This window comes from Prionailurus bengalensis, chromosome X, assembly GCF_016509475.1.
Source record: "Prionailurus bengalensis isolate Pbe53 chromosome X, Fcat_Pben_1.1_paternal_pri, whole genome shotgun sequence".
In the NCBI taxonomy this organism is placed as follows: domain Eukaryota; kingdom Metazoa; phylum Chordata; class Mammalia; order Carnivora; family Felidae; genus Prionailurus; species Prionailurus bengalensis.
This window is the reverse complement of record NC_057361.1, coordinates 58653484-58797662: the sequence shown is the minus strand read 5'-3', so window position 1 is coordinate 58797662 and position 144179 is coordinate 58653484. Positions and strand designations below refer to the sequence as shown.

Below are 144179 nucleotides of genomic sequence, written 5' to 3'. Positions count from 1 at the left end.
GAGAGAGAGAGAGAATCTCAAGCAGCCTCCATGCACAGTGCAGAGCCTGACTCTTAATGGGCTTAATCCCGTGACCATGAGACCCTGACCTAAGCCAAAATCAAGAGTCAGACGCTCAACCAACTGAGGCACCCAGGCACCCCATCATGGATCTTTATTTTATACTTTGCCCCACCCCCATTTTAGTGCTCAATAATTTTTATTTTCTTTTTTATGCAATTAACAGCACTCTGGCATCAACCAAGCAGTAATAGGTTGCTTCACTTGATATCTCTAGCACATTGTTCCTGACACTAGGAAACCTTTCCTGGGACCTGCAGAATGTTTTCTTTCCCATCAGAGGCAATGATGGCTCTCTGTAAGTATTTACTGAAGTTGATCTTTCCCCTTGAGGTACAGATGAAAAAGGGTGTCTTTAGGGAGTGCCTCTCTGTGCTTATCCATGAAATGAAGACTTCCCAGACTGGATGGAGAAAATATTTGAAAAGATGTATTAGTCAGAGTTCAACCAGAGAAACAGAACCAGTAGAAGATATATGTTAAGAAATCTACTGTTGGAGCATCTGGGGGGCTCAGTCAGTTAAACATCTGACTTCGTTTCAGGTCATGATCTCACGGTTTGTGGGTTCGAGCCCCACATCGGGGTCTGTGCTGACAGCTCAGAGCCTGGAGCCTGCTTCAGATTCTGGTCTCCCTCTCTGCCCCTCCCCCACTCATGCTCTGTCTCTCTGTCTCTTTCTTTCTCTCAAAAATAAATAAACATTAAAAAAATTTTAAGTCCTCTGGTCATGGATTTTAATTATATCTACAAAGTACCTTCACAGTAACACCAGATTAGTTTGACTCAATACCTGGGGACTGTCCTAGCCAAATTGACACATCAATAGACCATCACAAAGGAGAAGGAGGAAGAGGGGAGAGGAGGGAGAGAAAAGTCAAAGGGAAAAGAGAATAAGAAAGAAAAGAAGGAGGGGAGAAGAAAGAAGTATAGGAAAAAGAGAAAAAGGGGAAGGAAGATGCCAGGAGGTCAGCAGAGGGTTTCCATAATGAAGGTTATAATGGTAAGTAGAAGAATATTAAAAGGGAGCACCTGGTGGTGGTGGGGGGTTGCTCAGTCAGTTGAGCTTCCGACTTCAGCTCAGGTCATGATCTCATGGTTTGTGAGTTCAAGCCCCAAGTCAGGCTTGCTGCTGTCACCGAAGAACCAGCTTCGGATCCTCTGTCTCCCTCTCTCTCTGTCCTCCCCCACCCCCACACTCTCGCGTGCTCTCTCTCTCTCTCTCTCAAAAATAAAATAAACATTAAAAAAAGAATATGAAAAGAAAAACAAATTGAAACAGCCACCTTACACCATAGATATGAAGCTTTCAATGTGAAGGATTTGTACATCTCCACTAGACAAGATGTTTTATCACATACTCCACAGAAGAAGAGGGAGGATTCTGTAAGTGGAAACAAAAGGAAGTGGAAACAGTTACCCTTGGAAGGAGTAGCAGAGACTCTGTGGAAGTGGATGGCTTGCTGCCACGGTGTTGAAGAGATCACTGAATAGAGCCTCTTCCCAACCAATCAAAAGGGATAGTGCTATAGTCTTCGGTCTAGAAATTCCACTTTGAGGGATTTTTTTATGTTTATTTATTCTATATGTAGTGTATACATTTGTTCTATATATATTCTATATATTCTATAAATATTCTATAGATACAGAAATATCTGTATATATTCTATAAATATATGTTTGAAATGACGCATGTACAAAAATAGTCACTGAAACATGGTTTTCAAGAGCAAAAAGTTGGAAGTAACCCAAAAGTCCACCAGTGGGAAATTGGTTAAATACACTATGATATAACTAGCCATGTAATATTATGCAATCACAGAAACAATGAGTAATTCTATATGGACTGACTTGGAAAGGACTCCAGGATGTACTATTTAAGTGAAAAGAAGCAAGGTGCAAAATAGTGGACACATAATGCTACAATTTGTGGAGATTTCTCAAAGTTTTTTTTTTTAAACGTTTATTTTTGAGACAGAGAGAGACAGAGCATGAATGGGGGAGGGTCAGAGAGAGGGAGACACAGAATCTGAAACAGGCTCCAGGCTCCAAGCCGTCAGCACAGAGCCCGACGCGGGGCTCGAACTCATGGACAGTGAGATCATGACCTGAGCCGAAGTCGGCTTCTTAACCGACTGAGCCACTCAGGTGCCCCTCAAAGTTTTTTTTTTTAATAAATGTTTATTTATTTTGAGGTGGGGGAGAGGAGCAGAGAGAGGGGAAAAGAGAAAATCTCAAGCAGGCTCCACACTGTCAGTGCAGAGCCCAACATGGGGCTCAATCTCACAGACCATGAGATCGTGACAGCCGAAATCAAGAGTTAGACGGTCAACCTACTGAGCCACCCAGGCACCTCGGGGGATTTCTTAAATGCATAGATATGTGTTGATAAATGTAAGGAATATTTTCAAGAATATACAAGACACTGATTCCTGTGGTTGCCTCTAGTGAAGGTAAGTGAATTGGGGGAAAGAAAGACAAGGGCAACTTACTCTTTCCACATATCTTGTTTGTAGATTTTAATGTACCATACATTATGTATACAAAAATTACATACTATATATAAAGTGATGCTGAAAGGGGATGAGATGCTGTTTTCTGAAATTGTTAATCTGGAGTATGTCATTCATTCTCTCAAACTTTCTGGCTCTATCTGCTCCTGGTGCTTCACACAGGGTTGAACAGCAATTCTTCTACTGAATGGTGCCTGGGTAAAAGTCGAAACTCTTGGGACCATAAGGAAGTGTTTCCATTTCTTCATCCAATGAACGCAAGGGGTTTGGAAGAGCAGGGAGGATATGAGCAGTGGTGAATGCATAGCTATTTGATAGTGTTGGAAAAATCAATTTGGCTTTTGGGGTCATGGCATGAGATATTGAAATGACAGGGTTTTAGCTATAGAATGAAGACATTTCACAAAGGCTAGAAAGAGTATTTACTTGGAGACATGCCAATCTGATGTTATGGATTTTAAACATAAAGGAAAGTAAGAGTTTGCAACATGTTCAAGTGAAACTAAAATTGGTTGCAGTGAGGCACATTAAGAATGGCATTAGAGAGGGGCGCCTGGGTGGCTCAGTCGGTTAAGTGTCCGTCTTCACTCAGGTCATGAGTTTGAGCCCCGTGTCCAGCTCTCTGCTCTCAGCATGGACCCTGCTTCAGATCCCCTGTCACCCCACCTCTCTCTGCCCCTCTCACACACTCTCTCTCAAAAATAAATAAACGTTATTTAAAAAAAAAAAGAATGGCATTAAAGAAAAAGGTGGCAATGGAGGAGGTGTTGCCACTTTCACGAGGCTGGGAAGGAGGTAACATATTAGAGCCCCAGATGCTCTGTTTAGTCCACATACACCCCAACCTGTTTTCCGCACTGTTTGCTTTTCTCAGAGCCTTTTCCACTATGCCCTCTGGAGCCCGTTTCATGAGAAAGAAATTACACTACACCCTGGCTTTCTTAGCTATACTTCCCTTCCATCCCTTGCCTTAACTGAACTGAGGCCCTCTTCCGAGGCTCCTGCTTTCTTACAGTCTTCTCCAGAAGGAGATGGCTTCTCCTCCATACTCTGAACACCAAAGATGGTGACGAGGGGATGAGCTTTGTCCTTGCACGCCATTGTGAAGTCTACCAGTCATGAATAAATAATTTCTGTTCCTTTAATGGTCATGGCATCTGGCTTTAAAATTCTCTACACAACCTTAAAACTGTCATTCCAGGAGCAAGGAAAGGAAGATGGCAGCAGAGAAGGAGGACCCCAGGTTCCCCTCCTCCCAGGAATACAGCTAGATAACTATGAAATCATCCTAAATACATCAGAAATTGGCCTTAAGACTGTCAGAACACACTCCACAACTAAAGGTAGAGAAGAGCCCACATTGAAGAAGGTAGGAAGTGCGGAGACATGGCTTGGGAGAGAAATGGATCATGTCCATTGCAGTGGGGAGGGAATGGGGTCACAGAGAAGGGCAACAGACAGACAAGCACACAGGGGACAGCAGGGGAAAACAAATTCCTGTAGCAATTGCCTTGAAAAGTAAGAGGGGCCAGGGGCCCCTGGGTGGCTCAGTTGGTTGAGCTTCTGACTCTTGATTTTGGCTCAAATCATTATTGCAGAGTTGTGGGATCAAACCGTGTGTCAGGCTCTGAGCTGAGCATGGAGTCTGCTTACAATTCTCTCTCCCTTTCCCTCTGTCCCTCTCCTCAGACAACAAAAAGAAATAAAAGGCATCCATATCAGTAAGGAAGAAGTAAAATTTTCACTATGTGCAGATGCCATGATACTATATATAGAAAAACCCAAAGACTCCACCAAAAAACTGCCAGAACTGGTAAATGCATTCAGTAAAGTCATAGGGTACAAAATCAATGTACAGAAATTGGTTGCATTTCTATACACCAATAATAAAGCAGCAGAAAGAGAAATTAAGGAATCAATCCCACTTACAATTGCATCAAAAATAATAAGATACCTAGGAATAAAATTAACCAAAGGGGTGACAGACCTATACTCTGAAAACTATAAAACACTGATGAAAGGCATTGAAGATGACACATACAAATGGAAAGACATTCCATGCCCACGTATTGGAAGAACAAATATTGTTAACATGTCTGTACTACCCAAAGTAATTTACACATTTAATGCAATCCCCATCAAAATACCACCAGCATTTTTTCACAGAACTAGAAAAATTATAATATTTATATAGAACCACAAAAAACCCTGAACAGCCAAAGCAGTCTTGAAAAAGAAAAGCAACACTGAAGCACCTGGGTGGCTCAGGCAGTTGAGTGTCCAACTTCAGCTCAGGTGGTGATCTCCCAGTTCGTGGGTTTGAGCCTTGTGTCGGTTTCTGTGCTGACAGCTCAGAGCCTGGAGTCTGCTTCGGAATCTGTATCTCCCTCTCTCTCTTCCCCTCCCCTGCTCATGCTCTGTCTTGCTCTCTCAAAAATAAAATAAACATTAAAAAATGTTTTAAAGAAAAAGACAGTCTCTTCAACAAATAGTGTTAGGAAATCTGGACAGCTACCTACAAAACAATGAAACTTGACCACTTTCTTATACCACGCACAAAAATAAACTCAAAATGTATTAAAGACTTAAATGTGAAACCTGAAACCATAAATATCCTAGAAGAGAGCACGGGCAGTAACTTCTCTGACATTGGCTGTAGGAACTTTTTCTAGATGGGTCCCTTGAGGCAAGGGGAAAACAGTAAAAATAAACTATTGGGACTACATCAAAATGAAAGCTTCTGCACAGTGAAGGAAACAACAAAAACTAAAAGACAACCTATAGATTGGGAGAAGACACTTGCAAAAGAAATATTTGATAAAGGGTTGTATCGAAAATATATAAAGAACTTACCCAACCCAACACCCCAAAAACAAATAATCCAGGGATAATTATCTCATTGTGCCTATGGGTCAGGAAACTGAGCACTGCTTACCTAACTCCTACAGCTCAGGTGCTCTCAGGAGGTGGAAAGTGTCATCAGCCAGGACCACATTCACCTTAAGGTTCAACTGGAGTAAGATCCGCTTTCACATTCACTCTGTGGGTGTTAGCAGAATTCAGTTCCTTGTGGACTGTTAGACTGAGGGTCTCATTGAGTTGGTATTTTGGCCTCTCCCCAGGACAACTCACAACATGACAGCTAGTTTCCTCAGAGTGAGTAAGCAAGAGAGAGCAAGACAGTACCATCAAGATGGAAGCCATAATCTTTTGTAACTTGGAAACAACATTCTTGGAATGATCTTGGAAGCAACATCCCATTACCTTTGCTGTATTCTATTTGTTAGGTCACTAGGTCCCGCCCACATTCTAGAGGAGGGGATTATACAAAGGTGTGAATACCAGGAGGTGGGGATCGTTGGAGGCCATATGTCTACCACAGTAGCCAGTAGCCAAAGAAAATACTTTAAAGATAGATAATATGGTCATTTGACCCACCAGATATAATTAAATACATAGTAGTTAAAACATTTTTATACTGGCCCAGAATTCACCAGGGCCTTTGTGGAATTCACCACAAAGACAAGTTAATAGACAAGGACAACAAAATAGTTATTTTAACTATATTCAAGTTATATGTATGTAAAATAAACATTAAAAAATGTCAAGATGACAGAGGAAAAAATTTAGTATGTTAAATAGAGACATAAAGATACCGAAAAAGTACAAATCAAACTTCTAGAAATGAAAACATAATGTCTAAAATTAAAAAAATACACTAGACAGGATTAACAGCATATAGATGCTGCAGAAGAAAACTATCTGTGAACTCAAAGGCATAATAATAGAAACTGGGTAAAACTCAGAGAAAAAAAGACTGGAAAAATGAACGGAGCATCAGTGAGCTGTGAGGCAACTCCAAGCAGCCTTCTATACATGTAATTGGAGTCCCTGAAGGAAAGAAGTGACAGAAAAAATATGTGATAAAACAATGGGTGAAAGTTTTCCAAATTTCATGAAAACTATAAACTTACTAATCTAAGAATCCCAAGGACCTCCACTCCAAGCACAAGGTAAATGAGAAAATTACATCATGAAGAAAAGCAAACTAAACCCAAAGCTAGCAGAAGGGAGTAAATAAAGATTAGAAAAGAGACAAACAAAATAGAGAGTAAAAGAAAAACAACACAGGGGCACCTGGGTGTCCCAGTTGGTTAACCGTCCAACTCTTGGTTTCTGCACTTGATTTCAGCCAAAAGGCCGAGAAGCGATCCAGCTTTCTGGTCAGGTCATGATCTCAAGGTCCGTGAGTTTGAGCCCTACATCCGGCTCTGTGCTGACTGTGTGAAGCCTGTTTGGAATTCTCTGTCTCCTCTCTCTCTCTCTCTCTCTCTCTCTCTCTCTCTCTCTCTTCTCTCTCTCTGCCCCTACCTTACTTGCTCTCTCTCTTAAAATAAAAAAACTTAAAAAAAATAATGAGACAAACTGGAGAAATCTGAATAAAATTGGTGGAGCCTATCAACGTCAATATCCTGGTTATATTATGCTACAGTTTTGCAAGCAAATGAAAAAGCAGAAAGGGACCCATAAACACAGAGAACAGACTGTGATAGGAATTTGGAGGTCATACTATAGATATTATTCTGCAATTTTTTTAAAACCCGGAAGTGACTTGTTCCTTCTGATTTTCTTTCCATGTCTCCATGTGTCGCCCTTTTGCTTTTTATTTGTGTATTTATGTATTTATAGTTGACACAATGTTACATTAGTTTCAAGTAGACAATATAGTGATTCTACAACTCTGTGTTATGCTGTGCTCACCACAAGTGTAGCTAACACCTGTCACCATATGGTGCCATTACAATACCATTGACTATATTCCCTGTGCCGTACCTTTCATCCCCATAACTTTATTCATTCCATAACTGGAAGCTTGTACTTCCTACTCCCTGTCACCTCTTTTGCCCATCCCCCCACCTCCTTCCCCTCTGGCAACCACCAGTTCATTCTCTGTATTTATGGATCTGTTTCTGCTTTGTTTTTTGTTTCTCTCTCCACACATGCATCCCTCATTCTTTTTTACTGAAATTTTCATTTGAGATAATTGTAAGAAATAATAGAGATCCTTTGCCTAGTTTTTCTAATTGGTAACATTTCACAAAATCATTGCCCTCTAGCATGTACCACAAAGCCTAAGTAATTTTTTAAAACATAAAATTGTGTCACTCAATGCTTAAAACCTTCTAGTGGTTTCCCATGCCACAAGGAATTACACAATCTGTCCCCTGGAAACCTCTATGACCTCATCTCCACCAGACATGATGGCCTCAGCACCCCTACCGTCTCAGTGCCCTTGTTCTCTCTACCTGGAAGGATCTTCCCCCAGCTATACACACCTTCTTTTTTTTGTTGTTAAAAAAGATTTTATTTTGTGTGTGTGCGGGGCGCCTGGGTGGCTCAGTCAGTTGAGGGCGACTCTTGATTTTGGGTCAGGTCATGATCCCAAGGGTTGTGGGATGGAGCCTCGCATTGAGCTCTGCGCTGAGCGCGGAGCCTGCTTAAGATTCTTTATCTGTGCCCCTCTCCCCTACTCACGTGCTCTCTCTCTCTCTCTAAAAAACAAATATATTTTATTTTTAAGTAATCTCCACATCCAACGTGGTGCTCGGACTCACGACCTCAAGACCAAGAGTCGCAAGCTCCACCAACTGAGCCAGCCAGGCACCCCTCCACACCTTCCAATCACTACGTTTTTAGCTTAAACATTTTTAGAAAATGTATCACAAATACAAAAGAGTATATAATATATACTCTTAGAAGATTTAATGCTTTAAACCATATATATGTAAAGAATAACAAAATCATAAACATGTGTGTGAATTAAAGAATAATAAAATGAACACCCACGTACCCACCACTCAGCTTCAGAAACAGAACCTTACCAGAGCCTCTGAAACCCTCTACATGCCCTTCTGAATTGCAATCTTTTCCTTCCCCACAAGATATAACTGCCATCATGAATTTTGCTTTTCTTCATCGCTTTCTTACCTGCGTTTTTAAGCTTTACATCATAGAATCATAACGTAGCATTTTCCCCTGAATTTGCTCTCTCTACATTATGTTTGCAGGATTCATCATGTTGATATTTGTAACCATAGGTATCTATTTTCACCAGTATGTAGTTTTCCATTTGATGATTATACCACAATTTATTAAGCCCAATGTCCTGCTGAAGGACATTTGGGCTATTTCTAGCTTTTTGCTATTAACATCAGTGCTGTTATGAACACACTTGAATTCCTGTACATCTTTTCTGGTACATTTATGCAATAATTTTTCTAGTGTATGTTCTAGGGGTAGAATTGCTGAGTCATAGAGTATATCCATGTTTAGATTTATTAAGTGTCAAAATGTATTCAAAGTGATTGTACCAATTTACATTTCTGCTAGCAGGATTTCCATTGCACGACCTCTGGTATTATCAGACTTGTTAATATTTATCAGTCTGGGGCCGCTGGGTGGTTCAATCAGTTGAGTGTCCAACTTCAGCTCAGGTCATGATCTTGCTGTTCAGGAGTTCAAGCCCCACATCGGGTTCTGGGTCTCCCTCTCTCCCTGCCCCTCCCCCACTCGTGCTCTGTCTTCCTGTCACTCAAAAATAAACATTAAAAATTTTTAAAAACTATTTATCAGTCTGATGAGTATAAAATTAATCTCATTGTGGTCATACTTTGCATTTCCCTGATTACCAGTGGGGTAGTTCATCTTTTCAAAGTTTGTTGGTAATTTCTGTTTTCTGTGAAATACGTATTCATGCCTTTTGGTCAATTTTCTGCTGGGTGGCTTATCTTTATTATCTTTATATATATGTATATATGTACATATGTACAATATGTACATATTATATAATATGTATATAAACATATATATAGTTATAGTTATCCCTTATTAGTCATGTAAATTGCAAATATCTTTTGCCAGACCCTGTAGCCTTTTTAAATAATGTCTTTTGATAAACACAAGTTTGTTTGTTTAACATAGTCAACCATACCAAACTTTTATGGTTTGTGCTTTATTTTCTTTTTCCTTTTTTTATTATTTCTTTTTTCCCCAAGTTTTAATGTAAATTCCAGTTAGTTACTGTGCTTTATATTTTGGCCAAGAAATCCTTTCCTATATCAAGGCTATAGAAATAGCCTCCTATATTTCCATCTAAAAATTTAAGAATTTTGTCTTGCACATCTGGGGCCTTGATCCATGCAGAATTGATATTTGTGTGAGGTATGAGGTAGTGATCTCATTTCCTCTTCTTCCTGTATGGATAACCAGCAGTCCCAGCACTGTTCACTGAATAGCCCATCCTTTCCCCACTGCTTCACAATGCTACTCCTATCTTCTAGTGTCCCTATTCTCTACCATTGTTACATTTTCCTATGCCTGTAACAATTCCAAACTCCTTTAATTACTGCTTTGTGATAACTTGATATCTGAAAGGGGAAGTTCCAGTTTCCTCATCTTGTTCGTCTTCTTGGATGTTTTTTTGGTCCATTCCTCTTCCACGTACAGTTTAGAATTGTTTTGTCAAGTTCTATGAAGAACCCTATTGGAATTTTGATGGAAACACATTGGGTTCCATAGACCAAGTGAAGCCATCTTTACATGTTTACAATATTGAATCTTCCTATTGATGAATCTGGAAAGTCTCTCCATTTACTTACGTCTTTAATATCTTTCAGCAAAAGTTCATTATTTTCTTCATAAAGGTCTTAAAAATCTTTAAGTAAATTTATTACTAGGTATCTTTGTTTTGTTAATTTAAGTGGCATATGTATTTTTATATGGCATTTATGTTTGTCCAATAATTATTCAAGTCAGTGCAGATCTATTTCTTACTCCGACCACTCCACTGATCTCCCAATTAATTGCCAAATTCAATGGATACCTTTCACCTCTTGCTTAATTTCTCTGTTGCATTTTAAATACTGATTATTCCTTCATTCCTCACATTCTCTTGCCCTTCTAGCTTCTGGATTACACATTTTCTGACTGTTCTTTTGCAATCACCTTGCTGATTCCCCTACCTTTGCCCATCCATCAAGCATTGGGTCTTTCCCCCAGAGTTCTGCCCTTGGCCCTGATCTCGTATCCATAACTTTATCTGCTCTTCATGGGCTAAAAACACAACCTCTCTCCTAAGCTCCACTGTTTCCAAATACCGAATATCTCTCCTTGGATGTGTCATAGACAGCTCACCAAATATGACACTTAACACATTACCTTCCCCAATTCGGAGCCTACTCCTTATTTGAAATTATTCCTCTGTTATTCCCCACCCCCTTCCCTAGTTACCCAAGACAAAAACTTGGAAGAATTCTGCTCTCCTCTTTGATCATTACACTCCAAGCTACTCTAGCAATGCTTCAGTTCCTCCAGGACACCAATTTCTTTTCTTCCTCAGAGCCTTTGTTCTTGCTGTTCCCTCTACCTGGAATGATCTTCCTCTGGCTCAGTGCAAGGCTGGGTCTCTCTCATCTTCGAGTCTTCAAATGCCATTACCTCATTAGAGACCTCCCCTGTCTATCCTATCTAAAGTAGGACCAACCCATCCAGCCAAAATTACTAATATATTTTCTTCTTTTATTTCAAACATAGGTTTATTTGTGTTGGCTTGTTTATTGTCCACCTCTTTTCCACTAAGATATAAATTCCATGAGAACAAAGATTTACATCCATGTTTTTCACTTCTATACCCCTAGAGCCTAGAACAGTGCCTGGCACATTTATAGGCACACTACAAATATTTATTGACTGCATTGTTGAATCTTATATGCCTCCTTATTTTTTGCCTCATATAATAATGAATCACAAGGCATGGTTGAGCCTACCTTCTGAGCATCTCCCAAATCTATCCCATCTTCTCCAACCAAAATACCATTGCTTTTTGTTTGTCTTGTTCTTTTATTTTTTTTAGAGACAGAGAGTGTGTGTGTGTGTGAGCAGGGGAGAGGGGCAGAGGGAGAGAGAGGGAGAAAATCTTAAGCAGGCTCCACGAACACAGGGTTTGATCTCATGACCCTGAGATCATGACCTGACCCCAAATCAAGAGTCGGATGCTCAAATGACTGAGCCACTCAAGAACCCCTCATTGTTTTTTAAAAAAATTTTATTAAGTAATCTCTATGCCCAACATGGGGTTCAAACTCATGACCCCAAGATCAAGAGTCACATGCTCCACTGACTGAGCCAGCCAGGTACCCCTTATTCTTTATCTTTAAATTTTTTTAAAAAGTAAGTTCTCCACCCAACATGGGGCTTGAACTCATGGGCCTGAGATCGAGAGTTGCATACTGTAGCAACTGAGCCAGCCAGGTGCCCCCAAGTATCATTGCTTTAATTGACGTCCTCATCACTTCTCACCTGAACTAATGCAATCCCCTTGTAACAGGTGCCCTTTCCTCAAGCCTGGATTTATCTCTAATACATTCACTACTTTGAAGCCAGAGTTAGTCTAAAACCCAACCCAAGCTAATAACCTCCTTCACCTGTTTAAAATTCTTCATTATCTATAAAGAGAAAGTCCAAATTCCTCACCATAGTCTCTAAACCCTTTTGAGATCTGTTTTGTGCTCTGCTCTACCTTTCCTGATTTTCCCCCTACCCTCACTATCCCTCCACACATATCCAATGCTCCAATGACACTGGACTACTCGCAGTTCTTCAAATATTCCATGCTGATTCATGGCTCTGGCTTTTGGATATGTATTATCTGCCTGGAATATCCTCACCCCACCTCACCTGTTAAACCTCCCAATATCCGTTCATATTCAGCTCAAAGGTCTTAGTGTGTGTGTATAATTGAAGTGAATATTTTATTTTTATAAAGTGTATTTATTTTGAGAAAGACAGAGGCAGCGTGGCCGGGGGGGGGGGGGGGGGACAGAGAGAGAGGGATACAGGGAATCCCAGGCAGGCTCCCTGCTGTCAGTGCAGAGCCTGACGCGGGGCTCAAACCCCATGAAACTGTGGGATCATGACCTGAGCTGAAACCAAGAGTCGGATGCTTAACCAACTGAACCACCCAGGCACCCTCCTCAAAGGTTGTGGTTTTTTTTTGTTGTTTTTTTTTTGAGAGAGAGAAAGAGAGAGGGAGAAAATGCAAGAGCAGGGGAGGGACAGAATCTGAAGCAGGCTCCGTACTGTCAGTGCAAAGCCCAGTGTGAAGCTTGAACTCATGAGCTGTGAGATCATGACCTGATCTCAAGTCAGATGCTTAACCCACTGAGCTACCCAGGTGCCCCTTCAGCTCAAAGGTCTCTTGCATCGAAAAGCTTTTCCTAAATCCTCACCACCTGCTCATAACCTGAAACATTGATTACTTTTCCCTCTTCCTTTCACGTACTTCCATTCCATTGATCACACTGTACTTTTAGGTTTATGCTCCTTCTGTCAGTCTGGCTACCTCTGACACTTGAGGGCAGATGCTATATTCATTCTTCTTTGTATCCTTATTTGTGTCAGGTGGTAGTGGCTGAAATATGTATTGAATGACTGAAAACAGGCAAAACAACTTGTAAATAACATCTAAAGTTGACGAAGTTGTAGTGAAATTAGTATGTTCACATAGCATGGCTGGCAAAATAAACAGGTACAAACTTTTGGAAAGCAATATGATATTATGTATCAAAACCCATAAATATCTAACAGATAAAAGTGGTTGCCTCTGGGGAAAGTGAGTGGAGAACAAAGGGGAAGGGTTGGGGCAGGAACCTTGCTATTTTTTTTGAGTGCTTCTGATTTTTTAAACATATAATAATAGCAAGCAAAAAAAATTTTTAGTGCTTATTTTTGAGAGAGAGAGGGAGAGAGAGAGAGAGAGCACAAGCAGGGGAAGGGCAGAGATAAAGGGAGACACACAATCTGAAGCAGGCTCCAGGCTCTGAGCTGTCAGCACAGACCCCGATGTGGGGCTCGAACCCACAAACCATGAGATCATGACCTGAACCGAAGTCAGATGTTTAACTGAGCCACCCAGGCACCCCGTATATAGCAATTTTAAAGAATTGTTTTTGGCTATTAGCCTGATAATTCCACACTCAGAAACTGATGATAGAGATATAATTCAATGGAAGTAAAAACTATAAACATGACATTAATTGTATTATCTAAAATTGAGAAACCTTGGAAACAAATAGTACAACAGGAAATGGTTAAGTAAGGATCAATTAATTCAGTAAACTATTATGTAGCTATTAAAAGTGACCATTTCAGGGGCGCCTTGGTGGCTCAGTCGGTTGAGTGTCTAACTTCAGCTCAGGTCATGATCTCGTAGTCTGTGAGTTCAAGCCCCGCGTCGGGCTCTGTGCTGACAGCTCGGAGCCTGGAGCCTGCTTCAGATTTTGTGTGTGTGTGTGTGTGTGTGTGTGTGTCCCTCTCTGCCTCTACCCTGCTCACACTCGGTCTCTCTCTCTCTCAAAAATAAACATTGAAGAAAATGTTTAAAAAGTGACCACTTCATAAAGTATGTATAAACATGTAAAAGGATTTACAATATAATGTTTAGAAGGCCCAATAAAAAGTGGTATGTCCAAGGATGGTCGAATTTTGATATACATTATATATACACAAGTATGTAAGAAAAAGTCTGGAAATGAGCTATACACAAAACAAGTTAACAGTGATTTTCTCTGGTGGTGGGACTACAGGTTTATATCTGCTTTTGGCTATGTCTACCGTTTAATTTCCTACAATGAGTAATACTACTTGCACAATAATAATTTAAAATTTTTTGTTTATTTTTGAGAGAAAGAGAGAGAGAGGGAGCGCACACAAGTCGGGGAGGGGCAGACAGAGAGGGAGACAGAATCTGAAGCAGGCTCTGAGCTGTCAGCACAGAGCCCGATTCAGGGCTTGAACTCACAAAAGTGAGATCAAGACCTGAGCTGAAGTTGGACGCTTGACTGAGCCACCCAGGTGCCCCAACACAATAATAATTTTAAGTTGAAAAAAGCAGAGGCACCTGGCTGGCTCAGTCAGTAGAGCATGTGACTCAATCATGGGATCGTGTGTTCAAGTTAAGGTCATACGGCTTACTTAGAAAAAAATCTTGGCAAATTATAAAAGTTTTAAAAATCATACTTTGTACACCATGACTGCTCTCAGGTAAAATTGCACAATTGTCAAAACGAAGACTGGGAGGTGATATGCAAAAATGAAAACAATTATTGCGTTAGAGTAGTGGGATTATAGGTGAATTTTTTAAACCAAAATTTATTTTCAATATTTTTATACTGAAAGTAATATATATTTGTTATAGAAAATTCTTTTTTTAAGTTTATTTATTTAGAGAGAGAGCAGGGGAGGGGCAGAGAGAGAGAGGGAGAGAGAGAGAGTCCCAAGCAGGTTTTGCTCTGTCAGCACAGAGCCCAATGCAGGGCTCAAACCCACGAACCATGAGATGACCTGAGCTGAAGTCAGACACTTAACTGACTCAGTCACCTGGGCGCCCCTATAGAAAATTCGTTATGGAAATTTTTTTTTTTTTAATGAAAACCACTCTTTATCCCACTGTACAGATATAACCATTGTTATAATTTTCTTGCATTTCCTTCCAGACTGTTTTTTTATGCTTTTTTTTAAAACAAAATATGTGGTCATACTTAATTTTGTATATTGCTTATCTTACTTGACATTGTATCATGAACATTTTCCTATGTCTCATGTCCATCTTGTGGCTGTATTTGAATTTAATTCCTTATTGCTGAACACTCATTGTTTCCAATTATTTAATATTAAAAATATGCTTTGATGAGCATATTTTACATTAATATTTATGTTCATCTCTGAATAGTCCCTTGGGATAATTTTTTAGCAATGGAGTTACTAAATGCAAAGTTATGAAAATTCTTTTTTTTTTTCAACGTTTATTTATTTTTTTGGGACAGAGAGAGACAGAGCATGAACGGGGGAGGGGCAGAGAGAGAGGGAGACACAGAATCGGAAACAGGCTCCAGGCTCTGAGCCATCAGCCCAGAGCCCGACGCGGGGCTCGAACTCACAGACCGCGAGATCGTGACCTGGCTGAAGTCGGACGCTTAACCGACTGCGCCACCCAGGCGCCCCAAAGTTATGAAAATTCTTAATGCTCCCGAGGGACAGTATCAAATAGCTTTCAGCAAAGTTCTACCAACCTCTACTCCCACACACAGTGTGTCAGTACTTTTTTATCACATCCTCACCATAACATTTTCTTTAAAGCAATGTTGTGTTTAAAATCATGGGCTTTAGGCACTCCTGGGTGGCTCAGTCGGTTAAGCGTCCGACTTTGGCTCAGGTCATGATCTCGCGGTTCCTGAGTTTGAGCCCTCTGTCCAGCTCTGTGCTGACAGCTCAGAGCCTGGAGCCTGCTTCAGATTGTTTCCCTCTCTCTCTGACCCTCTCCCCGTCGTACTCTGTCTCTCTTTCTCAAAAATAAACATTTAAAAAACACTGGGCTTTAGAAACAGCCCTATAACCAAATCCTGGCTCCTCCGTGTATAAATGCGTGACTTTAGGTAAGTCACTTAATTATTTTGATCCTTAGTTTCCTCATCTGTAAAAATAGACATACTAACATCTACCCCCAGAGTTTTTGTGAGGATTAAAGAAGATAATGTATGAGGTTTGAACCATGAAATTGCCAGCATTCAATCATTTTGATCTACAAAAATGTTTGCCATGTGGCTCAACCTAAAACATATAAAGCATGATATCTGGCATATTACATGGTCAATAAATGGTAGCTATTAAAATTATTATTATGGAAGCAAGATAATGGGAATTAATGGCATCCTTACAGAAACCCTCAAAAACCTAAAGAAAATAAGCAGAGACAAACTTTCTGGCATTTTTAGAAAAGCAGTACAGGCTTCAAGTATAAAAGGAGAAAGACCAAAACTATAAAAGGAAAAGACCAAAACTACAGGGAAAGAGTTGGGAGACCACCAGGCCTTTCCCAACTGGAAATATCTCTTGTAGTTTACATTCAAATATCCTTACTTTGTGGAAGAATGGCAAAGTACAAATTTCATGAATTTCAACAAGGAAAACCAGGAAATGACAAACTATATAAATAAGGAAACTATAAACATGAACTATAGAATAATAAGTTTTGTGTCCATGTTTAACTATTGGAAAAGAGGGAGAAGAAAGAAATGCCATAAGCCAGTGTTTCTCAAATTTGGTTCCCTAATAAGAATCATCTGTGATGCTTTAAAGCTCTTTTCCGAGCCCGCACTCCAGACAAGCTGAATTATATTGTAGAGGAGGGGCTTGGAAACTTATAGTTAAGCAAGTACCGCAGGTGGTGATGATGATCAGATAAGTCTGGGAAAATGCTGTACAAATACCTGCAGGTTTCAAGAAGGTGATGACAAATTCATAACAACCTCATGGATGAAGAAATATGAAGTGGTTGATGGATAGTGCAGGCAATATTTGTAATGATCATGAAATTAGGAAGAGTCAAAATGGAAGAGATCTATCAAAAGTTTATCAATTACTGTGCTGGTTTTAACATATGTCCACAACTTCTTTGCTACTTCTCCCCATAGGAGATGGAACTTAGTTTCCCCTTGCCTTGAGCATGGACTAGACTTGGTAACTTGCTTCTCAGGAACAGTATGTGGAAAAGGGAAAATAGTAATTTTATAGTGGAGTAGCCTGGCAGACGGCTCCTTTAATCGAGTGATCAAGGTTGACATCATCAGTAAGAAGTGATGTTGACATTGTGTGTACCACCTGATATGATGTGATGAGAAAGATACCCCGCTTTTGTGGTATTCTTCCCCCAAAAGCATAAACACCAGTCTAGCCAGAAAGATATCATACAAACACAGATTGAGGGGCATTCTACAAAATAGCAACAGTATTCTTCAAGGCTTGAAGGTCATGGAAGACAAGGAAAGACCAAGACACTTTCAGAGACTGGAGGAGTCTAAAGAAACATAAAGACTAAAACATAATGACTATATGCAACATGGTATCCTGGGTTGAATCTTGGAACAGGCAACAGACAGAAGTGAAAAAAATAGTAAAATCTGAAAAAAATGTTTGTAGTCTGGTTAATAGATGCTAATTTCTTAGTTTTAATAAGGTGCTAACATTAGGGGATGATAGGTAAGGGTATATAGGAACTCTCTGTGCTATATGTGAAACTCTTATAAATTCAAAATCGTTTCAAAATAAAATTATCGAAGAAATAATGTAAGTTCTAAAATTAGGCGGTAGGTACATTTATTGGTTTTATTATTCCTTTTTTTGCAGTAGACGTGTTTTTCTTAATTTTATTTTTTATTTTTTAAAATTTACATCCAAATTAGTTAGCATATAGTGGAACAATGATTTCAGGAGTAGATTCCTTAGTGCCCTTTACCCATTTAGCCCATCCCCCCTCCCACAACCCCTCCAGTAACCCTCAGTTTGTTCTCCATATTTATGAATCTCTTCTGTTTTGTCCCCCTCCCTGTTTTTATATTATTTTTGTTTCCCTTCCCTTATGTTCATCTGTTTTGTCTCTTAAAGTCCTCATATGAGTGAAGTCATATGATTTTTGTCTTTCTCTAATTTCACTTAACATAATACCCTCCAGTTCCATCCATGTAGTTGCAAATGGCAAGATTTCATTCTTTTTTATTATTCTTTATATTTAGTATTTCCATTATATTCCTTTATACACATGAACTATATCATACTTTAAAAAAATAATAATGGAAAAAATGTAAGGGATCTAAACTAAGTCATCAGTGGATGGGATCTATGAAATTTTTCATACTCCAAATTCAGTTAAGTTTATTTGAGATAAGACAAGCACAGGATTGATGGTTCTAGTACAGAAGAAGCTTTTGCTTCGGCAATTATAATGAATTTCATCTGATAAAATGATGTATTTATAGAATAAGTCTGTAAGGCATCAGATAAGAGAGTCCAGAGCAAAGGCCAGATTCATCCATATTCACCAGCACTGTCTAGTGGGGAGAAGTTCTGGTATCAAATCCATCCCTACAGAGGAGACGGGTACATGAGGTTATCACAGCATGATACCAGCCATTAAAATTGGCCAATGTAGGGGGACCTGTGTGGATTAGTCGGTTAAGTGTCTGACTTTGGCTCAGGTCATGATCTCACAGTTTGTGAGTTCAAGCCCCACATTAGGCTCTGTGCTGACAGCTTAGGGCCTGGAGCCTGTTTCGGATTCTGTGTGTGTCTCTCTCTCTGCCCCTCCCCTGCTCACGCTCTGTCTCTCCCTCTCTCTCAAAAATAAATAAACATTTTAAAAAATTAAAAAAAACATAAAATTGGCTAATGTAACAACCAGATACCATGCACCTCCTGGTGTGAAGCAATAAGAAACATACCCCAACACTTAGCAAGCATCTTGCTCCTCTATCTCCCTAACAAAAAATGTTTTCTCTTTTTTCATGTTTATTTATTTACTTTTGAGAGAGAGAGCACGTGTGCATGCAAGCAGGGGAGGGGCAGAGAGAGGGGAGGGAGGGAAGGAGTGAATCCCGAATCCCGAGCAGGCTTTGGGCTGTCAGCGCAGAGCCAGATGGGGGGCTTGGGGATGGAACTCACAAACTGTGAGATCATGACCTGAGCCAAAATCAAGAGTCTGACGCTTAACTGACTGAGCCACCCAGGTACCCGTGAACAAAAATCTTTTTAAACTGAATCTAATCAAGCATCCTGGTCTAACTGCTAATTTAGAGGACATACAGGAGATAGAATATTGGGGATGCAATCAGCAATGCTGTGAGAAACTCAAAGTGACCTGGTTTCCTCAACAATGCCTTTTAAAAAAAAGAGAGAGAGAAAGAGATAACGATGGAAGTGTTTAAAATTAGAAAGCACTTAAGGGGCGGGCATGTGGGTGGCTCAGTAGGTTAGGCATCCAACTTCAGCTCATGTAGTGATCTCATGGTTCATGGATTTGAGCCCTGCGTTGGGCTCTGTGCTGACAGCTCAGAGCCTGGAGCCTGCTTTGGATTCTGTGTCTCCTCTCTCTGCCTTCCCCCTCTTATGCTCTGTCTGTGTCTCAAAAATAGATAAACATTTAAAAAAATTTTTAAAAAGATTAGAAAAAATTTAAAAGACAGACGAACCAGAGACTTTTAGATGGTGGTGGAATAGGAGGACCCTAGGCTCACCTCATCCTATGAATACAACTAAGTAACTATTATATCATCCTAAATACCCCAGAAATCAATCTGAAGACTGAAAGAACAAACTCCACAACTAAAGGTAGAAAAGAGGCCACATTGAAGAAGGCACAAAGTGTGGAGACATGGTTTGGGAGAGAAACGGACTGGACCCTGGGTGCAGTGGTGGGGGAAGGAGCCATGGTTGCATAGAAGGGCAAGAGACAGACTAGCACACAAGAGAGTTCAGGGGAAAATGAATCCCCATAGAAATTGCCAGGGAAAGTGAGAAAGCCTGACTTCTGTGAGTTCTTGCAACCAGCAGGACTTAAAGCCTGGAGTTTTAAAGGTCAGTGTGCTCGGCTCTGGGAGAGCTCAGTAATGGGGCTGTTCTTGGAGAAACGGCAGGCAAACAGCTTAGGGACCTCGTGTGGAAACAGCAATCTGAAGAGCCCTTGGGGCACACAGTGGGGAGGTTATCTGTTCACCTTGGAGTGCCTCCCAGAGAGACAGCAGCATTCATAGAGAGACCCTCTCCAGGAACAAAGGAACTGATGGGCACAACTTCCCTCCCCTGCCACTCAGCATAAGCACAGGGCTACCTGTGGGAACCAGCATAGCACCCACACTCTCTACCTAGACCTGCCTTACTCCAAAGTTCCCCCACTCCAGAAGAACTGCCCCTCCAAGTCACACTTGACCCAGTCCCAGTGTGACAGGCCCCCTCCCACCAAAGACTGGCCCCATACCCTGCCCACACTGTATTTCCAACCCTGGAAGTTTGCGGGACTTTGGTTCTGGTGGCAGTGGCAACAAGTCTCATTTCACAGACCAGAGCACACCTAGTTAAAACTCACTACATTGAGGCCAGGGACCAAACGCTGCCAGCTATAAGCAAAGAGAGCCTCTGCAGATGACTGGCCTGAAGGATAAAGCAGCCAGGGCACAAAAGTAGAGCGCATGCAGCACACATTGGAGACACTGCCAGCGTGCCGAGCCTTGGGGAACAAGGGACACTACATTACAGGGTACCACAGGACCCCTTCTTAGTAAAGCCATGACCCTCAAGAACAAGAGATGTAGCTGACTTTCCTAACACAGAGAAACAGGCACAGTGACCTAGAAAAGGCACAGTGACCTAGACAAAATGAGAAAGCAGAGGAATTTGTCCCAAATTTCATTTATTGAGCAAGGAAAAAGAAAAAAAATAAAGCACAAACCATAAAAGTTTGATATGCCTGACTATGTTAAACAAACAAACAAACTTCTGTTTATCAAAAGACATTATTTAAAAAGGCTACAGGGTCTGGCAAAAGATATTTGCAATTTACATAACTAATAAGGGATAACTATAACTATATATATGTATATATACATATATAATACGTATATATACATATATATAAAGATAAGCCACCCAGCAGAAAATTGACCTGCTTTAAATTCTCCATCATAAGGATACTCCCTGGACTTGAGAAAAAAGTGGAGGACACCAGTGAGGCCCTTAACACAGAGATAAGGAATAACATAACAGATAAAGAGCTCAATAAATGAAATGAGAAACACACTTGATGCGATGAACAGAGGATGGAAGAAGCAGAGAGATGAATTATGACCTAGTAGAGTAATGGAAAGTAATCAAGCTGAACAAAAGAAAGAAAACAGAAAAACGAGAGTAGAGTTAGGGGAATTAGTGACTCCACCAAATGTAATAACATTTGTATCATAGGAGTCCCAGAAGAGGAAGAGAGAGAAAAGGGGGCAGAGTATTTGAAGAAACAATAGCTGAAACCTTCCCTAATCTGGGGAAGAAAACAGATATCCAGATACAGGAGGCACAGAGAATCCCTAACAAAATTAACAAAAACAGATCCACACCAAGACATATTGTAATTAAAATGACAAAATACAGGGGTGCCTGGGTGGGTCAGTTGGTTAAGCATTCGACTCTTGATTTTAGCTTAGGTCATGATCTTGCAGTTTGTGAGATAGACCTTCACATTGGCCTCCACATTGTTAGTGCAGAGCCTGCTTGGGATTCTCCCTCCCTCTCTCTCTGCACCTCCCCTGCTCACACTCTCTCTTTCTCAAAAATAAATAAATAAATGTTAAAAAATAAATAAAATTACAAAACACAGTGATGAAAAAATATTAAAAGCAGCAAGACAAAATAATACCATTACACACCAGAGAAGCCCCATAAGGCTATCAGTGGATTGTTCCACAAAAATTTTCCAAGCCAGAAAGGAATGGCATGATATGTTCAAAGTGCTGAATGGGAAAAACCTGCAGCCAAGAACACTCTACCCAGATAGGCTATCATTCAGAATACAAGGGGAGATAGTTTCCCAGACAAATAAAAACTAAAGGAGTTCATGATCACTTAACCAGCCCTACAAGAAGCATTAAAGGGGATTCTCTCAGTGGAAAGGAGAGATTTAAAAAAATGACAGTATGAAGGATTGGAAACACAGAAGTAGTAAAAATGAATATTTCTGTAAAACATCAGCGAAGGAACTGACAAAATAAAAGGGTGTAAGGTATGATACCATATACCTAAACCTTAGGGAGGAGAGGAGTAAAAAATGGATTTAAATGTAAATGACCATCAACTTAATATAGACTGCTATATGCAGAAGATGTTATATATAAAGCCAATGGTAATCATATATCAAAACCACTAATACATATGCAAGGAATAGAGAGAAAGAAATACAAATATATCACTAAAGAAAACCAGAAAACCATGAAAGAAATACAAGAATCAGAGAAAATCTTCAGGAACAACCACAAAACAAGTAATAAAATGGCAATAAATGCATATCTAACAATAATTACTTTGAATGTAATGGACTAAATGCTCCAATCAAAAGACATGCGGTGACAGAATGGATAAGAAACCAAGACCCAATCTATATGCTGCCTTACACAAGAGGATGTGGTGAGGGGAATGCAAGGGGATGATGGTGACGATGTGGAGAAAGGGGACCGCTCTTATGCAAATTGGTGCAGCCACTCTATAATACTGTATGGAGTTTCCTCAAAAAGTTAAATATAAAACTACCTTATGATCCAGCAATCACACTACTAGGTATTTACCCAAATAATACAAAAGCATTAATTCAAAGCGATACATACACGCCTGTGTTTATAACGGCATTATTTGCAATAGCCAAATTACGGAAGCAGCCCAAATGTCCGTCCACTGATGAATGGATAAAGAACATGTGGTGTGTGTATATATATATATATATATATAGGTATATATATACCTATATATATATATACATGTATATATATATATATATATATATATGGAATACCACTCGGCGATGAAAAAGAATGAAACCTTGCCATTTGCAATGACATGCATGGAGCTAGAGAGTAAAATGCTAAGTGAAATTAGTCAGAAAAAGACAAATTCCATAGGACTTCAGCCATATGTTGAACTTAAGAAACAAAACAAATGAGCAAAGTGGGGGAAAGAGAGAGAGAAAACCAAGAAACACACTCTTAACTATAGAGAACAAACTGATGGTTACCAGAGGGGAGGTGGGGGTGGGGGGAGATGGGTGAAAAGGTGATGGGGATTAAGCAGTGCACTTCTCATGATGAGCACAAGGTGACTAAAATAAAAACAAAAAAAAAAGATGAGCCAAATGCAATGTTTTAATCCTCATTTTAGCAAGCTAAATGTAAACAGTTTTTGAGACAATGCGGGAAATTTGAACATCAATTGATAATACTATCTATAGTATTAGAGATTGTTTTTATGGTGTGTGATGAAGATAGTTATTAAATTTTAAAGTTTTTATCCTTAAGATAGGGTGCCTGTGTGTCTTGGTTAAGTGTCTGACTCATGATCTGGGCTCAGGTCATGATCTCATGGTTTGAGTTCAAGCCCCGCATCAGGCTCTGCGCTAACAGTGCAGAGCAGGCTTTGGATTCTGTCTCCCTCTCTCTGCCCCTCCCTGCTTGTGCTCTTTCTCAAAATAAATAAACTTAAAAAAAAAACAAAGTTTTTATCCTTAAGTCATACATACTGAGGGGCACCTGGGTGGCTCAGTCAGGTAAGCATCCAGCTTCGGCTCAGATCATGATCTCGCGGTTTGTGAGTTTGAGCCCCGCGTCCGGCTCTGTGCTGACAGCTCAGAGCCTGGAGCCTGCTTCAGATTCTGTGTCTCCCTCTCTTTCTGCTCCTCCCCTGTTCATGCTCTCTCTCTCTCTCTCAAAAATAGATAAAAACATTAAAAAAATAGTAAAATAGTAAATAGTAAAAGAACAATTAATACATACTGAGTGTTTACTTTGTGCCAGACATTATTCTAAGTACTTCACAATATGTTATTTCATTTAATCTTTACGATGATCCCACATTTACAGATGCAGAAGTAAGTCCCAGGGGACTTGCCTTAAGAGCCAGAGTTTGGGCGGGGGTGCGTGGGTGGCTCAGTCTTAAGCTCAGGTCATGATCTCGCAGTTCGTGAGTTCGAGCCCCACGTCGGGTTCTGCGAGGACAGAGCGAATCTTGCTTGGGATTCTTTCCCTCTCTCTCTTTCTACCCCTCCTGCATGTGCGCTCTCTCTTTCAAAATAAGTAAACTTAAAAGACCCAGCGTTTGAGCATAAGAGTTTGACCTCAAAGCCATGTTCTTAGGCACTATGATTTATCATGTTACCTTGAAAACAGTCAGAAGTCATCTCGTCTAGTTATTTTGTAAAATATGCACAGAAGTGTCTCTGAACTGTCTATAGGCTCTGAAGCAGCGTATCACAGACTGGGCAAGGAAAAATGTTCCTGGCAAAATGCATACAGAGAGTGTATGCTGGAGAATGAAAGGGTTCATGGAAATTTAGTTATTATTTTGTAAGGAGTACTGGGGGGAGGGGACAGGGCAGCATAGCCTCTTTGGCCTGTATATTTAGAGACTATCTTTTCAGTCTCGGGGCTGTAAGACTTGGCACCCAGTGAAAGCTCTAGGCAGTCCTTGTCACACAGCTCCAACCAACATCAAAAGAAGTTTAAGTGCTTGGATGTTAATAGAGGTTTGCATGGAAAAAAAATCTAGACTTTATATGTCATAAAATGAGCTCTTGAACTAGAAGTCAATTGACTAAACTGGGATGTAAGATGTATATTAATCAGGGACACCTGGCTGGTTCAGTCGGAAGAGCATGTGACTCAATGTCGGGGTCACAAGTTCCAGCCCCACGCTGGGTGTGGAAATTACTTAAAAATAAAATCTGGTGCACCTGGGTGGCTCAGACGGTTAAGCGTCTGACTTTGGCTCAGGTCATGATCTCACAGTCCATGAGTTCGAGTCCCTCGTCGGGCTCTGTGCTGAAAGCTCAGAGCCTGGAGCCTGCTTCGGATTCTGTGTCTCCCTCTCTCTCTGCTCCTCCCCTACTCGCGCTGTGTCTCTGTCTCTCAAAAATAAATAATTTAAAAAAATTACAAAAAGAAATCTCATCCAACCTTTTTTAGAATTATATTACATTTTCTGGTAAATAAATTCTGTCTTGTCTGATATTTATTGCTCAAAGTTAAGAGAAGCCATACTTACTTGATGATCTGAGAGTTAACTCTGATGACTTATAATTTGATTCTGAAGTTAAAAAAAAAATGAAATCGTAAGAGGAAACAAGAAGCAAACCTTTTCAAACCCCAAATTTTTATTCTAAACTTGAGCTCCGGAAACACATCAAGGAACTTGGGGAAAAGTTAAAATGAAATTTCAGTTGCAAAAGTTAGCGGTGAACAAATTCTCATGCCTTTTTCATATCTACAACAGTTTGGCTGTACTATAGTACTTGGGAATGCCCAGAGCCTTGAATATTTGTGTTTTAATTTTTTTTTTAGGTCGACTCCATGTCCAGTGTGGAGCCCAGCACAGGGCTTGAACTCACAACCCTGAGATAAAGACTTGAGCTGAGATCAAGAGTCAGATACTTAACCAACTGAGCCACCACGCACACCTATGTTTTAATTTTGATTGTGTCATAGAGTTCATTTTATTTTTAATGTTTATTTATTTTTGATGGGGGGAGGAGCAGAGAGAGAGGGAGAGGGAGACAGAATCCTAAGCAGGCTCCGCACTGTCAGTTCAGAGCCTGATGCGGGGCTTGAACTCACAAATCATGAGATTCGTGACAGAAAATCAAAAGTCCTGGGGTGCCTGGGTGGCTCAGTCAGTTGAGCATCTGACTTTGGCTCAGGTCATGATCTCACCACTCGTGAGTTTAAGCCCCGCGTTGGGCTCTATGCTGATAGCTCAGAGCCTGGAGCCTGCTTTGGATTCTGTGTCACCCTCTCTTTCTGCCTCTCCCCCACTTGTGCTCTCTCTCTCTCTCTCTCAAAAATAAACATTAAAAAACTTTTTTTTAAGTTTAAAATAAATAAGTAAATGGTAATCAAGTAAATGGAAAATTTCAATTTTCTGGCCCTGCCAGAATGGGAGATGAAGTATGTTGTGAAGCTTTTCAGCTTTCCTCTACCTTTAAACATTTTCATCTGTAACAGTGGCTCACCAAAGTACTGCTTTTCAGCCAAGGGCATAATGCAACTCAGGATGATAGTGGAAGCAAATCTGGATGTGGGGTCGAAGATCAATGGGGGACTGGGAATTTGAAAAATTCTTTCAGGTAATTCTAACGAACCTTCCTTTCTTGAGGATTTCTACTTAGTCTGAAATACAGTAAGACTAACTGGTGTTTGGAATGTAAGATTTCACTTTAAGGAGTTAGGGTTATAAAATTGGTGGACACTATGAGCACTAGGTATTATATGTAGGGGATGAATCACTGGAATCTACTCCTGAAATCATTATTGCACTATATGCTAATTAACTGGGATGTAAATTTTAAAATCTAAAAAATAAAAAACACAAAATTGGTATACATGCTTGAACTCTTGTTTATTCAGAATATATAACCACAGCTAGCATTTAATGAGTGTGTACTATGTACCAGGCACCGTGCTGAGCACTTCATATGCTCACTGAATTTTCACTACAACCCTGACAGATGGCTGAACTTTAGCTGACTGCTCCAGGTCACATAGCTAGTAAGTTGTGGAAGCCACAGTATGACATTTAAGTCTGTATTTCATAATGTATTTTTTTAAGTTTATTTATTTATTTTGAGAGAGTGTGAGTGGGGGAGGGGCAGAGAGAGAGAGAGAGAGAGAGACATAATTCTAAGCAGGCTCTGGGTTGCCAGCACAAAGCCCCAGGCAGGGCTTGATCCCATGAACTGCGCAATCATGACCTGAGCTGAAATCAAGAGTCAAACACTTAACCGATTGAACCATTCAGGCGCCCCTAAACCTGTATTTCAAACCACCACACTACCCTGTTTCCAACACATTTGGATCTGAAATGTGGGCTTTTGTTGAAGTGTTATTTTTTCCTCCTAGTCCACAAAGAAGTTCTATTGGAATCTGGAGTTACAGCTGGCATTGTAGAAGGTTGAAGACAGTGAAATGACTTGTAAACTTACCTCAAGAGAATGAAAATATGTTGCCCCAACTTTTCTTTCTCTTGTGAGATGGAAATCTGGCCTGTAACTTGCTTAGGATTCTTTCTTAAGATCTAGGGGTATTTAGGGGCACCTGGGTGGCTCTGTCAGTTAAGCGGCCGACTTCAGCTCAGGTCATGATCTCTTGGTCCGTGAGTTCGAGCCCCACGTCGGGCTCTGTGCTGACAGCTCAGAGCCTGGAGCCTGTTTCAGATTCTGTGTCTCCCTCTCTCTGACCCTCCCCTGTTCATGCTCTGTCTCTCCCTGTCTCAAAAATAAATAAAATGCTAAAAAAAAGATCTAGGAGTATTTAAATTATGCTCCATTGTTTGAGATACAGACACCTTTGGAGAGACATTTACTTTAAACCTCAGGCCACACCCCTTTTCAGTTAGTTTCTTAACCAGGAATCTAAGAAACATCTGACATTATATACAGAACCTTATGTATATTTTCATCTTTTCTGAAGAGGTCGCAGCTTTTACCCTATTTTCAAAATTGTGCATACCCCCAAACGGGTTAAGATTCATGATTTTAACCGGTGTTTGATAGATTTAAAGCTGCTTGATCAAATAGAACAAAGGAAAAAGTGAAACTTTCTTGTTGATAAGGAATCAGTTGGTTTTGAACTTAAGAACTGAGGCCTAAGAATTTTTGCAATACTGGGGAAACTTCATCAAATTGTCTAAGTCAGGGATTGGGGAAGAGGCGGGTAGGCCTCCCTACCACTTGGGAGGCTTAAAAAACATCCTCCTCCCACTACCACCCCTCTTGAGAATCTGGCACCTTTTTTTTTCTAATGAAAATGTTCTCTCTTAAACTCCCAGTGTATTGTGGAAGAAGCCAAAAAAACAAAAAGATTGGCTTAAACTCTTGCTTTCATGGCCATCATATATGCCCAGTACTATGCTGCTATTATTTTATTTATTTATTTTTGAGAGATAGCACAAGCAAAGCAGGGGCAAGATAGAGGGAGACAGAGAATCTGAAGCAGGCTCCAGGCTCCAAGCTTTCAGTGCAGAGCCCAAAGCGGGGCTCAAACCCATAAAACTGCAAGATCATGACCCGAGCTGAAGTCAGACGCTTAAACAACTGAGCCACTCAAGCACCACTATGCTGATATTATTGTAAAAGAGAGGCAGAATGTCAAAATTTAGGATAAAGAAATTTAGGAAGTGCATTGTCTAAAATAACACAGTATCTAATACACTTACTGCTAATATACTCTCTTCTGATATACAGCTGGGAAAACTGAAGCAACATAGATCTGGCACCCTAGCAATCTCCATTTCTCATCTGCAAATTCTTTTTCCTTCCGAAGTATTTAACAATGTCTCTACTTTTGAGCATTTTTTTGCTCCCGTTTTTCCAATATAGCCTTTTCCTCTCCTTAAAATATTCCTGATTTCTTTTTTTTTTTTTTTTTTTTTCTGAAATTTATTGACAAATTGGTTTCCATTCATCACCCAGTGCTCATCCCAAAAGGTGCCCTCCTCAATACCCATCACCCACCCTCTCCTCCCTCCCACCCCCCATCAACCCTCAGTTTGTTCTCAGTTTTTAACAGTCTCTTATGCTTTGGCTCTCTCCCATTCTAACCTCTTTTTTTTTTTTTTTTCCTTCCCCTCCCCCATGGGTTCCTGTTCAGTTTCTCAGGATCCACATAAGAGTGAAACCATATGGTATCTGTCTTTCTCTGTATGGCTTATTTCACTTAGCATCACACTCTCCAGTTCCATCCACGTTGCTACAAAAGGCCATATTTCATTTTTTCTCATTGCCATGTAATATTCCATTGTGTATATAAACCACAATTTCTTTATCCATTCATCAGTTGATGGACATTTAGGCTCTTTCCATAATTTGGCTATTGTTGAGAGTGCTGCTATGAACATTGGGGTACAAGTGGCCCTATGCATCAGTACTCCTGTATCCCTTGGATAAATTCCTAGCAGTGCTATTGCTGGGTCATAGGGTAGGTCTATTTTTAATTTTCTGAGGAACCTCCACACTGCTTTCCAGAGCGGCTGCACCAATTTGCATTCCCACCAACAGTGCAAGAGGGTTCCCGTTTCTCCACATCCTCTCCAGCATCTATAGTCTCCTGATTTGTTCATTTTGGCCACTCTGACTGGCGTGAGGTGATACCTGAGTGTGGTTTTGATTTGTATTTCCCTGATAAGGAGCGACGCTGAACATCTTTTCATGTGCCTGTTGGCCATCCGGATGTCTTCTTTAGAGAAGTGTCTATTCATGTTTTCTGCCCATTTCTTCACTGGGTTATTTGTTTTTCGGGTGTGGAGTTTGGTGAGCTCTTTATAGATTTTGGATACTAGCCCTTTGTCTGATATGTCATTTGCGAATATCTTTTCCCATTCCGTTGGTTGCCTTTTAGTTTTGTTGGTTGTTTCCTTGGCTGTGCAGAAGCTTTTTATCTTCATAAGGTCCCAGTAATTCACTTTTGCTTTTAATTCCCTTGCCTTTGGGGATGTGTCAAGTAAGAGATTGCTACGGCTGAGGTCAGAGAGGTCTTTTCCTGCTTTCTCCTCTAAGGTTTTGATGGTTTCCTGTCTCACATTTAGGTCCTTTATCCATTTTGAGTTTATTTTTGTGAATGGTGTGAGAAAGTGGTCTAGTTTCAACCTTCTGCATGTTGCTGTCCAGTTCTCCCAGCACCATTTGTTAAAGAGGCTGTCTTTTTTCCATTGGATGTTCTTTCCTGCTTTGTCAAAGATGAGTTGGCCATACGTTTGTGGGTCTAGTTCTGGGGTTTCTATTCTATTCCATTGGTCTATGTGTCTGTTTTGGTGCCAAAAATATTCCTGATTTCTTAAGAAGAAAACAAAGGAAGAGTGAATAGTTTTGTGATCATTGATATTCCGTACTTTCCAATGTAATTGAATTCTGCTTCCTCTGTTATTTGACCATTTCTTACATAGATTATAGATAACTAAGTCAAGTGTACGGTTGATAGAAGGTCTTATTATATAAGTGAGAGAGTCACAAACACAGGATTTAAGGGTTCATTTTTATTTTATTGTAAATCAGGATGAATGGATATTTTAAAAATTTGGAAAGTTGTAAGATGGAATTGATTGAAAAGACTCGATTCAAGTCCCCAAAATGTAGAGACTCTGAACCTATATAAGTAAAATTCAAAAGAAATGATTTTCACACTCTTACATCTTTTTAAAATTTTTTTTAGTATTTATTTATGTTTGAGATAGAGAAACAGAGCACGAGCAGGAGAGGGGCAGAGAGAGGGAGACACAGAATCTGAAGCAGGCTCCAGGCTCCGAGCTGTCAGCACAGAGCCCGATGAGGGGCTCGAACTCATGAACCATGAGATCATGACCTGAACTGAAGTCAGACACTTGACCAACTGAGCCACCCCACTGCCCCCAAAGTCTTACATCTTTTAATCTGCAGAATTTCTAATTTATATATAATATAAACTGCTACAGTTTGCACATGACACTCATAAATAACAGGTGAGACACATAATACTAAAGGTAATTTAGTATTTTTAAAAAGTTTGATTAAGTTATTATGAACCAAAAAGCAAAGGAAAAATTTGCATTACTTACCTGATGATTTAAAAATTGTGGTTCTAGGGGCGCCTGGGTGGCTCAGCCGGTTAAGCGTCCGACTTCGGCTCAGGTCATGATTTCATGGTCCGTGAGTTCGAGCCCCGCGTCGGGCTCTGTGCTGACAGCTCAGAGCCTGGAGCCTGCTTCCGATTCTATGTCTCCCTCTCTCTCTGCCCCTCCCCCATTCATGCTCTGTCTCTCTCTGTCTCAAAAATAAACATTAGGGGCGCCTGGGTGGCGCAGTCGGTTAAGCGTCCGACTTCAGCCAGGTCACGATCTCGCGGTCCGTGAGTTCGAGCCCCGCGTCGGGCTCTGGGCTGATGGCTCAGAGCCTGGAGCCTGTTTCCAATTCTGTGTCTCCCTCTCTCTCTGCCCCTTGCCCGTTCATGCTCTGTCTCTCTCTGTCCCAAAAATAAAATAAAAACGTTGAAAAAAAAATTAAAAAAAAATAAACATTAAAAAAATTTTTTTAAAAAAATTTAAAAAATAAAAAACCAAAAAGTAAAAATAAAAATTGTGATTCTATATGTCTTCTAAAGCACTTAGAGTTACCAAAAGATTATTAATATTATCACTATTATTACTTTAAGGTATACTAAAGTATTTGAGGTATATTAAAGGCATATTACAATTATGATTATTATTGCAGGTGTAATTGAAAATGCACATTCCAAACCCAGGAATTTGAATTTACATTAAGCGACCCCTACTGCCACTTTGATGTACACTAGTTTAAGAACAGCTGATACAGAGGCTAACATTACTTTGGGAATGTTGGTGGGTCACTTTCCCAAACCTCTCAGATCAGAATTACTTGGGCTGTCTGTAGAATACACAGACCACCAGTCCTCTTCCCTAGATATTCTGACTCAAGAGGGCTGAACTGGAGCCTAGGAACCAGTATTATTGTTGTTTTTAAAGTTTATTTTGAGAGGGGAGAGAGTGGCAGAGGGGCAGAGAGAGGGAGAGAGAGAATCGCAAGCAAGTCCACGCTGTTATTGTGGAGCCCGACATGGGGCTCAAACTCACAAACCTTGAGATCACGACCTGAGCCGAAATCAAGTGTCGGATGTTTAACCAACTGAGCCACCCAGGTGCCCCTAGGAACCAGAGTTTTTAACTACCTTCAAAGCTGGGGGAGAAACAAGTGAGATTATTGAGGCAAATAATGTACTGTGGTACCTAACACCCAGGGACTGCAAGAAATTTACACTACCAATAGGAAATAAATTGGCTATTTTTACACCGATAAGGGACTGAAGATTTGGAAAAAGAAACCTGAGGGGCACCTGGGTAGCTCAGTCGGTTAAGTGTCCGACTTCGGCCTAGGTCATGATCTCACGGTTTGTGGGTTCGAGCCCCGCGTCGGGCTCTGTGCTTACGACTTAGAGCCTGGAGCCTGCTTCGGATTCTGTGTCTCCCTCTCTCTCTGCCCCTCCCCAGCTCATGCTTGCACTCTGTCTCTGTCAAAAATAAATACACTTAAAAAAATTAAAAAAAAAAAAAGAAACCTGAGGTTACCTTCTCCAGCTCCACTCCACTCCCACTGAAGTTTCTCACTACTTTTAGGATAAAGAGAAAACTCCTTGTTAGGGTCTCCAGTGCCCAGAGGCATGGTTTGCACCCTTCCTACTGCTTAGATATATCCAACACCCATCCTTCTGGGTCTTGATTTAAAAGGGTCCATCTCCAGTCCAAGTACTTAATCCGTCTACCCTTTGTACCTTTCAACACGTTTCCTCATTTGTAAAATGAGAATAGTAATACCAATCTCCTAGGTGGCTCAGGATTAAATGAGGTCAGGTAAGAAAGGCTCTGTGCACAGAGGCAGGCATAGTGGATGACGGCTATTATTTAATGAAATCAAGCTCTGGGTCTACTTCCTCACAATCCGTTCTTCAACCCGCTTGCCATCTGGTTTCAACACTCATTCCAAAGAGACTGTTTGCACTAGGCTCACCAACTGCCAAGTCCAAAGGACAAATTTCAGTCCTTATATGATGGACATTTCTGCAAGTAGTGGACATTGCTGACTGCTCTATCCTTTGAAATTCTCCTCTGGCTTCCATAAAACAGTGTAACCTGTTTTCTTCATACCTCTCTGGCCAGTCTTTTTTTTTTTTTAATGCTTTATTTATTTTTGAGAGACAGCACCAGCAGGGGAGGGGCAAAGAGAGAGGGAGGCAGAAGATCCAAAGCAGGCTCTGTACTGACAGCAGCCAGCCTGATGCAGGGCTCGATCTCAGGAATCATGAGATCGTGATCTGAGCCGAAGTCGGTTGCTCAACTGACTGGGCTACCCAGGCGCCCTCCGCACCTTTTTTCATGTTTTATTTCTCTGGCCAGTCTTTTAGAGCATCTTTTGTGGTTCTTTCATTGCTGACCTTTTCAGATTTAAAAAATATACATATATTTAAAATTCTTTAAAGGTTTATTTATTTTTGAGAGAAAGGAGACAGAGTACGAGTAGGGGAGGGGCAGAGAGAGGAGATACAGAATCCAAAGCAGGCTCCAGGCTCCAGGCTCCGAGCTGTCAGCACAGAGCCCGACGCAGGGCACGAACCCACAAACCGCGAGATCATGACCCGAGCTGAAGTTGGACATTCAACCAACTGAGCCATCCAGGTGCCCCTAAAAATATATATATATTTTAAATTTATCAAAGTAATATATGCGTATCTATACACCAATAACAGCAGCCCAGCAAGGTCTTCCTTGACCATTAAATTAGCATCCTCGCCCCATATCCTCTCATATCACTTTGTTTTTTCTACATAGTACTTCTCACCCTTATTTACTTATTTATTGTCTATCTTTACTACATTGTATGCTCTTTGAGGGAAGGGGTTATGTTTTATTCACTGCTGTATTCAGAGCACCTAGAATAATGCCTGGCACCCACTAACTAGGCTCAACCAAGATTTATTGACTGAAATATCACCCACATTTAATCTGTCACTCATAGATACTACCTCCTACATTCTCTCAACCTCTGTCCACTGTCCTCTCCTTACAACTGACTGATTCAGAGCTTGTCGAAATGACTGCCACAACCATCTTCATCCTGTCCTCCTACAATCCATATCCCAAAGTGCTTCTAAAGTGATCCGAGTCCTTCAACAGATCCCTACTGCCTTTAGGATGAGGTCTCAATGGCAAAACACACAAAGCTCTCCGTGATCTGGACTGTGCTGAGTCTAGTTTCAGCTCTTGCCAGCCCCTTGCATGTGTACTGCGTTCTGACCATCCCCATTTACAGTCACATGTTCTTTGCACATGCCATTTTCTCTGCCTGGAATGATGCCCATTCCCCATCCCCAATGCCTTCCTTGCCTGGCTTACTCCTACCAGTCATTTCTGGGAAGGTCTGCCTCCCCCTGTTCCAGAGCTGGGGTTACATGTCCTCCTCTTTATCTTTACAGGACACCATACTCATCACTTCACTTATCACACTCTTGCGTGGACTCGCCCATCTCCAGCACTGTACTCAGCGCCCAGGACAGGGCTTGCTGCAGAGCAGTCGAGAAATCGTGACTGAAAGGAAATCCACCCATCTCTCTCTTATCTCTGGGTCTTCACCCCACACTGCCTTATGTTTTCTGAGAGCTGTGCTGCTAAGTACCTTTGGAGACAAACCACACAATGACTTGGTACCATTTTAAGTCAACGTCTTTAACCTCATTTGGGCTGGTTCAACACCCAGCAATCCTTTTTTTGGATCCCGTCAGCTCCAGCACCCACTTCCTTCAGCGACCATTAAAAAACACAAATGAAAACAAAGAACAAAAAAGAAACACTTAAATATAAGTAGAAGTATTTGTGGTGATAAGAAGGGGCCCTACCCCCCCTTCACCTCACTGCTAGAGGTGCTAATGGCTTGAAGTGCCTCTTGCCACCCCATTTCCTTGAGTATGCACACACAGATGTATACCCCCAAATGAAATCAAACATCATTGCCTATTATTGGTCTGAGTTTTTTCAAGAATATCTTCCTGCATTAGTACATATTGATTTTCTTCATTTTTTTTTAACAGTTGCATGCTTTCCCACTGAAGGGCTATGCCTTCATTCAATCTCTGTGCAACAGTCAGGCACATAGCTAGTTTCCCGTTTTTCATGACCGTCCTTTAGTAGTTCAACAGTTATTCAAGCTCCTGTCCCATTTCCACGTTTTTTGCAAGGATCTTGCCTGTTTCACAGAGGAAACAAAGCCAGAAGGTGGGAACTTCTTCAACTTCCCAACTCCCTTATCTCCACACCGATCTAAAACTACATCCATCCTGGGGTGCCTGGGTGGCTCAGTCGGTTAAGTGTCTGACTTCGGCTCAGGTCATGATCTCACGATTCATGGGTTTGAGCCCCGCGTCGGGCTCTGTGCTGACAGCTCAGAGACTGGAGCCTGCTTTGGATTCTGTGTCTCCCTCTCTTTCTGCTCCTCCTCTCTCAAAAAAATGAGTAAATGTTAAAAAAAAAAACAAAAAACACTACATCCATCCTTTGCTCCTCAGGAGAAAGAGACCACTTCTGCAGAATGGATTGCTAGCCATGCTGCCTAACATTCCCTTCTGTGCTCACACAGGGCTTCCCAACAGTTCTCCCATTTTTTTTTCCCAACCCCTTTCTCTATTGCTTTCTCCCCCAAGCTTATAGAAGCATGTGTACTTACCTTCCAATTTTAAGACTCTCCCCCTTTTCTGCCTCACAGCCTAGCTTCTTTTTTTTTTAAGTTTATTTTTATTTATTTTGAGAGAGAGAGCACGAACTGGGGAGGGGCAGAGAGAGAGAGAGAGAGAGAGGGAGAGAGAGAATCCCGAGCAGGCTCTGAACTGTTAGTGTAGAGCCCGATGTGGGGCTGGAACTCACAAACTGAGATCACAACCTGAGTTGAAACCAAGGGTCAGATGCTTAACCGACTGAGCCACCCAGGTGCCCCTCACAGCCCAGCTTCTTAAGAGTAGTCTATGACCTCGGGGCGCCTGGGTGGCTCAGTCAGTTAAGTATCTGACTTCGGCTCAGGTCATGATCACATGGTTCAGGAGTTCGAGCCCTGCGTCGGGCTCTGTCTGACAGCTCGGAGCCTGGAGCCTGCTTCCAATTCTGTCTCTGTCTCTCTGCCCTTCCCCTATGTGCTCTCTGTCTCTCTCTCAAATATAAAACATAAAAAAAAATTTTTAAGAGTAGTCTATGATCTCTAGTGTCACTCCCCTCATCTTCCATCTGCTCCCCACCCTACTGCTGGCTTCCAGTCTCACTACTCTACAACTGCTTGTGCTAGCTAGGGTCTCCTGGGACCTCCAAGTTGCCAAAGCCAAAGGCTCTCGCTCAAGCTTCCTGTGACTTCACCTCTCTGTGGCACCCATGTGATCTCCCCCACCCCTTAAAATTTCTTTGGTTTGAGAAGTACCACTCTTCCAGTTTTCCTTCTATTTCTGACCACACCTAAATACTGGTCTTCACCAGAATTCTGTTGTCCATGCTCTTCTGACTCAACACGTGTCCTGGGTGATCTTAACCTGCTCCCGAGGTTACACAAATCCTAAGCTTTCTACCTATTTCCCTTTAAACTTACGTGCTTCTAACCAAACTTAGTGATTTTCTCCGACCTTCCACCCTCAACCTATGAATAGTATCACTTACCCAGTCACCTAAGTCAGAAACCAAGCTTCCACTCTTTCACTTTCCATTATGCAGTCACCAAAGTGTCCCTCTCATTATGCCCCTACTGCCAACGCCTCGGCCAACTTGTTTCCATCATCTCATCTGGCATCAAACCACCCTCCCCGGTCCATCTGTTTTCACACCGTGGCCAGCGTGATCTAAGATGAGCATTTGGGGGCACCTGAGTGTCTGTTGGTTGAGGGTCTGACTCTGGATTTCAGGGCATGATCCTCGGGTGGTGGGATCGAGCCTTGCGTCAGGCTCTGTGCTGAGCATGGAGCTGGCTTGGGATTCTCTCTTTCTCCCTCTGGCCCTCTCCCCTGCTCACACTCTAACTAAAAAAAATAAGGGGTGCCTGGGTGGCTCAGTTGGTTGAGTGTCCAACTTTGGCTCAGGTCATGATCTCGCAGTTTGTGAGTTTGAGCCCCATGTCAGGCTCTGTGCTGACAGCCTGGAGCCTGGAGCCTGCTTCAGATTCTGTGTCTCCTTCTCTCTCTGCCCACCCCCCACTTGTGCTCTGTCTCTGTCTTTCAAAATTAATTTTTTTAATTAAAAAAAATTTTTTTTAATTAAATTTAAAAAAATTCATATGTGGATCTTGAGAAACTTAACAGAAGACCATGGGGGAAGGGAAGGGGAAAAAAACTGTTATAGAGAGGGAGGGAGGCAAACCACAAGAGACTCTTAAATATAGAGAACAACAGCAAAAAAAAGAATACACGAGAGAGAGAAAGAGAGAGAGAGAGAGAGAGAGAGAGAGAGAGAGAACAAACTGAGGGAGAACGGGGTGGGGGTGAGAGGGAAAATGGGTGATGGGTACTGAGGAGGGCACTTGTTGGGATGAGTGCTGGGTGTTGTATGTAAGCCAATTTGCCAAATCATATTAAACAAATAAATAAAATTTAAAAAATAAAAACAAAACGAACATTTGATCTTGAGATTTGTAATGACCATACTACACATGCTCCGTCTACTCCACCCATCCTCAATACTTGTTCCATGAACAGACCGTGCAACTTTATGCCCCGAAGCACTGCTCCCTCTGCCAAGAATGCCCTCTCCCCTCTGCTCCCTTCTGTCTGGCAAACTCCTACCTACTCTTCATGATCCATCTCAAAGGTCTCCTCTGTGAAACCCCATCCTTACTCCACAAGCAGAGTTGGAAACTCCTTCCTGTCACCACAGATCCTCGTTAAGTATTTATTGCAATGATCATGTCTTATTCAACTTATTTATTTACATGTCTGTGTCTCATTATAGACCTTAAGTTCCTTGCAATCAGAAACTAGACCTCACTTTTGTATCAGCATCAGACACACTGCTTGATAAAGACAGGGGGCTTGATAAATGTTGAGTGAACAAATGAATGAATACCATGTACCCGTGCCCAATCTCCCAAACCAAAATTCTGTCATCTTCCATTCCTCTTCTTCTGCCTCCGAATGCCAACTGGTCATTAAGTCCTGTTGATTCTGCACCGCCTGCTCCCCTGAAGATCTCTCAAATTCATGCCCCTCCTCCCTATCTTAATGCCACAGCTCTACACTGGGCTCCATTTCCCCTTGCTTGAACGAGATTTGTTCCCCTCCAAACCACTCTCCACACTATTGCTGGATTTTTTAAACTTTATTAGAAAAATAGTACATACTCATAAAAAAATTTTAGGCAATCCAGAAATAAAAGCACAATACCCTCCCAGTATACATAAAGCTATATTGCCCCCTCCCCTCCAATCCCAATACCCGGAGGTTATCACTGTGAACAGTTTAGCATACCCCCTTTCAAACCTTTTCCTTTGCATATACAAGTATATACACACACATAAATACACACGTGGTTTGGGCTTTTACAAAAATGGGGTCACACTTGTCTGTTACATATGGTTCTTCAATTTCTTTCATCCAATGTACAGAAAATTTCTAAAACACAAATCTGATTCAATCATCCCACCAGAATTCATCATTTCCCATAATACATAAATCACACTTATTATCGTCAAGGATATGCTTCCTGCGTCTTTCAGGCTCATCTCTAGCCATTCCAGCATAAATCACCTCTCATCCTTTCTGGGACAAGGCAGGCACAATCAATCAATCTAGGAACACACTCTGCTATCTCTAGACTTCGGCCTTTTCACTTCATGTTACACTCTGTCTGGACTTTTATCTGGCAAGCTCCTATTGATTCTTCAACAGTCAGCTTACAAATTACCTCTAGGAAGACTTCCCTGGCTTTTCCGAACATGATCACTCCTCTGTTTTCCCCTATATTTTGTGTCTAGCTTCTTAATTGCACTCATTGCAGAGCACTGTAAGGATTTATAAACATGCTTTGAATTCCACTCCCCCTCCCCCAACACGAAGGCGAGCTCTTCCGGCGAAAGCAATGTGTCATCTTTGCCTTTACATCTTAAGGATCTGACAGAGTTCTTGTCACGGAGGAGATGCTCAATAACAAATCTCTTGAGGATGTTATGATTCTGGGAACATTTACCTAGTACCTACTATGCATAGGCCCATGTTCTAAGCATGAAAAGAAACAGAAGACATAGTCTTTGCCCTAAGGAACCCTTTCCCCTGGGGAGGAGGGGTACAGAACACATTCACAAAGCAACGGATCATTTCTGACATATAGGCCGTTTCAAAGATTGGTAGCCATTTGCCTCATCATATAATTGAATAAATAATAAAGCCACAGGCAGTCTGTCCGATAGGTTCATGTGTTTACTGGGGCGCAGAGCCCACCAGAACCCAATTCTCTGTCCCAGCAAGGGGGCTGTCACCCGTTCCAGCCTGCAAATTACAAAGCGGAGATGATGCCACGCTTGGCAAATTTTGAAGACACCAGGAAGACAGAAAGTTGTTATTCCTTTCATCATTTGTCCTCCTTCCTGAGGGAAAAGGGGTACTGAGAGCAGTAAGTAGAGCTAAAGGAGGGTGCTGGAAGCAGAGAAGATTGCTCTCCTTTTGTCAGTGGTAGGGGAGAAGGGGTTGCTTGGTTTTAAATCACAGTGTGGCACTGCCCCAAGAAGATCAGAAGAGGTGACTTATTATGATTTATTTACTATTTCTTAATAAATTAATCCAGTGATTTCAGGATCAGACACCATATAATCATAAACAAATCAGGGAAGGTGAACCGCCTAGGCTGGAGACCAGGGAAGGCTGACCAAGGAGGCCCAAAGGAAGCCTCATTCATCAGAGTCCAAGTCACTGTCCCCAGCAATGGAGTGGAAATCCTCACTGTCCTCCTCGTCCTCTGACAGGTGGACCTGGCTTAGTACGCTCGGCCCAGAGCGCTGCTCTTCTTCCTCATCTTCTTCCTCCTCTGATACCTCATACCCACCGATGCTGCTGAAGCTTGTGTCTTGGGTGTTTGACTTGGGGTCAGGCTCCTCATAGCTCCCATAACTGAGAAGAGAAACATGTCATCTCTCAAGCTCGGGCACCATCCTCTAGATGACCAGTCCTGTTCTCGGTGCCACCGAGGGATCAGCTCATCTCACCTCCCCTAGACACTAAAATGACTCATTCTGGACTGTTCTACAGGTCCCCAAGAGGAAAATGATCCCATTCAAAACATCACCCTGCCAACTTCAATATACATTAAGAACCCGAATTAAAGCGCGCCCAAACAACACACTGCCAGCTTACGGGGCCATACATGTTCTGACAGCCTCATGGTTTCATGTACCATTTATAGCTTCACTCATCTGTGTTTCTAATTAGTCAACAGTCTTGAAGATTCTACTTCTTCAACAGATCTTCTCTCTGTCCCCTCCTTTCCACCTCTACTCTGCCTGCCTTAGCTTAGTCCCTTGTTTTCTCTGGCCTGCACCACTGAACTCAGTCTTCATGCCTCCAGTCCTGCTCTCCTCCAATGAATTCTTCACACTTCCGCCAGAGTGCTCTTTATTTTTTGTTTATTCTTACTTTTACTTAAAAAAAAAATCACACAAGCAATGCATGTTCACTGGTTTTAAAAAAGATAGAGTATATACCAGAAAAAATGAGAAAAAGTCATCAAGAACTCCACCACCCAGAGATAATCTACTGGGGTATATGATCTTCCAAATTTTTTTTCTGTGTACTTCACTTAGATGCTTAACCATTTTGTTACTTGACAAAATTGGAGTACTCTACAAGCTCTTTTAGGAATCTGCTTTTTTCACTAGTGATTATAATGACCATCTTTCCACATCAATAAACATACATCTAGAGCATCATTTTGATAGCTGTATGGTGTTCTGCTATACGGCTGTAACAGGGTTTATGCAACAAGTCTCTCACCAGGCTATTTAAGCTGTCTCCAACTTTCCCACTATTAAAAACAGTGCTGTGATGAAACTCCTTGTACAAGTGTCTTGATGAAGGTGTTTTATTATTGCCATAGGATAACTTCCTAGACATGGAACGTTGGGGGCCAAAGGGAATGCCCATTTTTTAAAGTTTTTGGTTTATAAGAATAAATTGCTATACCTCTCTCACACCCACCACGGTGTGTTTTTCCTCACGTTCTTCCAACCCTAAGCATTATCACTCATTTTCATCTCTGTCAATCTTAGAGGCAAAATATTGCATTTCGTGGTTTTACTGACTTTCTTTGGTTCTTAGGAAAATTATTTTTTCACATAGTTATGGGCCATTTGCATTTCTTTTGGGGTACAGAGCAATCGTTCCAAAATGTAGATCTGCTCCTACTTCTCGTTCAGTGTCTGCCCCAAACTTTCAGGCCCGTCATGATTTGATCCTTACCTACCTCTTTAAATCGGTTCCATCACATGGATCATGGATCAAAAGCTCCAGCCATGGAGCTGCCTGCATTCTCTAGAATTCTTTCATGCCTCCTATCCTGTTCTGGCTCTCTGAAGTGCCCTTTGCTTTCTTCTTCACCTAGCTAAATTCCTAGTCTGAGTTAGCTCAGTTTCCTCCTCTAAGTGGCTCCCCTTCCCCAATCCTACCCAAGTTCCAGAAAAACCCTGTGGTTACCTGTCACAGCACTTTCACGTCACACTACGATTGTGTATTTACCTGCTCTAAGTTTCCCAGTAGCCCGAACTCGTTGAAGGAAGGGACCGCATCTTACTTGCTCTTTAAGTTGTGATATAAATATTCGCTTAATGAGTCAATAAAGACCCTAACTGCTTGTTGCATACCTCTGGCTAGATGTATCCGACATGTCTTAAATCTAACGTGTCCAAAGACAAATTCATTTTCTCCTCCTTTCCCACCTCATCTAATACCTGGTTCTTCCTCTTTCCTAGCTCAGTGACATTCCCATTCATGAAATATCTTACCTCCCTACCTCCTGAATGCAACTGATCTATCTTCTCAACAGCTTTTGTATGTCCCTTCCTTTCCCCCACGCTTCTAACAGATCCCAGTTGAAATCCTTACCATTGCCCTAGAGTTATTTAACACAAAAGCCTTCCCTTTCCTTGAAGTGATGATCCCCATTACCCAAACTCCAAGTGTCTCAACATGCCATTTAAGGTCCTCTGCAATATAATCCCCTGCTACTTCTGGAGCCAACAACCTCCCAACAACCTCCCTTTACTCGAGAACATCCTTCTTCTATTTCAGTGCGCCTCTGAACATACTGTCCCGTCTCTAAGGATCTCCTCACCTGCTGCCACTTTTCTACTTAACAGACACCTATTCAGCCTGTCAGGTCCAGTTCAAATGTTCCCTCATCTGCAAAATGTTCCATGATCACTCCAAGCAGAGTGAGGTACTCCATCCTCAGTGGTGACTTGGCACTTTGTACTTAACTTATGCTATAGCACTTAGCACATTATATCCAATGATTTTGTTTGCATCAGCCTCCTCCACTAGACTTTGAGGTCCTCAAGGGCAGGATACGGCTTGCTCCTCTGTGTATCCTCAAGGGGCTAGCACAGTGTCTGGCTCTAGGTGCTCAGGAAATCTCTGCTGGATGAAACTAATCTGATGCTGGGCCCTCTGACATCAGAGCTGGGCACTGATACCACAGCCCTGTAGCACATTGCTGCCAATTACCTGATGTTGCTATCCTCCAAACCATGAGAAGCCTCCCCACCGTCTCCATCATAGGACATCATGCTTTCTTCATTTTCCATGCCCATCCTTGTGTTCTCCTGAAGCATGCGGGGTTGTTTGGGTCTTATCCCACCAGACCCCACATCAGAGTCACTTCCACTTTCACTCAGCTGGATAGCTGTGAAAAGAAGGAGGGCCTGAGATAAGCTTGACAGAATTAACATCTTTGGCTTGATCTTCCAAAACTAGTTACGGCCATATATCCACACAGGCACTGTGGATCCCTCACCTCGGAGTGCCTAGGGACAGTATCGGCAAGACCGTAGTTCGGAAACAGGACCCAAATAACCACTTCCTTTTCTCATTGCAGTCCAATCTTGGTTATTTTTCCCCCATCATCTCCTATACTTTTTCTCTGCCACTGCCAGTAATTGACAAAATAAACCAAGAGGGATTTTTTTTTAATTGAAGTATAATTGACATACAATGTTGTATTGGTTCCGGGTGCACAACACAGTGATTTGACAATATACATTACACTATGCTTACCACGGTGTAGCTGCCATCTGTCAACATGCAATACTATTACAGTATCACTGACTAATTCCCTATGCTGTGCCTTTTATTCCTGTGACTTATTCATTTCATAACTGGAAGACTGTACCTCCCACTCCTCTTCACCCATTTTCCCTGCCCCCCACCCTGCTGCGCTTCGGCAGCCATTGGTTTGTTCTCTGTACTTATGGGTCTGTTTCAGCTCTTTTTGGTTTTGTTTCGTTTCTTAAATTGCACATGAGTGATCATATGGTATTTTGTCTTTCTCTGACTTATTTTACTTAGCATAGTACCTTCTAGGTCCATCCGTGTTGTCGCAAATGGCAAGATCTCATTCTTTCTTTTGGTTGAGTAAAGCGGGGTCTTTCTTATTTTCCTTCCCCGTTATGAATATAATACTTCTTTCCCATCTTCGTCAAGTATTCAACTCACAGATGTTACTTAGGCATTGCCTTTCCCACTGTCGTCTTTTTCACTCTCTAGGTTATATCTCTTCACCTCCTCTAAGGCTAATGAATGTAATCCTACAAGTGAGTGCTCAGTCCTCTGAGTCTAGTAATGGGACTGCAAGAAAAGAGCAGCTTCTGGTAAGAGCGTATGTGGCTGGAAGTTTCCTCTCCAGTCCTCAGGGTGCTGCGGTGAGCTACCCAGAACAGAAACCAAGGAACACGACTTACCAGAGAAAGGATTATCTCCTTCTTCATCACTGCCGGCGTCTTCCTCATCATCTTCTCCTTCAGACATAAGCAAATCCTCATAGAGGACACTGGCTTGAGGCTGCTGCACAGTTCCTTCCTCTTCATCTGCGAGATCACCATCTGCATCTTCACCTTCCTGAACAAGACCAGCTGGGGTCAAAGTCCCATCAAGGGACCGAGTGAGAGACCACAAGCCACCACCAGCACCACCCTTGCTGCCTCACAAGAAGTTAAGTAATTGTGGTGGATAGATTTGTTTAGCTGATTCCAAGGATTAAAGTCGGATTGGGCCTCACTATGGAGACTCTCTGGTATCACCCTGGGATTTGGCCTGCCCTGTACTAGTGGGGCTCCTATCATATAAGGGCATAAGGTAACCATAAGCTTTCTGTAAGCATACTCACTGGGGCTGGAGTCTTAGGTTTCCCATCCTCCTCCTCATCATCATACCCTTCAATATCTACATCAGAGTCTTCCTCGCCCAGCCTACCTCGGCCCTGGCGCATCTGAGTAAGGAACACAAATAGCACATCATTGAGGGACGTGCCTGTAGGAGGAGTTAACCAAAGGCTCTCACCCAGGACGGATGCTCCTCCCTGATATCCCAGCCAACCCCACAGCTAGTGGGGGCTGTTTACATAGCTCAAGGCATGTGTGCTTCGTCCCATTCATTCTTTGGAAATCACTGGTAGAGTTAAAACAACAACAACAACAACAACAACAGACTCAAAGAATAGGAGGGTCCTTGGTCTACTCTTGCTGTATCATCACAAGGAGACTCTTCCTTCCTAATCGAAGCTTTCCTCAGCTTCTGTCGGATTCTCTGGGACAGAAAAACTGTCCTGGGTTTTGTACTCTCCAGTGGAACAAATCTCCTGACTGAGGTCAGCTGATACAGCCGATAAGATTTTTGGCTTCAGAAGAGGAGTATCTTCTGACACCTCTAGAACAGGCCAATCTCTCAAATTTAATTGAATTTCATAAATAATTTTAATTTAGATTTAGCATACATACAGTACAGTAGAAGGGCCAATTATTTTGAACTCTGTCTCTGAATGCAGTTAGTTGGTCTTTCTAGTCACCTGTGAGGTTGCTCTGATGCCTCATACACTTTTCATACTTGTGCCTTCCCTGAAGTTCTGTTGTGCCTGACTCTGCCCGTGGGGACAGACAGAAGACAACGCAAGTCATGTGACCTGCCACCAGCTTGCCTTGAAATCACATTGGTAAGGCTTCATTCTTAGGGCCAAAAGGGCCTAATCATCCATGATACATGTCATATATCACCACCATTCTCCCACTCCCCACCAAAGCATATCACCAATGTCATGAAGAGAAAAAGAACATCCTACCTGTGTCACCTGCTTTTCTGGAGTGGCAGTGGGAATGTCCAGGACAGACATATTACTCTCATCTTGAAACATAGAGGCATCCCGAGACATACTGAGGGATGTGTTGGTGTCATACAAATCAGGAGGCTGTGGCACAAATGTACAACTTAGCTTCTATTTAGGAAAAGGGAGTAAGAAATACAGAACTCCCCTTTAGAGCATTCACTGCAGAAGAAGGTCATGCAGAGCAATCCATTTAAAGAGAAAATAGTTTGACACAGCTTTGTGCACAGGTTTTTGGGAATCTTTCAAATGCTGCTCATTCTAGCAGAGAGGCATCTGATGTATATGATCTGAAGCCTGAAGTGGAAAAGCATCAAAGCTATGGGGCAATTCTATGTCCCGACAGCCTTTCTGTTCAATAACCTAGTGTCTTCTAAGCTTTGCCTTATTGTTTTCAGACCTGGGGCTTCGTACCTGTTCAATTTTGACTGGCTTAGAGACATCTAATAGGAAATGGGATAAAGGAATTGCAATTCCAACAAGAGCGTGTAGTGGGTTAATCGTTTATGAGCTCATCAAAGGATGATGCTACGAGGCAAAATGGTGTGGTGAAAAAACGTGGGCTTTGGAACAAAACGTCCTGGGTTTGAGTCCTGGCTCCACCACCTGCTAGGTGAGTAACTTCAAGAGATTATTTAATCACTCTAAGCCTTGGTTTCCGCAATTATAAAACATGGGTGATAATGTCTGCCTCCTAAGGTTGTTGGGAGAATGAAGAGGTATGTGTAAGCTCCTTACCCCATGCCTGGTATTCAATAAATTATAGATCCCTTCCCTCTTCCCTCTCCTGAAGAGAACAGGGATTTAGCAAATGGACTTTTCAGTGACAGGAGGGCAGGAGGAACTGATAGACAACAGGCTGGAGAAGTAAGAAAGAGTTCTCTGAAAATCTGGTGAAGGGTAGAAATATTATGCGGCTGTTTAAAAATCACATTTTCAAAGACTATTCTCTCTCTGCCCTTCCCCTGCTTGCTCTCACAGTCTCTTTCAAAAATAAATAAAATATTAAAAAACTTTAAAATAAAGTGTGTCTATATACGCTTGTGTGCACATGCACACACACACACACATATCACACTGCAGATTTGAAGGAAACACACCAACATGTTCATAGCGATTGGTTCTTTCTGAGTGGTGGACTTAACTCTAGGTAATTTATTTCTCCTTTATTATTTCCCAATGAGCATGTTGCGTTTAACAAAAACCCCACATTGGTGTTACTTTGTGGGTTTTCTTTTTTTTAAAGCAAACAAGCAAGGCTGATTGAAGAGGGTTTTGGAGAGAGGCAAAACGGAATTGAAAGCATTCAGAGCAGATAAACTCGTGGCTGAACAGAAGAGAAGATCAGGGAATGAGGGGCTAGTGGGAAACTGCAAAGTGAGCAATTTTAGATAGTGTTAAGCAGAATGTGCAATGCAACACGAGAGCAGTGGAACAGCTAAGTGAAAATACAGTCTTGACTACCACCATTTAAGGCCAGAAGTAACGTATGATTACTGTTACGTTTCTATACAACCAGAATTACAACAGGTTAAACTTACACAAACACGCTTTCGTAACATTTGGGTTTGAAAGTCGTGATGAACAAGGACAATTACTCAGACTCATCTTCCTCAGGGTAAGGGAAAATGCACCGGGCTTACACTTCAAGATGTGTATATGAGTGAAGGCAATGGCGAGAGGGCGACTTGGGAGTGATGAAGAGGCACCATCTACGCCCTATTCTTCATGGGAGCCCCTGTGACTGGCCTGGGCAACAGCTCCGGCTCAGGAGGGAGAACAGTGGCCAGGCTCTCCTCAGCCACCTGAAGCCATGTGGGAGCAGGAGGAAAAGAAAGGAAGATAACCTTTGGGTCTAAGGGTTTGATTCACAGAGGACTAGGTTTCCACTGTCACAGACTAGAGCAAACCGCGTGCCACTCAGTGGCTACACTCTTCTGAGGAATGACGGCCAAAACCCAGGCTTTAACTTACCAGAAAGGGCCTTGCAGGAGCTGTGGGCCTATTAGCAAAAAGGGCCTTCCTGGGCAACATCACTCACCCAAGCCCCCCGGCCCCAATCTGCCCACATACTCCAAGAGCCTTCCCTTGTTCTGGGCCTGGAAGAAGTATCTTAGGGCTCTTTATACTTGGCCCCTCAGCCACCTAGGTTTTGGGGTGAAAGAGAGTAAAAGACAGAGAGGGAGAGTGCACGCATGAGATACAAACAGCAAGAGTCCAACACAGAGCACACAGGTGGCAGTATCAGTTCAGAGTAGAATGAAAAAAAGTTTTCCAGTGGGAACAGGGAGGATTTTGCATTAAAATATTTGGCTAAATATGAAAGGGCTCCTGAGAACTTTGTAGACAGTTGTCATACAGACAAGGAAACATTTACTGAATGTCTACTATGTGCCAGGCAAATTAACTCATTTGATGTTTATAATCATCTCAGAAAGTACATTTTAGAGAAGTGGAGACGGGAGTTAAAGGGCTTAACTCCCCAAGTTCACAAAGCTAGGTAACAGAACTAAGATTCAAACCCAGGCGTGTTTTATCGCCAAAATTCATGTACTTCCCACTTTACCACAGTGCCTTCAATACAGAAACCAAGCACCAGCCATATTCTGGTAAGTCCTATTCTTGAAATCTGGAAACATACTCTCTCTTATGTCCAAATTTTTCAATATATTCAAAAGAAAGACTATAAATTTCTTATTAATCTTGCTCCCTACTCTTTTGACATGTAACTTTAAAAAAGTTATAAATGTTACCAGTCTTCATTTATAAGGAAAAGGAGTCAATCCAGGAAAATGGGTGACGTCTGAGCTACACTGGGATACCTCAGAGGGAATAAGTCATCAGGCCTATAAGGCACAGGAACAACGTGGCCAATGTCTGTAACTGAGAATTCTATACTTTAGGGAAGTCTTCGAGCCCCATTTCATGGGCAAGGGAACTCCAGAGACTCCAGAAGACACGTTTGGCCATGGCAGTCAGGAATCTGGTATTTGTGAACACTGCCTAAACAACTAAGGCCCCACCCCACTCATTCATCCCACACCTGCTTCTTCTGGATTCAACAAGGCCACCAAGACCCATGGCCCTCACTCACCTTAGCCTTTGAGAAGACAAGAAAGCACACGAAAGGCATATGAAGAGGAAGGACAGAGAAGAAGGGTATCTCAGTAAATGTATCTGTTAACATGCTCCCAATTTCCCAAACTAATAAGCAAACTATAAGAGGCAGTTCTTAGTCTTCAAACTCACCTGAGGTGTGTAAGGCCCTGGAGTCATGGGGTCCAAGCTTTCTAATTCTGCTTCCTCCAAAGCAGCTTCCTTAGCTGTACATATATCCTTCTCGAGTTGAGTCAAATGCTCATCATACTGAGAAATAAAGAATATTAGTGAATTCACCGAACATGTGTTTTGGGCACTGGGGATATAAAAGTAAACAAAGCAGACAAAAATCCTTGTCTTCATGGACCTTATTTCCAGTGGCAGGTCACATACGATAATTACAGTAAATCATGACATAGTTTGTTAAGAACATTTAGTGCTAGGCAGGAAAATAAAGCAGGAAAGGAAATACGGGATAAGGGGTGAGGTTGGGGGGGCAGGAGGTTACATTTGAAAATCAGATGGGCAGGGAAGGCCTCCTCACCCAAGGGAACAGAGATTCCAGGATGCTACATCCCAAGGGGACCCCCTCCCTACCACGTACCTCAGTCAGTGTCTGGTAACAGACATTCACAATTTCCTGGGCAGTCTTAGTATACTGACTTTCGGGCCCTACAAAAGAAAGGAAAACGCCATGACCTTTGCAGACTTCAGTTCCAGAAATTTATTTCCAGCACTGGCAGTAGTGTCCCATGGTATCCTAGCCTCAAGAAATCATGCTTCGGCTTTAACTTGGACTCTTGCTCTAATTTTGGAGGTGGAAAATTTCAAATCCATACCAAAACAGAGACACTAATATGATGAACTTTCATGTACCCATTACCCAGCTTCAATGATTACCAATACAGGGTTAGTTTCATTTCATTTAAACCTCAACGTTTACACTCCTCCCAAATTATTCTGAAGCACATTCCAGTATCATTTCTGAAGCAAATTCCAGTATCATTTATTTCATCCACAAATTGTTTTAGTACATGTCTTTGAGGACTCTTCTTTTTTTTTAAAGGTCCTATCTATCTATCTATCTATCTATCTATCTATCTATCTAGGGAGAGAGTATGCGTGCGCAGGAGAGGGGCAGAGGGAGAGAGGGAGAAGGAAAGTGAGGGAGAGAATCTCAAGCAGGCTCCATGTGCAGCACAGAGCCAGAGGTGGGGCTCAATCACATGACTCTGAAATCATGACCTGAGCTGAAATCAAGTCAGATGCTTAACCAACTGAGCCACGCAGGCACCCTTTTGAGGACTCTTCTAAAATATACTCCATATGATATTACAGTGGTAGATATGTATCATTATACATTTGTCAAAACTCACAGAATGTACACCTAGAATGAACCCTAATGTAAACTATGGGCTTTGGGTGATTATAATGTGCCAATGTAGGTTCATCAAATGTAACAAACGTATCACTTTGGTAGGGGATGTTGATGATGGGAGAGCCTATGCATATGTGGAGGTAGGGGGTATATGGGAACTCTGTATCTCCCACTCAATTTTCCTCTGAACTGCTCTAAAAAATTGAATCTATATTTATAAAAAAAACAAACCAACTATATTACATCTGAAATAACTCACAATAATTCTTTAATATTATTCAATACCCAGTCAATATTTAAATTCCCCAATTGTTTCATAAAGGTTCTTTTACATTTGATTTCTTTGAATCATAATGCAAATAAAGTCCACACATTGCTTTGAGACACTTTTACCAGTTTGGTGATTCTTTTTTTTTTTTTTTTTTTTTTTTTTTTAAAGTTTTATTTATTTTTGAGACAGAGAGAGACAGAGCATGAAAGGGGGAGGGGCAGAGAGAGAAGGAGACACAGAATCGGAAGCAGGCTCCAGGCTCTGAGCCATCAGCCCAGAGCCCGATGCGGGGCTCGAACTCATGGACCGCGAGATCGTGACCTGGCTGAAGTCGGACACTTAACCGACTGCGCCACCCAGGCGCCCCTCTTTTTTTTTTTTTTTAAGTTTATTTTATTTATTTTGAGAGAGAGAACGAGCAAGTGGGGGAGGAACAGAGAGACAGAGAATCCCAAGCAGATTCTGCACTGTCAGCATGGAACCCAACACGAGGCTCAAACACAAACCGTGAGATCATGACCTGAGCTAAAATCAAGAGTTGGACACTTAACTGACTGAGCCACCCAATTTGGTGATTCTTAACTAGACTATACAGTTCCCCCATGGCCTTTGTCATAGGTTGCAGACTGGTGGCTTGGAAGTCAATCCAGTTTTGTTTAGCCCACATAAAAAATCATTTCAGTTTGTGAAGACAGACTGAGCTATACACCTATAACATAAACACTTTTTTGTATGTAAATTATACCTCAATAAAAAGCTTAGAAAAATCGTACTTAGTTGACAATGTTTAATGAGCGAGAAATTTCATGTAAAACCCCAAATGTCTGGCTTCTCTTGAAGAATGAAAAGATGTGGCCACACAGAGCCGTCATTCCCACAAAGCACCAATGGGCCAGGGCTGAGGAGCAGCTGCCCCTTTTAGATAAGGTGTGTGTTCTGCAGGTTACCAGCCCAGGTCTGCTTAACTCATTTATGCCTAGACCCTGAAGGCATCTGGGGTTTTAATCCTTAACTTTAATTATTCTTTAATATACTGTTCATTTACCCATTCATTCTTAAAACATTTTTGAATACTTTCTATGTGCCAGACAGAAATGAGGACGATACAGACCATATCCTCAAGAAACTTAAAGTCTAGTACAGTAAGATAGAATATAAACAAATAGGGCAGGGGCGCCTGGGTGGCTCAGTTGGTTGAGTGTCCGACTTCGGCTCAGGTCATGATCTCATGGTTCATGAGTTCGAGTCCTGCATCGGGCTCTGTGCTGACAGCTCGGAGCCTGGAGCCTGCTTTGGATTCTGTGTCTCCCTCTCTCTCTGCCCCATCCCCACTCATGCTCTGTCTCTCTCTGTCTTAAAAATAAATAAAACATTAAAAAAAATTTTTTAAACAAATAGGGCAACAGAATGAAGTGAAAAAATTCATACAGGGCTCAGTAGAGGCACAGAGGAGGAAGTGGCCAATTCTGGGAAGTGAGAGGGGAAAAAGGAATTAGGAAAGACTTCACAGGGTAGGTGATCCCTGAATTAAACCTAGTATTTATTAGGATGCAAAGGCTAAAAAATACACCATGTGTATATGTGCAACTTTCATGCCAGACCTACTCTGATTATTATAAGCTATTATATGAACAAAGAAGTCTCTTTCAGTTAAAATCTCAGATAGGCCATGTGTTCTTTCAAAGATGTATTCTTTCAAAGTTGTATCCTTACACAAGCTCACTGTGACAAACAAAAATAAACTAGAAAGAAAACAAAGTCCTCCATCAAGATATTTAGGACACACATACAGCCAGCCAGAGCTGGCTCACCATCAAGGACAGTTTCAGTGATAAGCCCGCAGCTCAAATTTCCAGAGCTCTAATCTCCTACGGCCACCAGTAGCCTGGTCCTCAAAATACTGAGGGAGACAGACTGCAAAAGTTCTCAGATAAGCTTGCTCTTGTTGATAGCAATACAGGATGCTCGAGTAAATAGGCTGCATACAGGCCACAGGCCTCTTTCTGCAAGCCAATGCAAACAAGAACTGCTTATGGTATGCTGACAACGCTACCTATGGGGACTTGCCTTGTAGTTACAATTCCAGCCTATACATGAAGAATACAGACCTTACATGACTTCAGTTTTGAAACCTAAACCTCAACTAACCCTTTAACACCTCAATGCTCTTCTTTAAAATACAGGAAAAATTAGGGGCGCCTGGGTGGCTCAGTTGGTTAAGCATCTGACTTCGGCTCAGGTCATGATCTCGCGGTTTGTAAGTTCAAGCCCCGCGCCGGGGTCTGTGCTGACAGCTCAGAGCCTGGAGCCTGCTTCAGATTCCATGTCTCCCCCACTCTCTCTGCCCTCCCCTGCTCACACTCTCTCTATCAAAAATACACATTAAAAATATTTTGCAGATGGAACCTCTTCCTTCCCCATTTTCTTTGCAGTATATAACTAAAGAAATACCCACTAATAATAACCCCAAAATATATAAAAACACACACACTTATTTACATAGCTGATATACCTGTCCTTGTCCATGTGTTTGGATTGCTAGCTGTTTGTGTGCCTTCTCAGTTTTTAAGTCTGTGCTCTCAAGCATGACAAGGGGTTCAGCTATTTAACTCTATTACTCTATTAAATGCAAAATAGCTTTGAAGTATTTTTGATTAAAGATGGTGGTGGAGTTGGCAAACCATTTTTAACATGAACAAAAAAGGATAAAATATCTAATTTGCCCAAAGGAAATGAAAACACTAAGTTGAAAAGATACATGCACCCCCATGTTTTTTGCACCATTATTTACAGCAGCCAAGATATGGAAGCAGTGCAAGTGTCATCAAGAGATGACTGGATAAAGATGTGGTGTACACACACACACACACACACACACACACGTACACAATGCAGTATTATTCAGCCATTAAAAAGAATGAAACCTTGCCATTTGCAACAACACGGATGGAGCTAGAGGGTATAATGCTAAGTCAGACAGGGAAAGACAAATGCCATATGATTTCACTTATATATGGAATCTAAACCCCCCCCCCCAAAAAATGAACAAGCAAACAAAAAACAGACTCTTAAAATACAGAGAACGAACTGGTGGTTGCCAGAGGGGTGGTGGGTGGGAGCATGGGTGAAATAGGTGAAGGGTATTAAGAGGTACAAACTTCCAGTTCTAAAATAAGTAAGTCTCAGAGGTGAAAACTACAGCATAGGGAACATGGTTAATAATATTGCAACAGAGTTGTACGCTGACAGACGGCAACTATTGTCACCACTACTGTGTTGAGAATAGTGTGATGTATAGAATTGTCGAATCCCTATGATGTACAACTGCAATTAATATAACATTGTATCTCAAGACACCTCAATAAATAAATAAATAAATGCATACCCACCCCAAAAGGATAAGACACCCAGATGTTTTCTTATCCCAGGAATTCTTGAATGGGGTGGTAATGAGATAAAGAGATCCATGAATGTACTGAAACTAAACAAAATTCTATATGTAATATACAGTTTTCTGGGTGGAAGATCCATGGTTTTTCATCAGACTCTCAAAAGGGTCTATAACCACACCATTTCCATAAAGCTAAAAATACTGCTCTCTATTCTGCAGCAGTCAGGAGCTTACTAGAAGTAGGATGATCAACAGTAGGCTTCACAGATTAGGAAGAAAAGAGGAGTCCAGCAAAGAGACATATAAACTAACAGGGTCTCTGTGGGAATAATAAAGGTGCCGGAGCTATCATAGGGGGAAAAGGAGTAAGTGGAAAGTGAATTCAATTTCCTAGTCCCTAAAGGGTCACAACACAGAAAACCAGAACTAATTTTTTAACGAGTGATTCCCAAAACAACACAAAAATGAATGAAAGATAAGGCCATCTATGAATTATCACTGTGCCCTACAGGAGAATAAGCTACCCGTTTATAAAAAGAAATGTTTTTCCAAATATACTTTGCTTTTCTCTCTCTCCTTAAATCAGAGCAATGTAATTGCAAATGTCTTGTCAAGGAAATAAATCTATACTTGGCCTTATTTCAAATAAGGATTGGCAGTAACCTACAGAATCATATAGAATTCAAATCCAAATGTCCTTAAGTAGTGGTAATTCCAATGACAGCTCAGGAAGGCTGATTTTCCACCCAAATCAAGAAAATTCTTTTTGTCATTTCTAAGTTAATTGACCTCTGCAGAGATGTGAGAAGAAAGCTGCAAGCTTCATGGTTCTGGTGAGAGAGGGAAAACAAGTATTATTGCTTCCTGAAAGGTTTCAGTGAAAATACCAGTCAAGTTGGTGAGCAGTCCTGCTCAACCAAGGAGAAAAAGGATGTTTGTGATCACTCTCAAGCTCACATATCCTTTGAGAATCTTTCTGTCGATACCCAAAATAACCTTCCTCCTAAGAAAATGAGTACTCTGCCAAAACAAACCTAAAGTATTATCTGACAGTGAATGGTGCAGGGGGATACGCACGTGTTCCAATGTGAATAATTAAAATTAAAAAATCAAATCAAATCCTAGTAGCAGTAGAAAGCTCCCTTAAAAAAATCAGTGCCAGATTTAAAAAGAGAGAAGAAATCCATATAGCTAATTCCTAAAGAAACTATACAATGGTCCACAGATCCCAAAGAAACTGAGCTTGAACTCTCTCAATTCTTAGATATTTATCACAAACTAGGTCCAGAAAAGGTAAAAAGAGAAGTAAATCTAATCTTCGAGACTGTAGCTAGGCTCTTTACATTATATAGAATGTGGATCAAATGCAAATTAAGATGTTTAGTTTCCAAGATAAGAGGTCTGATCTCTCAAACTGGAGTAACAGAACCTCACTCAGAATCTGGACCAGAAATTCAAGAAGCCAGAAACTATCCAGAGGGGAACTGGGGTAATAAATCTCACTGGACAAAGGTATGATTTACATTCAGGACTATCTGATGAAAAGCCCTAAAGAACCTGAAAATGCTTCTTTCTTTCCTAAATGAACCACTATTCCATTCGGCAACTTAAAAAAAATACATACGGGGCGCCTGGGTGGCTCAGTCAGTTAAGCATCCGACTTCGGCTCAGGTTATGATCTCACCGTTCTCGAGTTCGAGCTCCGCATTGGGCTCTGTGCGGACAGCTCAGAACCTGGAGCTTGTTTCAGATTCTGTGTCTCCCTCTCTCTCTGTCCCTTCCCCACTTGCGCTCTGTCTCTCTCTCTCTCAAAAATAAATACACATTAAAATTAAAAAAAAATGCATATAACACAGTCTTGGCTAAACAGTCACATCATATCTCTGCAGCCATTGGAAAAAATAACCACATAATGACTTCAAAACACCTTTTCCTGTAGAGTACAATTCATAACAGGCCTTAACTCTTCATTTTTAAGCCAAGTACAGTGCCAGGTTCTGGTGATACAAAGATAAAAATTAAAAAACAAAACAGAACAAACTAACAAGACAGGTCCTTGACCTTGATGCCTTTCATCGCCTCATGAAGATTATACACTCACAATTTCAATAATGGAGAAAGTAATAAGGGACTGTAGAGGAAGTAGCAATGTGTCATAGAATGAAGCAGTGTTAAAGAAGACTTCATAAAAATTGTTCTCTTCAAGTCAACAGTGATGTGCTAACTGCCGAATGTGGTGAACATTTTTCATACTTGACCTTGGAAGCCCTGTGTTGTGTTTGCAGCAGATACTTACTTCTTCCTTAAAACTCTAATCCCATGGCTTCTGAAGCACCACTCTCCTTTCTTGGTACTGCAGCTCCACCTCTGGCCATTCGTTCACGCAACAGATATTTACTGAGTCTCTACTATGTGCCAAACATTACCCTAAGCACCAGGGATAAAAGACAGACATGGTTCCTGTCTACACGTAGCTTACAGCAATCACTTATTAGATTTAGACCATTAAGTCTACCTGTGGCCATTTTTCTTTCCGTACTCTTGGCCCAACTCTACATGATATCAACTACAATAGCTTATAAAGAATAAACATGGAGGAAGTTAACACTGATTTGTATCCCTCATGTTCAGGTTTTGTTTGGTTTCTCCTGACACCACAGAGGTGCCCTGGAAATACATTACACAAACTCCAGCGCTGAAAGAAAGCCTGTTTTTTTCTTGAGTCTCCTTTTTCTTTTAGTAAGTAATAATCTTTACTTTCTCCTATGATATTTTTTAAATATGGACTTTGTTGTAGCCTTAATATATTCTGGTACATATTTGCTTATTGGCATATTATACCATCTTACTCATCATAAGCACAAGACTTCAGGGAGATGCTGCCTCATACTTGCTATCTATCTACCTACTAGCTCAATATAGTACACAAGAGGGCTAGCAAGTTATAGACATCGTATATTTCCTATCAAATTTTAAGTAGAAATCGAATTCCTGAACAAAGCAGTATTCTCATAGAAATGAAAATTCAAACGACAGCGACCACTGGACAATCTCCCTCTCCCTTCAGCCACAGCATATTTTTTTTAGAGTAGAAATTCAATTTCAGTATCTTTTGCAGAAACATTCATAATGACATTCATTTAGCTCTTTTTTCTTTAATTTTTTATTTAAAAATTTTTTTAACATTTATTCATTTTTGAGAGACAGAGAGAGAGCCAGAGCGTGAGCGGGGGAGGGGCAGAGAGAGAGGGAGACACACAATCTGAAGCAGGCTCCAGGCTCCGAGTTGTCAGCACAGACCCCCATGAAGGGCCCGAACCCACAAACCGTGAGATCGTGACCTGAGCCCAAGTCAGACGCTCAACCGACTGAGCCATGCAGGCACCCCTTTTTTCCTTTAAATTTTTAGATGTTTATTCATTTTTTGAGAGAGAGAGAAAGAGACAGAGTGCAAGTGGGGGAGGGGCAGCGAGAGAGGGAGACCCAGAATCCGAAGCAGACTCCAAGCTCTGTCTATGCTGTCAGCACAGAGCCTGACACAGGGTTTGAACCCATGAGCTGTGAGATCATGACCTGAGCTGAAGTCAGATGCTTAACCGACTGAGCCACCCAGGCACCCCTAGCTCTTTTTCCTTTGAGTCATATACAAATAGATTTCACTTAAACAAGATGACATACTTACATGAATGAAAAATTGTCCATAACATACTATCCAGTGAAAAAATAAAACTGTAGAACAAAATGTAAATATGTGATTTCTTTTGTCAAAAAAGTATATGTATGTATAGAAAAAGGTCCAGGATGCTTCACATCAAATCTGGCAGTGGCCACTCTAGAGAATGGGATGGGGAAAAGGAGAAAGATGGGAAGATTGTTCCTTTTCACTTTTTATAATTCTGTATGGTTTGATTTTTTTAAGGAGCATGTAATTTTTTAAGATGGAAAAATTTCACTTCAGTTATATACTTGAATTTACAGAAATAATTTCATCGTAAAGATTTTTAAACACTGATAATTCTCATGTTGTAGAAGTTGTAGGGGAACAGGCATTCTCACTGTTGTTTTTCACTATGAAGAGGTACAGCTTTTTAGAACACAATTTTAGAACATATATCAAAATTTCCTATAGAAATACTCCCTAAAAGTGCACAATATCAATGAAATATAAAAATAGTGAAAAGAGGGGCGTCTGGGTGGCTCAGTCGGTTGGGCGTCCGACTTCGGCTCAGGTCACAATCTCGCGGTCCGTGAGTTTGAGCCCCGCGTCGGGCTCTGTGCTGACCGCTCAGAGCCTGGAGCCTGTTTCAGATTCTGTGTCTCCCTCTCTCTCTGCCCCTCCCCCGTTCATGCTCTGTCTCTCTCTGTCTCAAAAATAAATAAACGTTTAAGAAAAAATAGTGGAAAGAGGTTTGCAAGCCAGCATTATACAAACACTTTAAATACCCAACAGGGGGGATGGTTAAATAAATTGATACATATATCTATGCTATGGGATGCATTAAAAAGAATGAGAGGGATCTAATACGTACGAACAATAAGACAGGATCAATAACCATGTCAATCTTCCCCAAAACTGATCTCCAGGTTTACCTCAATTCTTATCAAAATCTTGGCAAGACTTCTCTGTATGTATATAAAGACTTCTCTAAAATATGAGTAAGAAGGCAAAAGAAAAATAAAATTTATAGAAAGAATAAAGGGAGGGGGCGCCTGCGTGGCTCAGTCAGCTGAGCGTCAGACTTCGGCTCAGGTCATGATCTCAGGGTTTGTGATTTGAGCCCCACATCAGGCTTGCTGCTGTCAGTGCAGAGCCCACTTCCGATCCTCTGTCCCCCTCTCACTTCCCCTCCACCACTTGAGCTCTCTCTCAAAAATAATTTTTTATATTCAATATTCATTTATTATAAAAATTTAAGCCCTTAATATATTATAAACATAAAGGAGATTATTGACTTTATGCAAGGTAGTTAACTAATATAAACATAGAACAAACTAATAAATCATGAAGCCCAATGCTCTTTTAAATCAATAATGTTAGAACTATACCAACTATCATGTCCACACGTTTTATTGCATTTTAGCTCCTAATATATGTGGTAAACAAACAAACAAAAAAGAATAAGCATTCTAGAAAATGAAAAGATGTAATTGTCATTATTCACTGATTATAAGATGGTCAACACTCAAAATAAGTTTAAAGCCCTAGAGAAAAGTATTAAAGTGGTAACACATCTCATTATTTTGGAAGTTATTTTCTTTAGGCAGTGTAATTTTAGAAAATTTAGGATTTGTAATAATAATACTATGAAATAATCTCAAATTTGTGCAAGAATTTCTTGGGTAAAATTGTACAAATCTGTTGAACACTGTTAAGAAAGAAAATATTCTACATAGAACATTTATAAATCGTAATACCCTACATCACAAAGTGACAGTCCTCACCAATATTTAAAATTCAACACAATTTCCAACAAAATCTATACCCTTTTGTTACATTGAGCTTGACAAGTTGTTTCTAAAATCTTGTTAGATTAGAAGAGGATGAAGAACTAAGAAATTAGAAAAACAAGGCTGTATTGAAGAGAATGTTTAAAATAAATGTGAAGGAGAATTAAAATCAGGAGACAATGGTTAATCAAAATGGAAAAGAAAAGGGAGGGACAAAGAATGTGAAGGTACAAGTGCAACTAGAAACAGAACAGAACAGGAGAGAACAAAGGTAGTGCCATCTCAGCCAGGAAATGAGCTGAACAGAATGAGCAGGAAAAGACAAAAAGAAAGCAAGTGAGGGCAGTCAAGAACCTAAAGAAAATTGTGCAAATAAAAAAAAAGGCACAGGTGCAAAAAGGATTATGGAAAAAGTTAATCCTAACAAGAAATAGAAAATATATTAGGATATATGTCAAGAATGAGAAAGCATTAAATTAGGGATTTTAGGAAATCAAGAAAAAAGAAGTTTTCATTTAGAAGCATTGGTTTTCTAAGTAAGAAACTGCTACCAGAACAATTAGATAGGATTGTGGGGACCCAGCTGACTCTCAGAAGATTACTTTAACCTTAAGACATTCGAGATTCAACAGATGCAGGCGCAGGGAAAGCCTGCTAGGCGCTTCCCCTATGTCACTAAAAGTAGAAACTTCTGGGAATGACACTTACAAATTCCCTTCACTGGCAGCTTGAGAACAACAGAAAATACCACTCACACCTGCATAGACAATAATCATCACAAACTTTTCTTATCTTCTGTTTGTTCCCCTAGAAACCAATTTGTTCTTCCCATAGAAGCCCTTTCTTCCTTCCCCTTCCCATTTTTTTTAGAAGTTAGGTGCATAAGCTCTTGATCTTAGCTATTCACGAGCTACACTTTTGTAAACTCCCACAGACACATGAATAAATTTGGGGTTTATCTCCCATTCAACTCTTTTGTCAGCTTGGGTTGCATGCCTCCATACCCAACATAAGGGGGTAGAGGAAAAGGATTTCCTAATAGGAATAACAAAAAGTCTTAAAACTTAGATATAAATTCATGTAACCTAAATATCAGAAAGCCCTTACAAGTGACAGAAACTGGATGGCAGAGCAATGGAAATAGAGAAATGAAAAAAACCAAAATATACCAAGAAGGAGAAAGATAAGTTATTACAGTAAATGGAAAAATGGAAACATGAATTAAAAATCAAAGATTTAGGGGATCCTGGGTGGCTTAGTTGGTTAAGCATCTGACTTTGGCTCGGGTCATGATATCGCAGTCTGTGAATTCAAGCCCCATGTTGGGCTCTGTGCTGGTAGCTCAGAGCCTGGAGCCTGCTTCAGATTCTGTGTCTCCCTCTTTCTCTGACTCTTCCCCACTCACACTCTGTCTCTGTCTCTCAAAAATAAAGAAACATTAAAAACATTTTTAAAAAATCAAAGATTGGCACAAAAACAGACACATAGACCAATGGAATAGAATAGAAACCCCAGAACTAGACCCACAAACGTATGGCCAACTCATCTTTGACAAAGCAGGAAAGAACATCCAATGGAAAAAAGACAGCCTCTTTAACAAATGGTGCTGGGAGAACTGGACAGCAACATGCAGAAGGTTGAAACTAGACCACTTTCTCACACCATTCACAAAAATAAACTCAAAATGGATAAAGGACCTAAATGTGAGACAGGAAACCATCAAAACCTTAGAGGAGAAAGCAGGAAAAGACCTCTCTGACCTCAGTCGTAGCAATCTCTTACTCGACACATCCCCAAAGGCAAGGGAATTAAAAGCAAAAGTGAATTACTGGGACCTTATGAAGATAAAAAGCTTCTGCACAGCAAAGGAAACAACCAACAAAACTAAAAGGCAACCAACGGAATGGGAAAAGATATTCGCAAATGACATATCAGACAAAGGGCTAGTCTCCAAAATCTATAAAGAGCTCACCAAACTCCACACCCGAAAAACAAATAACCCAGTGAAGAAATGGGCAGAAAACATGAATAGACACTTCTCTAAAGAAGACATCCGGATGGCCAACAGGCACATGAAAAGATGTTCAGCGTCGCTCCTTATCAGGGAAATACAAATCAAAACCACACTCAGGTATCACCTCACGCCAGTCAGAGTGGCCAAAATGAACAAATCAGGAGACTATAGATGCTGGAGAGGATGTGGAGAAACGGGAACCCTCTTGCACTGTTGGTGGGAATGCAAATTGGTGCAGCCGCTCTGGAAAGCAGTGTGGAGGTTCCTCAGAAAATTAAAAATAGACCTACCCTATGACCCAGCAATAGCACTGCTAGGAATTTATCCAAGGGATACAGGAGTACTGATGCATAGGGCCACTTGTACCCCAATGTTCATAGCAGCACTCTCAACAATAGCCAAATTATGGAAAGAGCCTAAATGTCCATCAACTGATGAATGGATAAAGAAATTGTGGTGTATATACACAATGGAATACTACGTGGCAATGAGAAAAAATGAAATATGGCCTTTTGTAGCAACGTGGATGGAACCGGAGAGTGTGATGCTAAGTGAAATAAGCCATACAGAGAAAGACAGATACCATATGGTTTCACTCTTATGTGGATCCTGAGAAACTTAACAGGAACCCATGGGGGAGGGGAAGGAAAAAAAAAAAAAAGAGGTTAGAATGGGAGACAGCCAAAGCATAAGAGACTGTTAAAAACTGAGAACAAACTGAGGGTTGATGGGGGGTGGGAGGGAGGAGAGGGTGGGTGATGGGTATTGAGGCGGGCACCTTTTGGGATGAGCACTGGATGTTGTATGGAAGCCAATTTATCAATAAATTTCATAAAAAAAAAAGAGACTCTTAAATATGGAGAACAAACAGAGGGTTACTGGAGGGGTTGTGGGAGGGGGGATGGGCTAAATGGGTAAGGGGCACTAAGGAATCTACTCCTGAAATCATTGTTGCACTATATGCTAACTAACTTGGATGTAAATTTAAAAATAAATAATTTTTTAAAAAATCAAAGATTTAAGCAACAAAACAGTTGTGAGGACAGAGGAAGTAAGGAGGAAAGAAAAGTGGACATGATAGAGGAAAAAAAAGGAACTCACAGTAACAAAAACAAAAGATGGGAGTGTGGGAGACTGAAATAATAAAGAGAAAAAGTACGAATATCCTTGAATATTATTAAAATAGAATAATTTTCAAAATATTTTAGAGTGGAAACATTAATAGATGAATAAGGGAAAGTAATTAATTTGGAAAGAGAAAAAAGGATTTAAATACTGGAAGGTGGAAAAATATAAACCTGAATAAATGATGAATGAATTGGATAAGGAATAGAAGGCAATGAACATCAAGATGATAGAGAAGACAAAAAATACACACACATTAGGGATGAAGACAAGAGGAAACAGGATTAAAAATCTATTTGTGAAGGCAGATTATAAATTAAAGATACAGGAGTCTGAACAGAAGAGGTAACAGAGGAAACAGTGACGGTGTGGTTAATAAAATGAGCAGTAGGAAACTGTCAATGATTAACAAAAAATAAGAAATAGAGTAAGAGTAAGAACCCAAGTTTTCCCTGGCCTCCACTCCCTTGGGATTTATGTCTACAGCCCTCTAAGGGGGCATTTGGTTCTCTCTCACCACTTTGCAAGTATGGCCCTGGAACTGGGGGAGATTTCTGGAGGCTCCTCATGTCCATTTCCAAGACAGTCTCCCCATCCCTAAGGTGATGTCTTGAGACCATTCTAGGTACCTCATGTTTGCCTATAATGCATTAAAAAAAATAACCTCTCTGAAGTTATTAAACTGATGTAAATCTTTATTATTTTAAATAGTTAATACTGCCTGTTACATAATATATTGTAAGGTCTCCTACAATTCAATCTACTGGAATATGAATTAAATATTTTACCTCATTCCTTTTACTTGTTGAACACAAACACAAACTTCCCTTTCATTAAAAAAAAAAAGAGGGGCGCCTGGGTGGCGCAGTCGGTTGGGCGTCCGACTTCAGCCAGGTCACGATCTCGCGGTCCGTGAGTTCGAGCCCCGCGTCGGGCTCTGGGCTGATGGCTCAGAGCCTGGAGCTGTTTCTGATGCTGTGTCTCCCTCTCTCTCTGCCCCTCCCCCGTTCATGCTCTGTCTCTCTCTGTCCCAAAAATAAATAAACGTTGAAAAAAAAAATTAAAAAAAAAAAAGAATATGGGAATGCAAGCTGGTGCAGCCACTCTGGAAAACAGTATGGAGGTTCCTCAAAAAACTAAAAATAGAACTACCCTACGACCCAGCAACTGCATTACTAGGCATTTATCCAAGGGATACAGGTGTGCTGTTTCTTTTTTTTTTTTTTTTTTTTTTTTTTTAAATTTTTTTTTTCAACGTTTATTTATTTTTGGGACAGAGAGAGACAGAGCATGAACGGGGGAGGGGCAGAGAGAGAGGGAGACACAGAATCAGAAACAGGCTCCAGGCTCTGAGCCGTCAGCCCAGAGCCCGACGCGGGGCTCGAACTCACGGACCGCGAGATCGTGACCTGGCTGAAGTCGGACGCTTAACCGACTGCGCCACCCAGGCGCCCCTCAGGTGTGCTGTTTCAAAGGGACACATGCACCATGTTTATAGCCGCACTATCAACAATAGCTAAAGTATGGAAAGAGCCTACATGTCCATTGATGGATGAATGGATAAAGAAGATGTGGTATATATATATATATATACAATGAAGTGTTACTCAGCAATCAAAAGGAATGAAATCTTGCCATTTGCAACTACGTGGATGGAACTAAAGGGTATTATGCTAAGTGAAATTAGTCAGAGAAAGATAAAAATCATATGACTTCAGTCATATGAGGAGTTTAAGAGACAAAACAGATTAACATAAAGGAAGGGAAACAAAAATAATATAAAAACAGGGAGGGGGACAAAACGGATGAGACCCATAAATATGGAGAACGGAGGGTTACTGGAGGGGTTGTGAGAGGGGGGATGGGCTAAATGGGTAAGGGGCACTAAGGAATCTACTCCTGAAATCATTGTTGCACTATATGCTAATTTGGATGTAAATTTTAAAAAATAAAATTAAAAAAAAGAATAAAGTGAGAGGAATTAATCTACCTGATGACAAGACTTACTATATATATGTGGGTGTGTATGTATGTGTGTGTGTGTGTGTATATATATATATATATATATATATATAGCTACAGTAATCATGGTACAATGCAGAGGGATAGATACATAGATCAATGGAACAAAATAAATGCAGAAGTAGGGGGACCTGGGTGGTTCAGTCAGTTAAGTGGCCGACTCTTGGTTTTGGCTCAGGTCATGAACTCGCGGTTTGTGAGTTTGAGCCCCACATCGAGTTCTGTGCTGACAGTGCAGAGCCTGCTTGGGATTCTCTCTCCCTCTTTCTCTGTCCCTAAACAGCACTCTCTCTGTCTCTCTCTCAAAATAAATAAACTTAAAAAAAATCCAGAAATAGACCCACACACTCAACTGATTCTTTTATTTTTTTAATTTTTTTTAACGTTTATTTATTTTTGAGACAGAGAGAGACAGAGCATGAATGGGGGAGGGTCAGAGAGAGGGAGACACAGAATCTGAAACAGGCTCCAGGCTCTGAGCTGTCAGCACAGAGCCCGACGCGGGGCTCGAACTCACGGACCGCGAGATCTTGACCTGAGCTGAAGTCGGCCGCCCAACCGACTGAGCCACCCAGGCGCCCCTCAACTGATTCTTAATAAAGGTGCTCAAAGCAATTCAATGGATAAAGGATAGCCTTCTCAACAAATGAAATGGAACAACTGAACATCCACAGACAAAACAAAATGAAACTCAACCAAAACCTCTTATCACATACAAAAATTAATTCAAAGTGGATTATGGATTTAGATGTGAAACACTGATACTACAAACTTTGAAAAGAAAATATGAGAGAAAACCTTTGTGACCTGGGGTTAAGCAGACTTCTTAGAGTTATACCAGAAGTGTACTCCATAAAAGAAAAAAATTGACAAATTGGACTTCATTAAAATTAAACATTTCTGTTCTTCCAAAGATAGTGTCAAAAGACAGAGACAACACAGACTGGGAGAAAAATCTTTGTCAATCGTACATCTAACATGATCCATTCATCTACTGATGGGTACTTTAGGTTGCTTCCATACCCTGGCTATTGTAAACAACACTGCAGGAAACACAGGGGTCCGTGTGTCTTTTCAAATTAGTGTTTTCATTTTCTTTGGGTAAATACCCAGCAGTGGAATTACTGGATTCTATGGTATTTCTATTTTTAACTTTTCGAAAAACCTCCTTACTGTTTTCCACAGTGGTTGCACCAATTAAATTCCCACTAACACTGCATGAGCGTTTTCTCTCTCCACATCTTTGCCAACACTCAGTTATAAATAAGTCACAGGGATAAAAAGTATAGCATCAGGAATACAGTCAATAATATTTAATAACGTTCTATGATGAGAGGTGGTGACTACACACTTATCATGGTGAGGACTGTGTAATGTACAGAATTGAGTCACTATGTTATAAACCTGAAACTAACAGAACATGTCAACTATACTTCAAAAAAATTTTGGTTTTATTTTTAAAAATGCAAATTTTAAAAGTCTTACATTTAATAAAGAGCAAGTACCTAAAATATATAAAGAGCCCTCAAAACTCATTAATAAGAAAACAGAACAATTAAAACTGGGGCAAAGAAATGAATAGATACCTCAACAAAGAAAATATATGGATGGCACGTAAGCATATGAAAAGATGTTTAACATCAACAGCCATTAGGGAAAGGCAAAGTAAAACCTCAGTGAAATTAGAGAATGACTAAAATGAAAAAAAAAAACAGTGATCATACTAAATACTAAAGAGATCATTCATATATTGCTTGTGAATGCAAAATGGTACAGACACACTGGAAAAGAGTTCGGCAGTTTCTTACAAACCTAAACATATGTTTACCATCATCCTCTTGGGCATTTATCCCTGGGAAATGAAAATACAAAACCTAAAACCCTGTACACAAATGTTCACAGCAGCTTTATTTACAATACAAAATACGGGAAACCTGTCTTTCAATGAGTGAATGGTTGAACAAACTGTGGCACAATGGAACACTACTCAGCAATTTGGAGAAATGAACTACTGATACATACAACAATTAAAAGAGATCTCAAGGGAAATAAGCTTAGTGAAAAAAGTCAATCTCAAAAAGTGTTATTTTTTATGTTAACATGCTCAAATGTCCAAACTATAAAGATGAAGAATAGATAAGAGGTTGCCAAGGGACAAGACAGTGGTAGGTACATGTAGGGGGATGCAGATACAAAGAGGTAGCATTGGGGAGTTTTCTGGTAGTAATAGAACAGTAGTGGCTACATGACGGCATAAAACTGCATGGGACTGTACATACACACACAATATAGACTTTTTTAAGTGCAAACTGAGTAAGGTCTGAAACCTAGTTAATGGTAATGTACCAAACCAATTTCCTGATTTTGATAATGAACTAAAGTTACGTAAGATGTCACCACTGGCAGAAGCTGAGTGAAGGGTACACGAGGCTCTGTACTATTTTTGTAATTTCTTGAATCTAAAATTATTTCCAAAAAATCACAATATATTTATTAGCAAAGAGCAACTTACAAAATAATTCTTTGTAAAAATGACAATTCTTATAAAAATAAATTTTTAAAAACTATGTGTAATTTATTAAACATGCTTTGTGTAAGTACAGGAAAAAAAGCATGGAAGAAAAAAAAGCATGGAAAAGATATATAAGGATATATGCTAAAATGGTTACCTCTGTTTTACTGTCAAACTATGGCAGATGGGGTTAGGAGGGTAGGCAGAAGCTTTAATTTTTAAATTTTATATATTTCCATATTGTTTGACCTTTTATAAAAAATAAATTTTTTTTATCTTTTAAAAAAGAGGTCCATCTGACAAGAATGTGAGTGCTAGGTTAATAAGTCTAGAGGCTGGAACGTTAGCCAGGTAACTATTTGCTGTTATACTCCAGGCAAAATACAATGAGGGCTTTACTGATATATTGGAAGTTGGAGAATTCTTCAAGGGAAAGAATTAAAAATAACCCTGAGGTTTCTAGGTGCAGCTACTGGGTGACACTAGTGCCCCCATTAAACCCAGACTGGAAATAGTGAAGGACTGAGTTGAATAAAGGATGAAGGGAGAACAGCTAGAATAGAGAAGGACAGAAGAACGTTCAGTGTGAGGGATGTCTGAAGTTCCACTGGGACATCCAAGCGGAAATGTTCAGCAGGGGGATGGGTACACAGACCTTCACTCAGAATAAAACTGAGATTTATCAGGAAAGAGGTGGCTGTTGAAGTTAGAGGAACAGGCAGAGGAACATTCAGCAAAGGAGATGGTAAAGGAATGATCTAACAGGTAGGAGGAATATAAAGGCTAAAAGTTGTGAAGTCAATGATTATAATACACGGGGTGCCTGGGTGGCTCAGTTGGTTAAGTGTCCGATTTTGGCTCACATCATGATCTTGCAGTTCACGAGTTTGAGCCCCGCGTCGGGCTCTGTGCTGACAGCTTGGAGCCTGGAGCCTGCTTCAGATTCTGTGTCTCTCTCTCTCTCTGCCTCTCCCCCGCTCGTACTGTCTCTCTCTCGATCTCTCTCAAAAATAAATAAAACATTTTTAAAAAGTTACAAAGCCAATGATTATAATACAGTTTCAAGAAAGGAATGATCAGTGATGTCCAATACTGGGGTGATGCCAAGAAAACGACTAAAAAGTGCCAGCTGTATCTGGCAATCATGTGATCCTATTCACTTGGTATGCTGGACAGGCAGAAGCCAGGTTAAGGCTGAATGAGGTATGAATGGTAGGTAAAGAAAAGGAGAGAAACGTTACGTACTCATTAAAAAAAAGTGATCATGGGGCGCCTGGGTGGCGCAGTCGGTTAAGCGTCCGACTTCAGCCAGGTCACGATCTCGCGGTCCGTGAGTTCGAGCCCCGCGTCGGGCTCTGGGCTGATGGCTCGGAGCCTGGAGCCTGTTTCCGATTCTGTGTCTCCCTCTCTCTCTGCCCCTCCCCCGTTCATGCTCTGTCTCTCTCTGTCCCAAAAATAAATAAACGTTGAAAAAAAAAATTTAAAAAAAAAAAATAAAAAATAAAAAAAAGTGATCATGCTACACAACATGGATGAACCTTGATGAAATAAGCCAGACACAAAAGGGCAAGTATTCTATGTACTGATTTACCTTACATGAAGTACCTAGAAGAGGCAAATTCACAGACAGAAAGTAGAACAGAAGTTGCCAAGGGCTGAGGGAAGGGAGAACAGGATTATTGTTTAACGGATATAGAGTTTCTGTTTGGGATGATGAAAAAGTTCTGGAAACGGGTAGCAGTGATGGTTGCACGACATTTTGAACATACTTAATGCCACTGAACTGTACATCTAAAAATGGTTTAAGAGGCAAGATTTTTATGTTGTGTACATTTTATCACAATAAAAACCAAAACCAAAAACAAAAACAAAACCGAAGTCTGGCTGTGAAGAAGAGGAAGAGCAAGAAAGGCAGCAAGAGGCTAAAGCAGGGTTGAGAGTGATTTTATTCTCTTCAATGATGTGAGAGACTTAACCTTCACATAGGAATATTTATATCTTGCCCCAATCTAAGGAAGGTCATTGACAGATAAAAAAGAACCTTTTTATTTATTACTGGCCAAACTTTACGGAGTAGTCTCATAAGACAGACTTAGAAACTAGTATATGGAAATATAAATACTAAGCATTGTATTAACCTATGAATAATACTGAATCATCTACTCATATTCAAACTGACTGAAAACTTCAGAATTAATAAGCAGTTAGGGGAAAAACAGCATATGTACAATAGCAGCAAAACTTTTAAACTGCCTAGGAATAAACTTAACAACAACAAAAAGATGCTCAATAGCAACAAAAACTATAAAATATATGTGTGGGAATAAATTAAAGATACCTAGAAATTATCCAAAGAAAACTAGAAGCCTTTGCTGAGGGAGTAAAAAGAATGTGAATAAATGAAGAAACAGAAATGTGGTATTATAAAGATACACACGCTCTCCAACTTAATCCATACATTAAATAAGATTTCAATACTATTTATTTACTTGGGGTCAAGTTAGAATCTAACAAAAATTATCTTGGAGTTTCTTTAATAATTGAGCCAAGAAAGACAAGGAATTTAAAATTATAAAGTCTGAGTGATGATCACAGTGATACTATCTGGTGTAATAGTGCAGATTAGACAAACAAATAAAAGACAATAGAAAATCTCCAAATAGGTTCAAGAATACATAAGAATTCAGCATATGATAAAGGTATCATTTCATTTAGTAGGAAAGGATAGACTATTCCATAAATAGAACTTAGGACCCTTTGGCTAATCATTTGGAAGAGAAAGTAAGTTAGATATTTACCTTATACCATAGAATCTATTTTTTTAAGTCAATAAACATTCAAAAATTTAAAATATGATATGTATTAGAAGAGAATACAGTTGAGTATCTTAGGGGTAGGGGAGATCTTTTAAACAAGTATAACCAAAGAGAATCCTAAAGGAAAAGACTGAAAAATATAACTACATAAAAATGAAGTTTCTCATTTTCTCTGGGTATATACCTAGTAGTGGAATTACTGGATCATATGATAATTCTATTTTCATTTTTTTTAACATTTTTTATTTATTTTTGGGACAGAGAGAGACAGAGCATGAACGGGGGACGGGCAGAGAGAGAGGGAGACACAGAATGGGAAACAGGCTCCAGGCTCTGAGCCATCAGCCCAGAGCCTGACGCGGGGCTCGAACTCCCGGACCGCGAGATCGTGACCTGGCTGAAGTCGGACGCTTAACCGACTGCGCCACCCAGGCGCCCCTCTATTTTCATTTTTTGAGGAAACCCCATTACTGTTTCCACAATGACTGCACCAATTTGCATTCCCACCAACAGTGCATGAAGGTTCCTTTTCCTCCGTATCCTCACCAACACACTTGATATTTTTTATGTTTTTGATTTTAGATATTCTGACATGTGTAAGGTGATATTTCATTGTGGTTTTGATTTGCATTTCCATCAGGGAAACATCAGGTTTAGTAATGTCTTTTCATGTGTCTATTGACCCCAAAGAAAATGAAAACACGAATTTGAAAAGATACATGCACCCCTATGTTTATTGCAGCATTATTTAGAATAGCCAAGATATGGAAGCAACCCAAGTGTCCATCCATAGGTAGATAAATGAGACGGTAGTATATAGATACAATGGAATAGTATTCAGCCCTCGAAAAGAGTGAAATCCTGCCATTTGAAATGACATGGACAGCACTAGAGAGTATAATGCTAAGGCAAACAAGTCAGTCAGGGAAAGACAAACACCATATGATTTCACTCATATGTGGAATTTAAGAAACAAAAGAACAAAGAAAAAAGACACAAACAAACAGACTCTTAAATACAGAGAGCAAACTGGTGGTCACCAGAGGAGAGGGGTTTGGGGATGGAGTGATGGGGATTACAGAGCACACTTATCTTGATAAGCCCTAAGAATGTATGGAACTGTTTGAATCATATTGTATACCTGAAACTAATATAACACTGTATATTAATTACACATCAATTTAAAAAAGTAAGTTACTCTATGTCAGAAAACACCACAAACAAAATTAAAAGACCTTCCAGATGGAAGAACTGCTAGTGGCCTGCTATGAAACTACTGTTTTCAAACACTGACCAACAGGAAGTGTGGGACTATGATCGCTGGGAGAAGCGAAATAAAGGAGGTGGGCTCTATAATTGGCCGTGGCTTTCTACTTTCTACCCACGCAAGGCACAGCAGTCTCACAAGGCGACAGAGACGAATATTGGTTTCTGAGGCGAAGACAGCTGGAAACTGCAGGGTAGAACCAGAGAGGAGGGAGCTCCACAGAAAAATAAGTTAAGATCTGCAAAGAGGCTCCCTTGAGTCTTTGGCTGAATACTAACCTCCACATGTATAGGATGAGATTCCACAAAGGGTCCTATAAACAGAACTATCAGAGCTCACACAGGGTTGGGAGTTAAACAAAAGTAGAAAGAAAACCTTCCCAGGTGTTTGTGGGGTTTTTTTGTTTTTGTTTTTTGTGTAAAGTTATCTTATATCTTATCTAGGTTGTAGGGTCCCACTGAGCATTCTAAAACTTCAGGGTCTCAGGTTTTAGGACACAGGATCTACTTATCCTAGGCCTACCCTGAAGATGGCTTCTCATCAGAGTTGATTTTTGGTTTGGAGAGCACTAGAGGAGTAACTTGCTAGGAAATTCTTTGGGAAAAGAAATATCATGAATAGCTTGGCATCACCTACTGGAACAGACTATGCAGTTCACTTCAAGTTCAACCGAACACTAAGTACTAACACCTCTATCAACTTAGGACCTTACAGTTTTATACAAGTTTGGGTTGTGTTTCTCAGAAGGGATTTCTTTTTTTTAATGTTTGTTTATTTTTGAGAGAGAACGTGCATGTGTACGTGTGTGCATGCAAGGGGGGGGGGGGCAGAGAGAGGGAGACACAGAATCCGAAGCAGGATCCAGGCTCCGAGCTGTCAGCACAGGGCCCGACACAGGGCCCGAACTCATGAGCTGTGAGATTATGACCTGAGTCAAAATTGGACGCTCAACCGGCTAAGCCTCCCAGGTGCCCCCAGAAGGGATTTCTTGATCTACATGCCCCTCTTCTTTCACAGGCATGGAGTGCTGTATGCCTTCTGAGACTACCACAAATAGCTCCAATCCCAAGTTTTGGGTTTCCCTGATTATTAATACTCTTTTCAAATATTACTTGAACAGAAAGAGAGGCTCTGAGGTTGATTTAGTACCTACATGGCATGTGGAAGGCCTAAGGGCTTAATCTCTATTATTAGGGTGTAGTCCATCACCACTGCTTAACTACTAGACAGTCCTCTGACATGTCCTGTACCCTTCCAGGTGCAGTTTTATATGTAGTGTTACTTGTCCCCTAATAACCCTAACCTCAGCGTGGCTATATACCTTATATACACATATTATACACACACACACACGATAATATAGGATAAGGTGATAAAGTTATATAAAATGCTACAAAAATATGCTTATATGTAGTGTGATATTATGTGTGAAGGATCTGAATGGAAAGAGTCAAGATAATGTTAACTAGATATACCATTCTACTAACCGTGGTTAGTAAATTTTTTAGGGAATAGACCCTCATGGACTCTATTACTATTAATTAAAAACAGAAGCATGTTGAAATCATACCAAACCAACAAAATTTTAAATAAAAGTATTATTTGGTGTATGGTACCGGATAGTAGGAAACACCTCATAAGTGGTCTTCAACTAGATGACTGATGTCCTTTTAGTACAAAAGATGTCGCATTTTGTATCACATGACACCACTAACCCTCACAGCCCTACTCGGAAGATTCTTATACTCTTATCCATTGGTTTCAGAGGGGGAAAAGTCAGCCTTCTAGACTGTTCACTACTGCTGCCAAATCCTTATTTACTCCCCCATGGGAAAAAAATCTCCCCTATTTTAAGACTCGTTCTCTACTATGCCAGAGGTTGAAAACCAGCTGTCTTGGAGCCAGACTTGGCCTACAAATAGATGTTTTTGTTTGGCCCAGAGAATTTTTTAAAACAATTTTAAATTATTTGAAAATACATAAAAATTGGGAAATGTCGCACACAAAAATCCACATTTTCAGCTTCTCTTGAAAAATTAAGATTACCTAGCAACATTGTATTATATGCTCATTTCCTTAGGACAACAATCAAATGAAGTACATGCCTCTTTAGATGGAATATGTACTCTTTTAGTTCACTACAATCCACACCTGGCCTACTGCACTCATTTACATTACTTGCCTGACCCCTGCAGGCCACCTGAGTTTGAGAGCTCTACTCACCATCACAAACTCACTCACATTCACCAAGGACCTACACACCTGGCAGCAGGGTCTTCCTCTTGGCTCCAAATCCTTCCCCATCATGGTAGGTTACTCTAATGTCCTCATGTACTATCCATCCAAAATCCTTGTAAATTTCATGCCAAAGGTTTGCACCTCCACTCTAGCCAAACGTATCCAAGGCTATATACAGAATGCTATCTTTACTGAAAACAGATTCACTTCTGAAAGTTTCAATTCCAATATCCCACTTTCTTATCACAGCCTTTTATCTGTCCAGTTTTTTTATTCTCTCTGACCTCAAGGAAACTTACAAGCTCATTAATTCCTATTTCCCAATCTATCAAGCCTCTCTTGGCTTTAGTTTCCTCCCTCATCAGCTCCCGTGCTTTAAAAAATAAGGTAATTGAGCCTGGGTGGCTCGGTTGGTTGGGCATCCAACTTGGTTCCAGCTCAGGGCATTATCTCACCGTTTCGTGGGTTTGGGCCCCACATCGGGCTCTGTGCTGGCAGTGCAGAGCCAGCTTGGGATTCTCTCTCTCTCTCTCTCTCTCTCTCTCTCTCTCTCTCTCTCTGTCTCTCTCTCTCTGTTCCTCCCCCACCAAAATAAATAAACTTAAAAATTAGAAAAGATAGGGGCGCCTGGGTGGCGCAGTCGGTTAAGCGTCCGACTTCAGCCAGGTCACGATCTCGCGGTCCGTGAGTTCGAGCCCCGCGTCGGGCTCTGTGCTGACAGCTCAGAGCCTGGAGCCTGTTTCCGATTCTGTGTCTCCCTCTCTCTCTGCCCCTTCCCCGTTCATGCTCTGTCTCTCTCTGTCCCAAAAATAAATAAACGTTGAAAAAAAAATTTTTTTTTTTAAATAAATAAAATTAAATTAAATTAAAAAAAAAAAGAAAAGATAAAAAATAAGGTAACATGTATATAATATGGTATATCTCCCTTCATCAGTAATTGTACTTGAAGATAGATGTAGGGGGATGATATAAAATAATTTGGTAAGAAATGTGAATGAAACATGTGAAAACAGATAAGTCAAATGCAAAATCTGATTAACTTTTAAAGATAAAACATAATAAATCTGCTGCTATAAAGGGTCTTCTGGTGACAAAGCTTGAGAAGCTCGAACTTCAACTTTTTTTTTCCTTGCTGACACCTTCAGTTCCCAATCTTTCCAACACATCTAGAAAAAAAAATCTGAATCCTGAATCAAATCTATCATCTGCCTTCCCAGTTCCCCAACAATTACACAACTGTGCCAACTGCTGCTACTATAAAAATGAATGGTCTCCAACATCAGCTGGACCCTTGAAGGCTCCTCAACAGTTCTAAAATGTCCCTAGTCAGCTACTTTTCAAGTTTCCTACAACAGATGATTCAAACCCTTATCAACGCTTCTCTTCAAATTCCTTCTCCCATCACTTCACCCACTGTCAGCAGACGACCCTGTTTCCTACTTAGTAGAAAAAATAAGAGGCTACTGGGCAGAAACTTTCTCAATGTGTATCTTCCCACCTTCTATAAGGACCTCCTGTCATATCCTTAATTTTCTTTTTTTTTCACCTATACAAAGGTCCCTTGTCCAAATGTTTTCATCCCCTTCCACATACTGATTACAGTCTTCCCTCTTCCCTTCATAGGCAAATTTCTGTTTCTATTTCCTCACTTTCCATTCATTCATATCCTCTGCAGTCTGGCTTTGATTCTACCACCTCACTGAAACAACTCTTCTAACAACCACCCTCTTTGGTCTTCTCTGTAGCACCTGACCTGTTGGCCATTCTCCTCCTCTTGGGTTTCCAGGTCTTTACTCTCTTCTGTTTTTCCTTCTTTGATTCTGGCCACTCCCCAGTATTCTCTACCTGATCCCTTAAAGGCTGGAACTTGTCAAGTCTCTTCTCCTCCTACATTTTCCCTCAACTAAACAATGGCTCTTAACTTTTCTGGGTCACATACAACTTTAGTAATCTGATAAAACTATGGTTTTTCTACCTGGAAAAAAAATACAACCATATTTTACATACAGCATCAGAGGGGTTCAAGGAATATACTGCAGTCCCTATTTGAGCTCCATCTACTTATACTTTCATATGCCGCTCTGAAAAAATATCCATATTTACAGTAATGACTTCCCTTCTGAGCTTCAGACATGTATATAGCTAACTACTACTAAGTCTTCACTTGGATGCTCTTCCTCAATACAACACACCCCAAACTGAACTCGACCACTTTTTCTCCCAAACCGCTCCTCCTTCATTTCCTATATTAAGTCACTGGCACCACCATAACTGGTCAGGTCAGAATTCTAGATGTCATCTGATTTATCCAATCTTCCAAAAGTGGAATTTTTTTTTATTACAAAGTATTGTGTGCTCAATTACAAAAATTCAAACATCTGTGACGCCTGGGTGGTTCAGTCAGTTAAGCATCTGACTTCGGTTCAGGTCATGATCTCATAGTTTGTGAATTCTAGCCTCGCATCAGTCTCTGCACAAGTACAGAGCCTGCTTGGGATTCTCTCTCTCCCCACCTCTTTCTCTGCCTCTCTCTGACTTGTGCACATGCTCGCTCTCTCTCTGGATAAATAAACTCTAAAAAAACCAAAAACAAAAAACTTCAAACATCTAAGCACAAACACGCACAAAGTGAAAATTATCCTCCATCTCTCCCTTTAGTAATTCTATTCTTTTTTTTTAAATGTTTTTCGCTATTTTTATTTATGTTTGAGAGAGAGACAGAGCGTAAACGGGGAGGGACAGAGAGAAAGGGAGACACAGACAAAGCAGGTTCCAGGCTCTGAGCTGTCAGCACAGAGCCTGACACAGGGCTCAAATCCACGGACCATGAGATCACGAACTGAGCCGAAGTCGGACGCTTAATCGACTGAGCCACCCAGGCACCCCTAGTAATTCTATTCTATGGCAACAAACAAGCTAAATAGTGACTGATTCCTTTAGATGAGTATGTGCTCTCCGGTTCATTGGTTGCTTTTGAGCCCATTTCATTCATACTTATCTCGCCTTTATAAGATCTGAATTTGCAACCTCTTCTGTATATACTGTCAAGTTACCTATTTTTCAACAATACATCTTGAATACATTTTCATATCAGCATATACAAATATACCTTATTAGCTAATCTACCATTTTGATAGCTAAACAGTACTCCACCATATACAGGTACCGTCATTTACTTCACTGATTTCCTACTGTTAGAAAATCAAAGAGCTCCCATGTTTTTGCAATTACAGTTGACTCTTGAACACAGGGGTTAGAGGTGCCTATATCCTGTGCAATCAAAAATCTGCTTATAACTTCTGACTCCCCAAAGACTTAACTACTGATGACTGAAAAACTTACTGGTAACATTAACAGTTGATTAACATATGCTTTGTATGTCATATGTATTATATAATGTATTCTTACAATAAAGTAAGCTGCAGAAAAGACAATGCTACTAAGAAAATCATAAGGGTATTATGCTAAGTGAATCAGTCAGAGAAGACAGGTATCACATGATTTCACTCATATGTGGACTTTGAGAAACTTAACAGATGAACACAGGAGAAGGGAAGGAAAAATAAGATAAAAAGAGAGAGGGAGGCAAACCATAAGAGACCCTTAAAGAGAACAAACTGAGGGTTGATGCGGGTGGGGAAAACGGGTGACGGGCATTGAGGGCACTTGTTGGTATGAGCACTGGATGTCTTATGTAACAGATGAATCACTGGGTTCTACTCCTGAAACCATGACTACACTGTATGTTAACTAACTTGGGAATAAATTTTTAAAAATCATAAGGAAAATACATTTAGAATACTCTACTGTAAAAAAATCTGTGTATAAGTGAACCTGCACAGTTCAAATTGATGTTGTTCAAGGGTCAACTGGATGATGTTGCAATTATAAATATATGTGTATCTATACACATGCCTTTGCAAACCTGTGTGTGGAGCATTCCCTAGAGGTGAAACTGATCAAAGGCGATGAACATTTACAGTCCTTTAAAAAGTTTGTATCCATTTCTGTTTTCACCCAAGAGCAAATGAGCACTTGGCAACATCCTGAATTCTCCCTGCCCTTTACCCAACATCCCCAACTTCCAACCACTTATGAAGATATCAATTCTACCTCCACAATATCTCTACAATCTGTCCCCACCTTTCCATTCTTATGGCTACTTATGGCTCAAGCCCTCAATATTTTTAACTTGGACTATTGTCAACAGTTTCTCTATGGGTCTCTATATCTAATTCCCCTCCTATCTGTTCTTTAGATAGCTTCTAGAATGATCTTGCTAAAATATCTGCTATGATCCTCTTTCCTTTTTAAAAGCTTAATGTGACACACCAGGCCTTTTGTGATTTGGCCCCATCTATCTTGAAAAACTCCTCTCTTACCAAAAGTAGCTCCTAGTCTTTACCCTAGCCAAACTCAACTATTTGCACTTCTCTATCCAAGGCACTCTCACCTACTTTTCTGTTTGTGCTCTCTTCCTGGAACTTCTTCCCCACCCTTCTCTACCTGACTATTCAGCTTGGCACAGGAGGAGAGGTGCTGAATATTTAATTAGCTACTATAATCATCATCCCTGAAAATTCAAAAACCTCTAGGAAGAGTTTCCTGCCTTTTCATACTAGTAGAAAACTTGGAAAACATACAAAAGATGAAAACAAAGAAAATCCTAATCCTACATCTCAGAAATAACCACTATTAACACATTTGATGTGTTTCCTTCCAGTTTTTCCTATATATATGCACTTTTTTAAAAGTGTAACTGAGATGAAATAAGTTTTGTGCTCTGCTTTTCTCACTTAACATTGTAAGCACTTTTGTCTTTAATTTCTTTTAAAAAAGAGTTCTCAATCTTTATATAATAACCCATCATACTGATGGCACAATAACTAATCATTCCCTCTACATTAACCATTCAGGTTATTTCTCTTTAATATAAATAACACGATCAGGAATATCTTTGTCTACAGCTCTGATTAGGGCAGGTTGTTATACCATGTTGTGTATGCCATGCACGTACATTAAACACTTACATGCATTATTTTATTTAACCCTCTCAACAGCCCTCTGAGGAAGGTACCATTATTATTCCCATTTTACAGATGGGAAAGCAAAGGCTAAGTTACTTACCCAAAGTCACACTGCTATTAAATGGTGGGACCAATATTCAAACTCACATGATGAACACAGGAGAAGGGAAGGAAAAATAAGATAAAAAGAGAGAGGGAGGCAAACCATAAGAGACCCTTAAAGAGAACAAACTGAGGGTTGATGCGGGTGGGGAAAATGATTATAAAGTCTGCTCTCTTAACTATTTTTTAGTCTCTAAATGCTGCCAAAGAGCTTTCCAGAAATGTCTTACAAGCTTATACTGCCAACAGCAGTATGTGAGGGTACCCGCCTCACTAGCATTGAATACTTGCATTAAACAAAATTGAGGGGTGCCTGGGTGGCTCAGCTGGAGTTGGTTGAGTGTCCCACTCTCGATTTCAGCTCAGGTTATGACCTCACAGTTTGAGATCCAGCCCCATGTCGGGCTCTGTGCTGACAGTGCAGAACCTGCTTGAGATTCTCTCTCTCTCTGTCTCTCTGCCTCTCCCCTGCTCATGTGCACATGCTCTCTCTCTCAAAACAAATAACTAAACATTAAAAAAAAATTGAGCTAATTGAATAGGTGGAAAAAGGTACCTCCCTCTGTTTCAATTTGTATTTCTTTGATTACTGGGTGCAACTGAATATTCATGTTCATTAGCTATTTAATGTCAGTGTTCTGTGATCTGTCCATCTGCCCTCTGTTCATTTGTCACTTAGCATCTTCTGGGTTTTTCTTTTTGCCTTACATAAACTTCTTTTAAAATCTGCCTTATATCTTAAGCTAGCCATCATCAAGGCCACAGAGGCTTTCTAGAACACTCTTGCTTATCACTTATTACAATCATTTTTAGACATCTGTGAACCTAAACACTTCTTTTTTACCAGAATTATGGCTGATGAGCTTTAAGTGTTTTTAGAAGACAATAATGGAGAGATAACTAACCTGACAAAAGGCATTTCCACTCTGATTTCCAATGAGCACAAGGGAGAAAGTTGATTCTTTTTTTTTTTTTTAATTTTTTTTTTCAACATTTATTTATTTTTGGGACAGAGAGAGACAGAGCATGAACGGGGGAGGGGCAGAGAGAGAGGGAGACACAGACTCGGAAACAGGCTCCAGGCTCTGAGCCATCAGCCCAGAGCCCGACGCGGGGCTCGAACTCATGGACCGCGAGATCGTGACCTGGCTGAAGTCGGACGCTTAACCGACTGCGCCACCCAGGCACCCCAGAAAGTTGATTCTTTTAAACCAACCCAGATGGAACAAAAATGGAAGGATCATGTCCTACCACTTCGCTTAATAATATACATACAGGTTCTGGTCAAGTATAGCTTTCTGAACTCACCCTGTTCTCTCATTCCTCCCTGGTATTGAACATTCTCTTCTCTATGCCCATTTTCTCATCTCTCTGGTTGTCCCTTCCTTCGACCTCCCGCCTTCAATTCTCTGTCCCTCCTATCTAGCAAATGTACAGCCACACTAGTTAGGCTGCTGAATACTGCTGCAGCAAAGTCACACAGTCATGTGGATTTTTCAGTTCAAACCTCAGTATGCTAGGTAATTCTCTCAAACGCCCTTAGCTTCCTCTTCTTTTTTGCTTAAGGAGTTATAGGAGATCATCATTTCACTGCTTAATTCTTCAATGTCTTTCCATTTAAGGTAAAGTAAAATTTCTTTAGGGGCACCTCAGTGGCTCAGTCGGTTCAGCATATGACTCTTGGTTTCGGCTCAGGTCATGATCTCACAGTTTGTGAGTTCAAGCCCTACATCTGGCTCTGTGCTGGCAACATGGAGCCTGCTTGGGATTCTCTCTCTGTCCTTCTCTCTCCGCCCCTCCCCTGCTCTCTCTCTCTCAAAAATAAATAAATAAAAACTTAAAAAAAAATTTCTTAAGTGTGACATATGGCACACACAAGGCTCTCTAGGATTTGATTCCTAGAGACTTCTACATAAAACCAGTCATTCACCAACATGCACAGGTGACTGCAACCCCAACAATTTGTCTCTTAAGCCCATTTAATATAATTTCAGGCCTCTGTGTCTTTACATACTACTGTTCTCTGCCTGGAATGTTTTCTCCTCCACATTCTTTGCTTACTGAACTACTGATCCTTTAGAAATCAACTTAAGGAAACTCTTTTCCAGAAAGTTTCCTCTAATCATACTCTTGGTGTAGATATCCTGTCTGTGTCCCTTTGGCACTCTGTGCATACATCTAGCATAATATTTAGCTTCTATAAATTTTCTTTTTTGTTGCCCCAACTAAACTCTAATCAATGTGGGGGCAGGAATCATGCCTAAGTTGATTTTATATTTGTGGCATCTATCAGTGCCAGCACATATTAGGTGCTTAATCAATGTTTACTTAACAAGCAAGTCATTTGAAAATCCTTATTAGCTTATCTATAAAGCCTTTTCTAACCCTTAGGCAAAGGTGTTCGTTTTGCTCCTCTAGTGTGCTTTGTAGTCTTTCTAATACAGACCTCATCGACCTGCATTTTAACAGTCTCCATCACTTGGATTGTCTTTCCTACCAGATTAAGTAGTCAGCACAGAGGTAAGTGACTAGCGGGCCCCCGGGTGGCTCAGTTGGTTGAGCGCCCAACTTCAGCTCAGGTCACCATCTTGAAGTTTGTGGGTTTGAGCCCCGCGTTGGGCTCTGTGCTGACAGCTCGGAGCCTGGCGCCTGATTCAGATTCTTTGTCTCCTTCTCTCTCTGCCCCTCCCCCATTTGCAGTCTGTCTCTCTCTCAAAAATAAATAAATGTTAAAAAAATTAATAAAGAAAAAGAAGTAACTAGCTTGACATATATTATCAGGTCATGTACTGACCAAAAACTCTATGCTCTAAGGAAGCTCACTATGGTCTCCAGTCATACATTTCCTTAAGCTCCATCTAAGGGCCTAGGGCATAGGTGAATTTTCCTATCTCTTGGAAAGCAGTGATGGCTCAAAGTCCAAAGTAATATCCTTTTAATTTTTATTCTCTTTTCATGTTTCTGTGCTTTCCAAAGTTTAAAATGTACCTTGCTTTTTCATTAAAAGTTATTAGCAGACTTTATAAAACACATTGAAATATGTGCATGCTTAAAAAAAAAGGAGAGTAAGTCAGTTGACTAAGTCTGCTATCACTGTTCAAGGCTAATTAATTGTTTATACAATTAAATTTTAATAATGCTAACTAAAACTGGATGGATAGATAGATGGAAAGAAATTTAAAAAAGGACAAATACCCACCATTATACTTAACACTGTTGGCCAGAATAAGGTTGACATCATCGAGAAAGCTTTCCCGACTCTGGTACTTATGCTTGGAGATATTCTGTGATTAAAAGAACCAGGGACTCAGATTCATGTACAAAGTTACTTGATTCTAAAAACACATTTTAGATCAAATCACTCACCTTACGTATAGTCTCTAAATCCATTGGACTGACAATCACTTTGTAATAATCTGGAACAAACTTCTTATTAACTGGGTGATGAAATGGCCAAGACTAGAAAACACAAAGCATAAGAAATGAAATGGAAACCATTCTTTATACCAGAGACTCTCAACCTTCATTGGGTCACACATTTGCCTAACGCTCCAACAAAAGCTATGAACCACTTTTCCCAGAAAGACACACATTCACACAAAACTCCGTATATAATTTAAGGGGTTCTTGGATTTCTTTAAGGATTACTATGCCCTGATAGTGTAAGAACTTTTGTTCTATACTCACAGTTAAAACTTCTTATTCCCTACTCCCCTCCAGAAGTTTTATAGCATTAACATATATATAACATGTGCCCACAACACAAAAGGAGATTGAGTTCAGAACTCCTAAGGGAGAATCATTACCAAATGATTCTCATACAGTCAACATGGTAGCCCTGCCATAAAGTTGCAAAAGACAAAACAAACAAACACAAGACAATAAACAGTGGATAATTAATAAACTGTCATTTGTCAAGAAGCACCTTTCAATTCAAAGACTCCCATTAGCTGGGATCCTGATTTCTCTCCAGGGCTATTTGGGAGCTTTCAAATACTGAATGTCAGCAACAGGAAGAGAAAATCTCTCTATACCTGCAGATTCCTGGCCTCTGATTTTATTTATTTATTTTTTATTATTTTTTTTTAATGTTTATTTATTTTTAATAGAGACAGAGACAGAATGCGACTGGGTTAGGGACAGAGAGAGAGGGAGACACAGAAGCAGAAGCAGGCTCCAGGCTCTGAGCTATCAGCACAGAGACCGATGCGGGGCTCGAACTCACAAACCGTGAGATCATGACCTGAGCCGAAGTCGGACGCTCAACCGACTGAGCCACCCAGGCGCCCCTCCTGGCCTCTGATTTTAATGATAAAGCACTCATACAGCAAAAAGGTCAGTTTTTTAAATTATACGCCAGTTTGAATTTATAAACACTACCTTGCAGACTCCCCAACATACATAAACATACATCCTCCTGTCCCGTCCTTCTGTACTATCTTCACAATATTTAGCACAGAGACCACTTACATCTGGAACTGCCATCATCTTCTGGGTGACAATGTTATCCAGAATGAAAGAAAATGCCACTTGGTCATCATCATCCAGCAAGGGGTTGATAGCTTTCTCTAAACGAGCCAATTTGTCTTCTTTCTGATATGAAACAAAGCAAAGGAAAAACAGGTTTCCTTGAGGTATAATCACCACAGAAAATTATGGATAATTTATGGTTCAGTTGCCTACTGCCCTTGCCCAAAAAAACCCTAACTTTATTTTATTTTATTTATTTATTTACTTATTTATTTATTTATTTAATATAATTTATTGTCAAACTGGCTTCCATACAACACCCAGTGCTCATCCCAGCAGGTGCCCTCCTCAATGCCCATCACCCACTTTCCCCTCCCCCCACCCCCCATCAACCCTCAGTTTGTTCTCTGTATTTAAGAGTTTCTTAAGGTTTGCCTCCCTCCCTCTCTGTTTGTGACTATTTTTTTTCCCTTCTCTTCCCCGATGGTCTTCTGTTAAGTTTCTCAAAAAGTCTAACTTTAAACTGTCAAGTTCAGGGGCGCCTGGGTGGCGCAGTCGGTTAAGCGTCCGACTTCAGCCAGGTCACGATCTCGCGGTCCAGGAGTTCGAGCCCCGCGTCAGGCTCTGGGCTGATGGCTCAGAGCCTGGAGCCTGTTTCCGATGCTGTGTCTCCCTCTCTCTCTGCCCCTCCCCCGTTCATGCTCTGTCTCTCTTTGTCCCAAAAATAAATAAAAAACATTGAAAAAAAAAATTTTTTTAATAAATAAATAAATAAATAAATAAACTGTCAAGTTCAATTCCAGGCAGAAATTTCAGATAAGAGAAATGATATTCTACTAAGAGGATCAAAAGGGATGTACTAATCGATCCTTTAGGTATTCTATCATCTATTCTTATAGATTACCAAAATATACATCCCTGGGAATTGATAGCCTAGTTCCCACAACAAAAACACCTTCACCAAGTTAGGTTTTACTATCACATTGCTTTTGCTGTAAAACTGTTGCTGAAAACACTGGACATATTGCTGATTAGTGACTTTTACGTAACGGGAGCTAATCCAATAAATTCATTTCAGACTATACTGGGAATAAGTTTGTGTTCCAATTGCTCTACATCCTCATCAACACTTACTACTGTCAGTTTTTTAAATTATTTTTTAGTCTTTTCAAAGCTTAGCCTTTCTGGTGGGCATGTAATAGTATCTAATCCTAGTTTAAATTTGCATTTTCCCAATGATCGATCAATTTGGGAATCTTTCCATGTTTATCAGCCGTCTGATTATCCTTTTTTATGAAATGTCTACTTCAGTATTAACATCATAATCATACTTCCATTTTTGTAAGCTTATAAAGGTACAATTTGGGGGGGGGTAAAAAAATGGTATAGATAATCTCTTAAAAATTAAAGGTCCTCTCTGCCAAAACACAGTCTCTTAGCTCTGACTTCTTGGGAATTTACTTTCCTTGGCCCTTTCTAAAGTTATGTGGGTTCTAGATTTCAATCCTAGCTATACTACTTAATAACCATAATGCCCAGGGCAAGTAATTTCCTTCTATGCATCTCAGTTTCTCCATCTACAAAAAAAAAGGGATTATATGATTTCTAACGTCCCTTCTTCTCTAACATACTAAAGATCTACTACTCTCACATTTCTCTACTCTTCCTTCTATTACATTCCCTCCTTCCTCAACCCTGCGTACTAGCCACCTTCAAATTCCACTGCTTTTCTCTCATTTTAAATATCTTACCTCTTTGAGTTTTTCATCACAGAGATCCAGCATGGATTGAGAGATCTGAGTCAATGAGTGCTTCGGACCTAAATGTATAGAGGAACAATAAGAGATGAGACCATTAAAAATGGGAGGCAAGAGCTGCCAATACCACTCGAGACTTTTAACACATTTATTTAAAACACCTAGGGGCGCCTGGGTGGCGCAGTCGGTTAAGCGTCCGACTTCAGCCAGGTCACGATCTCGCGGTCCGGGAGTTCGAGCCCCGCGTCGGGCTCTGGGCTGATGGCTCAGAGCCTGGAGCCTGTTTCCGATTCTGTGTCTCCCTCTCTCTCTGCCCCTCCCCCGTTCATGCTCTGTCTCTCTCTGTCCCAAAAATAAATAAACGTAGAAAAAAAAAAAAAATTAAAACACCTAATATGTGGGGCGCCTGGGTGGCGCAGTCGGTTAAGCGTCCGACTTCAGCCAGGTCACGATCTCGCGGTCTGTGAGTTCGAGCCCCGCGTCAGGCTCTGGGCTGATGGCTCAGAGCCTGGAGTCTGTTTCCGATTCTGTGTCTCCCTCTCTCTCTGCCCCTCCCCCGTTCATGCTCTGTCTCTCTCTGTACCAAAAATAAATAAAGGTTGAAAAAAAAAAATTTAAAAAAAAAATAAAAAATAAAAAAAAATAAAATAAAACACCTAATATGTGCCAGGCACCAGCCTAGCTACTAGGTTATACAGATATAGCAGTCTTATCGCCATTTTTTCAGCGCTAACACATGGCAGATACACAGCATGGATGAATAAACTAATTTTAACTTCCTTATTTACATATATCCAACAGCACTATTATAGATACCACTGCCTTTAATACCTTGAAAATGATACAGTGGATGGGGAATGATAATTTGTTTAAGGATAGCTGAGGAGATCAATGTATGATTTACAATCTTTCCATACTTAGCATATAAAATTTGTGATTGTAATTTTTGTTTACAGAACTCATGGTTTGTGATGTCCTCCCAACATATGGCTAATCCAAAGCCTTTGTCATAAAAGACTCTCCATCCCATCTGAGACTATTTACCTTCCCTGAAATCCATAACAAGAGCTTCAGAAAATCCTTGAACTATTTCTTCCACTCCCCACTTATGGCTGCCCTGATTCACACTCGTTATAGAGACAGTCAAGACATTTTCATCTAGAATAATTTGGACTGCTTCCTTTCAAGTATCCTTTGCTGATCTTCCTCTATTTTTTTACGTAAGTGTTCCTCCACAGACCCTAAACCTCAACTCTAGTCTCAACTAATTAATTTAGCATTCATTCGTTTATTCATCCAACAAATGATTAATGATGGTGTGTGATGTGGTCAGTGATGGGAATGAAGGGAAAATAAGACACAGTTCCTACCTTAGTTCTTGGGTCAAATGACATAAAAATAAATAATTGCCAAGACAGAATATGAGTGCTTGAAGTATCTATGCATGAAATGATAAAACATCTGGAAATACAGACTAAATAAACAGGGATCGGCCATATGAGAGTAATTGTTGAACTAGATGAATAGGTGTGCTGAGGTTTATTCTCTCTCTACTTCTGTATACTTCTGTGTATATGTACATGTATACCTACAGAGAAATAGAAACCTGAGTGTAAGTGCAAATAGAGAAATACATTGGTTGCTATGAAATATGGTAGGCTTGCATATGAGACGGGTTGTAAGTTGTTTTACAATTAAATCTGCATACTGGGAAGCAGGGAAGGCTTGCTGTGACTAACATGAGTCCTGTCATTAATGAAGAGTAGAGGTCCATCAGATAGACAACAGGGTAGACAGACATTCCAGAGGGAAGAAAAAGTGTACAAAAGTATAAAGTAAGCAAATTAATAGAAACATGAAGCAACACAGTTCACAAGAACCACAAGTAGTTTGGTACAACTGCAATACAGGTATGTGTGGAGGAGAAATAGGAAATGGAACTTGGAAGGGGCCACATTATAGAGGTCTCATAGGTGATAGAAAGACACTAAGGATTTTATACTGGAAAATAATTTTTCAAATTTGTGTTTTAGAAAAAAATACCCTTATCAATAATGTGAAGAACTGGGGTGTCTGGGTGGCTCAGTAGATTGAGCACCCGACTCTTGACTTCAGTTCAGGTCATGACCTCACAATTTGTGAGATGGAGCCCCATGTCCGGTTCTACATGGACAGCACAGAGCCTGCTTGAGATTCTCTCTGCTTCTCTCTCCGCCCTTTACCTGTTTGCTCTCCCTCTCTCAAACATTTAAAAAAACAGCATGAAAAATTAAGACAAGCAACAAAAGGAAAGTCTGGAAGCTGTTGCAAGGGGTTGAATAAGAAATGACAAGGGCTTCAACTAAGATAGGAGTAACAGAGACTGAAAGGAAGGGGATGTATTCCAGCAAACCATCGAGGATACAATTTATAGGATTTAGTGATCTAGGAGTGTGGGGAAGAGAGGGTAGAACCAACAATGACCACCATTTCTAGATTGTACAACTAGAAGGATGGTAATATCAATGAACACTGGGTGTTATACATAGGGGATGAATCACTAGAATCTACTCCTGAAATCATTATTGCACTATATGCTAACTTGGATGTAAATTAAAAATAAATAAACTTTAAGAAAGGATAGTAATATCATCAATCTAAATAAAGCAATAAGATAAAGAGTTGCCAGTAGGGCACTGAAAAATGGACATGTCTGGCAGGCAACTGGAAAATGAGTATGGAACTGAGAAGAGAGGTATGGGCTGGAGACAGTGATATCAGTGGATATATGGTGGCTGAAGTCATGGGAATGAAAAAGATGGGAAGTAATTAGAGAAAATACTCCTGGAAAGGAGAGAAGAGAGTATCAAGGAGCAACAAGTGACCAATAGTGCCAAATACACTAAAGTTCAAGAAAGATTTCTAAGCACATGCAAAGATGCTTAACATCAAAGACGAAGACTGTGTGATCTCACTTTATGTGTAGAATCTTAAAAATACTCATAGGGGTGCCTGGGTGGCTCAGTTAGTTAAGTGTCCAACTCTTGATTTCAGTTCAGGTCATGATCTCACAGTTTTGTGAGTTCGAGCCCCATGTCTGGCTTTGTGCTGACGTGCAGTGCAGAGCCTGCTTGGAATTCTCTGTCTCCCTCTCCCTCTGCCCCTCCCCCACTCGTGCTGTCTCTGTCCCTCTCAAAATAAATAAATAAATAAACTTTAAAATTTTTTTTAAACTCATAAAAAAGAAATGAGACTTGTGGCTACCAGAGGCAGGGGGTAGAGGATAGGGACATTGGAGGAAGGCAGTCCAAAGGTACAAAGTTCCCATCGTAAGAGAAATAAGCACTAGGGATGTAATGTACAGCATGATGACTACATGACAGTTAATGCTGCTGTATGATATACAGTAAAACTGTTTAGAGTTAATCCTAAGAGTTTTCATCACAAGGAAGAAATTTTTTTTTTTGCTTTTTACTGTATCTGTATGAGATGACAGATGCTTACTAAACTTAGTGCAGTAAACCTTTCACACTACGTTAAGTCAAACCATTATGCCATACACCTTAAACTTACACAGTGCTATATGTCAATTCTATCTCAGTAAAACGGGGAGGGGGGGGAAGATGTTCAATGTCATTAGTCATTATGGAGATATGGATCAAAACCACAATACCACTTCACATTCACCAAGATGGCTAGAATAAAAAAGATGAACAATAACAAGTGGTGACAAGGATGTGGAGAAATCATAACCCTTACACACTGCTGACGGGGTTATAAAATGTTCCAGTTGCTCTGGAAAACTATTTGATTGTTTCTCAGAAAGTTTTTTTTTTTAAGCTTATTTATTTTGAGAGAGAGAGAACATGTGAGCAGGAGAGTGAGAGAGAGAGAGGGCTGTCAGCACGTGCTGTCAGCATGGAGCCTAGTGTGGGGCTCGATCTCATGAACCATGAGATCATGACCTGAGCCGGAATCAAGCATTGGACACTTTGACTGAGCCACCCAGGTGCTCCAAGTTTTTTTTAAACTTTTTTTTTTTAAGAGAAAGAGCCCACAAGTGGGGCGGGGGAGAAGGGCAGAAAGGGAGGGAGAGGGAGACGGAGAGGGAGAAGAAGAAAGAGAGAGAGAATCTCAAGCAGCCTCCACACTCAGCATGAAGCCCAACATGGGGCTCGATCCCACATCCCTGGGATCATGACCTGAGCAGAAATCAAGAGTCAGATGCTCAACCAACTGAGCCACCCAGGCGCCCCATCAAAAAGTTAAACATAGAGCTTCCATGTGTTACCAGCAATTCAACTCCTAGATATGTATCTAGGAGAAATGAAAACAAATGTGTACACAAAAGCTTGTACACAAATGTTCACAGCAGCATTTTTTGTACTAATCAGAAAGTGTAAATAATGCATATGTCTACAAACTGATGAACAAATTTTTAAAATGGGGTATATCTATACAATGGAACATTAGGTGATGATAAAAAGGGATGAAGTACTGATACATGCTACCACGTGGGTAATACATATTAAAACTGATCCCTTTAAATGCGTGAATTGGGAGCTCCTGAGTAGCTCAGTTGATTGAGCATCTGACTTTGGCTCAGGTCATAATCTCACGGTTTATGAGTTCGAGCCCTGCATCGGGCTCTCAGCTGTTCGGCTCAGAGCCTACTTCAGATCCTCTGTCCCCCTCCCTCTCTGCCCCTCTCCCCACTCACACGCATGTTCTCTCAAAAATAAGTAAATATTTAAAAATAAATAAATAAGTAAATGCGTAGATTGTATAGTACGTGAATTATGTCTCTATAAAGTTGTTTAAGTAAACAGGCATTTCTGGAATGTGGCCACTTGATCCAGCAACTGGGAGGTTACTGGTACTTCTGTGGAAGGCAACTTCAGGGTTGTAAGGTATGAACAGGAAGTGAATAAATAGAGAAGAGTATATGAAACATAGTGGTTAAAAGCATAGGCTCTGGGGCGCCTAGGTGGCTCAGTTGGTTAAGCATCCGACTCTTGGTTTCAGCTTAGGTCACGGTCTCACTGTTCATGAGATTGAGCCCCACATTGGGCTCTGTGCTGACAGCGCAGAGCCTACTTAGGATTCTTTCTCTCCCTCGCACTCTGCCCCTTCCTCTCTCTCTCTCTCTCTCAAAAATAAATAAATAACCTTAAAAAAAAAAAGAGTTCAGGGCGCCTAGGTGGCGCAGTTGGTTAAGCGTCCGACTTCAGCCAGGTCACGATCTCGCGGTCCATGAGTTCGAGCCCCGCGTCAGGCTCTGGGCTGATGGCTCAGAGCCTGGAGCCTGTTTCCGATTCTGTGTCTCCCTCTCTCTCTGCCCCTCCCCCGTTCATGCTCTGTCTCTCTCTGTCCCAAAAATAAATAAACGTTGAAAAAAAAATTAAAAAAAAAAAAAAAGAGCATAGGCTCTGGAGTTATATATACCTGGATTCACATCTCTGCCACTTTTTAGCAGTGTGACCACCTTAGTGAAGTTATTTAAACGCTACAGGCTTATCTTATCTGTTTATCCATAAAAATAAGGATTATAATAGTACCCATTTCAGAGATTTCTTAAGGTGAAATAAAACAATGCAAGTTAAACACTTGGAGCCACTGGTAATACTGCTACTACTATGATTATCAGCAACAAGTTTGAGGAAGAAAGAGAATTGAGCTGGGGGGAATGTAAGGCTATGAAAAAATCTTTACTTCTAATTTTTTTACTAACATCTCCACCTAAATGACCCACAGGTACTTCAGCTCTGTATTTTCAAAGTCGACTCTTACACCTTTCCATTCCTATTTCAATTTGATTTTTCTTTTTTCTTTTCTTTTTTTTTTAGAGAGAGATAGAGTGAGGGAGAGGGACAGAGAGGGAGAGAGAGAATCTTAAGCAGGATCCATGCTCAATGCAGAGCCCAACACAGGGCTCGATCCCACGACCCTAGGATCATGACCCAAGCAGAAATCGAGAGTCGAACATTGAACCGACTGAGCCACCCCCAATTTGACTGTCTTTAAGTATTTATCTTTATAATTTGAATGACAGTTGGGCCTAACCAATGTATTCTTCCCTTGTGCGTGTCTAGCGCTCTGCCAGAGAATATAAAGATGAATAAGACATAGTCTCCAGGAGGTCACAAAGTGGTGGGAGATTCGGATATATAAATAACTGTATACAACATAGTAAGAGTCATAAAAGTTGATTTAATTGTGCTGGGGAGCACGGAGGATCAAAAAATGGTATTTTGGGCAGTCTGCATAAGTCTCCATGAAGAGATGATATGAATTGGTCTGGAAAATATGAATGGAAATTTATCACCAAAAGGGAAGAAAGGGCATTCCAGACAGGGCACAGACTGTGCAAGAGGCATGAAGAAATGGCAACAGGATATTTAGTGAAATGTGGCAGGAATCTCTAGTAGGTGTGGGAGCCAGGCATTGGACAGGAGACTAGATAAATGGGTCAGGCCTGCTTGTGAAAAGTCACAGAATCTAGGTACTTCTATTGTCCCATGTTTACAGATGACAATACTGAGGAGGCTGTGAGAGGCTGTCTAGGGTAACTTGTCTAAGAACTTGTCTAAAGTAACTTAATTAGTAAGTGGCAGAGCCATGACTCAATTCTCTGGCTGTACTCTTAATCCCCACGCTTATATACATGAATCTGTGCTCAAGGATCCAACTGGAGACCAGAAACTTTTATCTCCCCTATATGCAGAAGCTGTACTGTTTTCCCTCTTTTAAGACTCAGAGAGCAGATTTCTTTCTCCTTCCCTTTCCAGCTTTTGAGCAAAGGGAACAGATAATAGCCCCTATTAACAAATCTGTAGATCAAATCAAAGACTCACAACAAACACAGTCACAGGGACACACATTGCAGATTCCATCCACACTGTCTCTCCTTTCCACTTAATTAGGCCCACTTCTTCCTGCCACTAATCTCCATGCAATTGTTTCATTTCAAAAGATAGACTCCAAATTCTCCAGAGGATATATTCAAAAGTGGGACTAAAAAGAAGCAATAATAAATGACAAAAATGTGCACTAATTTTCTTGACCCCAAAATGCATAATAACACTGTAGATCATTTCAGTCAGTCCAAGCTAGTCTGAATTTAGGACTAGTAAGGTGACTAGGTCACTGAAAGGTGACCTTTGCAGTCAAGGAACAGGTGATTCTTACCATTGTAGGTTGCACTGTTTTTCACAATTAGCTCCAAATGTTCTCTGAACTCTTCCCGAGATGGGTAGAGGCGTTTACGTACATTTTCACGGAGTGTCTGTAAATCCATTGGTCGAGTGATGATTTTGTAGTAGTCCTTTACAACCTTTGCATTGACTGGAGTGTGAAAAGGGTAGGTCTGTGCCAACAAGAAATAGCATTATCCGTGAGCAAAGAGCACTTGCCAGAGCCAATTCCTGAAGACTCACATTTTACCTGTCTACCTCGCCATCAACTCTTAAAGGAATCTTTCTAGATGAAGCAGGTAGGTGTCTGTTTCCTCTACTAAACTATTAAATAAACACAAAAAACCAAAAAACTACATCTGAAAGAATTAGAGGAGTTCCTGGCCTGTACTCTACTGCCCTCTATCTGAAATCACAGACACAACAAAGAGCCTTACCATTCCTACTGTAGACATGAATGCAATGAACTCACATTTGGAAGATCTCTCATGTCATTGATGATAGACTCCAAGATGGATGACAATGTCACCATTGGGTCTGTCCGGCGTCGGTGGATGGACTTATGAGGTCTCTAAGGAGAAACGAGAAATCAGAGTACTCCATTAGGTAGGAAAAACAAAAAAATAGTACTTTCTGGTTACAGCCTACAAATCTTGTAATGAACAGTATGCATAATTTTCAGGGCAAGGCCAAAGGGGGAGAATCTAAGGCTGTGCCAGAGCCATGGGTTAGAGGGCTGGAGGAATCAATGAGAATCCCATCTGGTCAGAAGGCAGCAATGCAGATACTCACATTTAAGTAGTCACAGTGAACAGTGGTTCCAACTCGCCGTTTCTTCTTGGGAGGAAGTTGCTGTTTGGGGAACTTGAGAACCAGAGATTTTCTGCGAACCTCATCTGCACTGTAATCAATAACACTTTCATAGCATTAAGTCCGTATCTCTAGTCCCCAGAAAAAAAAAAAACAAAAAAAAAACGACTACAACGAAGAAGTCCAAAGTACCTGAGCATGAGCCTGGGGAGGAAAAAGCCAAACCAAAGGCCAGATATCCACATTCTAAGGCTCAGATCAGGCAAGGCCTCATATGATCTCCAAATAATAAAGAACTAGGCAAGCCACAACTTCACCTCAGTTTCCTATTTGGAAGATAAGGGAACTGGGATAAAGGAATTTCAAGAATCCTTCCAGCTCCAACATTCTACTTTAGGGTTCAAGGGCTAGGAAGCTGAACTTACTTACAATGGAAACAAGGAAGAAATTAAAATTTGGATTGAAATAAAAATGAGTTTTAGTTTCCCTCAATCATTAAAAGACCATCCACCTTCTTCCTTTCCGTTGTATAGAATCAAGAGGCTACATTTTCCTTTTCTTTTTTTTTTTTTTTTTTGGTTTTTTCAACGTTTATTTATTTTTGGGACAGAGAGAGACAAAGCATGAACGGGGGAGGGTCAGAGAGAGAGGGAGACACAGAATCGGAAACAGGCTCCAGGTTCTGAGCCATCAGCCCAGAGCCTGACGCGGGGCTTGAACTCATGGTCCGTGAGATCGTGACCTGGCTGAAGTCGGCCGCTTAACCGACTGCGCCACCCAGGCGCCCCTACATTTTCCTTTTCTAATGTGCTTCAAAACATACTATTACAGATACTGATAAATTAAACCAAGAATGGAAAAGAGTCCCGAACTTAATAGGAGTGATTTATAATATTGTACATCTGAAATTTACGTTATATACCAATTTTACCTCAATAAGAAAAAGAACAAATGAATATAACTATGTATCAAATTGATTATAAAAATGACACACAAAAAATCATTCAAATATATTTTAAATGTAATACCCTGACTGCACAACTTCAGTGGCATATAGCCTAAGGACAACAAACTAGAGCAAACACCTTGAATCTACTTTAAAGTTTTGTTGTTAGTGGTACTGGTATTGTAATTCTCAGACTATTTTGTACACAACAGATGTACAGACAGAGCAAATGATTCAACATCTTGATGCCAGGAACCAGAGAAAGGATACAAATATGAATGGGGGAAGAAGAGGAAGACTCTGTAGATATAATTTGAATTGGAGGTTTTGATATGAAGGTTTTGATATGTGATTTGCAATATATATTTATTTCCTAGTTCCATCCACTAAAAGCCTAGAAGCAAGGACATCTCAGTGGCAATGAGCATACTTAACACCTAAATCTTGGTTCTAAATACCATTCCCCAAAAAAAGGAACCAGGGCTCTTTGAAGAAATGGCTGATTCTAGGTCTTGAACAAAGAAATTTCAAGGACAGCCTAGAACATTTTGTGTTGGAAAGCAAATAAGTTCTCACAAGGACACAGGATCTGGCTTTAAGAGGTCAAATTTGAGACAATATGGGGATCACAATTAAAATAGTGTTAATACAATGGAGTACTGTGTGGCAATGAGAAAGAATGAAATATGGTTTCATTCTTTGTAGCAACCTGGATGGAACTGGAGAGTGTGATGCTAAGTGAAATAAGCCATACAGAGAAAGACAGATACCATATGGTTTCACTCTTATGTGGATCCTGAGAAACTGAACAGAAACCCATGGGGGAGGGGAAGGAAAAAAAAAGAGGTTAGAGTGGGAGAGAGACAAAGCATAAGAGACTCTTAAAAACTTAGAACAAACTGAGGGTTGATGGGGTGTGGGAGGGAGAGGAGGGTAGGTGATGGGTATTAAAGAGGGCATCTTTTGGGATGAGCACCGGGTGTTATATAGAAACCAATTTGACAATAAATTTCATATATTAAAAAATAAATAAACAACATAAAATAGTGTTAATAAATTATATTACACTAAGTTTACAAAAGGAAGAATTTCAGAATCCATAGTAATACTCAAACAAAAAGGAAAAAAGAGCTCTTCTTTATAGAATGCCAGTTAATGTAGAAAGAATGCTATAATTAGAAAAACCATGGTTTTGCAACCCTCAATGTAATAACTGAGTTAGGCAGTGATCATCAACGGATGCTACACTACGGAGAGAAAGATTGTTAGGGAACAGGAGATTCACCCACGTGCTAATTACAAAAAGAAAAACATACCTTTATTATAAGAGAGTTCTGGGGACCACCACTTAAACAAAATGATCAAAATAGTGAGAAAGCCTGACATTATATGCTTCTTGATGTGGTGCAGTAAGTACATATTATCACCTATGTAGTAATCTTGCCAAAGACATTTAATCCAAATGTAATCAATGAGAAAACAGATAAATCCAGAATATGGGATATCTTAGGAGACAACTGGCCTGGACTCTTCAAAAAATTCAATGCCATGGAAACCAAAATAGGCAGAGAGAACAGTTCTAGATTAAGAAGTATTCAAAATACTTAATGTTTGAACTGGGATTGGATCCTAAACTGGAGGTGGGGCAGGCCAAAAAGGACACTAAGACAACCAGAGAAATTTAAATAAGAACCAAATACTAGATACTACTGACCCAATGTTAATTTTCTTAGGTATAATGGTATGTTATGTCCTTAGTCTTAGACAATGTGTGGTATTTATGAGTGAAACAGCAAGATGCCTGCAACTTATTTCCAAATAGTTCAGCAAAAAAAGTTTTAGATACATAAAAATGAAACAAACGTGACAAACATTAACTGTAACTTTAGAGGAATGATACACTCTATTATTCTTTCAACTTTTCTGTAGGTTTGCAAGTTTCTAACTAAAAAGTCAGGGAGAAAATGTTTTTTAATTTAAAAACTTCTCCACTTGATTATCTGTTACATTCTCTGAGAGCAAGAGACAGGTAGGGATAACATAGTTTATGTCTCCTTAATCTTTCTGGGTGGTCCATTATCAGAACACTGAGATTAGGGCGGGCGCCTGGGTGGCTCAGTCAGTTAAGCATCTGACTTTGGCTCAGGTGGTGATCCCGCAGTTTGTGGGTTCGAGCCCTGCATCAGGCTTTGTGCTGACAGCTCAGAGCCCAGAGCCCACTTCGCATTCTGCGTCTCCCTCTCTCTCTGCCCCTCCCCTGCTTGTAGTCTGTCTCTCTTTAAAAAATAAACAAACATTAAAAAAAAGAACACTGAGATTAAGGACTACAAATATAGTGAGTGCCTGGAAGTACTCTATGCCAGGCACCGTACTACATGCTTATATAACCTCTCATTTTACCTTCACAACTACGCTGGTAAAGGTGGTTTTATTTCGTAAATAAGGAAGTGGAGACTCAGTAAGTTAGGTAGCATGCCCCAAGGCAAGCAGGAGAGCCTAAGGAGTGCTTTATGACAAAAGACCACAATTTTCATTACTGGACACAATTACTGAGGAAAATCCATCAAAACGCCTATGCCCTCAGTTCCACTTCATATCAACCCCTGCCCCCTTCAACCTCCGACAGATCTCTCCACAGCGCTTTCTGTGTGCTCTTACCTCTCAATCAGCTGTTTCCCCAGGACGATCTTGGTCCCCTCAACCTTGATAAGTTCTTCATTATCATTATGAATGACAGTCTTTTCCAGCTCCTCCTCCTGCTCCTCGGTCATGGCAACAGGGTTGGAAGGTGGAGCATTTGTTTGATAGTAGAGGGGGCAGAATTTGTTTGTCCTCATGTGCCCAATGGCACCACAAGCCCCACACTTCAGCTGCAAAAGGGAAAGTATCAGCGTGTCAGAGGTAAACAAGCCACGTGAGATTCGCTTTACAAGATACATAGAAGGCAGGAGAGAAACAAAGGCAGGTGCAGAACTTCTGTTGTAACAGAACTGTTCTACACCTTTTAACCAGAAGCCACTAGACAAAAAGAACGTGTATGGAAATGACACATTAAAAATAAAATACAGAGACTGGGCGTTTAAAAAAATTTTTTTTAATGTTTATTTATTTTTGAGAGATAGAGACAGCGTGAGCAGGGGAAGGGCAGAGAAAGAGGGAGACACAGAATCTGAAGCAGGTTCCAGGCTCTGAGCAGTCAGCAGAGAGCCCAACAAGGGGCTCGAACTCACGAACCACAAGATCATGACCTGAGCCGAAGCTGGACGCCTAACCGACTAAGCCACCCAGGCACCCCCAGAGACTGGACATTTAAAAAAAATCAAGTGAGGAAGAAAAGGGAGAGGATTTCTACCTTCAATTTAAGTTGTAAAGTATGAAAATGTTAAATACGCTGGAGAAAGTCTCTTGGAAGCCCAAGGTATATTTCCAGTCCCAAGGAAAAGGATAATACCAAGTCTCTATCTCAGCTTTGCAACTGACCTCAGTTTCATCTGTAAAATAGGGTCAATACTCTGTCATATTTATTGAATACCATATATAAGAAAAGAACTTGAGGGGCGCCTGGGTGGCTCAGTCAGTTAAGCACCTGACTTCAGCTCAGGTCATGATTTCACAGTTTGTGGGTTCAAGCCCCACATCGGGCTCTGTGCTGACAGTTCAGAGCCTAGAGCCTGGAGCCTGCTTCGGATTCTGTTGTCTCCCTCTCTCTCTGCCCCTCCCCTGCTTGTGTGTGCTCTCTCTCACATATAAATAAACATCACAAAATTTTTAAAAAAAGAAAGGAAGCTGAAAATATTTAAAGACCTCGGTCCATGTTACCAGCAATTTACATTTACTGAGAATTTCAGTTTATAAAGTGCTTCTCATGCATTGTATCACTTACTCCAACAACACTATGAGACAGGTATCGTATTTTATGGAAGAGAAAAACACGTATGGTAAGGTTAAGATCACAGAGCAACTAAATGGCAGAACCAGAACCCAAAGCCAGATCTTCTGTTTCCAAGTCCATGGCTCTTTCCACTATATCGTAGTTCCCTCATTTTATTGTATACATTACAGTTACGTTGTAGAGTAATATCTGAAATCCTACCAAAGTTATGGAAAGCAACCTGTACTGTAGGTTTTTCTGTTACTTCTTTCAGTATGTACAATTTTAAAAAGGTGTGTGTGTGTGCGTGCGCACACACACACAGATGTACACGTAAAAAAAAATCTATCTCAACCAGACCTATCTCAACTCCTAGGAAATATTTCCAACTGATGAAGTATAAAATTAATACCCAATGGCATCAGATTAAGTTGTTGGTACCAGTCACACTAGTACCGGTAACACCTGCCTGACAGCCACACCAACTCAAACTAGCTTTCCACAATACTGCCCTCATTCCCAGTTAGGGAGGATGCCAAAAGCTAAGGGAAAAAGTATGCTTTCTTCCTTTGCCTTGTTAGCTATGATTATGCCACATTAATACTTACTTTTAGGTCAGGACGCTCCTTCATTTTTTTGGGTTTCTTCTCAGGAGGACCCTTAAGCTTCTCCTTTTCCTGGTTCCGCTTTAGCCGCCTAAGCTGCTCTTGAATCCTCCGCCGTTCCTTTCGCATCTCTTCTCGATGCTGTTCATCAAAAAGGGCAAACTTTCGACTGAATTACAAGGAGGGAAATAGAACAGGACCATAAGCAAACAAGCCAAGAAGACTGTCCTGACAGCTAAACATCTCACAACTAAAGTCATCCATCCACACAGAAATAAAAGGGGCTGCCTGGCACTCCCACCTCCCCCGCTCATCAGCCTTCCACGTGCCAGGAGACACCTCTCTCAGAATGAGACATCCTGAGTAATCCTGGAGAGTTCTGCCAACCGACCACAATGCAAAGGACCCAGGTGGAACTGAAGATTCCTTTATTTGGTAGCAAGTCTGAAATTCTCCCTGTGGTTTGGCTCTGTTCAAACTCAAAGGCACCCAGTCAACACAGACAGCCAAGGACAACTGTACAGAAAATCCTGTCATTAAAACTCAAGCACCTACCTCATCCCCCTTTCCCACCTCTTTTTAATCATCCTCCTTATAATACTGGAAAGTGGTGAGTCAAACTCACATGAATTCCTCATCTTTTGTGGTCCGTATGCGTACATAGGCATCAATGACAGCTGGCTTTCGAACTGTCTCACAGCGAACATACTCTTTCCCCTCTTCATCTCGAAATGTGCGATAAATCTTGAGACAACGCCCAGTGGCAGAAGAGTTAAGACTAGTCACAGAAGCTGTGTCATCATCTCTGTGATTGTTTCCTGATGCTGCTGAACCTGCTGCTGCAAGGCAGAAAAAGATTTCCACACATTCCCCCTACCACCCAAACAGTCCTTTTCCTGGAGTTGAGTGGAAACCTCGAAGCTCAACATGTCACAAAAGTATGGTTCTACAGAAAGCATCAACGTCACCACCAGCCCGAAGTATACTGATTTGTCCTTTCCTGACTTCATTTTACCACTGCCAATGTTCCCATTTTTTATTAAGTACAAGAAGTTCTGAAAGGACCTCAAAGAACTATATGTTTGTTTTAGGGGACAAAAGAACAGTAGCTGTATTCGAAGTCCTCTAAATAGCAAAAGAAAGTCTAAGTAGCAAGTAGCTGATATTCACGTTAAAGAAAAGCACTCAATGGGGTGCCTGGGTGGCCCAGTAGGTTAAGTGTCCGGCTTGGGGTCAGGTCATGATCTTGCAGTTCGTGGGTTCGAGCCCCACGTCCGGCTCTGTGCTCAGAGCCTGGAGCCAGCTTCATATTCTGTGTCTCCCTCTCTCTGCCCCTCCCCTGCTCACACTCTGTCTCTCTCTCTCTCTCTCTCTCCAAAATAAACATTAAAAATAAATAATTAAATTTAAAAAAGCACCCAAGCACCAAGGGGGCAAAACTGTCCCAGAGAAACAAGTCCAGAGTCTCAAGGCCTAGAGTGTGCTTCTCAAACTTTAATGTGAATGAATAGGAATCGCCTGAGAATTCTCATTAAAATAGATTCAAATTCAGTAGGGTTTGGGGTGAGGCCTAAGATTCTGCATTTCTAACAAGCTCCCATGTGATGCAGATACTGCTGGTCCAGGACCACACTGATGGAAAGGCTTTATCACATCTTTACAAAGTAGTATGAACACAAAATTACATAAAGCTTTTACAGAGAGGAGTAAACAAAGGAAACACTACTAGGAGTGAGAACAGTCATTCAAATCTTCACCTGGAGTCTTTATCCCCTCTCTCACAGTATCTACATCCAAATTTTAAATTGCCTGCTTGACACCTATACTGGGAAAAGTCATGGGCATCTCAAATTCCATACGTTACTTCTTCCCTTCTCACACCTGGTTCTTTCTCTGAAATTTACTACTTTAATCAATGGGACCACCATCTTCCTAGCAGGCCCAGAATGAAATCTTAGGGTCACCTTGATTTTTCTCTTTTCATTCCCAATATCCTTATCCCAAACCAGTTCAGGCCTTAATCATCCCCACCCTCAACTTCTGCAATTTTTGGTTGACTTTTAACTCTTTTTAGGGTCTAAGACCCCTTTGAAAATCTTCTGAAAGCCATGGATCTTCTCCTCAGAAAAGGCACACTTGTACAGAATTTTACATGTGATTTCAGAGGGTTCAAGGGCAACTCCCCAAATCCATCCACAAATTCTGTATTACAAACTCTTCCTCTCGAGGAGGAATGCCCAGAATGCTCACGTGATGTACAGCACTGCTAGCCCTGGCTTGGACAGGCCTGATACACACGAGAGGCAGGTAGTGGACTGACCAGAGGCAGGTAGTAGACTGGCAGCATGTCTTCCATCTGTGCCCCACAGACAGACCTACAGTCCAGCTTGCAGTAATCGCTCTACCTCATCTACAGGCCTTTCTACACTCATCCCCTATTTCTTCTGCCTCCAGCTTTGCCTCAGTTATTAGTCTGCAGTTAGTTACACTTTTTCGATCCTTCTCTTTCTTGCCTGTGAAGCCACTACCCTCACCCAGTAGCATCCGCTGCAGTTCCTTCCGCTCCTGCTCCTCCCGTTCACGTGACAGCTGAGAGCTGGTTTTCTTATTCTGCAACATGTTCTCAATGTTCTTTCCCATTTCTTCGAAGTCACTGTCTTCAGCTGAGCTGCTGTCTGTGTCGGTTGATAATACTTCAGTCGATGACAAAACTCTAAAAAGAGAAAAAACAATGTGAAGCTAAGAGGAGGGAAAATATGAAAGTGTATAAAGGGCTGAAGAAATATGGTTTTAGGCAAGAGGAAGAAATTGGGAAATCAACCTTAAAAAGGAATACCCCAAATCCACTAAGACATGGGGGCCTTAAGAGAAAAGGGTTCCAAAGTTTTCCTAGACGTCTGTCAATAAGGTCAGTTTGAAATATGAAGCAGCACAGCAACTCTTTCAGAATTCTTTGAGAAAAACTGAGAAACATTTTTAATAGTGCAATACCATCCTCTCACAAGTAAAGCCTTCAGAAAAAACACTCACTATCCCCTATCACCACTGTAATAACTGCCAGAATAGAAGCCACAGAATAAGCCACAGAAGTTGCCACGGAACCTAGAGCTCATACCTAGCACCTCTTGCCAATTCAAAACCTTTGCCGAGTTGCTCTGAAAGGAGTAGGTGTCCTAGCAGTATTATGAACAAATACCACCCGATATCTCAGATACCTGACCCCCTAGTCACATGATCAGGTAACCTCCTCTTCATTATAATATACTGTCCAACACCCCTCCCCTATCCGGCTTGGATTTTCTAAAACAAACACACTTGTTCTGTAGGTCAAAGATGCGCTGACATTCCTCTTTGTAACGCTCTTGATGCTCAGCCACAGAAAACCTTGATCCACGGGCAAATTTACTCATGGGCCCCTCTCCAGAGCGGGCCTGTTCTGTTGACATTGTGCGTACCACATCGATCACTTCCCAACGGGACAACTTTTTAATCTACAAAAGAGGTAGACACACACATATACATAAATCATCAGATATTTCAAAGAATAAACCAAGGCACACGCTTAGAGAAATAGACTTACATACATACATACATACATACATACGTACATACATACATACATACATAAATAAAAATCATCCAGGGGCACCCTAACGGCTCAGTCAGTTAAGTGTCTGACTTTGGCTCAGAGCATGATCTCACTGCTTGTGAGTTTGAGCCCCACTTTGGGCTCCATGCTGACAGCTCGGAGCCTGAAGCTTGCTTCAGATTCTGTCTCCGTCTCTCTGCCCCTCCCCTGCTTGCGCGCTCTCTCTCAAATATAAAAAAAAAAAATTAGGGGCGCCTGGGTGGCTCAGTTGGTTGAGTGTCTGACTTCGGCCCAGGTCATGATCTCACGTCCGTGAGTTCAAGCCCCGCGTCGGGCTCTGTGCTGACAGCTCGGAGCCTGGAGCCTGTTTCAGATTCTGTGTCTCCCTCTCTCTCTGACCCTCCCGCATTCATGCTCTGTCTCTCTCTGTCTCAAAAATAAATAAACGTTAAAAAAAAAATTAAAAAAAAAAATTAGAAGTTTAAAAATCACCCAAAGCGGGTTAAACAGAAAGCTTTGAGAAAGCTAACTCCTGAAAAAGTATCCAAGATCCAGTATACTACAACCTACACCACAAAATTATCCACATAGTTCCTTACATCTGCCTCCCACCTTTTCCCTCTATACACAAAGCCCCTAGGAAACTCAAAGTTTCCCTCTTCCATACTCACCTCTTCCTCAGGCACACCAAATTTTCGTAGAAGCTGCTTGGCATTTTTCAGAGAAAGGCGACGGAGATCTGCATCTGTTCCTGTCACTGTCTTCTTCACGGGCTGAGGCTCCTTATCATCCTACCTCAGACATAAAACAAAAAAGGCAAGAATTGTAATAAGCAGAATCCCTTATAACAGGCATCTAAGTCATCCTGTCAATTAGGTGTTTTCCAGATCCTCTACTCCTTAACTTCCATTTCTTCCTCCCTTGATATTTTAGCTTCTAGGACTTCAGAATAGTCTCACCTTCTGCTGTGTTGGTTTGTTTGGAATCTTGACATAGGAGAATCCTTCACCACACCCTGTAGGATCTGCCACCCCAGTCACCTCCAGGAGACACTTGCCCTTCATGGCAGCAATGAAAGCTCTTGTGGTGTTCCAAGGAGCAGTGCGAACCTGAGGTACAGAAAAAGATTCTAAGGGCCGTGGGAAATGTGCTCTATGTCTAGCCATACTTAGAAGGTTGGGGTGCCTGGGGGCTCAGTTGGCTGAATGTTTGATTCTCGATTTCAGCTCAGGTCATGATCCCAGGGTCATGAGATAAACCTGGGTCATGGGATGGAACCTGGGTCAGGCTCTGCACAGAGCATGGAGCCTGCTTAAGATTCATTCTCTCTCTCTCTCTCTCTCTCTCTCTCTCTCTCTCTCTCGCTCCCTCCCTCCCTCTCCCCCCACCCCCTGCCCCTCTGCCCTGCCTGCTCTCTCTCTCTCTCTAAAAAATAAAAAAAACTGGGGCGCCTGGGTGGTTCAGTCGATGGAGCATCTGACTTCTGCTCAGGTCATGATCTTATGGTTCGGGAGTTTGAGCCCCATGTTGGGCTCTGTGCTGACAGCATGGTGTGTGCTTCGGATTTTCTCTCTCCCTCTCTCTCCACCCCTCCCCTGCTCGTGTTCTATCAAAATAAATAAATGAACTTTAAAAATTTTAAAAAGGAATTTAAATACAAATCAAGATGTCAGTCAGCAGAAGGAAGAATATGTGGAACACTGGGGTACCCTTCAGTCTCATATCCCTTGGGATATACTGAGAGTTCTCAAAGATAGTGTAGCCACCCTCACGATGCTCAAAGAGGTTACACTGATGATGCATTTGATTGCCCCATTGCTCAAATGGCTTCTTTAGAATGACCAACATATTCTATAATTAAATGATAAGCATGCTTTACAAAGCACTGGCCTTAACTCTAGCAGCACCAAACCAAAGTCCATTCTACCTCTGCCACTGGTTTGATCAAAAATGTCTGGATACGGGGCGCCTGGGTGGCTCAGTCGGTTGAGCGCCGACTTCGGCTCAGGTCACGATCTCGCGGTCCGTGAGTTCGAGCCCCGCATCGGGCCCCTGTGCTGACAGCTCAGAGCCCGGAGCCTGTTTCAGATTCTGTGTCTCCCTCTCGCTGACCCTCCCCTGTTCATGCTCTGTCTCTCTCTGTCTCAAAAATAAATAAACGTTAAAAAAAAAATGGAAAAGCATAATTAAAAAAAAAAAATGTCTGTCCTCTTCTGAGACCCTGAATAGGATTTACTGACTGCTGCCAAATAAAGACAAAAGGAATGTGCTTGTCCACACAGACCAGTTAAGAGTATATACATGATTAGCTAAAAAGTGGCCAATTCTACTCAAGATTCAATCCTGAAGGCTACTTAACAAAATCTTTAATTTCTGAAATTCTCAGACATCCACTCATTTTTTCACTCCAACCCCAAAAGAACACCACGACTATGTTTCTTCACTCACTCTGACCTCACTACAATCATTCACTGATTTAACAAATATTTTTTGAACATCTACTACATTCCAGGCACTACTTTCTCACGGATCTCCTACTAGTGAGGAAGAGACAAATAACCAACCAAATTCAATACCGCACCACCAGTGCACTGACAGAAAAGTAAAAAGTGCTACCTGTACATTAAGAAGGGAAGAGTGATGATCCAATATGAGTAAAGGGTGGGAGTGAGGACAAGAGTCGGGGCAAGCTTCCAAAAGAATACAAACTGCAGGGGCGCCTGGGTGGCTCAGTCGGTTAAGCGACCGACTTCAGCTCAGGTCATGATCTCAAGGTCCGTGAGTTTGTGCCCCACATTGAGCTCTGTGCTGACAGCTCAGAGCCTGGAGCCTGCTTCGGATTCTGTGTCTCCCTCTCTCTCTGCCCCTCCCCTGCTCATGCTCTGTCTCTGTCTCAAAAATAAATAAAAACATTAAAAAAAAGAATACAAACTGCAAATGAAGGTAAGATAGTAGAGGAGTGTCGAGATCATATTCTAGGTAGAGGGAAGAGCAGTTGCAAATCCCAGAAGGCAACAGAAAGAAATTTGGGAGACCAAGTGAACTTTAGCATATTTGGAGCTTAGAGTACAAGATGGGCAGTGGCAGGATATGAGAGGAGGTTAGAATTACATACAAGACCCAAATCATGTAGCTCCTTGTAAATAACATAAATAGCTTCTAAAAGAAACAAGGACCCAAAGGAAGTCTGTGGGCAAGAAAGTCATATACACGATCAAAATTTTGTTTTAATTTTTTCTTTTAATTTTTTAATGTTTACTTACTTTTGAGAGAGAGAGAGTGTGTGAGAGATAGAGAAAGAGAGAATGAATGGGAGAGGAGTAGAGAGAAAAAGAGAGAAAGAGAGAGAGAGAGAGAGAGAGAGAGAGAGAGAGAGAGATTTTGAAGCAGGCTCCAGGCTCTGAGCTGTCAGCACAGAGCCTGATGTGGGACTCGAACTCATGAACGAGATCATGACCTGAAGTTGGATGCTTAACTGACAGAACCACCCAGGCACCCCTTAAATTTTTATTTTAAAAAGTCATTCAACTTAAAAAAAATGGTGCTGGAATAATTAGACATTCATATGCAGGAAAAAAAAAAACCTTAATCTATACCTTGCATCCTATACAAAAATTAACTCAAAATGGATCTAAATATAAGATCTAAAACAACAAAACTTTTACAAGAAAACATAAAAGAAAATCTTTGCAACCTTGAGTTAGATAAAAATTTCTTAGATACAATATCAAAACCACAAGCAACAGAGAAAACTGACAATTTGGACTTCTGCTCTTCATAAAACACTGTTAGAACAATTAAAAGACAAGCCACAGCCTGGGAGAAAATCTTTGCAAATCACATACCCGATAAAGGAGTCAGACCTAGAATGCATTTGAGAACTCTCAAAACTCAGTAAGAAGAAAATAAGCAACCAATTCAAAATAAAAGCGGACTTAGGCACCTGGGTGGCTCAGTCAGTTAAGCATCCGACTCTTGGTTTTGACGCAGGTCATGATCTCACAGTTCATGAGTTCGAGCCCTACGTCAGGCCCTGTCTGCACTGACAGTGTGGAGCCTACTTTGGATTCTCTCTCTCCCTTTCTCAAAATAAACAAACATTAAAAAAATGTTTTAAGTGGACTAAAGAGATGAACAGGGGCACCTGGGTGGCTCAGTCAGTTAGGTGTCTGACTCCTGACTTTTTTTGGCTCAGGTCATGATCTCACAGTTTGTGGGTCTGAGCCCTGCACTGGACTCTGCACTAGCAGTGCAGAGACTCCTTTGGATTCTCTCTTCCTCCCTCTCTGCCTCTCCTCTGCTCGTGCGCTCTCTCTCAAAATAAATAAACTTAAAAAAAAAGAGATGAGGGCGCCTGGGTGGCGCAGTCGGTTAAGCGTCCGACTTCAGCCAGGTCACGATCTCGCGGTCCTGGAGTTCGAGCCCCGTGTCAGGCTCTGGGCTGATGGCTCAGAGCCTGGAGCCTGTTTCCGATTCTGTGTCTCCCTCTCTCTCTGCCCCTCCCCCATTCATGCTCTGTCTCTCTCTGTCCCAAAAAATAAATAAACGTTGAAAAAAAAATTTTTTTTTAAATAAAAAAAAAAAGAGATGAACAGACACTTGAGCAAAGAAGATATCTGGATGGTAAATAAGCACATGAAAAGAAGCTCAACATCCTTAGCCATTAGGGAAATGCAAATGAAAACTGCAATGAGAGACCACTTGAAATCTGATGGAGAGCCATGATAATAATTTTTTTAAAAAAGGAAAAATAACAAGTGTCGATAAGGATGTGGAAAAACTGGAACTATCATACACTGCTAATAAAAATGTAAAAATAATTCAAGTCACTGTGGAAAACAGTCTGGCAGCTCCTCCAAAGGTAAAACACAGAATTACCATATGACCCAGTAATTCTACTTTTAGGTATTAAACCAAGAAAATGTGTCCCTATCAAAATTTATACATAAATATTGATAGCACTTTTATTCATAACAGCCAAAAACAGGGGACAACCAAAATGTCCTCTCATAGGTGATCAGCTAAACTGTGATATTATGGAGCACTACACAGCAATAAAAAAGAACAAATGAGGGGTGCCTGGGTGGCTCAGTCGGTTAAGCGGCCGACTTCAGCTCAGGTCACGATCTTGCAGTCCGTGAGTTCGAGCCCCGCGTCAGGCTCTGGGCTGATGGCTCAGAGCCTGGAGCCTGCTTCCGATTCTGTGTCTCCCTCTCTCTCTGTCCCTCCCCCGTTCATGCTCTGTCTCTGTCTCAAAAATAAATAAAACGTTAAAAAAAAAAAAAGTTAAAAAAAAAAAAAAGAACAAATGATCAATAACCTGGATGAATCTCCACATAATTACAGAGGAAAAGAAGACAGACAAGGAAGAATATATACTTTCAACAAATGATACTGGAAACATAATATCCATGTGCAAAATACTGAAGCTGGACCTGTACATTACACCATATACAAAAATTAATTCACAGTGGGTCAAAAACCTAAGTGTGTGAATTAAAAATATAAAACTCTTAAAAGAAAACATAGAGGAAAAGCTTCATGACACTAGAATTGGCAATGATTTCTTGGATATGGAGCCAAAAGTATAAGCAACGAAAGAAAAATTAGATAAATTGGACTGTATCAAAATTAAAAACTTCTCTGCATCAAAGGATACAACAGAATGAAAAGGCAACCTACAGGATGGGAGAAAATATTTGCATAGCGTGTACCTGATAAGACATTAATATCCAGAATATATAACGAACTCCTGAAACTCAATAACAAAAAAAAAAAACCTGATTCAAAAAAGGGCAATGAACTTGAATACACATTTCTCAAAATAAGATCTACAATTGTCTAATAAGCACATGAAAAGATGCTCAACATCACTAATAATTAGGGAAATGAAAATCAAAATCACAATGATATATCACCTCACACCCATTAGCACGGCCACTATCAAAAAAATAATAAATAACAAGTGTTGGCAAGTGTGGAGAAATTGAAATTCTTATATACCATTGATAGGAACATAAAATGTTGTGGATGCTTTGAAAAAAACAAAGTCTGGAGGTTGCTCAAAAAATTAAAAAATAGAACTACCATGTGTTCCAGTAATCCTCTTCTGGGTATATACACAAAAGAACAGAAAATAGAATCTTGAAGAGATATTTGTACAACCACATTCATAGCAGCACTATTCACAATGGCTAAGAGGTGGAAGCAACCCAAATGTCCATCAATGGTTGCATGCATAAACAAAATGTGGTATATACATATAATAGAATATTATTCAACCTTAAAAATGAAGGAAATTCTGATAAATGTCACAAGACGGATGAACCTTGAGGATACTATGCTAGATAAAATAAACCAGTCACAGAAAAACAAATACTGTATGATTCCACTTAGCTGGAGTACTTAGAGTAGTAAAATTCATAAGAGACAGAAAGTAGAATGGTGGTTGCAGAGGCTAGGGAGGGAGGAATGAGGACTTGCTGTTTAATGGGTAACAGAGTTTCAGTTTTGTGAGATGAAAAGAGTTCCAGAGACTGGGCATATGACGGCGTGAAATGTACTGAACGTTACTGAATTGTAAACGCTTTAAGGTTAAGATAGCAAATTTTATGTTATGTATATTTTACCACAACTAAAAAAATGAAAGAGTACTTATTATACGAGTCCATTTATCTAAAATTCTAGAAAACGTGGGGCGCCTGGGTGGCACAGTCAGTTAAGCTTCTGAACGGCTCAGGTCATGATTTTGTGGTTTTGTGAGTTTGAGCCCCGCATCAGGCTCTGTGCTGACAGCTCAGAGCCTGGAGCCTGCTTCGGATTGTCTCCCTCTCTCTCTCTGCCCCTCCCCGGCTCACGCTCTGTCTCTCTCTCTCAAAAATATATAAACATTAAAAAAATAAATAAAATTCTAGAAAATATGAACTGATCTATAGTGACAGAAAGCATCAGTGGTTGTCAGGGCACAAGGAGGGTGATGAGAAGGGAGGAGACAGAAGAAAGGAATTTCAAAGGGACGCAAAGAAACTTTTGGGGATGACAGATATATTATCTTGTTATGAGGATTCACAGGTATACACATACATCAAAAGACAAATTGTACGCTAAATATGTGCTGCTTATAGCATGTCAACCTTATCTCAATAAAGCTGTTTTTTAGAAAAGGATAAATGGGGAGTGCCTTGGTGGCTCGGTCAGTTAAGCGTCGGACTCCTGATATCAGGGTTGTGAGTTCAAGCCCCACGTTGGGCTCTGCACAGGGCGTGATGCCTAAAGAAAAAAAAAAAAAAAGAAAAGGACAAACAGGACACACTAATAAAAATCAGTGTAAAGTCTTACCTCATCATCAATCTTCATCTGGAAATCTTCCTCATTTTCTTCTTCTGGAGCAAAAAAGGACTTCTCACCATAGCCAGCATCCTGAAAGAGCACAAATCTACGCATGTAAACCAATCAATAAATTAGAAAAGACAGAGTACAAGTTTCACTAAGTATCAAGTATAGAATATATGAAAGTAAGTTTTTGCACAGAGAATAGATTCCGTAAAGTCTTCAATGTATCTATCACCATTCTACATCCTTACTACACTTCAGGGTACTTGCCAGCTGATATATGGATAGGTAAGACCCATAAAAGATGACAGAGGTGCTCATTACTGCAGACTCAGTAACTCAGTGGTGTAGCTGCGCTATCCCACTCCAGATCTAGGGGATAAGGACACTGTGCCTTCTCAAAAGCACATGCCTGGCATCATCATCTCAGCCCACCTGGAAGGCCATGGAAAACAACTGAGAAGTCTTCCCTGTTTACATGCCTGTCTTACAAAGAACGAAGCTTAAAGTCACCACCCAAATGGATGCAACAATATGCCCTAAGTCCCTCATTAAGCCTTTCTGCTGATACTCAGCTACACTGTAGTTTTCCTCAGCACCAATGTACACCGAGTTCCTTACATAGTTTGAATTTTCAAATAAATGGTTAATAATCTAGTAACCATCACTTCTAAGTCAGTGGGGACAGGCTTCAGCCTCATCTCTCTGGGAACGATCCATAGGCAGAGGTAGTACCCAAGAGGAAGTATTCACCTTCAGCCGCTGCTCTGCCGCTATCATGCTGTAATAAGCACAGCACTGCTCTGGAGACACCATAGCTCTGATCTCCTCTTCCGTTGGTAAACGAAAATCAGATTTCAGCACCCACCAATTTGAGTCCATCCCTAGAAAAAGCAGAGAGAATGAGATGGTGCTGAATTCCTAAGGCCCTTTCCTCAGCAGCAAGAAGGATAACAAACAGGGGTGCCTGGGTGGCTCAGTCGGTTAAGTGTCCGACTTCAGTTCAGGTCATGATCTCATGGTTTGTGAGTTCAAGCCGCACGTCGGGCTCTGTCCTTATAGCTCAGAGCCTGGAGTCTGCTTCAGATTCTGTGTCTCCCTCTCTCTCTGCCCTCCCCCACTCATGCTCTGTCTCTCTCTTAAAAATAAACATTTTCTAGGGGCGCCTGGGTGGCGCAGTCGGTTAAGCGTCCGACTTCAGCCAGGTCACGATCTCGCGGTCCTGGAGTTCGAGCCCCGTGTCAGGCTCTGGGCTGATGGCTCAGAGCCTGGAGCCTGTTTCCGATTCTGTGTCTCCCTCTCTCTCTGCCCGTCCCCCGTTCATGCTCTGTCTCTCTCTGTCCCAAAAATAAATAAATGTTGAAAAAAAAATTTTTTTAAATAAACATTTTCTAAAAATTAAAAAAAAAGAAGGATAACAAAGCAAGACCAAACCACGCAATGTCCCATAAGGTCTAGCCATGAACTCCAAAGAACACCCCTGCTGCTAGGTTCCCTCCATCTCATGTAAGACATCCAACATGCAGTGAACTTCTTGGTAGGCCAAATCAAAAAGTAATCAGAGCCTCCAGCATTAGAAGATTTGCTACTTCCTTCTTTTGATGACTATCAATTTCTAATTCTGGTAGTTACATACTGATCCTTTAACTGTGAGCCTGAATTCTTTTCCTGGAAAGAGGCAAAGAGAACAAATAATTAGGCGCAACTGATGACCTGTGCGTTTGAAGTCAGCGCAGAGCTTTAGCCTCTTCCGGATGCTACTTTCTGAGTGAGAAGGAAAGGCTTTTTTGATATCTTCCATTCGGATCCGCCGTGGCCGATCTTTACTCTTCCAGAAGAGGCGGTAAATAAAAACCTGCCCAAAAAACAAACGTTTTTCATTCGGCAAAGGAAAAATAAAAGTCCTTGCCAGGGCTCCTTCCCCTGCTATGCCCCTATGTGTTTTGATCTTTCCTGATGTGTCCCCAAATCCACATACCCTATTATGTGCACCCGGACCCCCTCCCTATTCTCTCATTCTTACCTGGAGAAAGTCTCGAATATGTGTATTAGCCCTTTTGGAGTTGGGCCCAGGAACTTCAAACAAGGGGCACTGCTGGCCGACCACAAAAATATCCACTAATTCTCGAATATAGTAACCTTGTCTTGTTCGAATGATAAGGAAGTCTGTTTCCGGCATCTTATGAAGATAAATTGGGGCACGAAAAAGATTGTTCTCAAAGGCCTAACAAAAGTAAAAACACAAAAATTATAACAGAGAAGCCCTAGGAAATTCAGTGAACAAATGAGAAAGGAAAATCAAGCTTGTTTGCTCTCCATCCCCATAATGCCATCTAAAATCTCTCCAGTAATATAAACAAACTGTAACATGGAATGTCAAACAGGACTAGAACAGTAACTTTTTACCCACTGGCTGTCTTTAAGAGTCAGTAGTAGGGGCCCTGCCTGGGTGGCTCAGTCAGTTAAGCTTCCAACTTCAGCTCAGGTCACAATCTCATGTTTCGTGAGTTCGAGCCCTGCGTCAGGTTCTGTGCTGATGGCTCAGAGCCTGGAGCCTGCTTTGGATTGTCTCTCTCTCTCTCTCTCTCTCTCTGCCCCTCCCCTGCTCGTGCTCTGTTTCTCTCTCTCTCTCTCTCTCTCTCTCAGAAATGAATAAACATCAAAAAAAAAAAAAGAATAGTAGGGAAACTACAGGATTTGGATTCAGATGACACTGGCTCTGCTACTCACTGTATGAGTATCTCTGAGGTTAACTGTCCTTATCTACAAAACAGAGATACTTTAAAATGCCTATAGCTTGTAGGATTGCTGTGATTAAATATGAAAATTACCTTATAAACTAACAAGTATTCTATTACAACCCTAGACCCCAGTATAGCCCGACATAGTGTAAGATCAAAACATTTGTTAAATAAATTAATAAAATGACAAAAACAAAAATAAATGAAGGCATGCTGGAAAGACAGACTAAATACACAGGACAGAAACATTTGAGCTTCTTTAAGTAGCAGCCATATGGGGATCAACTGTCACATGAAGCCTGTGACTCTAAGGAAAGACTTCTCAGAAAATCAGACAGGAGGACAGAGAGACCTGCAATGTATGGATGAGTATAGAAAATTCTAAGTGTGGGAAAAAAAGAAAATTGTAAGTGTGAAATGGAGAGGAAAAACAGCATTACAGAAGATAAAAAGGATCTTCAAGAGACTATAAAAGTAGTCACAGAAGAAAGGGAGGGATTGGTAGAAAATCTCAACAGAATGTGAACAGGGAAAGGAAAGCCAGGAAAAGTATAAAGATAATACTCAAAATCTGGTGGGAAATGGACTATGAATGTCAAGGATAAAGAAAACAATGGGCTCTGCAGATGCTTTAGGGGAATAAGCAATAGTAGTGATAGAATGTAATTAGGATTAGGGGCGCCTGGGTGAGTCAGTCGGTTGAGCGTCTGACTTCAGCTCAGGTCATGATCTCGTGGTTCATGGGTTCGAGCTCCATGTCAGGCTCTATGCTGACAGCTTGGAGCCTGGAGCGTGCTTCGGATCTGTGTCTCCCTCTCTCTCTGTCCCTCTCTCGCTCGTGCTCGATCTCTCTCTCTCAAAAATAAATAAACGTTAAAAAAAATTTTAAATGCTCAAAAAAAAAAAAAAAAGAATGGAACTAGGTATAAGAGGAAGGAAAATGATTAAGACTACCAAGAGAAATTAGGTGGAGGACAAAACACAAGGTAGTGCTAGAGATGTCCTCACATCATTGTGTGTGTGCCTCTGTACTTCCCCTTAACAAAACATGTATAAAGCTAGGTTACCAGAGGGCCACTCTACACCCATCAGAACAAAGAGGTAGGTAAAAATACTTCCACCGTGGCCAGGGACTACAAATGGCATGGTTCAGGTGTGGTTTAATACTCAAAATGACACCAATAAAAACATACCAAATGTACAGAGACAAATTAAATATTAATTAACTACAGTAAATTATTAATCCCATTTTGACTCCCCTATGCCACCCAGATGTTTCTGGACTTCTAACCAGTGTATATTTTCAAAAAACTATTTCAAATTTAGTTTACAACATTATTAGGAACCAGTTTTAATAGAAAGACCAAAAGAAAATTGGATGATTATAATCATTTGGGATCATACTGATCATCTCCATACTTGATATATAAACAGTACTTCAATCAACTAGAGTTGGTTCTTTCTGGACTGATTAGCACCTCACCTGTCAAGGTCCTTAGGAAAGAATTCTAACAGGAAAGAATCCCTTACCTGCAGTAATTGGCCAGGATGGAGAGAGCCCAGGAAAGGAGATGTATGGCAGTAAACCGTTTCTCCGTATTTACAATCTGGGGCTCCAGGATCTTTTCCAGGTTTCTATAAGGAACACAGAAGACCCAGCTACTATCACAGAATGTGATCAATAAGCCTACACAAAATATTCCTCGAGCACGGCATTTTACTAATATTACTAGCTACAAAAAAGACACCATTTCTTTCTCAAGACATTTACAGTATAAAAAAGACAAAATACACGTTTGCGAATTATTGCTGGATACCTAATTACAGCTATATTGATAACAAAGATTTTCTGAGTAGAGACTCACCCTCTTGTAGTAGTTCTTTATCTTGGTTGCCATGCCAACCTGCATCATCAACGGTCCATTTTCTTCACTGTATTCTGCAAGAATAAGATCTCCATCTTTGCCTGTGAGGTCCTGAGGTGTGCGCATAAAAAACATCTCTCCGCCACCAGAAGCTTGTCTCTCTTGTTCTCTCATCTGCCCAGAGCAAAGAGAATACAGTCCAGCTCCCGTCAGCACAATGACTACAAACTGATACTGCTCACTCTAAGACAGTGCCACCAAAAATGATTTTACCTTGCCTTTTATTCCAACTTCACTGCCAAAAGTTTCAAACATCAAGTTGAAACTGCGAACACTTACTATCCCAGCACCTAGATACAACTTTACATTTTACCTTATTTGTTTTGTCTAAAACTACATCTATAGATTTTGCTGAATCATTTTTGAAAGTCACACTCATTATGACACATCCCCCTTAAGTATTTTAATGTGCATCTCCTAAGAATAAGGACATTCCCCTAAATGAGCACAATAACATTCTATCACATCTGAGGAAATAGTAATTCCCGAATACCATCTAATATCCAGTCCATTCCCCGAATTTGTACTCTAATGTCTTTTATAGCGATTTTTTTTGTAACCAGAGTTCAATCATACCTTAGCCTTCTTTTTGATGTGCTTTAGCAAGGGCTGGACTGAGTGGGGACCTGGCTGAGATAGCGCCCCAAAGGAGTATTTCTTCAGAGGTGGGCGATGGAACTGCCGAAGTTTGATGGGCCCCATGTGGGTAGGAAAGAAGGGCTGTCGTAACTCCACGGCAGGAATTGAGTGCTAAGACAGGAAATACACGATTCAAATTAAATACTAACTTCAGCCTACGCAAGATTTACCCACATCCTCCATCAAAACAAGGCAGCGGTTCCCATCCATCATAGAAAAAAAATGCTACCTTTACCTGGATAATGTTTCCTCCGAAGGTGCCACGAAGACCCTGTTGCTTGGGGTAGTAATACTCATCATTGGAGAGATTCCATGGATCTTTCACTTCTGGCTGAGACATGTTCTAATGATAGGACATCAAATAAACCTTAGTCAGGCTACCCTTCTCCATTGCATTTCTTTGTTCTTCTAAACATCCCAAGTCCCTTTTCCATTCACAGACCTGCTGTGGTTCTTCCTTGATGACCCCTGTTTTCCCTAAGAGAATTCGACTCTTCTTCAGAGAGGATTCCTTCTTACTCTCCTTGGAGGGGGAGTTAGAGGTGGCCTCTTCCTTTTCATCAGGAATTTCTAAGGATGAAACAAAAGTCACTCTGGAGATGCTATCCCTGAAGACTCACTTTTTCCTACAGATACCTTTACGCTTCCTACCCAGATCTTTTATCGTATCCCAGACCACTTCTAGGCACTCTAACTGAATTACACTCCAATGTTCCTACCTTAGGAGTTTTCCCTAAGCAAAACAGAAATACTAGGCACTAACAGCCACAACTTTGCTCTCTCAAACTGCTACCTAGAAGCTCCTAGTCTTTTTATTTTTACCTATTTTTTCAAGTAGGTTTCACACCCAATGTAAGACTTGAACTCACGACTCTGAGATCAAGAGTCACATGCTCCAACTGACTGAGCCACCCAGGTACCCCAAGAAGCTGCTAGTCTTGGACCTGCCCAACCTTTCTGATTTCCCCCTGCCCTTTGACATTAGCAGCAAGCTGTCAATTATGGAGAAGGAACACTGGCCCCTACCAATATCATACCCAAAATGAGGTTCTCATCATTGGGATCAAGTGTCAAAACAGGAGGCTCTAACAGCCGGGGCATAGCCTGAGCATCCCAGATGATATGGTCCTCCCAGCGTCCATACACCAGCTCCTCATTGTCAATGGGAAAGATGGAGTACCAAGGCTTGTCATCATCCAGGGTGGCTGCAAAACCTAGTCAAAATAACAGACAAAACATTTATTCCCCTTTCAATCATGATTCCAGCAAAGGGAAGAGGAGCAAATGGTAGTAAAGTTATTCATGTGGCTACTTGAAAAGGAACCTAGTGCACACAGTATATTTCACACTTTTAAAGAAAGCTGCAGACAAAATGTTCATTCCAATGTTTTTTAGAAGAATCAAAGTTTAGGGGCACCTGGGTGGCTCAGTCAGTTGAGCCTCCGACTCCAGCTCAGGTCATGATCTCATGGTTCCTCAGTTCAAGCCCTGCATCAGGCTCACTGCTGTCAGCACAGAGCACACTTCAGATCCTCTCTCCTCTTCTCTCTCTGCCCCTCCCCCACTCACGCTCTCTCAAAACTGAATAAACATTAAAAAAACAAAGAGTCTCATGCTCTACTGACTGAGCCAACCAGGCACCCTCCACTTCATGTTTTTTGAGTTTCCCATGTTATTAGACATTTTAACGAAGAACTTTGAATGATATACGATATTTGTCAACTGAAAAGCACAGTGTACGACACTGTCTATAGAAATGAGCTCAACTGGGGCACTTGGGTGGTTAGTCAGTTAAGTGTCTGACTTTGGCTCAGCTCAGGTCATGATCTTGCGGTTCGTGAGTTTGAGCTCAGGCTCTCTACTGTCTGCACAGAGCCCACTTCAGATCCTCTGTCTCCCTCTCTCTGCCCCGCAACTCACGCTCTCTCAAAAATAAACATTTTTTAAAAATGAAAGAAATGAGCTCAACTACACATACACACAGAAGACAAAAAAACAAAAACGAAGTACACCAAAGCGTTAATAATTGATCATCTCTGGGTAGTAGGATTTATCAGTGATTTTTGACACTGTATTCTATTTTCAAAGTTTTCTACGTTAAGCATGGAATACCTTTTTTTTGCATATTTAAGGAGAGAAAAAGCAAATTCTAGAATGATAAAGACAAAGACAGAGGGGCTGGCTTTGAAAACAAAAGTATAGAGATAAAGCACTGTTCTAGTTCAGAAAGATCTTTAACTTCAAAGTGGTTTTCCCGTTTTTTTTCATGAGAAATCAGAGTCCACCCTAGCTTGCTAATAGTTGTAAAGATTTATTACGGACTAGAATCAGGGCTCAGATTGAAAACATTTCACCGTCCCTCGGCAGCAGAACAGAGCACAGCTGGGCCCACTAAGGACGACCAAGATGAAGGGCAGTGTGCTAGACACAGCTGGCACAGAAACACACCTTGCTGGACATTGTAGGCCATGGCATTCCTAGTCATGCTGGAAGGGAGCCAGCCCGCCAGGCTTGCACGCTGAGGTTTCGTCCCTTTGTGTTTGACATCCTCCCCATCCCAGATGATATCATCCTCCCAATGCAGCTGTGTCACCATCAGGAAGTTTTCATCAGCCAGAAGGTCAGTGCCACCGTTCTCCTCAAGTTTCCTAAAGTCCTACAGAAACAGGGAAGGAACAACAAATCTCTGAACGGTCACCGGTCAAAGTTCTCACTCCAAATCCCCCGTCGGATACATTGAATGTAGTCCTCAAGAGAAGAACCCGATGATAGAGCAACACCGGCTCCTCCTCCTCCACCTAGCCTAGCACTGCACTCACTCCACAAACAGAATCTCTGCGATGGGGCCTAGCTGCCAGGGTGATATGCTGTAACATGCAACAGGCTTCGACACCTCCATCTCCCACCGAAGACACCCTCCCCAACCGAAAAGCAAAGTTAAGTAAAACTGACAGGGCCCTGGGCACAGATTCCTTTCTCGGGTACCAGTGTCACTTACCTCAATGATTCTACATTTTATCACAGGTTCATGGTCCATCTTTCTCAGTTTGAAGCCATAATCAAACCCACTGCCATCTTCAGGGACACCCAGCATATCATACCACAGTCGAGCGGGCCCATAACGCCACTCAGCCACTCTTGGTTTGGTATCTGTCACTTTATCTATGTCTCCAGTTGACTGGGAAAACTTGGACTCTACAGGAGCCATCATCGTAATCTGTAACAGAACAGAGTAGGAAGGGAGGAGGATTTCCTGATCCCAGATGTCCTAAGGCTACAGGGAGTCCACAGTCAGGAGGGGAAGTCAGAGGGGCCATAAGGATGATTCTTCAACAGGACTGGATTTAGAATGTGAATAATGGAGCTATATCATGACACCCTCGGCCTATCATTCAAACTTTCCTACCCACCAGTTTGTGTACCACCAGGTGCCTGTCTTTGGTACTTTTCTATTATAACAGGGAAGGGACAGCCACTAAGACTAAACTCATGATTACTCACTCATAATTGGCATAGGACTCTGCTAAGGTGCTATTTCCAATTTAGACATAAGCTAGGGAGAACCCACTGTTCCTCTCTTAGACCTCAATCCCAGGACTCTATTTTGCCTACTTCATCATCAGAGAGACACTGCTCGGGAGGTGGTGGTGGAGCATAGTCATAGTTCCACAAAGACTTCTGGCTGACTTCTGCCTCTACTGAGCACTCCACCTCCTGGATCTGCTCTTCCTGTAACAGCTCACGGTGCTTTTTCTTCCTCTTTCTCCGAGCACTCCGCCAAACAGATGGGACATTCTTCCCTGGTCCAAAAAGACGTAGGAAGCGTAACACCTAGAACGCAGAACATGCTACTATGTCAAAGACTCCATATCCCATAGGAAAACAGCGGTGTCTGGGTCTGCAAACTCCCCTGAGGGGTCTACTCGGCCGTGGGGGAGGGACCAAGGAGTGCTGAACTCAGGTTTATAACATCTACCAAGAAAGTAAAGAAGTATCCCTTAATAATTTGGACTAGTTCTTTTAAGATGACAAGGACAATTTCTAATGAGAACCATATAAATCACACGTACTATCACGAATGCGTACAACTTTTTTTAAAAAGAACCAATACAACGTCACTGAATAAGGAAACTTAAATCTCATCCATTCGATATTCAACATCTTAACAACAGAACTCAGTATTTTAGAAGAGGTCAATGGTTTGCAACTTGGGCATTCTCCACAGAAAGTACCTTCCCAGGCCGAAATTCCGGGAAAAGTTCTGTGACACTCGGCAACAGCTTGGTGGCATCATGCTGCATAATCCCGGCCAATGGTAGGGTCAGCTTTCCATCCTCACATTCTGCCTGTGTTGCTTCCTGAGGTCCCATCTCAGATTCTGAGTCAGAGGAACTACTGAAGTCCACTTTCTCTGAGGCCAAAGAGGAAGGGGCAATGATGGAGGGCAAGATGATGCCTTCTCCATCCTCAGACACTGCAACAAGGAAGAGAAACCCCTTTGGAATGTAACTGTGAGCATATCTCCTCCGACTCAGCCAGTACCCAGTCTAGGTTCTATGCATGGCTCGGTGGCAGGGGGTATAGTTCCAAGCACCCAGATTACTAGTATGCAACCCAGAAAACTCACTCCACTCAGTATCTCCCACCATCCCCAACTCACCTTGTACCTGGTACCCTAGGGTTGTGACGAGAGAAAACAAACACTATTACTACGTTCACTACTTTCTATACATATATTAGGTTAAAGGAATATGACCAACAGCAAAATTAAATAACACTTTTATACCAATCAGGCCTTGTAATTTGCAGTTCGGGGGCCCATAAGCTGAAAAAATTTTTTAAGCTCACAGGAGAATAATGAAATTATGTAGCATGAAATCAGATCTATGACATAAAGTTAACAGATGTTACTTAGCCTGCAGACTAAAAAGGAAACAGCTAAAACTCTAACAGGAGGAATTTAGGTTAACATAATCCCCAAAATACAGGAGATCAAAAGACACTGCTCTTCCCCAATCTCCTAGCCTAGGACAGGACAGGGTTACTACTGTGGCAGACACAGGAAAGATGAGATGATCACTAAAGCCCTTGCCTTGGAAATCTCTGAATCTGGTAGTTGGCTCTAGATGATTATAAATACACATTCTAGTGTGCCTTCCCCATTTAATCATTTCTTTTAAAGAGAGTCATCTAAACAGGTTGGTTCCAAATACCGGTATACAGATCAGCTGCATCAGAAATTACTTGGAGAACATTTTGAAATTCCTGGGCTCTATCCTGGATCTTTGAATCAGACTCTGGGATGAGAGTCAGAAATCTGTATTTCTTTAAAGGCTTGGGATGACTGGGATGGGCAGCCAGATTTGAGAACCACTGACCTAAACTACTTTCTCTCCAGTGCCTGTTAAAATACTGTTGCCAAATCTTTCAAAAGTAACACTTTCCTTTACCACTGAAATTGTAGGACTCACTTCCAGAAGCAGTACCCTTTCCTAGCAGCTGCACTTTTACAGCTCCCTATGGGTATGCCAAAAGCCTCGACCTATGAATGCAAGTTGCTCTTTGGACAAAAGAAGACAGTTCTCTACTTACCACTGGTAATAGCATCTTGGTCTTTATCCTTCTTCACTGGTCCTGGAGGTGGAGGTGGAGGAGGCATCAACTTGCAGTCAATGTCTTCACAATCAGCATCATAGTCGTCTTCATCATAATCTAATAAAACCAAGAAGGTGATCACCTCAACATCCAGAATGTCACACAACAGCCCTGAGTTCCTCCATCACACAAGAATTTAAAGCAGCACGTGAAAACACTATACAGACCCCTTAAGAACACACAGGAGATGTGGCTTCTGCCTTCAGAAAGAGATGTCACAGTATAACATACCCAAATGCTATAACACTATGTCTACCTTATACAGGAATTGAGCTCCCAAGAATGGTTTAAAAACATGTGTTCCTTCTCCTGATCAAATCCTATTTGATTTTTTATTTTCATCCTGCTCCATCTCATAATTCAATTGAACCTTCTTCCTTCTCTGTCAGTTTCCTTTGAGGCTGGACTTTTTCTCTTCTCACTTCCCAAGTCTTTGACACATTTTTTACCTACCTTCTGCAGTTGTGTTATTCTGTTCACTGCCCTTTTGCCACTGGCATCACTCAGTACTTGATGGTGAAACTCTGCTTTTATTCCTCTACACAAGCTCCGTTCCCTTACTCAAGAATCACCCATATCTAGATTAAACCCAAATCTGTAGCTCTTGCCCTGACTTAACCCCTCTACAATCACACCACCACGTTCTGCTGCCTAAAGAACCTTTCCATTCAGATATTCCACAACTGTATGTCATCACATTGAAATATCCTTACCACTTTCCAACTCCCTTTCCTTTCTGTCTACACCACCTCCATCCTCATTTTCCCAGCTTATGATTTTAAGTCTCCTGTCCTCTCCATCAATCTCTTACCCCCCCCCCCCCCGCAACACACCTTTTCCAATCAATCATTAACAGTGGTCATTATAGCAACTTCCATTTACTGAGCTCCCATTACGTGCCAGGTATTTGCAACTATTTTATCTACAATCCTCCCAACGACGTTGGCAAAGTAGGAATTATTCTGAGATAGTGAATTGACTTACTCAGGATCACACAGTTTTAAGTGACAAAGTTAGAATCCAAGGCTGGCTGAACAACAAACAAAGCCTGTACTCTTCCCAATGCACTTCCTCACTTACCCAGTCCTACTCATGTTTTATCAGCAACTCTCTAATTTAATTCTGCTTAGCATTTTCCACAATTGTCACCTTACTCCACACCTTTACATAGGTGTAGAGTAATTTGACATCTAGCCTGCAAGAAGTCTCCAAGTTTGTCTGCCCCTTTACCCTTTTTTTTAAAGTTTTCATTTATTTATTTTGAGAGAGACAGAGACAGCATGAACAGGGGAGGGGCAGAGAGAGAGGGAGACAGAGAATCCCAAGCAGACTCCGCACCGGCAGCACGGAGACCTGTGTGGGACTCAAACCCACGAACTCACGAGACCATGACCTGAGCCGAAACCGAGACTGGGACACTTAACTGACTAAGCCACCCATGCTCCCACCCCCCTCCCCCAACCCCCGCTTTACCCTTTTTCTAATCAAAACCCCAAAGCCACAGGTATCACCTTCCATCTCCATTTAGGAAGGAAATGCAATTAACATTTACAGAGCATCTACCATGCCACTGTACTATGTAGGTGCTTTCACACCACATGATACTAAACTTAAATTCCCACAAAAGAGCTATTAATTAATGAGGCAGGTTTTATCATCTTTATTGCAAACAAGAAAACTGGGGGATTATTACAAATCCAAGCCTCAAACACTGAGCAATTTTCCCAGGGTCAAACTAAATATGAAGCTGGGGGTTGAAGCTATCATTCTGATTTCAAAGTCCATTTTCTTTCTTTTCAACTTTATTTATTTACTTATTTACTTACTTACTTACTTAGAGAGAGAGAGAGAGAGAGAGAGAGAGAGAGAGAACGAACCAGCTGGGGAAGGGCAGAGAGAGAGGGAAACAGAATTCAAAGAGGCTCCAGGCTCTGAGCTGTCAGCAGGGAGCCCAACATGGGGCTCAAACTCACAAACCACGAGATCATGACCTAAGCCAAAGTCAGACGCTTAACCGATTGAGCCACCCAGGCACCCCCATTTTCTTTTTATTATACTACCCTTACTGCACCAATCTATGCTGGTTTATAACCTTTTATGGCATCAAATCCCAAGTGAAGGTGCTGTCAAATTGTTCAATCAATTCTGCTACCATAGCAGTATGTTTTCCACTCCTTTCAAAGTTTATTTATTTTTACTAATCTCTACACCAATGTGGGGCTCGAACTCACATCAAGAGTCACATCCACGGACTGAGCCAGTCAAGTGGCTCTCCACTCCTTCTAAGAAAACCTGCTAGCCAATTCCCCCCACACTAGTCACTTACTTCTACCTCCTAAACCTTTAGACAAGCCATTTTTCCACACCAAAATGCCCTGCTGCTCCCTCCCCATGAAACCCTGTCTTTCAAAATTTTGCTCAAAATTCACCTCCACAACATCTCTTCTAATGACCTCCACTGACTTCCAGCTATTCCACAGAAGCATCGTTGTAAATCAGGCCATGTGCAGGGGCCAATGTCAGAGGAGGAGGAAGCTAGGGGCATAGATGAAGGCACCTTCATTGGACAACTTGGAAATGAGCATCCCAGAGTACTAACACTATCAAATGCAGCATCACCCTTTTCCAGGAGGTCAGCTCATAAAACCCAACTAGGAAACCCCCACTCATCATCTTCCTTAACATCCCTACCCAAGACAACAAACCCAAACCTGAAAATTACAATAATCCCTGAAAATCAGAGCTGCTATCTAAGTCAGGGCACTTAGTTATGATATTTGTCTTAGACAATATCAACCTCTCAAAATGAAATACAATATTCCATACAGAAATTGAGCTTGTAGCTGGCTTATGTCTTATTATGAATAATTATGCTTTGTACTTGTTTATTCCATCTTCCTCAAACGATAAGAATATCCCTGATAGTAAGACCTGTATCTTCTATTTTTCTGGGTTACCTCTTGTGTATGTGGTAGTTAATTCTCTTTAAATTATATAAGCAGTTATATAAGCAGCATTGAAGCCCATTAAATGGTCCTGAAATCTGATTCAAAGAGGTAAACAATGAGCAACTTCACACAATATGTCAGGCAGTGAGAGGTAGTGTAAAGCAGTGGAAACAATGAATTACGTATGTGTCAACTACCCTTTAAAAGTTGCAAAAATTAAAAGTAAAAAAAAAAAAAAAGAACCATGATCAGTAGCTCTAGGTCCCAGACCACAGAAGGAAGCTCCTCAAGATCAGAAAATGGATTTTATTATCTTCATACCATACTGTCAGTTTATAGCCCATAACAGGTGCTCGATAAATGTCTAATGACCTGAGTTGAACTCGTCAAGGTCTGCCATTAGCTAACTTACAGAACTTTTACTAAAGTCCCACATCTTATTAAAGTCAAAGCCCAAGTTTTCCTTATCGATGATGAGGTTAAGAATAAATAATCACTAAGACCCCTTTCAGCTTTGATTGATTCTACATGTAGCATTTTATACAAGGGAGAAAAACCTATATTGTGAGCAAGCATTAGGTGCATTCTGTCAGCATACAGGTGGTGAGTGATTAACAGAAGGTGAGCCAATAAATACATATGCTCATTTATACAGGGCATAGTATATATTAATCCTCCTTGAACTACCAAGTCCCTGAGGGCAAAGACTGTGTTTAAATAGCATCTGAAAACATGGGCGCCTGGGTGGCTCAGTCAGTTGAATGTACGACTCTTGATTTCAGTTCAGGTCCTGATCCCAGGGTCATGGGATCAGGCGGCACGTGGGGCTCCGTGCTGAGCGGGGAGCCTGCTTGGCATTCTCTCTCTCTCTCTAAAATAAATAAAATGAAAAAGCAATTTTTAAAAAATAGCATCCAAAACAGTGTCATGAACTTAAATACCAGATGATAAAGAAAGCATTATCATCCTGACTTGGTGTTCACCAATAATTTGGGAAAACCAGTATGAGGAATAAAAGCCTGAATATGACACTGCCCCAGACACACACACAAAAAGGACAGCAACTACGTAAAACTGAGCTGACAAAGAGAGAGAAGCAAAGGATGGAGAACAAGAACAATGGCAGAAAGCATACACAAAAACAAAATGGACTACACAGCAAGAAAATGACCTGGGATGCTCTACTGAGGACACTAAAGAATCACCTGAGTGGCAAAGAGGCTGCAAACTCCCCATTGTCTGCTGATATCTTCGGCTTTCGTCTTCTGCTACCTCATTGATGTCTGAATAGTCCACAGCATCTTCTGTACTCCTGATCCATCCTATAAATAAAAGCGGGGGGGGGGGGGGGGTGCACGGTATATCTCAACTAAGAGCAAGTAACTCTCACTCCCAATAATTCCCATTGAAAAGTGCATATACAGTAAGTGGCTAGCCTCCTCCTCCACCTTACTCCCCATGACCCAGACTTACCTTCATCATTTACCAGGACACCATCAGTCCCAGTCAATTCTTCGTTTGCCGTGAGTTCAGTGATCAGGCTGCCAAGACCTAAAGCCCCCAAGCCTGCCAAGTGCTTCTTACATTCCTGAAAAAGGGACAGCACTAGAGTCAAAGATAACAATTAAACCTAAGCTTCCCACACAAAGCTTAGGAACATCACATTCAAGAACTGTAAAGTGTATCTTCCACTAAACTCCACATTGATCAGATCTTTATGAATATATATATATATATATATATATGCTGTCCAATTTCATCACCATACTTCAATATAAGAAAAAATTATTCAAAGAACCATCATCAAGTCTAAACAAATGGAACAGTAGTTCTCTGATTAAAGGTTAAGGCAAATCACTGGATTAGAAAGGGAAGACAACTTTTTTTTACTACCTTTTGTGTGTCTGCGTGTATGGCAGAAGAAAATTGATCAGTGTTTTCTCCTTGAGAAAATGAACCGAAGTCAAAGTAGGGAAGGTTCATTTAGGCACAGGAAACAATTCCATGAATGTCAGTGAGCAGGGGAAACTACCTAAGAAGTGCACTGCGCCAGAAGAGATCTGCCCCAAATAATCTGAACATTCACTGTTCTAAAAACTGAGGCTTGAACTACATGATCTGTTGCAGGTTAGGTCCAATTCTCTGGCTCTAGAACCACGTCAGGTGAATGATGTCAGAAATGCAGTTTCAAAAATCTTCAAGGTTCTCATAGCAACGGTTTAAAAACAATGTCACTAGTTACGCTATTTTTCCTGCTGCCTTGTTAGGATGAATATTATCCCCCAAAGGCCCCCACATCAGCGCCCCTGACCTACGAGGGCTAGCCTACCATTCTCTCTTCTCCCTACCCTCAAACAGAACCAAGCCTCCCCAGTCTGTTATGCACACTCTAGTATGACAGTGCCGGCTTGTTTCCTCTCCTCTTACGTTAACTGCGCCGTCTCCCAGAAACTCTACCCTAAGCACCCTCTACTGTCCTCAATCTTACCTGCTCCCCTGAACTGCACCACCCCCAACCCTATCCCCACGCCCACGCCCTCACATCATCCAAGACGCTTTCCCCCTCCAGCTGCCCGGCTCCATTGATGTTGCCAAAAAGGAAACCGGTTAAAGAAAATGGGCCTCCTCCCGCCGAATCTTCATCGCTGTCTGTGTCAGACATGATGGCGGTCGTGGTGTCACTAGCTGCTGCGGGCAGCAGCAAATCCCAGCCGGGTCCCATAGACCGGAAACAAAAATATCAGTCGCCCAAAAGTGACTTAGAGAGCTCCTTGATCCAACCAGGCCCTGCCGGAAGCGGAATGAGGCGGGAGGAGACGGAAACCGGAAAGACCGGCCGTCCTACGAAAAAGGAGAATTTGTTTCACTACTTTACTAACGGCTTTTGATTCGACAGTACACGATCAGGAGGTTACATATCTCGCAAGCGGTTGGTCAAAGGAACGGTTGGGTCCCGCCCCTTCCACTTATCTTCACGCGACCCTTCTCAGAGCCTTGGAGGGCTATGGGAACTGCCTCGGTTGCGAGGCACGTCGTGGTAAACCGCGGGCGTCCACGACAGGGTACACGGAAGTGGAGGTTAGAAATAGCCCTGGGTGTCCCGCTTCGCTGTTTCCTGTCAAGAAGAAACTGGCCGTGAATTGCACTGTGCCAGAACTACCTTTGCACGTTAGTTGTTTTGAGTTAACATTTCCCCATGGAAGTGGAGTCCTCCCCCCGCCCCGTTTTTTTTCGAGAAATGTGAAAACGAAAGAGTAGAATGAACTGCCGACCCCCCACCTGGATTCTTAATTGTTAACATTTTTACAGGGTTTTTAAAAACATTTCTGAACCATTTGAAAGTAGGTTGCACAAATATGGGATTCCCCAGCCCTAAAAATAGACGTTTTTCTACATATCTACAAAACCATTATCGCATCTTTAAGTGCGATGAATCTTTAATTCAATATCACTTAACATACAGTTCATATTTACATTTCCCCAGTTGTCCTAGTTGGAGCATTTTACACTTCAAACCGGGATCCGCTCAGGGTTCCGAATGCGGTGGCATTTGGTAATTTCCCTTCAGTCTTAATCCAGAAAACACCAGCCTTTTCAAAAAAATGACACATTTTTTTAAGAATCCAGGCAAATTGTCTTGAAAATACTCCGTTTTCTGAATTCGTCTGTTTCTTCAACTTGATTTAGGTTCAATATTTTGCTGGCCACCAGAAGGCACAAATGGTTGTCCCAGTATTCATGATGCTATATTTGAGCTCAGAGCCTGGAGCCTGCTTCAGATTCTGTGTCTCTCTCCCTTCCCTGCTTGAACTCTGTCTCTCTGTCTCTCAAAAATAAATAAAACATTAAAAATTGTTTATAAAAAATTACTTGAATCATTTTTTCTCTATGGATTTGTTTCTGTTTGTATTCAACTTTATGATTTGCTTTTATTATCCATTTTATGTAATTTAATTTTTAAAATATGTAAATTTTGACATGGTTCAAAGTCTATGTAACTATGTAAAAACTATGCAACTGTACCCTAAAAACTATGTAAGTATGTAACTATGTAAAAAGCTATTTCCATTGAAGTCTTGCTCCCAGGCCTATGCTCTGTACCCCATGCCCAGCCACTCTCTTTAAGTAACCATTAATTTCTGGTTTATCCTTCCTGTGTTTATTTTTTTATTGAGGCATAATTGACATATTCTATTAGTTTCAGGTGTACAATATAATGATTTGGTATTTGTACTTCCTGCATTTCTTTTTTGCAAAAATAAGCAAATGAGGGGCGCCTGGGTGGCGCAGTCGGTTAGGCGTCCGACTTCAGCCAGGTCACGATCTCGCGGTCTGTGAGTTCGAGCCCCGCTTCAGGCTCTGGGCTGATGGCTCGGAGCCTGGAGCCTGTTTCCGATTCTGTGTCTCCCTCTCTCTCTGCCCCTCCCCTGTTCATGCTCTGTCTCTCTCTGTACCAAAAATTAATAAACGTTGAAAAAAAAATTAAAAAAAAAAATAAGCAAATGAGTACACATGTTATTTCTGCTTTTTCATTACACAAAAGGTAGCATACTATATATACTCTTTCACCTTGCTTTTTCGCTTAATAATTTAGCCTGGAAATCACCGTTTACCACTTAATAGCACTCTTCCTCATTCACTTTTATGGCTGCTTAGTACTTCACTGCATGGACGTCCCTTGGAATGTGAACAGTAGTTACATTTCTAGGCCAGATGACAAAGATCTGCCAAAACCTGCATAGTAGCTGAGATGCTGCACTTTGGTAGTGAAAAGTTAGGAGAATACTTTTGCTATCCTAATGGTTAAGGCAAAAAAGCAGAATGGAATATGTTTTTAAATGTACTTTATACTGCTTGGATGCTTGTGCTTAAGGAAAAGTAGATTCAGCAAGAGGTAGATGGAGGATTATAGAATGGGGAAAGAGGCTTCAGATACTATAAATATTAAAGATGCTATTCTTGACTTAAAATGTGGTTTTGCATAAGTTTACCCAGCAATTCCCAGCACTCCTAGGTATATACACAAGAGAACTGAAAACATGTCCATATAAACCCTTGTGCACAAAGGTTCACAGTAGCACTATGCATAGTAGCCAAAAGGTAGAAACAATCCAAATTTCCCTCAACTATGAGTAGATAAAATATGGTATATCCATACAATGGAATATTATTCAGCAATAAAAAGAAATGGAGTACGCATGTGTGCTGCAAAATGGATGAAGCTTGAAAATATTATTGCTGAATAAAAGAAGAGTTCCAGGGGTGCCTGGGTGGTTGCTTGGGCATCCAACTTCGGCTCAGGTCATGATCTCACTGTTCATGGGTTTGAGCCCAGTGTTGGGCTCTGTGCTGACAGCCTGGAGCCTGGAGCCTGATTCAGATTCTGTACCTCCTTCTCTCTCTGCCCCTCCTCCACTCAAGCTCGCGCTCTCTCTCTCTCTCTCTCTCTCACACAAATAAACATTTTAAAAATTAAAAAAAAAAAACAAGTGAGTTCCAAATGACCACATATTGGGGGCACCTGGCTGGCTCAGTCGGTAGAGCATGCAACTCTTGATGTCAGGCACATGAGTTCAAGCCCCACGCTGGGTGTAGATGTTTTTGTTTTGTTTTGTTTTTTTGTCCTGCAATTGATATTTTATTTTATTTTTTTTTATGAAATTTATTGACAAATTGGTTTCCATACAACACCCAGTGCTCATCCCAAAAAGTGCCCTCCTCAATACCCATCACCCACCCTCTCCTCCCTCCCACCCCCCATCAACCCTCAGTTTGTTCTCAGTTTTTAACAGTCTCTTATGCTTTGGCTCTCTCCCATTCTAACCTCTTTTTTTTTTTTTCCTTCCCCTCCCCCATGGGTTCCTGTTAAGTTTCTCAGGATCCACATAAGAGTGAAACCATATGGTATCTGTCTTTCTCTGTATGGCTTATTTCACTTAGCATCACACTCTCCAGTTCCATCCACGTTGCTACAAAAGGCCATATTTCATTTTTTTCTCATTGCCACGTAATATTCCATTGTGTATATAAACCACAATTTCTTTATCCATTCATCAGTTGATGGACATTTAGGCTCTTTCCATAATTTGGCTATTGTTGAGAGTGCTGCTATGAACATTGGGGTACAAGTGGCCCTATGCATCAGTACTCCTGTATCCCTTGGATAAATTCCTAGCAGTGCTATTGCTGGGTCATAGGGTAGGTCTATTTTTAATTCTCTGAGGAACCTCCACACTGCTTTCCAGAGCGGCTGCACCAATTTGCATTCCCACCAACAGTGCAAGAGGGTTCCCGTTTCTCCACATCCTCTCCAGCATCTATAGTCTCCTGATTTGTTCATTTTGGCCACTCTGACTGGCGTGAGGTGATACCTGAGTGTGGTTTTGATTTGTATTTCCCTGATAAGGAGCGACGCTGAACATCTTTTCATGTGCCTGTTGGCCATCCGGATGTCTTCTTTAGAGAAGTGTCTATTCATGTTTTCTGCCCATTTCTTCACTGGGTTATTTGTTTTTTGGGTGTGGAGTTTGGTGAGCTCTTTATAGATTTTGGATACTAGCCCTTTGTCCGATATGTCATTTGCGAATATCTTTTCCCATTCCGTTGGTTGCCTTTTAGTTTTGTTGGTTGTTTCCTTTGCTGTGCAGAAGCTTTTTATCTTCATAAGGTCCCAGTAATTCACTTTTGCTTTTAATTCCCTTGCCTTTGGGGATGTGTCGAGTAAGAGATTGCTACGGCTGAGGTCAGAGAGGTCTTTTCCTGCTTTCTCCTCTAAGGTTTTGATGGTTTCCTGTCTCACATGTAGGTCCTTTATCCATTTTGAGTTTATTTTTGTGAATGGTGTGAGAAAGTGGTCTAGTTTCAACCTCCTGCATGTTGCTGTCCAGTTCTCCCAGCACCATTTGTTAAAGAGGCTGTCTTTTTTCCATTGGATGTTCTTTCCTGCTTTGTCAAAGATGAGTTGGCCATACGTTTGTGGGTCTAGTTCTGGGGTTTCTATTCTATTCCATTGGTCTATGTGTCTGTTTTTGTGCCAAGGGTGTAGATGTTAATTAAAAAAAAAAAAAAGATCACGTATTGTTTGATTCCATGTACACTAAATGTTCAGGAAAGACAAAGTAGAGTACTGATTGCCTAGGGCTGAGGATGTGCACAGGAATTAACTGCATGAGGGATCTTTTGGGGGTGATGGAAATGTTCTAAAACTGGATTTTGGTGACAGCTGCAGGACTCAGTCACTACTAAAAGTCATTAAACTGTACACTTGAAATGGGTGAATTTTTTGGTATGTAAATTATACTTCAATAAATCTGTTTTCAAAGCAAAGCAAAACAAAACACAACCCTGTTTTGCTTTTCCTTACCACTCACTTAATAGTGCATTGGCACCATATACAATTAAGTCAGTATTAGTTCATTTTTATGACAAACAGAGGAAGGATATTTTCCTGAGATAACTGGAAGAGGCAAAGGACATTAAATGTTATGTCTCATGTCTACAACTGTAGCCACTAGTACAGTAATACCTCTAACACCAGGAGTCTGATAATTGTTTACTGGATGTAGTGTAATAATTGCTTACAGGGAACTAACTGGTGTGTCACTAGTGAAAAGCAGGAAATGAAGCTAAATCGTGGAGATACATAGGTGGTTGGGGTGAGGCAAGAACTAGAGAATCAATGTTAACAGGGAAGACAGTCCCCTACCCTGGTTGTCTGAGGTAGAAAAATAAGTACAGTTACACACAGGTGCGATGTGAAATATGACAATTAAAGTTATTTCGTCCTTTGCAAGTTGAAAGGCATTTAGAAGCCACTCAAAACAAAGGAGGGGGGTGGAGGAATTGCTTCAATCTTTAGAAAGCAACAGACCCAGTAAAATCAGAAAAGTTTATTACCATCCATTATGAACAATTTAAAAAGTGATATTAGCATGTTAGTCTTGATACAAAATCCTTTTAAGTAAAAAAAATCAAGATGCCAGTGTATGTTTAGGACCATCAGAATAGTCCAATTCAAAACCACACTCTCAGACTTGTGGATCAAATCTCCATTCATTAGAGGACACAACTTTGACCAAACCAAATCCAGGCTTACATTTGGGAATTTGCCAGGCAAAGTGGGAGCAGGAGCCACAATTAAATTAAAAGCCAATTAAAGAGATTTCAGTAGCTACACAGAAAGTTCCCAGAGACACAGGTGTCAGCCACGTTTCTAGCCCCTTTCAACCACGAAGTCCTGTGAGCACCTCAGGCAGCATCAATCAGAACATCCTGAGACTAGACTACACTCGAGCAATTGGTGCTTTCATTTGGCTGCCTGTGGGAAAACTCAGTGGCCAGTTGACTCCTACAGTCACACTACTCTAACAGACCCCCACTTTCCAATGTGTTACTGGGCCACCCTCACCTTCTTCCAGGTAATACCTTGTTCACACAGAGCCCCTACAACCCTGGGGCCCTAGGTCACACACCGGAAATAGATACAGTACATTGAAATTGAGATAGGAGACATCTACCAGCCAATATCCATCCTGGATCCTCCACAGCTTTAGACAATCAGTGGTGTAAAAATATACACCATTGAATTACTGTATGGAGTGGAGGGTGCAGTGATAAAGGAAAATCAAAACAAAACACTTTTGCCCATGGTGAAGGAAAGGAAAACCAGAAGAAAAGGAGTTAGACTAGTGAGCTTACATGACTTTTTACCTTCTAACAATACTTGGTATCTGCCTGACCTCCAGGGTTCAGATTCTCCAAAAATAGGGGTGCCAGAATTAGCAAATAAAAATACAGGATGACCCATTAAATCTGAATTTCAGATAAACAGCAAATCATGCTTTACTCTAAGTAGGTCCCAAATATTGCATGGTGCATACTTACGGTAAAAAATTACTTGTAAAAAAGTAGGGGTGCCAGGGTGGCTCAGCCGGTTGGGTGTCTGGCTCTTGATCTCGACTCAGGTCATGATCTCATCGTTCGTGAGTTTGAGCCCCATGTCGGGCTCTGCGCTGACAGCATGGAGCTTGCTTGGGATTCTCTCTCTCTCCCTCTCTCTGCTCCTACCTCACTCACAATCTCTATCTCAAAGTAAATAAATAAACTTAAAAAAATTATTTGTAAAAAAAAAAGTATTCCCTTTTATCTGGCAACCCTATTCAGGAGGTTCAGTTTACCTGAGGGCTAATCTGATCATATATTGTCAAAGAGCAACAGTAAGACCATCACAGAGCAAAACACAGGCACTTCACCCACCACAGAAGGTGGGATGTGATTCTTTTAACTCCATTTCCCAGACTCTCAAAGATCCAATGCTTATTTTGGCAGGGTGAGAGAGTATGTACACAGCGGAGTTCTCAACCACTATCTGCCAGGTGGAGAATTTTTGTTTTCCTTCTATATAAGATGAAGAAGGTCAAAACTACAAGTAGGGAGGATAAGGAGAAGCAGGCCTACCAGGGTAAGGAATCTGACTCCTACTCTCCAGAGCAGGCTGAGCAACTCCAGCAAAATCCCCACAAATGTGACAGCCCTGGGGTCTGGAGATACAACATGCTCTCCAACTCTCTTGGAGCAACTACAGGACCTCAAAGGCAACCAAGACTAAACACACACACACACACACACACACACACACACACACACACACAGATGCAGATGTACAGAGGAGGGAGGAACAGGAAGAGAGCAAGGTAGCCTTTATGGTAACTCAGAGGACACTGAGGAGTCTGAGGGAATCAAAGAACTCCCTGACAATGACTAGCAGAACATTTTGTTTGTTGGTTGGTTAGTTTTATTTATGGGGTTAACCTTTAGTGGTCTTTTCCTAAAGTGAAAGCTGACAGAAAAACAGGGACTAAGAGACACCTCAGGGACACAGCTTTATGGAGGGATCAACTCCACATCGCCAAGCCCATAGTGCTATCATAATCTGAGCAGATCTGACCATCAAGACCCCACTCCCAAGGCACTATCATGACTAAGTGCCAAACCCATTTCCTGAGGGTGGAAGAGGAACCAACAAGTCCATGGTGGATGAATACTCCTCTCAAAGGCATAGGGAGGGAAAGAAACATCAATGGGTCACATGGGTGGCTCAGTCAGTTAAGGTTAAGCAGCCAACCCTTGATTTTGGCTCAGATCATGATCTCAAGGTTCTTGAGTTCCAGATTTGCATCTCTCTCTCTCTCTCTTTCTGTCTTCCCTCCTCCTGCCCCTCCCCCACTTGTGTGTGCTCTAGCTCTCTCTCTCTCCCTCTCAAAATATAACTTTTTTTAAAAAGAGGGAGGGGCACCTGAATGGCTCAGTCAGTTAAGCATCAGACTTCAGGTCATGATGTCACGTTAGTGGGTTCAAGCCCTACGTCAGGCTCTGTGCTGACAGCTCAGAGCCTGGAGCCTCATCAGATTCTGTGTCTCCCTCTCTCTCTGCCCCTACCCCCCCCCAAAAAAATAAACATTAAAAAAGAGGGAAACCTCAAAAAGAACAGGATCACATTATGCTTTTTTCCCCCCACAGCCTCTGTGAGAATTTCTAGTACCTATTAATTGAGTATCTCTGAAAATGTGTTTCCAGAGATGTTAACAGGTGTTGCATGGGACCAAAACAAAAAAAGTTCAGTGAAATAATTTTGGGAAATGTTGCCTACTTATTGAAAGTTATAAATTCCTGCAGTAGAGGAACCTATTCAGCTTTATTTAAATCACGGGTTACCAGAAGGGAGAGGTGGGTAGGGAGCTGGGTTAAATAGGTGATGGGGGTTAAGGGGTGAACTTGTTGTGATGGACACCAGGTGTTGTGCAGATGTGTTCAATCACCATATTGTACACCTGAAACTAATATTATACTGTATGGTAACTGGCATTTAAACAAACTGAAAAAAAATCACTGGTTCCTGACTTACTTGACCACAGAACCCTTTTAAGGAACATCTATTAGTATCTCACAGAACTTTGAAAAATGCTGCTTAACCATTTTTTGCAAAAATATCTGATCTCAAGAATGGGAAGAACATGCCAATACTGGGAACACCCAGGAATCACATATAAAATGCTTTTCCAAAATTAGCATATTAGAAAGTTTAAGGCAATGATCTGAAAACTGTAGAAACTTGTCCTTCTGTGAGGCACTTGCTCAATGGTAAATATAAGTAGGAAAGCTAAATTTAGAGGTAAAAGTCAGTCTCTCTCTCTCTCCCCAAACTTCCTCCAGAAGATTCAGACCAAACTTCAAAGCAGCCATGTACAAACTAGGCTGTCTTTGTTCCTCCAAAAGCCCAACAACCTGGAGCTTATGGGTTCTAGGAAAAGAGACAAATCGCTTGTGCTGGCATTGTTAAATGCTATCAAAGGAATCCCCCTCATTCTCCTTAGGTGCAGTCCCCAAGTAGCACCCTGAAAGCTATAAGAGGACACACTTCTTGGTGTTCTTCTTTGTGGCAGGGTAAAGCACAGCGCGGACAGCTTCTGAAAATACCTCATGGACCCCATCCTGCATCAGGGCTGAACATTCCAGATACTTCACAGCCCCCACCTGCTTAGCCAGGGAGGTGCCTTGCTGAGGAGTTGTGGGCACTAGGCTCTGTTCCTTCAGCTTCTTCACTGTCTCAATGTCATTACGCAGGTCCCTCTTGGTGCCTACCAGCAGGACAGGTACATTGGGGCAATGATGAGAGACCTCTGGGTGCCACTTATGCCTCACATTGGCATACGACGATGGGTTACCAATAGAAAAACAAATGACAAAGATATTGGTCTGGGGGTAGGACAGCGTTCGCAGTCGGTCATACTCCTCTTGGCCAGCTGTGTCCCACAGGTTCAGGCTGACAATTTGGCCATCCACAGATGTCTGGGCACTGTAGTTGTCAAAGACGGTGGGGATATACTCTTCAGGAAAAGCATTTGTTGTGTAACTGATGAGGAGGCAGGTCTTACCTACAGCCCCATCTCCTACGACCACACATTTGATTGTCTGCATTCTTCCCTTGGAGTCCTAAGTGAAAGAGAGAAAGAAAGAGTGTTCACAGGGGTGCCTGGGTGGCTCAGTCAGTTGAGCGTCCAACTTTGGCTCAGGTCATGATCTCACAGGTTGTGAATTCGAGCCCCATGTCGGGCTTTCTGCTGTCAGCACAGGACCCATTTCAGATCCTCTGTCTCCCCCTCTCTTTCTGCTCTTCCCCTGCTCATGGTCTGTCTCAAAAATAAATAAATAAAACATTTAAAAGAAGAAGAAGAAAGAGTGTTCACAGATGCTTGGTTAATTTTGGGAGCCTATGCTTTATAAACCTTTCTTTCCCTCTGAGAAATTGAGGAAGTAAGACACCCCCCCCACACACACTGTCCATCCCCTTAACACCACATAAGAGTCAGCTGAGAAAGACTGTATAGGGTAGGGGTTCTTACCGCGGAGTCCATGGACTGCTAGACAATAAGCTTCAGTAGGTCCTAGAAGCCGCCTCTGAAGTATACAATATGATGTGAATGTACGTAAGTGAATTTTTCTGGAAAGAAGATCAAAAACTGTCATCAGATTGTCGAAAAGGGCTGAGCCCATAAAGATTAAAAACCATTCATATACATAGGTATTTATGTTACATCATTGTCATGACACCTGGATATACTCTATCAAAGGTGCTAAAACATAGTGGGTGCTCAATAAATGGGAACTAATTTTTTAAAAAACCATTGATATAGTTTTTGAGTGTCCAACTTCAGCTCAGGTCATGATCTTGTGGCTCATGGGTTCGAGCCCCACATCGGGCTCTGTGCTGACAGCTCAGAGCCTGGAGCCTGTTTCAGATTCTGTGTCTCCCTCTCTCTGCCCCTTCCCCCCCTCAAAAAATAAATAAGCATTAAAATTTTTTTAATAAATAAAAATAAAAAACCATTGATATATAAAGAAGGTTCTAAAGGTTGAAACAAAAGAGACATGGCTCTTACTTTGGGGATGTGGCTATGGACTCAGCAAAGAAACCTCTGTTCCTAACAAACAGTGACACTGTAATACTGGAGAGAAAGGTAGGCCAGTCAGACATAGCCCTCTACAGAAGTCGTTAAGAGTCCAGGCTCAGGGGCGCCTGGGTGGCGCAGTCGGTTAAGCGTCCGACTTCAGCCAGGTCACGATCTCGCGGTCCGGGAGTTCGAGCCCCGCGTCGGGCTCTGGGCTGATGGCTCAGAGCCTGGAGCCTATTTCCGATTCTGTGTCTCCCTCTCTCTCTGCCCCTCCCCCGTTCATGCTCTGTCTCTCTCTGTCCCAAAAATAAATAAAAAACGTTGAAAAAAAAATTAAAAAAAAATAATAATAAAATAAAAAGAGTCCAGGCTCTGAAGTCAGACCACCTGGAGTCTAAAACCAGTCCTCTCTTTTCCTAAGCTTTGTAAATTTGGGCATGTTTTTAAATGAAACAATGTACATGTAGTACTCATTAGTGCCTGCCACATAGGGAATACTCATTAGAAGTACTAGAAGCTACCATGACTTCATAATAATTCTTCTACTGTTCTGGGGAAGGCAACATTCTGTAATATGATTACAATGCTAGACAAAGCAGGGATCTCATCCCTTCCTACCCTATCTAAGCAAAACCATAGGTCATAACAGCACCATACTTTCTCATCCATTTCTTCATGAATCAAGCATTTGAGAGTTAATGGTAAGGTACAGATGATCTCCAAGAAGCATGTTTACTATCAATGCCCTACCCTGTCAGCGTCCCCCAAAACACTCCATTTCCTTTTAGCTTCTTAACTACTATACTAATTTCAGACCTGATCCTGATAGCATTAGCTTCGTCAAGTGTCAGAACATGGAGGAATGGGAATAAATTGTCATATGTATTTGATTATGGAAAAAAAAATTGAGAATCTGTTAGTTTCTCACCTTCGGAATTTGGGGGAATAGATACATCCCCCATCTTGTTGTCTTATTAGCTAAGGTCTACATCAGGCCCATATCATAGATAAAACAAAACACCTTATTTTGGGTCAGAATCAAGAAAAGTTGGCCTTCTGGGGAGCCTGTCTGGCTCAGTTGGAAGAGCATGTGACTCTTGATCTTGGGGCTGTGAGTTCAAGCCCCACGTAGGGTGTAGAGATTACATACATACATAAACTTAAAAAAAAGAAAAGCTGGCCTTCTGAGTATGCTTCACACAGGCACACTGGAGGCAGCTATCCTCGCACACAGCCAATTCTGACCAGCAAGGCATTCCACCAAGAAGCCTTCACTAGCACAGGTCCCACAGCTAAAAGTTCAGGGTGTAATTCAGCTCCAGTAGGCAACCATCCCAGGGTATCCACTGATCATCAGCTCTTTTCATCTAGGAATCTCTTTGCATCTAGGAATAGACATAAGGATCAAACATACATTTCTTTTTTTTTTAATTTTTATTACATTTCTTTATTTTTGAGAGGCAGAGAGAGATAGAGCACAAGTGGGGGAGGGGCAGAGAGAGAGGGAGACACAGAATCCAAAGCAGGCTCCAGGCTCTGAGCTGTCAGCACAGAACCCGATGAGGGGCCCAAACTCACGAACTGTGAGATCATGACCTGAGCCGGTCGGACACTCAAGCGACTGAGCCACCCAGGTGCCCCATACATACATTTCAATGGAAACAGGGTAAGGTCACCACCACCTTCTTTGAGAATAGCCTTCCTTGATTTTCCCAGTCTGGATTAATTTCTTCCTCCTCTGAATTCCTATAGCAATTACTGCCTGTACAACTCAGCTTCCCAGCCTGCTATAGGTATCATCCAGTGTCTAACATCTCTGTTCAGAGTGACTGCCTTTAGGACAATTGTGCACCTGACGGAGTTGTTGAACCAGAGCAAAACTCTTAGGCACAAAGAGCACTTTGCACCCCAAGCTCAGGTCCTCATCTCTGTAAGCAGATGGGCTTTCAAGTCACACTGATGCTTGGGAGCCTAGATGATGAAGTGCAGCTAGAACATCCCAGGTCTGAAACATAACCCAAAACATCCTCACCCACAGCAAACTTTCAATGAAAGGGAGTGCCCAGGAAAAGTCCCAGGTGTTTTGGGGGTGCTACTTTGTACAATTAATAGACTAATTTCTTCAGCCTGCATGTTCATTACATATTTTATTTTTTTAATGTTTATTTGTTTTTTGAGAGAGAGAGAGAGAGAGAGAGAGAGAGACAGACTGAGAGCAGAGGAGGGGCAGAGAGAGAGAGGGAGACACAAAATCCGAAGCAGGCGCCAGGCTCTGAGCTGTCAGCACAGAGCCCGACGCAGGGCTCAAATTCACAAACCGTGAGATCATGACCTGAGCCGAAGCTGGACGCTCAACTGACTGAGCCACCCAGGCACCCTTCATTATAGATTTTATTTACTTATGTGTATGTTTGGAATTATCCATGGTTAAAAAGTTTAAAAATAATATTAAAGGGGCGCCCTGGGTGGCTCAGTCGGTTAAGCATCTGACATCGGCTCAGGTCATGATCTCGCGGTTCGTGAGTTCAAGCCCTGCATCGGGTGAGCTTGAGCCATGCTTTGGGCTCTGCACTGACAGTGTGGAACCTGCATGGGATCCTCTCTCTCTCCCTCTCTCTCTGCCCCTCGCTCACTTGCACCCTCTCTCTCCCAAAAATAATAAATAAATAATAAAAATTAGAAAATAATACAAAAAATATATCTAAAAAGCTGAAAACAGGATCTCAAAGAGATATTTGCACACCAGTGTTCATTGCATCATTACTCACAAGAGCCAAGAGGTGGAAGCAACCTAATGTCCATCGATGGATGAACACATAAAGAAAAAATGTGATCAGGGCATCTGGGTGGCTCAGTTAAGCATCAGACTTCGGCTCAGGTCACAATCTCATAGTTTGTGAGTTTGAGCCCCATGTTGGGCTCTGTGCTGACAGCGTGGAGCCTGGAGCCTGCTTGGGCTTCTGTGTTTCCCTCTCTCTCTCTCTCTCTCTCTCTGCCCCTCCCCCACTCCCTCTGTGTCTCTCTTTCTCTCTCTCTCAAAAATGAATAAACTTCAAAAGATGTGATATATATATATGAATATTATTCAGCCCTAAAAAGAAGGAAATCTTCATACATTACAACATGGATGAAACTTGAGGATATATGCTGAGTGAAATCAGTTGCAAACAGCCATATAATGCGTGATTCCACTTACATGAGGTATCTAGAGTAGTCAAATACATAAAAACAGAAAGCAGAATGGTAGGTGCCAAGGCTGAGGGAGGAGAAATGGGGAGTTGTTTAATGGATATGAAGTTTCAGTTTTGCAAGATGAAAAATCTAGAGATCTGGGGCACATGGGTGGCTCAGTTGGTTAAGCGTCTGACCTCAGCTCAGGTCATGATCTCGTGGTTTGTGAGTTTGAGCCCTGCATCGGGCTCTGTGCTGACAGTGTGGAATCCACATAGAATCCTCTGTCCCCCTCTCTTTCTGCACTCCCCCACTTGTGCTCTCTGTCTCTCTCAAAATAAATAAATACACTTTAAAATGTTTATTTATTTTTGAGAGACACAGAGAGAGAGAGAGAGAGAGAGAGAGAGTGAGCAGGGGAAGGGCAGAGAGAGAGGGAGACACAGAATCTGACGCAGGCTCCAGGCTCTGCGCTGTCAGCACAGAGCCCGATGCGGGGCTCGAACTCAGAAACCGTGAGATCACAAACCATGAGATCACGATCTGAGCTGAAGTCGGACGCTTAACTGACCAAGCCACTCAGGCGCCCCTAAACAAACTTTTTAAAAAAAGAAAAATTCTAGAGATCTATTGCACAACAATATGAATACAGTTAACACTACTGTACTGTACATTTAAAAATGGTTTAAATTACTAAAAATAAAAATATTCTTCAAGGTTTTGGAGCTCTGGTAGAAGCCTAGAAGTTATAAGAGAAAGGCAAATGAGACAAGTTTGTCTACCTCAGCTTTGGGATCTAGCACAATGCTGTGCTGTTAAGAGTCACCTTCAGCTTTCCCCTCCTCACCACCACCACTATCTACACACACTCTCCCAGGTACTACTATGGGCAGCACACTACTAGAAGGGACTCAAAAAAGAGTAAAAAGAAAGAATGCTAGAAGTTACAATCTTGTGGTCAAGACAAAACTTCTGTGAAAAGGCAAATAATAATACAAAGTAATTCATGGCTCAGAGGGAAAAAAAAGTTGCTATGGGGAAGCAAAGGGAATCTAAAACTTGAGAGCTTATTATAGGCATTGTGCCAAATACTTTCACATTATCTTCTTTAAGCCTCCCAGTAGCACTGTGAAGTAGACATCAGAGCAGCTCAGAGATCTTTAGGTATGCCTCTAGGATCAGAAATTGGGAGAGGTGCGGCGCTGCAGAAATCAGCACCCCCAGAAAGTTCCCTTCTGAGTTAGTCATTCGCGGTTAACTGGAATTACAGTTTCTTCTAAATCTTCCAATGTCCTCTGACAAGGCATCCTTCTTCACATGTATAGTCTGCATAGGAGTCCATTTTCTCCCAGGTTGAAACACAATGTAAAGACCCAATAGCAGCGGAGACCAGAATGCAGCTAAAAGCATTAGTAATTCTAGCACATTCTCCTCCAAGTCTCACCCTTTCCATAAGTCTGAGTCTAATGTACTTGAAATCACTCTGTAACTTTCTGAAATTAAATCAATTCAGCAGAAGACCCTCCCCCCATTTTTATTTACCACACTTTGCAACTTAGTTATCTACTAAATCCGGGAAGCCTTTTCACATTGAAGACAGACTTCTCTGGTTCAAGTCCAGTCGAAGAAGGCTTTAGGACTGGGGGCCGAAGGAAGCCATGTGAACACTCCCCAACCCAGAGGCAGTGGTAGTGACCCATCAATACCACACGAGCCCGCTCAGCACTTCCCTCACATCCTTCTTCACCAAGGCTAATTGAATCCAGGACTTCATATGAACTGGTGAGCCCGGGACAGAGAGGTGCCCCACAAATAGGATTCACAAACAGGAAGAGCTGGCTCAGTCTCCTCCATAACATACATACACCTCATCCCACCCTCAAATGCCTTCCATCCAGGGAATGGCTCACAGACTTAGGCAACCAACCGTCCGGGAATGGGGAGACTCAAGAAGAGGGAGGCGAGGGGTACCGCCCGGTGGGGGGGAGGGTCTCCAAAAAGATTACCTGGCAAAACGATCGTCCTCCCCGCGTCGCTCACCGATGCCGGCAGAGCCTCCAGGGCAATTCTCGCCCGGGGTGGGCAGGCTCGGCGGGCTCAGCGCCACATCCGGGCAGCTACCGAGTCCCCCCCCCCCCCCCCCCCGTCGTCACACGCAGTCTCGCCACGGTGCCCCGACACCTCCTGGGAAGTGGAGTCCTAGGGCCAACCTCACTGTCTGCCAGTCACAGGCTTCTAAAATACACCCTGGGGGTGATCGAGGATTACTTAGCTCAGGACCCCAGGTGCGGACCCCAAAAGGAGTTACTCGGTTCAGAGGTCCCCAAGGCTCATCTTTCCCTTGGCAAGTGAGGCCACCCCCTCCTCCGCAGGCCCCCTTTTCCTCCTCAAGAGCAATATTAACATAAGGAGGCGCTCGGGAAACTGACGTAGTAGGAGAAACGGAGGCGATAAAAGAAAACGAGGGGCGTGCGGGTGACTCTGGGAGTGGGGGGTGCCTGGGTGGCTCAGTCCGTTAAGCCACCGGCTTCGCTAAGGTCATGATCTCCGGGGTTGTTAGAGCCTGGGGGCAGGCTCTGTGCGCCTGGAGCCTGCTTCAGATTCTGTGTCTCCCTCTCTGTCTCTCTCTTTCTCAAGAATAAACATTTGGGGTCATCTGTGTGGCTCAGTCGGTTGAGCATCTGACTTTGGCTCAGGTCATGATCTCATGGTTCACGGGTTCAAGCCCCATGTCGTGCTCTGTGCTCACAGCTCAGAGCCTGGAGCCTGCTTTGCGGATTCCGTGTCTGCCTCTCTCTCTGTCCCGCCCCTGCTCGTGCTCTGTCTCTCTCCCTCTCTCAAAAATAAATAAAACATTTTTTAAAAAGAATAAATAAGAGACTCTTAAATACAAAGAACAAACTGAGGGTGGAGTGGGGGAAGAGGGAAAATGGGTGATGGGCATTGAAGAGGGCACTTGTTGGAATGAGCACTGGGTGTTGCATGTAAGCCAATTTGACAATAAATCATATTAAATAAATAAATAAATAAATAAATAAATAAATAAATGCCTGTCAGGAAAAAAAAAAAGAATAAATATTTTTTTTTCAACGTTTATTTATTTTTGGGACAGAGAGAGACAGCATGAACGGGGGAGGGGCAGAGAGAGAGGGAGACACAGAATCGGAAACAGGCTCCAGGCTCTGAGCCATCAGCCCAGAGCCTGACGCGGGGCTCGAACTCCTGGACCGCGAGATCGTGACCTGGCTGAAGTCCGACGCCCAACCGACTGCGCCACCCAGGCGCCCCAAGAAAAAATATTTTTAAAAAGATGGGGCGCCTGGGTGGCTCAGTCGGTTGGGCGGCCAACTTTGGCTCAGGTTATAATCTTGTGGTCTGTGAGTTTGAGTCCCGTATTAGGCTCTGTGCTGACAGCTTGGAGCCTGGAGCCTGCTTCAAATTCTGTGTCTCCCTCTCTCTCTGCCCCTTCCCCATTCTCACTCAGTCTCTCTCTGTCTTTCAAAACTGAATAAATGTTTTAAAAAAATTATAAAAAGAAAATGAGCTAGTGAATGAATTAGGGTTACTGTCACTATGTATTAATTTGCATTTTCTAGAGTTTTCTGTAAATGGAATCATATAGTATACATTCTTTTTTTTAGCAACTTTGTTGAGATCTAAATTCACATACTGCACAATTCACTAATTTTAATCCTGCAATTACAGGGGCACCTGGCTGGCTCAGTCAGTAGACCATGTGACTCCTGATCTCAGAGTCCTAAGTTCAAGCCCTAGGTTGAGTGTAGAGACTACTTAAAAATAAAAAATCTTTGGGGCACCTGGGTGGCTCAGTCGGTTAAGCTCCATCTTCGGCTCAGGTCGTGATCTCGCAATTGATGAGTTTGGGCCCCGCGTCGGGTTCTGCCAGCTCGGAGTCTGGAGCCTGCTTCGGGTTCTGTGTCTCCCTCTCATTCTCTCTCTCTCTCTCTCTCTCTCTCCTCTGTGCCCCTCCCCCACTCATGCTCCGTCTCTCAAAAATAAAGACTGAAAAAAAATAATAAATCTTTTTAAAAATTGTACAATTCAATGCAGTTTTTGTATATTACATTTTTTTTAATTTTTTTCAACATTTATTTATTTTTGGGACAGAGAGAGACAGAGCATGAACAGGGGAGGGGCAGAGAGAGAGGGAGACACAGAATCAGAAACAGGCTCCAGGCTCTGAGCCATCAGCCCAGAGCCTGATGCGGGGCTCGAACTCACGGGCCGCGAGATCGTGACCTGGCTGAAGTCGGACGCTTAACCGACTGCGCCACCCAGGTGCCCCATATTACATTATTTTTTAAGTTACTTTGTTTTTATTTCATTTGATTTATTTTTATTTTTTTAATGTTTATTCCATTTTGAGAGAGAGAGGGAGAGAAGAGCGAGCAAGTGCAAGCAGGGGAGGGGCAGAGAGAGAGAGACACAGAATCCGAAGCAGGTGCCAGGCTCCTAGCTGTCAGCACAGAGCCCAACACGGGGCTCGAACCCATAAGCAGTGAGATCATGACCTGAGCCGAAGTCTGATGCTCAACCGACTGAGCCACACAGGCGCCCCTTAAGTTTCTTTATTTACTCTGAGAGAGAGAGCGAGAGAGCACAGGAGAGGGGCAGAGAGACAGAGAGAATCCCCAGCAGGCTCTATCTCACCAACTGTGAGATCATGACCTCAGTTGAAATCTGGAGTCAGACGCTTAATGACTAAGCCACCCAGGTGCCCCACATTATTCATTTTTTTAAATCGTGGTAAATATGTATAACAAAATTTGCCCTTTTAACCATTTTCAAGTGTACAATTCAGTGCCATTAAGTATATTCACAATGTTGTGCAAAATCATCACCATTGATATGTCCAAAACGTTTTTTATTGCCCCAAATAGTTAACTCTGTATCCATTAGGCAATAACCTTATTCCCTCCTGCCCCCAGCCTCTGGAAACCAAATGTCTATCACCATGAATTTGACTTTTCTAGCTACTGTTCATCTTTTGATGGACATTTTGGTTGTTTACAATTTTTGACTATTATAAATAATGCTGCTATGAATATTGCCTTACAAGAATATGGTTTTGTTGATTTTATCTATTGTTTTGTTTTCTATTTCACTGATTTCCACTTTGATCTCCATTAATTATGTTACTATGAGTTTTATTTGCTCTTTTTACTGAAGTGAAAGCTGAAGTCATTGTTTTGAGACATTTCTTCTGTTCTAATACAGGTTTTTAGTACACAAAAATTACCCCCTAAATACTGCATTAGCAAAATACCATAAATTATACAGTGTGGTTTTTTAAATATTTATTGAGTTCAAAATATTTTCTATTTTCTATTTTGATTTCTACTTTGACCCATGGGATATCGAGAAGTGGATTGTTTCATTTTCAAATATTGAGGAATTCCCAGAGATCTTTTGGTTGTTGATGTGTAATTTAATTCCATTGTTTTTAGAGAACATATTTTGTATGTCTTGACCCTTTTGAATTCATTGAGTCTTTTTTGTGGCCTAGAACATGGTCTATTCTGGTAAATACTCCATGTGCACTTGAAAAGAATGTGTATTTTGATATTAATGGATGGAGTGTTCTAAAAATGTCAATTGGGTCAATGAGGTTGATAGTGTTGTTCACTTCTACTATATCTTTGCTGATTTTATGCTTACTTTTTCTATCAATTATTGAGAGAAAGCTGTTGAAATATCTGAATATTCTGACTAGAATTGTGGATTTGTCTATTTTTCCTTGCAGTTTATCTGCTTTT

The 144179-nt window shown here is 41.3% G+C and overlaps 2 protein-coding genes across 14 annotated transcripts; both read right to left on the bottom strand.

Annotated features, from left to right (window-relative positions):
* Window positions 1-38058: 38058 nt before the first annotated feature.
* TAF1 (TATA-box binding protein associated factor 1) lies at window positions 38059-125099 on the bottom strand. Of its 13 annotated transcripts, none has more exons than XM_043570589.1 (40): window positions 124824-125099; window positions 123755-123869; window positions 123487-123603; window positions 119271-119390; window positions 117911-118152; window positions 117291-117509; window positions 116677-116895; window positions 116127-116334; window positions 114716-114892; window positions 114121-114248; window positions 113914-114021; window positions 113616-113789; window positions 112980-113153; window positions 112645-112749; window positions 110397-110597; window positions 110087-110228; window positions 109127-109257; window positions 108380-108460; window positions 102001-102150; window positions 101713-101832; window positions 100768-100943; window positions 99987-100165; window positions 98078-98288; window positions 97456-97621; window positions 95635-95846; window positions 92013-92121; window positions 91693-91791; window positions 91216-91393; window positions 84043-84110; window positions 82292-82414; window positions 81188-81280; window positions 81021-81105; window positions 48815-48882; window positions 48361-48477; window positions 48206-48211; window positions 45070-45195; window positions 44122-44223; window positions 43697-43853; window positions 42465-42642; window positions 38059-39857 (listed from the first exon to the last, which is right to left on the bottom strand). In XM_043570589.1, exons 1-40 carry the CDS (start codon window positions 125001-125003, stop codon window positions 39638-39640), a joined length of 5784 nt encoding a protein of 1927 aa, XP_043426524.1. In that variant the 5' UTR covers window positions 125004-125099; the 3' UTR covers window positions 38059-39637. The 13 variants fall into 13 exon arrangements, with proteins under 13 accessions (XP_043426524.1, XP_043426528.1, XP_043426529.1 ...); XM_043570593.1 differs by having other exon boundaries at window positions 98078-98291; window positions 117911-118089; window positions 124824-125098; XM_043570594.1 differs by having other exon boundaries at window positions 117911-118089; window positions 124824-125098.
* Window positions 125100-130155: 5056 nt separating this feature from the next.
* Window positions 130156-141008, bottom strand: LOC122477527 (rho-related GTP-binding protein RhoG-like). Its single transcript, XM_043570588.1, has 3 exons — window positions 140409-141008; window positions 134683-134780; window positions 130156-134272 (listed from the first exon to the last, which is right to left on the bottom strand). The coding sequence occupies exons 2-3, from the start codon at window positions 134692-134694 to the stop codon at window positions 133682-133684; spliced, it is 603 nt and encodes a 200-aa protein (XP_043426523.1). The 5' UTR covers window positions 134695-134780; window positions 140409-141008; the 3' UTR covers window positions 130156-133681.
* Between the last annotated feature and the right edge of the window lie 3171 nt (window positions 141009-144179).

What these genes read in the sequence shown, in the direction of transcription:
- TAF1 (XM_043570589.1), bottom strand. Translation starts at nt 125,003, where the DNA reads ATGGGACCCGGCTGGGATTTGCTGCTGCCCGCAGCAGCTAGTGACACC. An exon ending in AAACAGTGCAACCTACAATG is followed by an intron (nt 84,111 to 91,215) that starts GTAAGAATCACC and finishes CTATACATTTAG; the next exon opens with GTCCGAAGCACTCATTGACT. An exon ending in CAACAGTGTTAAGTATAATG is followed by an intron (nt 48,883 to 81,020) that starts GTGGGTATTTGT and finishes TTTCTTTTGTAG; the next exon opens with GGCCCGAAAGTCAGTATACT.